The 144,179-nt window shown below is 39.7% G+C and overlaps 3 protein-coding genes, 1 long non-coding RNA gene and 3 pseudogenes across 8 annotated transcripts in view; 1 reads left to right on the top strand and 6 right to left on the bottom strand.

Moving 5' to 3' along the window:
- Positions 1-6,351, bottom strand: part of Actg2 (actin gamma 2, smooth muscle) — a 21,514-nt gene extending 15,163 nt beyond the window's left edge. The window contains exon 1 of the mRNA XM_047522234.1: positions 6,261-6,351. The gene's annotated coding sequence lies outside the window, so the exon portion shown is untranslated. The remainder of the gene's footprint in view (positions 1-6,260) is intronic.
- Positions 6,352-36,734: 30,383 nt separating this feature from the next.
- Positions 36,735-67,591, bottom strand: Stambp (STAM binding protein). Of its 4 annotated transcripts, none has more exons than XM_047523534.1 (10): positions 67,539-67,591; positions 65,063-65,280; positions 54,471-54,546; positions 53,986-54,081; positions 52,330-52,696; positions 49,121-49,245; positions 48,107-48,244; positions 40,170-40,282; positions 39,099-39,265; positions 36,736-37,399 (listed from the first exon to the last, which is right to left on the bottom strand). In XM_047523534.1, exons 2-9 carry the CDS (start codon positions 65,263-65,265, stop codon positions 39,103-39,105), a joined length of 1,281 nt encoding a protein of 426 aa, XP_047379490.1. In that variant the 5' UTR covers positions 65,266-65,280; positions 67,539-67,591; the 3' UTR covers positions 36,736-37,399; positions 39,099-39,102. The 4 variants fall into 4 exon arrangements, with proteins under 4 accessions (XP_047379494.1, XP_047379490.1, XP_047379492.1 ...); XM_047523536.1 differs by lacking the exon at positions 67,539-67,591 and adding an exon at positions 67,032-67,517; XM_047523537.1 differs by having other exon boundaries at positions 36,737-37,399; positions 39,166-39,265.
- Positions 67,592-79,853: 12,262 nt separating this feature from the next.
- Positions 79,854-86,848, bottom strand: LOC124963378 (uncharacterized protein C2orf78-like; annotated as a pseudogene).
- Positions 86,849-88,881: 2,033 nt separating this feature from the next.
- On the top strand, positions 88,882-101,510 carry LOC124963380 (uncharacterized). Of its 2 annotated transcripts, XR_007104718.1 has the most exons (7): positions 88,882-88,919; positions 92,049-92,444; positions 94,111-94,184; positions 95,746-95,848; positions 96,783-96,913; positions 99,770-99,967; positions 100,598-101,510. It is a non-coding gene; the product is annotated as an uncharacterized LOC124963380 (long non-coding RNA). The 2 variants fall into 2 exon arrangements; XR_007104719.1 differs by lacking the exons at positions 88,882-88,919; positions 92,049-92,444 and adding an exon at positions 92,478-92,680 and having other exon boundaries at positions 100,598-101,509.
- Positions 101,511-104,129: 2,619 nt separating this feature from the next.
- Positions 104,130-105,570, bottom strand: LOC124962841 (centromere protein I-like; annotated as a pseudogene).
- A 4,051-nt stretch (positions 105,571-109,621) lies between these two features.
- Positions 109,622-110,692, bottom strand: LOC124963379 (probable mitochondrial glutathione transporter SLC25A39; annotated as a pseudogene).
- A 7,104-nt stretch (positions 110,693-117,796) lies between these two features.
- On the bottom strand, positions 117,797-124,778 carry LOC124962753 (uncharacterized protein C2orf78-like). Its single transcript, XM_047521907.1, has 3 exons — positions 124,682-124,778; positions 120,534-121,295; positions 117,797-119,715 (listed from the first exon to the last, which is right to left on the bottom strand). The coding sequence occupies exons 1-3, from the start codon at positions 124,776-124,778 to the stop codon at positions 117,797-117,799; spliced, it is 2,778 nt and encodes a 925-aa protein (XP_047377863.1).
- Positions 124,779-144,179: the final 19,401 nt, after the last annotated feature.

Raw genomic sequence — 144,179 nt, 5'->3', positions numbered from 1 at the left:
ACTTGGAACGTGTGACCATAGGTGGCTCTGCTGGGGAGGGGAAGAGAGAGGTGCCCCAAATGGCCTTATGTTGGAACTGGATGGTGAAGACCATGGCCAAAACAGAGAGGAGAGAGAGTCACAGCCCTGTGAACACAAGGCTAGGAAGGCTAAGGAGAGATGGAGCAAAAGCTTATTAGAGTAATTTTAAGATGAAAATTATGTTTAAAGCAGGACTACCAATAGGAGAGAGGCCTTTTAAAATCTGCTTTTCTTCTGTCTCTGTTGGTCCTCAGAGCCCCCCAATGACCAGCTCCAGCTCAGTCTCATGTCTTTAAATCCACGAGGCCCAGAAGAGGATTTCCCTATGATAAAGCCATGTGGCTAAGCAATACGACCATTAGGCATATTTACACCTGGCTGAGTTTCTGGCACTGAAAGGTGTTAATTAATGGTAGATGTCAATCTGGAGGTGGCAACATGCCTAAGGGCTTCACTCTAAGTCTTTCCTCACGTGACATTTTTATAAATGAAACAGAGTACAGGCTGATCAAATTTCTAGTCTAGATTTTAAAACAGAACTAGGGGAGAGAGTAATATTAAGTAATTTGAATGAAAGACTCAGAATCCAAGAAGATCCAAAAAGTCAGAGAAAATGAGTTGAATCAAAGATTAAATGCAGTGGGATGAGTAAGAGGTTCTACTTGTGGGTCTCAGTGACCAAAATTATGAAAGCTCTTGTTCAGCACCTGTGAGCACCTGGTGTCTTGTGCAATGTCAGCACTGTGCTATGGCCAGGATGACAGATTGATCGTTTTAACATTGCTGAGGAACCCAGGGCCTTGCACGGGCTTAGGCAAGTACTCTACCGCTGAACTATATTTCTCCCACCCTGTGTCCAGTTTTCGGGCCCACACTTGCTGGTCAGGGTATGGAGAAGTGGGTTCATAGTCACTGCTAGTGAGGGTCACATTGTCCTGCTTTTCTGATGGGGAATTTAAAACTACTTACTAAAACCCTTAAAAACTATATGCATTCTGGTTTGACAAAAAGCTCTTCTAAAAATCCATTCTTATGAAACAGTCACGTGTTTCTTTATCACAGCTTTTTTTTGAAATGGTCAAAATTGGAAACAACCCAATATTGAAAACAGTTACTGAATAAGTAAATGGGTTTATTAGCTAATTACCAGAAACCTATATATAATAGCAAAATATTTAATGCAATAGAAAAGGTGCAAGTTGCTTTGTTAGGTGAGACACCACAGTGTGTTCAGTGTTTCAAGTTTATGAAATGTGGGATGCATCATGTATACAGCATCATCTCTTTAATCCTCACAACGCCCCTGCGAGAAGCGATTTTAAATCCCATTTCATAGACTTGGAAACCACATCTCAGAGAAGTTAAAGAATTTGTCCGGGACCTCCCACGCCTGGCATCACCCCAGGGCAGGTCTGAAGCCTGAGCGTCCATGCTGCTTTGTGAAACCTTCCTAACTTCTCCATGTTTGGTGTTTTGCTTCTGCCTGCCTATTTCTCTAGAGCAGTTGGCAGCAAAAGCCCTAAAACAAAAGGGTCTGTGTTCTTTTCTGTCCATGAAACTCTGAGTTCCTCCTCTGCCAGCACCATATCTGGGTTGACATTTATAGCCCCAGCACCTAATTCACAGTTTAGTGCAGAGTAGGTGTTCAGTAAATGTTGGGTGACAATCCCTTCACCTGGTGGACCCCTTCCAGACCTGTTCTGCTCTGCTCCTGGGATCTCTGAATACTTGATTTGAAACCACACAAATACAGTTTTCTCTTCACCAGCTAGCCAATTCCAACTGGTAGTCCACCTTGAAGGGAAGACAGCATCCAAAGCCAGAGGCGGCAGGGAGATAAATCTATACCTCTATGACTGTCTTGTTCCAGAGCCCCCTCAGTCCCTCTCTCGGGTGTGATTTATAGTTCCAGTCCCTCTGGCTTTTCAGTAAGCCCTTTTGTCTTCCTCTTGATGTTTCACATACACAGAAAGAATCAGAGCCTCAGACTTTGTTTCCAGGCAGTGCGGCTGCTGAGACAAGCCACAAAGCAACTTAAAACTGTCAACAGGGTCATTCTGCAGCACTTCAGGTGCTTTAAATCTGCTTCTGCAGAACCAAAGAAGAAGGGAGCGTGGTGAAGGCAGGGTGAGGGCTGGCCGCCTGGAGCCGAGCCTCTGTGGGACCCCACACCACCCCGGGAAGAAAGGCTCTACCCTGGAGTCAGACTCCTGGAATGTCTCTGCCAGGAGAAATTCTAACCCTTCCTCAGCTGCTTTCTGGTAATTTGTGGCTAGTCTTGAGCATGGCAGCTGAACCAGAGCCAAAGTCACTGTGGTTTCCTGGGGTCACAACCACTTTGTGCTCAAGGGAAGCTGAACGGATTGTTCTGGCTCTTTCAGCACACGCTACATCTGGGCTTCATTGAGGCTCGAATGGAGTTAGAAATGCAGCTTTAATTTATTATTTTCCCCCAAAGGTGGCCAAAAACCCAAGCATAATGAGTGCAAATAATGTGCTCACTCACCCATCTTCCTGGCCAACCCTGACTCAGAGGTGTGACAATCCACCCCTCCCCCACTCTGAAGGGACAAGTTTGGCGACAAAGCTCCTTTCACATCTTCTTTCTTTGCCTTTATCCTCCCTCCTGGCACACCCTCCCCATGCACTGGTCCATGTGTCCCTCCCTGGCCTCTAATTTCCTGCACTGGAAATAATAACATCTATCTCATGAGATGATGGATCAAATGAATTAATGGAAATGAAAGTGCTATATAAATTGTAAAACAGGGTAGGCAAACTCAGACCGGTGTTTTGTACAGGCCTGAGCCCACAAGCTCAGAATTTTTTTCACATTTTTGAACAGCTGGAAAAAAAAATCAATAGAAGAACACTGTTCCATGACCTGTGAATTTTACATATAATTTAATTTCAATGTCTACAAATAAAGTTTTATTGGGACGAAAGAATGCCCACTCATTTCCATATTATCTATGACTGTTTTTGGTACAATGGCAGAGTTGAGAGTAGTTAAGACAGAACTTTAGGCTTACAAAGCCTGAAAATACTCACTATTTGACCCTCTACAGAAAGAGTGTGTCAACCCCTGTTGTAAAGGGCCACAAAATAATAATTCTTATTAATCTCTCTTCTCCATCAAAATTTATTCTCAGCAAACTCCTTGCATGTATGATTTTGTCAAAATGAGCCCAAATATTGTCTAATTATAATGCTCCATTAAAAAATTATTCCTGGGATGGAGCTTGTCATATTGGAAGGGATTACACAATCCATTTCACAAAACGATGACTACTAAAGTTTAAATTTAAGCCAGTTTCAAAAGACATTTTCATTTTAGTGAAAAGTTTTGGCCCCCAAAGGAAGGTCTCTTGACAGCGGGATTTCAAGCAATAGTTGGGTATATATTTTGGGGTGAGGGCTTCAAATGACATATTATTATCTACCCTGCCTCTGACATATATATATGATGTAATATTTTGGATTTATTTTGAAAATAAGTTGCTAATTTCTCCCCTCCAACCCCCACATTTTTTATTGGTACATTATAGTTGTACATAGTGGTAGAATTTGTTGTTACATATTCATACATGTACACAATATAACAATATTTGTCCCACAGTTTGGATGTTGATCATCCCCTAAAGGTCTATGTGTTAAAGATTTTGTCCCCAGAGTGGCATATTGGGAGGTAGTAGAATCTTTAGAAGGTGGGGCCTAGGGTGAGGTCATTAGGTCATTGGGAGTAGGCCCTTGAAAGGAACTGTGGGCTCCAGCCTCTTTTTCTCTTTTGGTCCTAAAGTGAGTAGTTTTCCTCTGCCACACACTCCTGCCATGCATCATTTGCTACCTTTCTACAATACCAAAGCAAGAGGGTCAAATGATCATGGCCTGGAAACTCCAAAACCAGGAACTAAAATAATACTTTTCTCTTTTTAAGTTAATTATCTCAGGTATTTTGTTATAGTGACAGAAAACAGACTGACAAACATCTGATCAGAAAAGCAGGCAGAGAGAAAACCTTTCATGAAAAATGCTGTCATAGTGGAAAATTCTAGCAGCACTCTAATTAATGTCAGAATATCTTCACAGCATTCATATATACATTAATTCAATTAAAAAACAATTCTGGTTGGTAACATTGACCCTCAGGAACCTGCTCCTCTGGTTCTTATTTGGGTCTCCCATTCAGTTCCCCAGCTCAGATCCTGTCGAGACCCTTCTCCTGAGCTCCAGACCTGCAGTGACGACCACTACCCATGTCTACTGGCATCTTAACCCAATACCTCCTTATTGCTTTGTTTATTTCCAGTATCTTTCTGGAACTACCCTTAGAAATTCACACCCTGGAGCCCATACCCAACACCTCAATGTCTTCCTCCCTCACAATCAATCACCAGTCTTTTTGAATTCTACCTCCACCAGCTCAGTACCTCTGTATGCTGCTATAGCATTCTTGCCCCATGCCAGTCCCCTTGTCCCATATCTGCCAGAGCTATGGCCTTCACAGGACCAATCTCTTATTGTCATCTTTAAGGTTAAAACCCATCATGGTACCTCATTACTCAATCCTTTAGGTTAGCATACAAAAACCAAAGAACTGACCCTGACTGATCCCACCCTCTGAATTTAGCTCTCCCTGCTTCTTGCCTTCCATTCTAGTCAGTGGGGCTGAGCCACTTATGTTTCTTCTTTACCAGGACTGCTCTGCTTCAGGACCCTGCTCAGACACCCCTTCCTCCAGGAAGCTTTCCCTGATAACAGCTTGAATGAGGTGCTCCTCCTGGGCTTTTCCCATTTCAGACACTTAGCTACTCCTTGGTTCTTATCTGTTTGTCCATTTCTCCCAGAGACTGCAGAATCCCCTATGCTGTCTCCTAGAGACAGTGCCTGGCACATAGTAAGTGCTCAATAAGTGTGAGTAGAATTAAGAAGGAAAGGTCCTGTTGTCCTACGTCCATCCCAGTTTCCTAGGCCTTGCATGTAGCATCACACCGTTTGTGGTACATTCTTTAGCACCCACCCATCTCCATCACAGGAGGTTCTGCCTCTTTCCAGCCCCAGGCTAGTCTCAAAGTGAAACCCACATTTAGATAGTAAAAGTGGGTGCTCAGAGCCTCTCTATGCAAAGTGTAGTCCCAGACGAGCAGCCTTAGCATCACCTAGGAGCTGCTTGGGCATGCAAATCATCAGCCCCACCCCTAGCCTAGTGAATGAGAATCTGGGGTAAGTGTGGGGCAACCTGTGCTTTAACAAGCCCTCCAGGTGATTATTATAGTTTGAAGACTTAAGACCAGGCCTTGGCCATGTTGGTCTGAGTGCTGCACTTTACACATTTAGTCCTCACGACAGAGCTCATGAGTAGATATTATTACCATTACTCCCATTTTATAGGTGAGGAAGCAGGTCACTCACTAACTTGGGTTACCAATCTGCCTCCAAGGCCCTGCACCATGACACCAGCCTGCCTCAACTGTTAAAAGAGATGTTAGTGGATTCAGACCACAAACGTGGAACTGGCCTCTCTACTCACTTCCTCTTGATTCACTGTGCACATGTGTCTGTGTGTGTGTGTTGGGGGCACCATGGCTTTCACAGGTCATTTTCAGATGAGTTGCTTAACCTCTGGGGACCTCAGTGTCCTCACCAGAGGAGAATGAATTAGCTGGTTCCCAAGTAACTTCCAGCCCTAAAACCAAGGACACAGGACACTTGTCCCTACCTTACCCTTGACTTTTCCTCATCTACAATGAACCTAGAACCTTAAGAGATTGAGAAAATTTTCCACATCAGCCAAGCACAAACCAGAGGGTAGAGAGACCCAAGGAGAACTGAAGAAAATAACTTTCTGTTCCCAACACGGATATCTCGTGGACACCAGGGCCATCAAATACCCTGAGAAGAAACTGTTTTACTGCAAAATATCTGCTTTCCTAAAACAGCCTCCCAGACATTCTGACCCATGACAAAGGACATCTGATGAGCCGGGCAAGTAGAGACTGCAGGCGCCTAAGAGCAGGGAGCACGGTTCCAAGCTGCCCCTGCCTCAGGATGCTCCCTGGCCAGAAATGCCTTTTCCTGGCAGGCAGCAATGTGCTTGCAAGCGCCACTGCCACCAAGGGCCTTGACGTGTGACTTGGGCCAGCGTCATGGAAGCCAGGCCAATCTGGAGGCTCCTCCCGCACCCAGGAGGCTAGGCAGCCCCATAAAGGAAGAGGCTGCAGAAGCCGTGTGGTACTCACCGAGGGTATGAGAGGTCCTTCTCTCAGTGACTGAGGGCTGCTGTGTCTTTGGCAGAAATACCAGAGCAATATAAAACCCCAGAGGCGGATCTTCTTTAAACAGAGTCCCTAAAAAGGCCAGCTGACGGTGTGTTAGCAATATTACCATATAAGGTGGTTTTTTCAATAAATCGGCCTTGAGGGGTGTGGGGGGGGGTTGTAGAGGGGGGGGTTGGTAGAGTGAATTATCATTTGAAAAATGTATGCAAAAGGATTCAAGTAGCAACAGTCCCAGTGCTGGTTTTGTTCCTTTTATGCTGCACTTGCATAAACAAAACTCACACCAGGCCTTATAAGCTGCCCAGAGCGAGGCCAGATGCCGCTCTGCTCCTGGAGAGAGAACCATACCAAGAATGGCAGTGGGCCTCCTCTGTCCACACCTCCCTCCTCAGGCTTGCTACCTGCTGCCCTGGGATCTGCCTAGGAAACTCTTTCAGTGTCCCCAAAATGGGCACTGTTGTGCCCTATCTGATGCAAACCCAGACAAACTAAAAGAAAATACCATCTTTACTGGGCAAGGAATCTCATGTGTCCTATTTGCTTGCTGCCCTGGACTTTCATTCTCTCCTATTCTTTGCTGGATTACCTTGACCAGTCCCCAAAATATGGAGAATTACAGGTCAAAGGACCTACTTCAGGGTTGAGGCATACCTAACAAGACTCACAAGCCTTCAGAAACTTCCAGAGTTCTGTGGTTCTTCATCCTCTTTTTTAAACTGTGCACTCTCCTTGGGGAGTTGTTTCAGGACCCCCAACATCAACTTTGAGCTCTGTAACAATTCCAACTCCACAGTCCCACAGTCCCAACACCTCACATCTGATCCAGAATGAGGGCATGAAGTGCCTATTGGAGATCTCCATCAAGGTAACTCTGGTCTTCAAGCTCAGCTGTCTAAATTGAGTTTCCCATACCCACAAAGCTGCTGTGCCTCCCAGGGTTACCTCCCACTGCATCCTTCCTCAAGCTAGAAGCCTCTTTCTTCATGTCCCACAATCACCTGGGTACTCTTCTTAGTGATCCTGAAGTGTGTTTCCATTGTGTTCTCCTCCTATTCCTGCTTTAGACTCTGGACATGTCTGGCCTGAAATGGGCCACAGCTTTCTTTCTTTTCTTTTTGTACCAGGGATTGAACTCAGGGGCACTCACCACTGAGCCACATCCCCAGGCCTTTTTAAAGATTTTATTTAGAGACAGGATCTCACTGAGTTGCTGAGGCTGGCGTTGAATTCACGATCCTCCTGCCTCAGCCTCCCGAGTTGTTGGGATTACAGGTGTGCACCACCAGCATGCCCAGCATTCCTTAGCTTCTCAATTGGCTTTCCTGACCCTGCTCCATCTTCATTTTTAAAAAAATTAAAAAAAAAAATTTAGTTGTAGATGGACACAATGTCTTTATTTTATTTATTCATTTTTATGTGGTGCTGAGAATTGAACCTAGTTCAATTCTCACATGTGCTGGAGGAACTACCACTGGCTCTACCACTGAGCCACAACTCCAGTCCCTGCTCCATCCTTAAACCCAGTTGTTAACAAAGTGTGGGGCCACTAACATGCAGTACCAACATGACATGGGCATTTGTCTAAAATGCCATTCCTCTGGCTTTACTCAGACCTAATGAATCAGAAACTATGGGGATCTCACTCATATGTATTTTATAAGCCTCATTCCCAAAGCCAGGTATTCAGGAAAACAGTCCTTCGATAGAGGCTCACACAGGCTACTGGTTCTGTGCAGGGACTTCTAAGTAGTGGCCTGGGGCAGGTCTGGCTTTCCCATTAGCTGAGAACTCAGGTAGGGAGGTGTGGATAAGGAGTGCTCTCTGCTAGAGAACAGAGCAGGATTAGGGAGGCTTTACCTGATGGCCTCTGGTCATCATTAGGGACACTGGTCATCATTAGGAACACTTAACTCATTTTTTGACCACTGGTCTCAGTGCTTAATGGTCTAAATCTAAATTCCAGGCCCCAGCCTTTCAAGTTCTTAGAAAAGCCTCCCCAGGGAATGGATCCTGGAGGAAGAGGGCTCCATTTCTGGATCCTGTTGCACAGCAGGAGGTTAATGAGATGTGAGCTGTCTAAGCAGGGACTGAGGCCTTCAGTCCTAGTCAGGACTGCTGGAGGCAGGCAGTTTGACACCAAGTACCAGGGCTATAAACTCCCCCTTCTCCTTAAGTCTCCCTCTCTGGACAAGGATGAGGACAGGGCAGGGACAAGATACCAGTCTCCCTTGACCTGAGCAGGGATGTAAAGGGGTGTCATTTCCCTTCACAGTGTCAGGGTTGAGCTCAGTCTCCTTCAAATCATTCAGCACCGTGGTCAGGGTTCAGATGGGTACACATTACCCTTGTGGCTATTCACACCTATGTTGGTACAATCTGCTAATAAACAATAAAAAGCCTGGAATAACAGGGAAGTTGGGTGATCCAGGGTCTAAACAACCCAGGGATCAGAAAGGGGGATGAGCTGAAGAAACTGAAACTCTTGGGAAGTGCTTAGTGGGGCTGGTATCTGCCTGAACTTGGGGGACAAACCAGGTGGCAGAGGCGCTCTGTCACTGAACTACACCCCAAGTCCTTTCTTAATATATTGTTTTGAGTCAGGCGCGGTGGTGCACACCTGTAATCCCAGTGGCTCCGGAGGCTGAGGCAGGAGGATCATGAGTTCAAAGCCAGCATCAGCAACAGTGAGGCTCTAAGCAACCCAGTGAGATGCTGTGTCTAAGTAAAATACAAAATAGGGCTGGGGATGTGGTTCGGTGGTTGAGTGCTCCTGAGTTCAATCCTTGGTACCAAAAACAAAATTATTTGAGACCGGGCCTTGCTAAACTGCCTAGGCTGACCTTAAACTTGCCATCCTCCTGCCTCAGCTTCCTAAATCGCTGAGATTACAGGAGTACACCATGGTACCTGGCTGACATTTGTCTTTCGATATTATCCAGTGAATTTTGCCTCACTAAAGTTTAATCAAATGTCTAACCTTTTAGTTTGTTCTTCATAAGATCCTTAGGAAGGCTAAGTAGTTCTTTGAAATATTTTTTTTATTGTAAACAAATGGGATACATGTTGTTTCTCTGTTTGTACATAGAGTAAAGGCATACCATTTGTGTAATCATACACCTACATAGGGTAATGTTGTTTGATTCATTCTGTTATTTTTTCCCCTTCCCCCCAACCCCTCCCACCCCTCTTTTCCCTCTATACAGTCCTTCCTTCCTCCATTCTTGCCCCCCTCCCTAACCCTAACTCTAACCCTAACACTAACCCCTCCCCCCCATTATGTGTCATCATCCACTTATTAGCGGTATCATTCGTCCTTTGGTTTTTTGAGATTGGCTTATCTCACTTAGCATGATATTCTCCAGTTTCATCCATTTGCCTGCAAATGCCATAATTTTATCATTCTTTATGGCTGAGTAATATTCCATTGTATATATATATACCACAGTTTCTTTATCCATTCATCAATTGAAGGACATCTAGGTTGGTTCCACAATCTGGCTATTGTGAACTGAGCAGCTATGAACATTGATGTGGCTGTATCTCTGTAATATGCTGATTTTAAGTCCTTTGGGTATAGGCCAAGGAGTGGGATAGCTGGGTCAAATGGTGGTTCCATTCCAAGTTTTCTAAGGAATCTCCACACTGCTTTCCAGAGTGGCTGCACTAATTTGCAGCCCCACCTGAAATATTTTTAATTAAAAAATCTTTAATTGTAGCAAAACACACACAAAAGAAATGGAATTATTTACCATCTTAACTATTTTTATAAGCACAGTTCCACAGTATTAAGTATTTTGATATTATTGTAGAATCAATCTCCAGAACATCTTTATTTCCCAAAACTGAACTCTAAATCCATTGAACAATACTTCCCCATTTCCTTTCCCAAGTCCCTGGTATTGCCACTGGATTTTCCGTTTCTATGAATCTGACAACTCTGAGTACCTCCTATCTATGGAATCATAAGCTATTTGTTTTTTTGCAACTGGATTATTTTATGTATCATAATGTCCTCAAGCTTAATCCATACTGTAGCATGAATCAGAATTTTTTCCTTTTCACAGTTGAATTGTATGTCATTGTATGTATCATCAACATCCAAAGAACAGAGAGAGAGAGAGAGAGAGAGAGAGAGAGAGAGAGAGAGAGAGAGAGAGAGAGAGAGAGAGAGAGATAGATGAATCTATAGTAAGGAAACTTTTATCTTCTATTTGGGAATCAAACATGAAAGTAAGATTGCAATTTGAGACACACATTGTCCTGGATAGCCTCAGGTATTCTTGGAGACAAAGGAAGGTTGAGGTTTTATTGGGAAAGAGAAAAACTATGTAAGTTGTTTTGAAAGTTCATTGGTGCAGGCAGTCACTAAGTAAAACTTATAATCTTAAAAAGTCACAGCAGGCTGTTTTATTGGCTTGTGAGACAGTGTGTTAGGTAAATGTTCTTGAGTAGGCAGTTAGCTGTCCTTGTGATAGTTCCTGTAATCAGGAAAATCATGTGTGAGGGCCCCCACCCTGATCCCCACCCCAACCCCCACCCCATGGCCTTGCCTGGCTCTAGGTTGACATAGGTGACTCCATTTTGAATCTGTCAACTTTCACAGTATGTACCACTTTACATTTATGCATTCATCTATTGGGGGACGCTGGGGTTCCTTCCACTTCTTGGATATTGTGAATAATGCTGTTCTGAAGGTGGACATCCAAATAGCCTTTGAACCTTGCTTTCACTACTTTTGGTTTTATACCAGATGCAGAGTTGCTGGACCATATGGTCATTCTATTTTGAATTTTTAAAAAATTTTTTAGTTGTATGTGGACACAATACTTTTATTTTTATGTGGTGCTGAGGATCGAACCCAGGGCCTCGTGCATGCTAGGCAAGTGCACTATTGCTGAGCCACAACCTCGGTCCCTGAATCTTTTTTCGAAGAACTGTTTTTCATAGCCATTGCACAATTTTACATTCCCCTAACAGAGCACAAGGGTTCCAATTTGCCAACATTCATGGCAACACTCATTACATTCTGATGTGTTTCATGGTAGCCATTCTAATGAGTGTGCTATCTCATGTGCACTTTTAAATTAAGTGGAGTTTTTAAAAGTATCTACAGGTTCACATAAACAGTGAGCAGAAACTATGAAGAGTTTCCATATAATCCTAACCCACACATGTGCCCCCATCCCCATCAACATCCCACATCAGAGTGGCACATTTGTTACAATCAATGAACTTAAAATGGCCCATCATTATCGCACAAAGTCCTTAGTTTACATTAGTGTTTGCTCTTGGTGGTATATGTTCCATTGTTTTTGACAAATGAATAATGACATACATCTTCCCTTATGGTATAATACAGGGTTTCACTGCCCTAAAAATCCTCTATTTTTTCCTTCCTGGTCCCTGACTTTCAACCCCCAGCAGCCACTGTCTCCATAGTACTGCCTTTTCCAGATTGTCAGATAGTTGTATCACACACTATGTTGGCTTTTCAGGCTAATATTTTTTTCTTAGTAGTAGGTATTACATTTCCTTTGATAGCTCATTTCTTTTTAATGCTGAATAATATTCCATTGACTGGATGTACTGTGGTTTGTCAGTTTACCCACTGGAATACATCTTGGTTGCTTCCAAGGTTTGCTAATTATGAATAAAGCTGCAGTAAATATCCCTGTGCAGATTTCTGGTTTTGAGTTCTCAACACCAAGAAGCGCTATTTCTGGATCTATTGGTAAGAATATGACGAGTTTTGTAGAAACTTCCAAATTGTCTTCCAAAGTGGCTGTACCATTTGACATTCCCATCAGCGATGACTGAGAATTTCTGTGGCTCAGATTTTTCTTTTTAACATGAAAAGGTTTCTTCCACTTATCTTCCAATTTCTTTAAGGGAAGAAAATAGCTAATATTTATTTTAATACTCTTTAAAATAAATTTTTGTCATTTTATTTTTGTCAAGGTAAAAATTATTTATTTTCCTGTAATTCAAAATGAATAGTCATTCAAAACATTTCAACAATACAAACTGTGAAGTACAAAAGAAAAATCCCCACTATCCAGATAACTACTATGAACTGAAATCTTTCTAGACATTTTCAATACATACACACATTTAGAAAAATGATACCATACCCTAAACACCACTTAATATGCCACATCATTTATTTTGCTTTTATTATCTTTCACTTTCCACTAGAATGCCAGCTCCAGGAAGGCAGTGATTTCTTTGCTTTCTTGCTCACCACTGTATCCCTGTGACTAAGGAGAGTGTGACATATGTAGGCACTCAGTAAATATCAGTTAAATGAAGAAATAAACAAATTCCACTTTTATCACATAGAAGAATATCTCATAATCTCTCTTTTCTGTGTCCATAAATATAGATTTTCCTTCCCATCTGTTTCATTAGTTTCATATATTTCAATATATTTTTTGAGACAGTCTTTTACCTATTAGCTAAGTGGTTTCCAATTTGTCACTGTTATAAACAACACTTTTATGATGTGCTTTTTACTGATGTTTGTATACCTGCAGAATTCTCTCTTTGGATCAATTCAAAAAAGGAAGTCTCAGGGTTGGGGAGATAACTCAGTGCTAGCACATTTATCTATCAGGCATGAGGCCCTGCGTTCAATCTCCCCAGCACCATTTGGAATAACAACAACAAAAACCAGAAGTCTCTTTGTTAAATAGAATGCACATTATTAATTATACATCCTTTTACTAAACCAGACCTTCAGATAATGATTGCACTCAGGTATGAGTGCTCATTTCCATCTTCTACAACCTAGCATCTTTGCAACCTGACAGGTAAAAAATAATGCTGCAAAAGTAATGTTTTAATTTGCCTTTATTTGGTTATTAGTGAGTTACACATCTTTTCTCATTTGCCTTTCATTTGTATAGCTTCCTTTTTTGAATTGCCTGTTTGTGTGTTTTGATTTTTAATAGGTTGCTTAATTCCTTTGAATTGATTTATAATGACTGTTCAGTTAAAGATATTAATTAACCTTTAGTATGCATTAATACTGCAAATATTACTACTTTTGTCATTTCTTACTAAATTATTTCCATGGTTTCTTTTGCCAAACAGAAGTTTTACTTCATCTTTTTTACATTTAAGGGAAAACATACATACAGTGAAATACTCCAATTTTAAGTGCTCAGTGAGTCTAATTGCTAAAAATAAATTTCAGGGTACACATTTGAGGTTTACAACTTGATATCTTGCGGTACATGTAGATAGTAAAGTGGTTACTATAGTAAGTGGATGTTCGATTACTATCATTTCACATAGTTACTTTTTGTGACTGACAAGATCAGCGAATCTATGTATTTAACAAAAGTCCTAATACAGTTGCATTAGCCATGGTCCTTATGATATACATTAGATCTCCTACTCTTTGATCCTACATATCTGCTACTGTGTGTCCTTTGACCCTCTCTTCCCCTTTTCTCTCCTCCTTCCTGTCCCTCCAACCCCTGATAACCACTATCATTAACAACTGCCCAAATCAGGCTTCCATGGACACTCTCCAGATAATTAGCCTCCCAAGGTAAACAGTGATCTGACAAGGCTTTAACTCTTGACATACCATCTGTTTTATCCTTCATGGTTTCTATTTTTGGGCTGTTTTTAGGAAAGCATTTCCCAACTCATAATCATGTAAGTGCTCACTATGTTTTATTCTGTCACATTCATTATTTATTTTACTATATGGAAATCTTTAGTCCAACTTTATTCTAATGTAAACTATGAGCTAGGAATCAAATTCCCCTGACTCCTCTGCCCCTATGGGGACTAGCCGACATCACTCAGTAACAGGTCAACACCATTTATCAACTATTACTACCTCCAAGTTTGAAACAGTCCCTCTTTCTATACTTGGTTCTTTCCCTTTGTATTTCTATTTATTCATCTCATCATTTTAAGTAGAGCTTTAGGTTTTAATATTTGCTGAAGTAAATACTACACCTTTATTCTCTTTCAAATGGTTCTTGGTTATTATTACTCATTTATTCTCCAAGAAAATCTTTTAAATCATTTTGTGAAATTCTCTTCCTTCATCCTCTGAAAGGTTTGAGATTCTAATTGGAATTATATTGAATTTTTATATTAATTCTGAAAATGTTTATATCTTTAAATTTTTGGACATGGTTTTTCCATTTATTCAAAACTTTGTTTTTTGATAATATCTTAAAGTTTTCATCATATAGATTCTTCCAGAGAGACCTGACTTTTTAAGACTGAAGTTTTAGGTAATCCCAGCTACTTGGGGGCTGAGGTGGGAGGATTGACAAGTTCAAGGTCAGCCTGGGCAACTTAGTGAGATCCTGTCTCCAAATAAAAAAAACAAAGGATGGGGATATAGATCAGTGGTAGAGCACCCCTTGGTTCAGTTCCCAGTACTGGAAAAAAAAATCATCAAGAATATCAGGAAATAGAACTGAGAGAGAAAAGAGCAAGCTGTAGAAACAGACTAGAGCTGATCTCTATTTTAGAAAGACACAGAATTTCAAATAATTTAGTTTCAAATAACCATAACTAATATAGTTAAGAAAACAGATGATTGGACTGGAGTTGTGGCTCAGTGGTAGAGTGCTTACCTAGCACATGTGAGGCCCTGGGTTCAATCCTCAGCACCACACGAAAATAAAATAAAGGTATTGTGTTCACCTACAACTAAAATATATATAAAGAAAACAGATGAGATCTTACTTCAGTCAGAATGTCAATTATCAAGAATACAAGTAATATTAAATGTTGGTGAAGATGTGGGGAAATAGGTACACTCATACACTGCTGGTGAGGCTGCAAATTTGTGCAACCACTCTGGAAAGCAGTATGGAGACTCCTCAGAAAACTTGGAATGGAATCATCATTTGACCTAGTTATCCCACTCCTCGGTATAAACCCAAAGGACTTAAAATCAGCATACTATAGTGATATGGCTACATCAATGTTTATAGCAGCTCAATTCACAATAGCTAAGCTATGGAACCAATCTAGGTGTCCTTTCACAGATGAATGGATAAAGAAACTGTGGTATATATACACAATGCAATATTACTCAGTCATAAAGAAGAATGAAATTATGGCATTTGCCAGTAAATGGATGGAACTGGAGACTATCATGTGAAATGATATAAGCCAATTCCCAAAAAACCAAAGGCCAAATTTTCCTCTGATATGTGGATGCTAACGCACAATAAGCAGGGGGTGAGGTAGGCGGGTGGAAGAATAGAAGTTCATTGAATTAGACAAAAGAGAATGAATGGAAGGGAGGAGGCATAGGAATGGGAAAGGCAGTAGAATGAATTGGACATAACTTTCCTATGATCATATATTAATACATGACCAGCATAATTCCACATCATGTACAACCATAAGAATGGGAAGTTATACTCCAAGTATGTATATGTCAAAACATATTTTACTATCATGTATAACTAAACAGAACAAATAAAAAACAAAAAAAGAAACATAAGAAAAAGAAAATATTGAGTAAAAATTTGGAATCTAAAAAACATCTATTGGGAATAACAGTTCAAATATTTCTGAAATTAAGAATACAAAATATGAGTTCAATTGCATGTTAATTGGCATGTTAATATTAGCATGTTAATTCATAGCTGAAGTGAGAATGAAACAAAAGGTAGTTCAGTAGAACACATCCAGACCAAGGCACAGAGAGGAAAAGATGAAAAATACAAAAAAGATTTGGAATATGGTAAACATGGTAAAGAAATATTTGGAATATGGTAACGTGTAATTCCAAGTCCTGATGGGAAAGAGCAAGAGAATGGAACGGAAAGAATATCAGTGAAAACAAGGGCCAAGAAATTTCTAAAACTGATGAAAATATATTCAGTTACAGATTGAAGAAGCACTCTGAATCCCAGGCGGGATAAATACAATGAAAATCATTCTTAGGCCCATCATAGTAGAACCAGAATATTATAGGGGTGTTAGGGAGTTGGGAGCCTGCTGGGTTGAGCCAGGGCAGTTACTGCAGTCCTTGGGTGCCGCTTCTTGTGACTCTGCCAGAATGAACTCAAGCAAAACACAAGAGTAGTAAACAAAAGTTTAATAGAGTGAAAGGAGGGGGTCATGTACAGCATGGGGACTGCTCAGACCTCCTTGAAGAGAGGATGGTGTGGTGCTCACAGGGCTGGAGTTTTTAAGGAAACTAGTCCTTTGTTCTTGCCTCGATTTCCCTGTCTCCTCTAAATTGGTTTATTACCCTTTGGATAGTCCCAGCAACTTCCTCTGTGAGGGCCTGGACATCCTGGTTGACAGAGTGGTTGTGATATAGTTGGTTGCAAGAGATAATGGTGGCACCTATCTGAAAACCACAGTGCCCCTTGAGGGGTTATAATTAGCTGTAGCTGGGGGTCTTGATGTACCAGACCCCACTTTTCTGATACTTATCTGTTTTAGTTAGGGTCCCAGGATTTTAAATAATAATTCCTTCAAGGGATTATAGTTCTCTGCAGCCTGGGAAGGCTAGGCATTCCAGGTCTCATTTCCCAGTGCTTGCCTGTTGAGATAAGGTTCCCCACAGTTTCAGTTTTATGGCTCCTGGATTCTTCTTGGTGCATAGGCCTCATGTCTGTCCTTCATTGTCCTTGCCCTCTACCCACCTGTTCATGGCTAATTAGCCTACCTAACAGGGGAACTAAAAGAGAAAAATGTAAAAGTAACCGGGGGAAAATGTTACCCTTGAAAGAACAATAAGACGTCCAATGGATATCTCACAGTGAAATGAAGTCTTTAAAGTGCTGAATGAAAATACCTGCAACTGATAATTCTCTATCCTGTGAAAATGTTCTGAAAAAACAAAGACATTTTCAAAGAAGCAAACACTGAGATAATTCCTCCCTCGCAAATTTGCCACATAGAGAGCTCTTCAGGCAGAAGGAAAATGATCCCAGCAAAAAGCACTGAAATGTAGGTAGAAAGAGAAAACAACAGAAAGGGTTAATATGTGTGCAAATATGCCAGAGTATGCTACAAAAGTAATGATGTCTTTTGGGGCTTAAGCATAAGTGGAATTATGATATATGATAAAAGTCAACACTAGAGGCAGGAGGGGGATAATTGGAGTTGAAGTGTTCTAAGATCCCTGCATTGTCTTGGACAGAGAAAAGTTACTATTTTACACGAACTATTAATAAGTTAAGGATGAATGTTATAATACCTAGGGTAGTTTATAACAGAAAAAGAATACATAATTAATAAGCTAATAGAGGAGAAAACATAAAATTAAAATGCTATTAATCACAACAATATCAAGAAAGGAGAGAATAAGATAAAACAGGTGAGAGAAAAAGCAAATCATTAGGTAGTACATTTGTACTCTACTGATCACCTTCAGTTTAAATTGAGTAAATTTTCTATTGGGAATTGAACCCAGAAGTACTCTTCCATACATCTTCAGTCCTTTTTATTTTATATTTTGAGACAGGATCCAACTAAGTTGCCCAAGTTGACCTTGAACTTTCTCTATCCTCCTGTTTGGGATTACAGGTGTGCACCATTGAACCTGGGAATTGAGTAAATATTTCTATTTAAAGATCACGATTGCTGGGCTGGATATTTGAGGGTATTAAATTGACATTATGCTGCTTTTAAGAGATATAGCTTCAATACAAGGATTTTCTGTCATAAAAATGAAGTGTCTACTATTTCTTGTGCTTTCACACCACAGTAGACACAGGAGATTTCTGACACTGAATGTGTGGATCTGTCCCCTACAGTCAAGCAAGCAAGTGATTCTGCAACAGTGGACAACAGCTGGCTGTCCTCTAATCCAATTCACTGCTGAAACTATCTACCTGGAGATAGTGTCAGGTCCCACAGGTTGAGGGCTCAGTCCCCAAGACTGGACCTGCCTTCAGATACCAGTCACAAGCTTTGGGATGTTGTACTTGTGCTTTTGACTGACCAGTTATAGATCAAGGTTCCACAACCTTCTTCTCAGCTTCAGTTAATTTGCTTGAGTGTCTCTCAGAACTCAGGGAAACACTTAGGTTTACCAGTTCCTTACAAAGGATGTAATAAAGGATACAGATGAAGAAATGCATAGTGTGACATATGAGAGAAGTAAATATTCCTATTTAAAGATAAAGATTGCTGGGCTGGATATTTGAGGGTATTAAATTGACATTGGAAGCTCCCTTGCTTTCTCCAAGTGCTCCATCTTCAGGAACCTCCATGTGTTTAGCTCCCTAGAAGCTCTCTGAACCCTGTCCTTTTGGGGTTTGTGGAGGCTTCATTGCATGGGTGTGGTTGATAACAGATGGGTGTTCAGATTCTTCTTGGTCTCTTTGTGCAGCATTCTTCCATTCAGAGTATAGGGCAGGACCCCTGTGCAGTGAGGAGTGGGGGTCCTCACTGTGACCTACTGTCAGACAAAGTAGGCAGGAGAATTTCTTTATGGGCAGCTAAAGGCAGGGGGAAATTACAGTTTCTAAAACCTGCCTTGGGGAGGGAGTTAGGAGCCAGGAACTGTGGTCCAAAACCAAAATCTATATATCATTTTATCTTAGATACAGTAAAATTTAAAGTAAGTCACACTAACCAAAAGAAAATTCTATCAGCTTCAAAGCAGATTTTAAAGCAAGATACATTTTATAACAAAAAAGGGTCAGTCCACTGGAGGACATAACAATTCCATGTTGTATGCACTTAATCACATGGTGCATATGTATTACATATAATGTAATATAATAATATATATGAAAATGCAAAAATTAAGCAAAAAGGAGAAATTTTAACACAACTTTCTTGGAACAGAGAGTAAAGGAGACAAAGTCAGGAGGGACATAGAGATTTAAACAACAGAATTAAATCTTATCTGTGTAACAAGATGTGTAAACATTTTTCTATTTCCCTGAAATTGTCACTGTTGCCCTTAACTGCAGACAAGAAGATCTAGGAGATGGCCCCAAATGGAGTCCATCCCCAGGGTGGCAGAACTGGCTTCCCAGGAGCAACTGCCCACTCCTCCCCTAGGAGGTGGAGAAATGCTGAGAGGAGAGAGGCCCAGTCTTTCCGGTCAGAGTCCTCTGCCTTGTGGGGAGAACAGTTTGTGGTGAGAGAAATTCTCTCATTTCTCTGTGGAGAGGGGATTCAGGGTGAGAATTCCAAGAGGAAAATTGGGAAGATCCAGGGTGGCCACAGTACTTTTTCTCTGGGTGTCTGCTTAGGCAGTTACTATACTGATGTGCCTTGAGCCCACCTGATGGGTCTGGGAGAAGAAGAGAAGAAGCAGGGGGATAACAGGGAAGTCTGTGGGGCAGATGGGCCACCCACTGCTTGGAAAGGTCTTACGTTTCAAATGGGCACAGTAAAAGTGGTTGGGTTTGAGGCTTCTTGCCAATTCCTACCCAAGAGGACAGTTTATCAGTAAGGAGAATCTACTCATAAAAGGTTGTGGGTGCAGCATTGGAGCGGGTAGAAATAAGGGAAGATGAAAGCATTTGAAGTAGATCAGATTTCTCTGTATCAGGGAAGTGTGCTCCTAAGGAAGCAGGCACGAGACCCACAAAAATTCCTTGTGTGGATGCTCTGAGAACACCAGCATTCAGGCATCAGTACTAAATAGAGAAGTGACAATTAAAAGTTCAAAGTGACAACTTTGAAAACTGCCAGTTAGCTAAGTAAAAAGACACACGTCCAGGGCTGGGGTTGTGGCTCAGTGGTAGAATACTTGCCTAGCATGTGTGAGGCACTGGGTTTGATTCTTAGCACTGCATATAAATAAATGAATAAAATAAGGGTCTATCAACATCTAAAAAATATTTTAAAAAGGACACATGTCCTTTTCCTGCCAAGCTTTGAGGATGATCCCAACCCTGGAAGGGTTAGAAACAGACTATATCCCTCTCTGTTTTTCAAGTATCCTGAGCCTGGGGTTGGCCTGGGTGGTGCCCCAAGATCTAGGCTCCCATTTCCCTTTAGTTCCCTCACCCCAACTCTCATGCTTATCCTTCCTGGAAAGCACTTGGGGTTCCTCAGGTGCCTATGCTCACTTGGAAAATAGGAGATGCTGGGGATGAGAGTATGGGGAAGGAGGACTAGAAGGCTCTAGAAGTAAAGTCAGCCTCCCGAATGGATGATTCTCATAAAGGTTAATCTCTTAACCTCACACACAGGCCTGCCATCCCAGAAGGGTGACTGTTAAGTAAAAGCAGGACTCTTTCCTTCATTTTGTGTTAAGGACTGTGGTTTCCCTGGGAAAGGCTTTAACACACAGGAACTTGATCTATTAGGTCTATTAGGACACTTGGTCTCTTAGGACACTCTGTCCACCTCTTTAGGCAAAACAAGGATGTTTCCCTGGAAAACTAATTATTTTGCTCTAAAGGATGATTTGGAGCAAATTAATGGACATGGGCCTCATTATTAACACTTTATTGTATTATCAATAGCTGTTATTTATTGAGTTGTGACTGTGTACCACAAATTGTATTAAGTCCTCTGTGTGCCTAACCTTATTTAATGTTGGTATTATTTACATTTAAAGGAGTTAAGGACTCTGAAACCAGGGAAGTAAAGTGACCTAGTGAAGACACATAGTCAATAAATGAAGAAGCCAGGAATCTTATCTATCCAGATCCCTCTAGCCCTCAGAATCTCAACATGGTGCCTCCCATGGGGCAGAGATAGAAAATCAAAAGTGCAATTTGGTGTTGGAAGAGAGAACTACTGGGATCATTATTTGCAATGTTCAAGGTGAGGTTCTCACACAACAACATAATGCAAAGAATTTCATGTCTGAGTACGTTTCAAAATGTTTCCACATATATAGGTCCTACTTTTCCTACATTTAGTTTAAGAATTCCTAGATAGGGCTGGGGTTGTGGCTCAGTGGTAGAGTGCTTGCCTAGCATGTGTGAGGCACTGGGTTCAGTTCTCAGCACCACATATAAATAAATGAATAAAATAAAGGTATATAAACCTCTAAAAATATATATATATATAAAAAGAATTCATGGATAGCTGAACTAACCTTTAACAAGTCAAATGAAGAAGTCATGGAAAAAACAAAATAGGAAAAGTTCACTTAGGATCTCATAAAAGAGAAAGTTTATAACTTCTAGACCTAATAAATGAATTCAGCAAAACAGCAGGATATAAAATCAACACACATAAATCTAATGCATTTATATTCATGAGTGAGGAATCCTCTGAAAGAGAAATTAGGAAAACAACTCTGTTCACAATAGCCTCAAAAAAAAAAAAAAAAAACAAAAAACCTTGGGAATCAATCTAACAAAAGAGGTGAAAGGCCTCTACAATGAAAACTACAGAACATTAAAGAAAGTAATTGAAGAAGACCTTAAAAGATGGAAAAATCTCCCATGTTCTTAGATAGGTAGAATTAATATTATCAAAATGGCCATACTTCCAAAGGCACTATACAGATTTAATGCAATTCCTATTAAAATCACAATGACATTTCTCATTGAAATAGAGAAAACAATCATGAAATTCATCTGTAAGAACAAAAGACCCAGAATAGCCAAAGCAATCCTGGGCAGGAAGAGTGACACAGGAGGTATCACAATACCAGATCTTAAACTCTATTATAGAGCAATAGTAACAAAAATGCATGGTACTGACACCAAAATAGGTAGACCAATGGTACATTATAGAAGAAACAGAGAAAAACCCACATAAGTACAGTTATCTCATACCAGATAAAGGTGCCAAAAACATACAATGGGGAAAAGATAGCCTCTTCAACAAATGGTGCTGGCAAAACTGGAAATCCATGTGCAGTAAAATGAAATTAAATCCCTATTTCTCACCTTGTACAAAACCCAACTCAAAATGGATCAAGGATCTAGGAATTAGACCTGAGGGCCTTCACCAAACAGAAGAAAAAGTAGGCCCAAATCTTTATCATGTTGGCTTAGGACCAGACTTCCTCAACAAGACCCCCAGAGTGCAAGAAATAAAAAGCAAGAATCAATAAATGGGAAGGATTCAAACTAAAAAGCTTTTTCTCAGCAAAGGAAAGAATCAACAATGTAAAGAGAGAGTCTAGAGTGGGAGAAAATCTTTCCCACACACACTTCAGACAGAGTCCTAATCTCCAAAATTTATAAAGAACTTAAAACACTTTACACCAAAAATACAAAGAACCCAATCAACAAATGGGCTAAGGAACTGGGCAGACACTTCACAGAAGATATACAGGTGATCCACGAATATATGAAAAAGTGCTCATCATCTCTGTAATTAGAGAAATGCAAATTAAAACCATCCTAGGATTTCATCTAACTCCAATTAGAATGGCTATTATCAAGAACACAAGCAATAATAAGTGTTGGTGTGGATGTGGGGAAAAAGGCACACTCATACATTGCTGGTGGAGTTGCAAATTAGTGCAGCCACTCTGGAAAGCAGTATGGAGATTCCTCAGAACACTTGGAATGGACCCACCATTTGACCCAGCTATCCCACTCCTCGGTTTATACCCAAAGGACTTAAAATCAGCATACTACAGTGATGCAGCCACATCAATGTTCATAGCAGCTCAATTCACAATAGCTAGATTGTGGAACCAACCTAGATACCCTTCAATTGATGAATGGATAAAGAAAATGTGATATATATATACACAATGGAATATTACTCAGCCATAAAGAATGATAAAATTATGGCATTTGCTGGTAAATGGATGGAGTTGGAGAATATCATGCTAAGTGAAATAGGTCAAGCCCAAAAAACCAAAGGCCGAATGTTTTCTCTGATAAGTGGATGATGACACATAATGAGGGGGGTGGCGGTGAGAGGGGCAAGAGAAGAATGAAGGAACTTTGGATGGTGTAGAGGAAAATGAGATGGGAGGGGTGGGGGAAGGAAAGATAGTAGACTGAGATGGACATTATTACCCTATGTATAGGTGTGATTACATGAATGGTGTGAATCTACATTGTGTACAACCATAGAAATGAAAAGTTGTACCCTATTTGTGTACAATGAATCAAAATGCAGTCTGTAAAAATAAAAATAAAAAATACACTCTAAGGTCATGTATATTTAAAAAGAGCATAAGAAATTAAGAAACTAAAAAAAATGCAGTAATGTATGTGGCATCAAAAAAAAAAAGAAAGAATGAGAAAGTTTAGAATATTTTTTTACTATCTTAAGAATACTTTACTTCATAACACCTCGTGGTGAGAATTGAGTTTGGTTGACAGGTCTGGTGATAAAGACAGGCTCTGGAAGAGTTTTTGAGTTATCTTGAAAATGAGTTAGTCTGAATAACATCTAGGAAGGTCACTGTCCTCCAGCTATCACTGCCCCAAGCTTTATAAATATGAGGCAGCCTCTGACTGAAAAGAGGTGGGTTATGGTTCTTCATTACCCCAGGCAACTTTAAAACTTGAGCAACCTAAAGCATTCCCAGGCGACTTTGCCTCTGGAGTTGTTAATGGTCCCAAATCATGGGCTCCAAACCTCTGTTATTAATTGTTTTATTTGTCATGTTTATTATTCTTTTATTCTATGGACTTGACTCTTTTTGACTAGACCCCAAGTCCTATTTACCTTCCTTGGAGAAGGCCAATCTATGCCCCCTCTAACTCAAATGAAAGGTCTATTTGTTTAATTGGTCATTCTACCCCAGTTCTATGCCAGCTCCTAAACAAGTTGTGTAAATGGGGCCATATGGCAACAAGAATAATACCAAATTATTTGCAACTTTTATTGACCTTTTCTCAGTTCTGGGCCATGGGTGAACGGAATGGGCATTGCTATTCTGCCTGATCAGTTAGAGGAGTAGAATGGCTTTCCTGAGGGCTGAGCTGGGCTGAGTACTGACACTAAGTACTTTCCTGATGCTATGTTTGGATCAGTTCATTGCATAGCCCTTTGCTGTGAGAGGGAGGGAGTGAGGGGTTCTTTTTCACTGTGATTATATGGACTTATTTTCTTGGACAAGGGAAGATCTGTAACATAAACAGAGCCTACTAGCTAATAACGGACAGGAAGAAAGCCTACAGATCAAAACCTTGAATGTTAAAGTTAATACCTCGGTAAGTATTTATTTCTATGATATTCCTGAGTTTCGGGGAATTGCTATTCCCAATGTTAGCCATTTTGACTAAAACTTAAATCCTGCAATTTGCTTACACAGAAACCCTTGTGGTTACTGTGAGTTCCTTTTCCACTGTAAAGTGGGACTCAAGGTGTAAGTGGGCCATGGGCTCTGTTACTTCCTATTGATGAGCTCTGTTAAGACAAAAACAGTTGAAAATCCAGAGCCTTGTATCTACCAAGTTGCCAATAAAGAATGGCAGCTACACCCCAGGCACTGGCCAAAGATTACAATTCCAAGCTCACTCTCACTAAATATTTATTAAAATGTGAACAAATAGAAACTTGGAGTTGTTTAAAACCCATGCAGTCCAGCTGAGCTCCCAGATATGACAAAATCCATCCCTAGGTTAAATCAGGTAGCAGACAACGAGGCGTCGCAGCAGGACTCTACATTGCACCCACCCGAGTTCCCATAGAATTATTTTTACTCTATATTGTGCTTTCACGAGATGCCATCATTTAAATGGAAAAGCAGAGCTCCTTTACCTGATGTTTGAGATCATTATATAAATTGTGACCTCATACATTATTGACCTCTATCCACAGTGAGAATATAAGTAATCATGATTTATAGTTTTTGCTTTATTACTGGATCCATTTAGTTGCATACTTGATTTTTCCATTCCTCCCCCATTCAATTTATTTTCTCTTTGTAATATTTTACATATCCTGGGAAACTGTCTGAAATTCTTTCTACAAGATCTCTAGAGCCTAGATATATTAAATCTAAGGGGACTTGGCATCTACTAGGTATGTATGGTAAATGTATTTTGGATAAATTAAAATGGGAGTAATAAGTAAACTAAAATGAAAACACCAATGTCTCACTTGGGTTCCTGCAACATTTACAGGGAAATTGGTGCTCGTCTTCCTGTATACACTCATCAATCATGAAGAAATTGCTCTTGGACTCTATTAGGAGAATGTGGCTCCTTTGTCTTAGTCTACTATCTGCTACTTGAGGACAGGGAGCATAGCAGAACTTTTTGCATACTTTGAACAGTGGTCTGCATATGGCAGGTGCTTAATAAATGCAGATGAAGTGAATGATCCACGGCCTGGATGTATGACCCAGGTTTTGGGGAGAGGGTCAAGACTCCATAGTCCAGTTGCTATTATCTAAGGACAACAGTACTCTTTCCCATTTACATTTTATTAACTCACTCAACTTGGGTTCTACTGCCCACAGTGGTGATGGGAAGTCCTAGCTCTTTCTCCTAGGCGTCTGACATGGATATCTGTTGCCTCTGCCTGCCCAGGATCTACTTCCCCTTCTATTAGTAATGCTACCATGATTTTCTTTGGATGCGAATGCTCTGCACTCTCAGTACATGTGGCTCAGATGAGGTACATGACCCACATGACCCAGGTCTGGCCAATCACAGCATCTAATTCCCCTGGCTACAGTGATTGGTCCAAGAGTGAAATCATGACCAAAGCTATAACCCAACAACTCAGTTCCAGAACTTATGTGGGAACTATTTCACCCAGAAGTTCTCTTTTTCTGTTGTTTAGCAAGATAATGAGCTATGAACCTATAGTTATCAAAGCTACTTACTGTCACTAAATGGAGTAACCTAAATAAATGAACAAACATTAAGCATATATGAGCCAAGATATGGCTCACTGTGGGCAGTAGAACCCAAGTTGAGTGAGTTAACAAAATGAGTCTTGATGGACACTGGATTCAGCTGTGCCTGAATGCCAGAATGAATTGAGGTTTCTGTCAGTGCAATTAAAAGAATTTGTACTAACACAGAATTCTATTTTCATTATGTGGTCTTGTCCAGAGTCAGCTGAAGTGTCAAGGGTCATAGAGACCTTGTGCTTTCAAAGTAATGTTGGGACTGAGAACTGAAATTTCTATGTGATCTTGTCTTGAGTCTACCATGGCTTAATTAAAAATAATTTAAGACTTCTATGTCATGGGAAAGGTATAGCATACTGTGCTGGGTGGGATATATTCTAGACACAGATGTTTAAGTATGGTGAGGTGGGCACTAGTAGCTGTTCAAGGTGGCAAAGAGACCAAAGCTATAGATGACATGGAAGGTGTATTGTGATGGAATTGTGCTTTAGTATGCACTTTTAGTATGATCTTTTGGTAAGATGGCGGGTGGGTCTCACTTTGTTGACCAGTCTCGTCTCAAGTGATCTTCTTGCTTCAATCTCCTGAGGGCTGGCACTACAGGGAGGTGCCACATACCTGGTAACTGTTTTTAAAGCAAAGTAAGATGAAGATAGGAGACTGCTGGGGATGGTGAAGCTAACAGGGAATGGTGGAGGAATATCTAAGAAAAGACTTACTTCCTTCAGCCTAGGAGATATTTCCACTTCTGTCACCTACCAATAACCCATTACAATTTGTCCAACATAAGTAACATCCTGTGTTCTCACTCAGGCCCAGAAAAAAAGACAGAAATAACCCTGAGCAATTGTGGGAGTTCTTTTCTGGAGGAGGGTGAGGTTGGAAAAAGTAATTCTTCCCCATGAACTGATTACAGGGAAGATCTGCTAAGACCAGATGGATATCCAGGACTTCTTCAGACCACAGACCAGCAATTCCCTGTTTAGGTCAGTTCCTTCTTGGTTCTCCTTCTGCCAGGTTTTGTCCAAAGATCTCTACCAGTCCTTGCAGGCAAGGTTTATGTTGAATGGATTCCAGTGGTGAGGTCACCCTTGTGGAAGGTTTCCATATATGACATGTCTCTGCTGCTACGCCCAAGAGTTTTCCCAAGGCCCTTTCACTGATGCTGTCCAAGAATAAGTTCTTGGCTGGATTCCCACATTGATGGGGCAGTGAAGTTGTGGTTTCTGCAAGTAGGAGGTATTGTCCTTTTTGTCTAATTAAAAATGCAATATATGCTCCTGATAACTAATATTAATATACTGACTACTTACCGTCCTCCTCCTCCTCCTTCTTCTTCCCTCTTCCTTCTTCTGGTACTAGGGATTGAACCCAAAGGCATTTTACCACTGAGTTACATCCCCAGTCCTTTTTATTTAAAAAAAAATAAAATAAAATAAAAGATAGGGTCTTGCTACATTGTGATCCTCCTGACTCAGCCTCCTGAATCACTGGAATTACAGATAGGTGCCACTATGCCTGGCTCTGATGACCTTTCCTGTAGTTTTTCTGAATACATGTGCCTTATTATATTGTAGGAGGCAGTAATGCAGTATGGTTGAGTATCGATTTGGAAGTTCAACACCACTTATTTGGAGTTTCGTGGTCTTGGGCAACTTAAAACACTTTGGGTCTTTCTTATTCCCTTCAACAATAAAGTTTGCTAATTCTTAATCTAGTTCTTGGACAGCATCATGGTATTTTAACTTTTAGGTTTATAATAAAAGTTATCTGGTAATAAAATTTCCTCTGAGGTTCTTTTTTCAATTTTTTTATTGGTTATTTCATGTACCACAGTTTAATTTTAGAATAATCCTTTCAAGTTAAAAAGTGAGGTTTGTTTTTAGTAGGCTGCATTTAAATTTGTGGATTAATTAAAGGAGAATCAAAATCTTTAAAGCAGTGAGTCTTTTCTCCTAGGATATAGAGTGTTGGTCTTTCCACCGATTTTTTGCATGTCTCTCTATAAAACTTAGCAGTTCTCTTTTCTTTTTCTTTCTTTCTTTCTTTCTTTCTTTCTTTCTTTCTTTCTTTTCTTTCTTTCTTTCTCTCTCTCTCTCTCTCTCTCTCTTTTTCTTTTTTAAAATGAGGTGCCCTTATGTCCTTTAAACATACTTCTTTCTATGGAGTCTTTAAAAAAATTTTTTTTTCATAGTTTTAGATGGACAGCATGCCTTTATTTTATTTGTTCATGTGCTAGGAAAGCATTTTGCCACTGAGCTACAGCCCTAGTCCAGCAGTTTACTTCATATAAGATTTGCACATCCCCTGTTAATGCTGTTCCAAAATATTTTATATTTTTAGTTGCTAGGATGAATGAAATTTCCCTCACCCCCAATTGCAACTGGCTATTACCTGTACTGGAAAGCTATTTGCAAAGTTTTAAAACAGTCTCTCTTGGTGGGCAACCTTGCAGCTCTTTTTTATTAGGTCTTCCCAGAATTGATTTTCTTCAGATTTCTAGATGGATACTTAGTTTGTAACCAAAACCTCTGTCTCCATTTCAGCAATACATTCTTGGCTAGATTATCCTTTAGGACACTGCTAGTAGTTAGAAATGGGTCTATATTGTCTCTGACAACATTATTTGTTTATTGAATGATGCTGGAAGAAGATACATTTTCTCAAGTTAATGAAAACTCTTTCTTTTCTAATTTATTAGGGGAGTTTAAGAAAGAAAGAATAGGGGATGTAACTCAGTGGTAGAGTGATTACCTAGCATTCCTGAGGCTCTGGGTTTCATATCCAGTACCAAAAATACATACATACATACATACAGACAGACAGACAGACAGACAGACAGACTGATTTCTCCATCTTAAAATTCTCTTTCAGGACAGACTCTTGTTCCTGTTTGTTTTGTTTGGTCTTTTTCTGTGATGTACTGTGCTAGTGGATTTCTTTTAATGAGGTCATAATTCCCTTCTAGGGACAAAATCAAGAAATGTATCATGGGCTTTGAGGTCAGGTAGAACTTGGCTGTCAGCTCAACCATTTCCTACCAGCTAGGGAATCATGGGCAAGTTCTAAATGAGGATGCACAAAATGTGCTGGCAGTTATGATCCATTATTTCCTTACTGTATTGATGAATTTATTAATGCTTAACTTAGGATTTTTTTCATCTGAATTATTGAGATTGGTATGAAGTATGTGTGTGGGAACATTATTATATTATGTTCATAAAATGTGTTGATTTTCTTATTTTCCCATGCCTACAGCAGTTTAAAAACTATGAAATATTTGCACACCCAAGTTCACAGGAGTGTTATTCACAATATCTAAGAGTGAATCAACCCAAGTGTTCATTGATAGATAAATAAATAAATAAAATGTGGTATATACAAGCAATGGAATATTACTTAGCCTTAAACGGGAAAGAAATTCTGTCACACATTATAAAACAGATGAACATATAACAAAATTATACTAAGTGAAATATGCCAGTCACAAAAAAAACAAATACCATATGGTTTCACTTATATGAGGTATTTTAACAAGTCAAATTCATAGAGACAGAAAGTAGAATGGTGGTTACCAGGAGCTAGGGGTGAGGGGAAGGGGCATTAGTGTTCTGTTTCAAAAGATGGAAAAGTTCTAGAGATCTATTTTACAATAATGTAAATATCCTTAACATTACTGAACTGTGCACCTAAGAATGATTATGTTGGTGCTATGGTTGAGATATAGTTTGAGTGTTGAAACTCAAACCCAAGGAGGGTTCATGTGTTGAAACTGAATACTCATTAGTTAGGAGGAGGATGGAAACTTAATCTGACTGAGGTGTTCAGAGGTGGGGTCTTTGGGACATGAGTAGGATTACATAAAGTCATAAGAGTGAAGTTCCCAAGATTGAATTCTGGTGGCATTATAAAAAAGGAGAGACCAGAAGACAGACAGACAAACGCACATACACACATGATCCCTGTCTCTTGCCATGTGATGCTTTGAATGGTCTTGGGACTCTGTCAGGAGGAAGGTTATCGTGAAGTATGGGCCAATGATCTAGACTAACACAGTGAGCCAAAGTAAACCCAGCAAATTAATTAGTCTAGGGATACACACAGTTTTCTTATATCATGTGTTCATTACAAACCCATGCTCATTTTCAATTTTGTATACATTTTTTCCTTTTTTGCTTTGGCTACTTTGCTTCTTTTTCAAAAATTAGCATTGTGATTTTATCTACTATTCTATTTTAGAATTCATTAATTTTTGTTTTACCATTTACTTCTTTCCTCTTGGCTTTCCTAATACAGCGTGTTTTTCTTTTTTCTAATTTGAGCCAGTGATTGATTAATATATTTTAACTCTTTCTTTTGGTACCGGAGACTGGATCCAGGGATACCCTATCACTGAGGTACATCCCCAGCTCTTCTTATTTTTTATTTTGAGTCAAGGTCTCACTAAGTTGCTGAGGCTGGCCTTGAATTTGCAATCTATCTGCCTCAGTCTCCTGAGTTGCTGGGATTACAGGCGTGCTTCACCACCCCTAGCAATGTTTTTCTTATTAAAAATATTTATTTATTTTTGCAGGACCTGGGATTGAACCTCATACATTCTAGGCAAGTTCTATCACTGAACTATATTCCCAGCTCTCTCTTAAGTCTTCCTTATTAATTAATTAAAGCAAAGTTCTAACTTTTCTCCTTTGTACAACTGGTAGAGATTCAAGAAGTTTTAATTTGTGAGATTGCATTAATCATTCATTTCTAAATAAAAGATGAATGGCTATATATTAGTTTTTATTTTCTAACTTGTTTTCTTTCCTTTATCTTGTACATGATAACTTTCTGTGGTAGCTTTCTGTCACTGAAAAAATACCTTAGAACTTAAAAAGAGATGCATTTTGGTTTATGGTTTCAGCTCATAGTACTTTGGCTCTATTGTTTTTTGGGCCTGTGGTGAGGTCACATCAGGGTATGTGTGGTGAAGTAGTGGAAAGCAGAGAGAGAGAGAGAGAGAGAGAGAGAGAGAGAGAGAGAGAGAGAGAAGAGTGAGCACAAGCGAGCCAGAAATAGGCCAGGATCCCTAAATTCCCTTCAAGGACATGCCCCCAATGACTTAATTTCCTTTCATTGGGCCCTGTTTCTTAAAGGTTTCACTACCTCCCAACAGTACCACAAGGCTGATGATCAAGCCTTTAGTAATAGGCCATTAGGGAACATTTAAGATTCAATCTATAACACCTTCTATAATTAACTGGTTAATTTTTTTTTTTTTTTTTTGTACTGGGATTGAACCCAGGGGTGCTCTACCACTAAGCTACATCCCCAGCTCTTATTATTTTTTTGAGATAGTGTTTTTGCTCAATTTTGGGGCTGACTTTGAACTTATGATCCTGCTGCCTCAGTCTACCCACAGTCACCGAGTAATGTTATTTTTAAATTGTACGATCTTTAAAAAAATTATTGAAAATGTATGCACATCAACTGCTGTATTTCCCCAAAAGCAAAGCTTTACCACTTATTAGTTGATTGACTTTGGACAAGTTTGTACATTTATACACACCTGATTGTGTGTCAGGCACTCTTCTGAAGGCTGAGAATATAAGGGTGAACATGACAAAGTTGCTATTCTTGAGTGGTATACTTTAGATATGAAACTAGAAATAAAGAAGATAATTCCAGTAGTGATAGTGCTATATAGACAGTAAGGAGGGTGATGTGACAGGGTAGAAGGTAGAAGGGCTTTAAATGGGGTTATCTGGGAAGGCCTCTCTAACTGCTAGATCCCATGGACTTGTCTTGGGATTTAGCACAGAAAGCCTATTCTGAGCCATTGGTAGCACTGATGTCCTTTTTCCTTTGTAGTGCTGGGGATAAAACCCAGGGCCTGGGGCATGCTAGGTAAGCACTCTGCCACTGGGCTGCAGGCCAGCCCTTGAAGTCCTTCTTTAAACTATTTCCTTCCTTGTTTTCTTAAAGAAGATGTCAGTGTCACCACCTCCTGTTTCCTCCTTTTCTCCTTCCCCTTTCAGTCTTTGTACATCCTTTTCTAACAATCCATTAAATGAGTCTGTTGGGAAGGACAACCACCTGTCCTGCCAGCTAAAAGGAGAGCTCCCCTGTAGCGCAGGCCCAAGACATGAGGCGAAGTCAAGGAACTGAGATGGCTTCTCACAAGGTGGGGGCAGAGCTTCTCAAGGCTCAGGCATAAGTCCAGCTGGCTTCCTGACACATGATTCAACACCAGGGACACTATTTCAAGGAGCAGATAAACAATAAGGAAGTACTATACTGAGTGAAAGGCATTTAACACAGGGTATAAAGCAAGTATGGTCTCTACCCTAAAAGAATTTCCAGAAGAGTTGAGGCATGACTCACTAAGAAGACAATAAGAAAACACAAAACAGTCAAATAAAAATCCAAAAAATTGTGGGAAACAGACTTTACATGCAATTAGAGTGAATTACCAGTGAGAGAAATTACTAAAGGAGATGGGACTTGAACCTAGTTTTAAGGAAAAGGATCACCAAAGGACACAACAGCCTAAGGTCATGCAGAGCTATAGGGCTGGATTCTAGATCTAACAGGATCAGTGAATGAAGCCAGACAAACTGCCAGAGCCCAAGACTCCATTTCTAGCCTTGACTAGGCAACTAAAATTTAAAGCCTGGAAGAAGGAGCAAAGACTTCAGTGACATTCGGGAGCCTGAGGTAGGAAGGTGGTAAGTTCACGAAGAGTCTGGGAAACTTAGCAAGACCCTAAGGGCTGGGAATGTAGCTCAGTGATAGAACACCCCTGGGTTCAACTTCCAGTACTGCAAGGAAAAAAAAAAAAAACCCATCAGTGAAGAGGATCAAAGCTATGTTCTTCCTTCATCTCAAGTGGAAGAACCAAAATGGGAGGTTCAAACAAGAATGGGATGGAGCCAAGAGAAAGAGGTGGTATAGTCTCCCTGGATCCTGGCTGTGTTCTGTGCCTTTGGGAAAATAAGCAGAAGCTTGGAATGGTTCCTGTAGTTCTTGAGGTTCTCAGTTTTCCAGCTCAAAACCTCAGGGCTGAGCAGAGATTTGGAGCTGATGCTCAGCTAGTGATAAAGGTCATGGATATGTCTGAAGAGTCATTTAGCTGGAGGTTGGATGGGACAGAAGCCCAGTAGGTGGAAGCAATAGTACCTCAATGTTAACATTTCAAGAGATGTAAAAACAAATCCCTTAAATCTTCATAAGCATCTTTCAACTCTCATGGGTCTCATCGCACATGGATATCATTCTGTCCTCATTTGAGATTGGCATATTAGACTGATCCTCTTCTAGAGATCTTAGAGAAGTTTGGGAAGTTAAGTGACTTGCTGGGGATTGAATAGATAAGTCTAGAAGCAAAGTCTTAGATCTAAACAGGCCTTCTCAGTGCCTCACACAAAGCTCCTTACAAAAAGAAACAAACCTTGACTCAGAAGCCCTGTGCTGGGATCACTTGCATCACAAATCCTTGGATGAATAGGTCTCAACACCCAAGAGGGGTTAAAGCATTGAGATCCAAGTTGATGGATGATACAACACCAACTGTTGACTTAAACTGTTTTCTAGGAACAACACCTGGTCTGGTCTGTAAACTGTTATCAAAATTCATTCAAAATAGACCAAAATTGCAGAACTTTGACCTCAGCAGTCTCCATTCCTCTAAATCAAGATTACACCAATAGTCAAAGGGGATAGCACATTTAAAATTGTTGAACCAACAGAAAGCTGAAACCCTTGTCTCTTAAGTAATAAACACCCACTAGGACACTGGTCCAGCTAAAGAATGCTTCTCCCACATTGACTTTGAAGGTGTTTAGTACCCTTGAAAGTATTGTAAAGGCTTAAGGATTTCTTCTTCCTCTTTGGTTCCATTTAACTTGGGAGTATGTATGAGTGATCACCTGAAAAGCCCAATCCTACCTTGACCCCCAGCAGCCCTTCCAGAGTTCTTTCAGCCAACTGCCATGCAGGCAGATGTTGCCTCTGTCTCTCCTCTCAGCTCTGATAACTAGGCATGGTGCTTGGATAGCTTGGAAGAGCAGAAATGGCTCCTGGGCTTTGAGGCTCAAGAGTCCAGGTGTTGGTCTCTTCAGCTGTGTAGTCATTACCCTTTCACTCGGGGCTTCTGTCTTTGGGTTTCATGGTCTGAATCCCATTTATTTACAATATTCCTTTCCTCCTTTTCCTATAACTCTAGTATCTTTCTCCCACTAGTCTACACAGCTTCCCTGCTTCCTTATGGGGTGGCTTGATACCATGCCTTTCCCTTGAGGGTAGGATGAAGAGAGACACTGAATCCTACGCAGAGTGTCCCTGGATGGCTAGGTGGTAGTGGGTGCAAAGAGGGTGTCTACAGACTGATTTTCTGCATCCATTTAGCTACTAAGGTGCCTTGTGCATGGGGGTAAAGGTAAGAAAATAGCAAGAATACAAGTAACAATAAATGTTGGTGAGGATGTGGGGGAAAAGGTTCACTCATACATTGCTAGTAGGACTGCAAATTGGTGCAACCACTATGGAAAGCAGTATGGAGATTCCTCAGAAAACTTGGAACGGAACCACCATTTGACCAGTTATCCCCCTCCTCAGCACACTACATTGATGCAACCATGTCCATGTTTATAGCTGCTGAATTCACAATATGCTATGGAACCAACCTAGGTACCCTTCAATTGGTAAATGGATAAAGAAAATGTGGTATATATACACAATGGAATATTACTCAGCCATAAATAAGGATGAAATTATGTTACTTGTTGGTAAATGACTGGAGTCTGTCATGCTAAGTGAAATAAGCCAATCCCCCCAAACCAAAGGCCTAATATTCTCTCTGACAGGTAGCTACTAACACACAATAAGGGGGTGGAGGGAAGAATAAAAGTCCACTGGCTTAGACAAAGGGGAATGAAGGTAAGGGAGTGGGGATAGAAATAGGAAAGGCAGTAGAATTAATTGGACATAACTTTGCTATGTTCATATATGAATACATGACCACGAAACTCATCATGTACAACTGTAAGAATGGGATCCAAATTAGAATAAGTTATACTTCATGTACATATAATATGTCAAAATAACACTCTGTTGTCATGCATACTTAAAAAGAAAAAAATTTAAAAAACACAGCAGTTTGATGATCAGTTGGTGATCAATGTATAATACATTCAGTTCACTTGGACTAAATTGATATTTGCAAATATCAATGATGTACACAGATTGATGAAAACTCTTAATTCTTATGCATAAAGGACCAGTGTAGTGATTTTCAACACTGGCTCCAACTGAGAATTCTATCAGCTTTAAAGACAAGTTTTTGTTAGAAAGAAAACAGAACAAGAACAATATCGGGGCTCCACCCCAGAAATTTGGATTTAATTGGTGTGTGTGTGGAGGGACATGGGCATCAGTATCACTTTAAAAGTTCCCCCGGTATTTGAATATATAGCCACAGGTAAGAAATTCAAGTGATCATAGGAGGAAAGTTCTGAATAAAGGCTAAATTTAGACTTTCAGGCGAATGAAAGTCATTGCAGGTTTCTGAGCCAGAGAAAAAATACAAGAATGATGTAATATGCAGAATGGACTGGAATGAAGAAACACTAAAAACAAAGAGAACTGGTAAAAGCCTATTGCAATAGTCCAATTAAAAGGAACACAGACTGGGTACAGAGGATCGCAGGTTCTAGGACAGCTTGAGTAACTTAGTGAGACCATGTCTCAAAATAAAAAATAAAAGGGCTGGGGTAGTAATTCAGTGGTAGAGCGCTTGTCTAGCATGTGTGAAGCCCTGGCTTCAATCTCCAATACCGGGGGGAAGGGGGAAGTAACACAGCCCTAAACTAAGCAGCAGCCTGGAGAGTGGAAAATGGGGATGGGTTCCCTGGAAAGTAAGGACCAGGCAATTTCAGAACTGTTCAGGGCAAGGTGGAATAGCCAGGCTGCCTCTGGGTTTCAACAGAGGAGTTACTCTTCCCTTGCTCAAATCCACTTGGCCCTCCATTTGGAACTATACCAAAAACCACAGAAGAATTTCTGATATCTTGGGGGTTAAGAACCCAAGAGAAGAAAAAGAATATAGAAACTTGATTCCTTCTGGGGAAAGGTTCAAGGACCACTAGCCTAAGCAATAAAGACTGGACAAATTCAGGACACAACATTTAAAATGAAGCAAAATTTTATACATTCTCAGACTCCCCACACCCCACACATTAATGCAGTCAGAAGTCAATCTTCTCTCCAAGATATTTACTCTCCTGTCCTCACATGAGCTCTCAAAAATACTACTATTATTTCTAGGCCACCTTAGAACACAAGGCTTAGCTCATAGAAAGAAAAATGCAGTATCAAGCACAGCTTCACACCTTCCTAGATGTTGCCCAAATAGGAAAGAATAGCCAACACAATAAAATGAGCAGGGTATATAACCATTTACTTGGAATATACCTGGTATTCCAAACAAAGGCTCCACTATCCTCAGATGAAAGTTTGTGGGGCAGAAGGAGGAAGTGAATGGGATGACCCACTTGAAACAGCACCAAAAGAACAGAGATGACTTCATGCTCCTGGAAGACAGCAGTAGGCAGAGAAAAACACTGAATAATTAAAAGTGAACTGGGATACACCTTTAATGTCAGTACATCTTAAATTCCATTTTCCCCTTACCTTTCCCAGAACCACTAGACATTTTGCTTAGCATGTTTATGTGATGCTTCATCAAATAGATCACTCTAGAGCACAACAAAGTAAGTTAATTATTATTTTATTGCAGAGGAAATATATCCCGAAATATTTGTTAAATAACAGAACTCCAGACAAAATCATTCTTCAGGGTTTGTGAGCCTCACTGTCTGTGGAGATGTAGTGAGATGTCCCTCACCCTTGTAATTAAGCTCCATTAGCATTCCCATAAACCAAAGGAAAACCCAAAAGTTTTCTAAATGGCTTCCAAATTTCTGCATAGATACTCTCATTTAGTTCAAAGGTAGATTATAAACAAGTTGGCAGATAAATTATAAGATAGCTTAGAGGAAAAAAAGGTTAACACTTAGGTGAATCTAGAAAGAAGGGCATGTGGGTGCTCCCCATACCATTCTTTTGACTTAATTTTTGAGTTAGTTGCTTTACAAGATCGTGCTCCTTTCCAGATTTGCCTAAAAAATATAATCAATTATTTCTTTTTAAACCAGAAATAGAAAATCAGTTCTTCTCCAGGTGTTGCTCCCTTCCTATTCTTGCTTTAAAAGCTTCCAAAGCTTTCTGGGAAGCTTAAATTAAGGGGCTACAGTACATTGATATGGTTTTATAGTTCTCAGAAGGTGTGTGAGTCAAATTCTCATCGAAGGTCTGTGACAGTCACTGCTCTGTCCACAACAGTCACATGGGTACAGCTCTGAAACAGGAAAAAAGAAAAAAAAAAAAGTGAAGTCCTGGAAAATTCTGAGAAGTCACTTTTCAAAACCCCTTATTTAAAATGCTCATTCAAGGCCACTGTTTCCTAGTCTGGAGAAAAGACTGCCACTTAAGTGGCAGTTATGGTTAACGGTCTGGGAATGACCACTTCCATTCAGCCCTACTCATAGACTGAATCAAAATCTGTTCATATATCTTGTTTATTTTTCAAATGTCCATTTGTAAACATTTACTTAAAAGAATTAGTGAATTTTTTGGTTATTATGTCAATAAGATAATAAAGTACACTTATTTTTACATGGGGGAATACATGCTGTGACTTGTGAAAGGAGTATTTATAATTGGAAACCTGTGCATTGGTCCCAGGTTTTTTTCCTGATTGTGCAGTTTATATTTCAACATCTTGGTACTTATTTATCATATTCCAAGGCAGCTTGATCTATTTTTTGAAAGACTGGTCTGAAAGTTCTTCCTCAAGAGGAATAGGGGGAAGGAGGAGAGGAGGGAAAAAAGGTGGGTAACAGGAACTGAAATCAAATTCCATGCATGTATGATTTTGTTGGGATGAATTCGACTACTATATATAACTATAATGCTCTAATCAAAAAAAAAAAAAAAAAAAAAAAAGATCTTCCTCATATTCAGTTGAAGACTGTCCATTCCCTGAGATCTTAGTTTTAGTGCTGGGAGTGGTATGAAAAACCCAATACCTTTTTTTTTTTTTAAATTCTTTTAGTTGTAGATGTACACAATACCTTTATTTTATTTATTTATTTTTATGTGGTGTTGAGGATCAAACCCAGTGCCTCACACACGCTAGGCAAGCACTCTACCATTGAGCCACAACCCCAGCCCCTCCCTATACCTTTTTTATGTATCAGCTCTTCTACCCCTTCAAGTCAACTCTAAGATCCTTCCTGTGGTTTCTCTTGCAAACATCCCTAGTTCCTTTTAGTGACAAGGTTCTGAGTTCCTTTTCCATATTGGTCTATTTTTCTCTGAACCCAAAAGAAATAGTAATACTCCAGGTCAGTGTGAAATAAAGAAACACCATCACATTAAATATGGGGGGCAAACTGAAACACACATATCTAGATCGTCAACTAAGCTTGTTATTCATAGAACACAATTTAGGGGGAAAATTGAAATAACCTTCAAGGATGTATATTTAAATCCCTATTATCTAAGCAAAATTCCAGATCAAATATACTTAATTTACCTATGTTAGGAGCTTTTTTCCTTTGCATTCAAATCTCTTACCAAAGTATAGGCTTAGCAATTGATGAAGAACAAAAATAACATTTAATATGTCAGCTACTGCATTAGATACTTCCTGCAAATTACTACTTTTGTGTATGTGCTGCTGGGGATTGAACCCAGGGCTTCATGCAGGCTAAACACATGTTCTAGTACTAAGCTACACCTCCAGCCCCTACTTCATTTAATCCTCTCAATAATCCTATAAACATGTTTTATTATTATTATCCTCACTTTACAGATAAGAAAGATGAGGCCCTGGAAGGGTAAGTAGCCTCAAAGACACACAGTCATCAAGTGGAGAACTAAGATTCAAATCTGTTTCCCTCCCACACTACTTCCCATGTCTGTCCTTGTTACAGAGATCTGGAAAGATAGGTGATAAGGTAGATCTTCCATTTGGGCCAGACAGGACGATGCACCTCATCAGCTCTGACTGTCCTCCTTGCCTGAAGTACAGCTCCAATTTCTTCTACACAGGATACATACACAAAACAGAGGTGGATCCTTGCTGTGTGGATGAAATCCTTTCTGGCGACATGAAGAAATCTCCTCTAATCCATGGTCAGTTAATTTAAAGAATCCAGTTCTAAAATAAGAAAAGGCAGATTCAGAGGCAAGCAAAGGTGTTCCCCAGCACCCCCCCACCAACAGACAGACAGACAGACAGACACACACACACACACACACACACACACACACACAATGACCAGGCATGTACTCTCAGACGCATTAGAACATTGGTCATTTTGAGACAGCTTTCATAGTATGCTGAATTACAAGTCTCTTCTCTGGTGAATGAAGCATAGTTACAGAATGATTCATTGCTATAACCACATTGGTTTTGCTGGGAGAACTCATAGTAAATAACAGTTTTTGGAATGAAAAAGAGCTAACATAATGACATAATGAGTTTGATTTTGAACTTCTATGCATCTGTGTGGTGCCAGGGATGGTATCCAGGGCCTCACACATGCCATGCAAGTGCTCTACCACTGAGCTCTACTCACTTAGCATGAATTTGAAATTCTTTAATACAACATTGAGCTCTTGGAACTCCCATTACTTCAAGTCACACACTCTAAATTTCTGGTGAACTTTTTAAAATTCATTGTTATTTTAATTTTTTGATCCTGGGAATTGAAGCCAGGGGTGCTTTACTACTTAGTTTCATCCCCAGTCCTTTTGTTTTGAGGAGGATCAATCCTCCTGTCAGCCTCCCAAGTCACTGGATTAGAGGCATGTGCCATTGTGCCTGGTTCTTCTGGACTTCTTTTGGAAAAGCAACAAAACTATTGCTTATATATCTTTTTAAACAAGCATCACAGGTTTATCAGAATATGATTGGAAGAAGCATTTTAGAAAACAGTCAGTTAATGCTATAATCTATGTATTTTCTAAAGAACAAGTCTCAAATATAAAGACCTTTTGCTCTGAGACTTTCTTTGCTCCTGCCTCTCTACAACATCCAGAACCAAATCCTGTGTACTCACTCTTGAAACTTGGGGGAGCAGACGATAGCTATTGACTCTGGCAGCATCATCTGATAGGAACAGTGAGTGTGTAGGTCGACACTGGAGAGAAAGGCGGTCTGTGTGGGATGAGTCTGAGAAGACAAAAGAAGCCAGAGAACTCTTGGTGAGCATGGACAGTTACTCCTGGTCCATGAAGAAAGGTATGGCCATGGCAGGACTTCTCAACAGCTGGCTTTGGCCTCCTTTTTAAGTTACAAGCTCTTTACAACCATGAGGGGTACACTTGAAGTTCACAAAAACTAAGGATATTTCTTTCCAGCACTATAAACAAGTAAATGCAATACAAGTATGTGAAGAGACCCATATTCTTTTTTGTTGTTGTTAAAAGATTCCTTATACAACATGGTGACTACATAGTTCACTTTCTTCTTTTTTTCTTTCTTTTTCTTTTTTGTTTTTTGAGTTGAGGATTAAACCCAGGTACTTGTGTATGTTCTGCCACTGAGCTAAATCTTCAACCCCAAATAATTTTTTTTTTTTTTTTACAGTGCCGGGAATTGAATCCAGGACCTCACCTAGGGCTAGGCAAGTTCTGTTCCACTAACCCATATACCCAGTGTGACTCCATAGAAAACAATGTATTATATACTATAAAATTGATAAAGGAAGGCGATTTTTCCATGCAGATGGAACTCAGGGGTGGTCTAACACTGAGCTACATCCCAAACCCTTTTTATTTTCACACAGGGTCTCACTAAGTTCCTGAGGGTCTAAGTTGCTGATCCTGCCCTTGAGCTTGTGATCTTCCTTTTTTAACCTCCTTAGAAGGTGGGATTACAGGTATATACCACTATGCCCAGCTGCTTAAGCAAGATTTTTACATGTTTTTACCATAGAAAAATGATAAAGATGTGAGGTAAAGCCTATGTTAATCAGTTTTCCATATTCCGAAAGATCATGTGGTACATCATATTTATAAATACATGATTTTATTTGTTAATAAAAATAAAAAGGGGGATATTAAAAACAGTGGAATGAGACAGACATGATTACCCTATGTACATGTATGATTACACGAATGGTATGAATTTACATTGTGTACAACCATAGAAACAAAATGATGTACCTCATTTGTGTACCACAAATCAAAATGCAGTCTGTAAAAATAAAAAAATTAAAAAAATTAAAAAGAAATATATACCTCTATTATACAGTATCAGAAAATAAGAAATAAGCTGGACACAGTGGCATACACCTGTAAACCCAGCAGCTAGGGAGGCTGAGACAAGAGAATCCAAAGTTCAAAGTCAGCTTCAGCAACTTCACAAGGCCCTAAGCAACTCAGTGAGACTCTGTCTCTAAATAAAATATAAAATAAGGGCTGGGGATGTGGCTCAGTGGATAAGCTCCCTGGGTTTAATCCCCAGTACCAAAAAAAAAAAAAAAAAAAAAAAAAAAAAAGCTTATAGAAAAAGGAGGAAAAAGCAAAATTTTGAATTTGGAAGAGTTGTCTATAATGAGGAATACAGTGAGAGAGGGGAAGGGGGTGAAAGTGACTAAGAAAATAAAACTACTTAGATTTAATCCATTCCTGCACAATGACAACTAAGTAGGTGGGGATTTTTACTGAGAGCAATTGTGGAAGACCCCCCCACTTCAGTTCCAGCTATCCTACTGTATCAGAGATGCCCTCATTGGACTGTGCAGAACCACAATTCTGGGATTCCATGGAGGGTCTGATGGACAGAGTGATTTAAACCCAACAGAAAGAAATATAATGTTTAGCCTAGGCAACACACACCGCCCTACATCACAGTTAAAAACAACATATGAAATAACCCAGCATGTTTCATTTAATTCACCCATAGGACCTTTGCAGAAAGAGAGGTCTTGGAGAGTAATGCAGTATGGAGTTAATAGTAAACTGAAGACAGAGACTTGAAACTTTCTCGCTTCCCGTGTTTGGAGACAGCGATGGTGTTAAGCAGCCTGAACACTCATGATGGTACTAGGGGAGGGGTAGTAGGCAGAAAAAAGAAGGGAATGAACAGAATGGTAAAAACTTTTCTCTGGACTATGATAATGGGAACTTTTATCCCATGGTTCATGAGGTCCAATGGGTTCTGAAATTCCTAGTGGCTGGCCAGCTGCAGCCATAGGCTGTAAAGCTTGGGGGACGGGAGGTATCAAAGCAAAGGGTGAATAGGAAACCATTGACATAGTGGGATATGGAAAGGGCAGAGCTCAAACCTTCAATCTGAGATATAATGGGGGGAAATATTGATCTGCATTGTTAAAATCCAAAGACCTCTGCACAGAGGGAGAATTGAATTCTGAGGTTAGATGAATAAGGCAAAAGTCAATGTTGTGCCATGTTCCAAGTACACAAGTTCTGATCTCTCAAAAGGAAATCCAAATCTAGGACCCAGGTGTCAAGAAAAGGTTTCCCTAGGGTTGGTGTGGCCAGACCAGGGACTGGTGTGGTGGGCCTTATGGGGAGACCCACTGTGGTCCAAGGCACTGGGACACTGGCCAGGAGTCCTGCATCAGGCATATAGCAGGTGTTTAGACCCTTACTCTGGGTTTAGCAGGTGTGGAGTCCAGGAAGGAGACCTTCATCCTAGGTGTGGCAGGCATCAGGCTGTGGAGACACGTGTGTGCATGTGTGCGTGCAGGGGTAGGGACACTGACATTAAGGGCACAGAGCTGAATGAGGCCTGTGTTGGGGGCTCAGTGGCTCAGGAGCTATGTCTTACACATGAGATCAGGAGACAGGTTCAGGGTCATAGGACTGGGATATGGAGATGTAAGAAGAGACCTGAGTGTGGAAACTGCAGGTGAAGAGACTAGCTTTGTGGGAGTTGGGGGTGTGGACCCCATTAGACACTGCATCTCAGGCACGGCAGGTGGGGAGATGTGCTACAGGTGTCCCAGTACCTGCCTCTCTCAGGTATAAAGACAAGACAGGAGACCAGTGTGGTTGCCATCTGGTGAATGGTGATGACTGAGGTTATATGCAGCATAATGATCACAGGCCTAACAGGAATGGAGACCTGTAAAGGCATCTGTATCTCAGGCTTGGAGACTGGGGAGGAGACAGTTTGCTGATGTTTCCTGCTCTGGCCTCCTATTCTTTCTTTTTTTTTTAATATTTTTTTTTATTGTAAACAAATGGGATACATGTTGTTTCTCTGTTTGTACATGGAGTAAAGGCATACCATTTGTGTAATCATAAATTTACATAGGGTAATGTTGTTTGATTCATTCTGTTATTTTTTCCCTCCCCCCCATCCCTCCCACCCCTCTTTTCCCTCTATACAGTCCTTCCTTCCTCCATTCTTGCCACCCCTCTTTTCCCTCTATACAGTCCTTCCTTCCTCCATTCTTGCCACCCTCCCTAACCCTAACCCTGGCCTCCTATTCTTGAACTAAACAGGAAGAATTCAAGAACTCCAATATTGGATTCACTCTGGGACCCAGAGAACCAAAGCAGTTGGTGAAGTCATCTTGGGCATCCACTGACCAACTAGGTGCATGTCTTCAACAACCGTGAATGGCAGGAGAGTGAATTTCTCCTTTTCATCTTTAAGAAGTGTGAGCATCTCCCTGGATGATTTAGGTTTCAGTTGTTCTAGAGATTCATAAGTTCTAACTGACCAGCAAGGCCTATTTGGCTCCTGGTGAGCTCTCTACATCATGGAGAATCACTCGTTCTGCAACAGAAGGCACATGCTGCCAAATATTTCAACATGATAGAAATCAAGGCCTTAATAAGCCACAAGTAGATGAATGATTCTTCCTGACAGGTATTAGAAGGTCAAATGTGAATCTGAAGTTCAGTGGACAGACACTCTGTGGTTAAAGCAACATCCAAGGAAGATATAGGAGGTAGGAAGCTACTCAAATTCCAGGGGCTAGCTAAATCAGGCAAAGGAGAAGATGTTGAAATTTGAGGGTAATGAGTTCAAGCAATATTTAAATGTTCATTCACTTTATTTCATTTGTTACCAATTATTTATGTCATGTTTTATTAAGCATGCTTCTTGTATATAAAATAGACAACTATATAATGACATGTTCATCTTAGAGGGGGTATAGTCTTAGGTAATAAGACTGGAAAAAGAAAGAACCAGTATGACGCAGAAAGGACACCAACCTTCACTGACAGAAAGTAAGTGCCATATTCAAATGAGCTGTGCAAAAATCCAATCTCCTGAGGAGCTTGTCAAAAGCATAGACTCCCACACCCCACCCCTGGAAATATCCATCATGAGAGTGAACACTTTGAAAACTCACTAAATGATTCTTACATATGGCCTTATCTCAGAAGTACCACTCCATAGAAGGCCATGATGAGCTCACTGTGGGTGGAGAAGGTCTTCGGGGCAGGAGTCTGTTAGAGGAATACTGGCAGAAGATCCATATAGGTCCTCAGGGGGCATGGAAGAACTTTGAGGATCACAAGGAAAAAAAAGTTTCTACCTGATGATAATATAATCCTTTAGATTGCTAGGGAGCAATAGCCTGTGCCTATACCATTCATTCTGGAAGCAAACTAGGCCTAAAGAAGCCCAGAATTCTAACTAGAAGTAAACTAGGCCTATACAAGTCAATCTAGTCACAAATCTAAAGTTGGGTAGCTTGAAAGATTATAAAGGGACAAAGCAGGGGCTCAATAAATAACCGTAAAACTAAAAAACAAAAACAAAAACAAAAAACCTTGCCTTGATTCCCTGGTCTCTCTAGCTCTAAGCAAGTTCCCTCAACAGTAGCTATGTTCGGTATTTCTACCCTGCTGCGGAGAGAGGAAAGCCTTTTCATGAAGAGAAAACAATGTGCCAAAGGAGCAAAATGAGCAAGGAAAGTGAATGCCAACGGCAGCCAGAGTGCCTGGATGGGGCAGAGGGGCCACATGGGAGGGGCAGTGAGGGTTAAGAAGGGCTGAGACAAGAGGAGAAGGAGTATCTTCCTATGGGGTAGGGGTTTGTCAATAGCTGATGATCAACACGTGACCATGAAATGTTTTTGACCAGGGAAGCTGTTTTATAGTTGGCAAAGTGAAGAAGAAAGAATTGATCTTTTGCATTCTCCTCTTGAAATTTTAAGATCTAAGCAAATGTTATGGTCTGCTTTTTTGTTGTTTTTAATCCCAAACTAAGAAGAAATGATTCAGAAATATCATGGGAGGGGGGAGCTGAAATATTATCAATTTAAGTTCTAAATTTGTTCCTAGCTGGACCTTCACTGATTCTTAGAAACCTTTATTTATTCGTGGCTAGGTTCTACCTGAAGTCTAAATAGTAATTATCACAAACTTTCCTCCATATCCTCCTGTTTCTAAATCTACCTCTCTCCCTCCTGCCCTGCAGCAGACCTAGATTCCAAACCTTACGGAAATCAAGACTGCCTAAAAATATGTTCCCTTGACTGGTTCAAATATCATTTCAAAAATCTCTCCATATATTCATTTCTCTTCCTTCAACTCTGTCTCGAAGGAATGAGTGCTTTCCACTCCACAGGAAGATGAACCTCCTTTTGTACTTCTGATTTGATATTTTCCTTGGCTCTCCTGTTCTTTTACCTTTACTCCCCTGGCTCACTGGTCACAAGAACACATTCAAATAACTACAATCAAGAATGTGAATAAACCTTCAGAAGTTAGGGTAAAAGAAGCAAGACATAAAAATCACATATAATTCTGTTTACAAAAAGGACAAAGCCAGGCAAAGCTAAACTATTATGTTTCGGGATACACATTTAGGTGGCAACTTATAAAGAAAGCAAGGAAGGAGTGATGAGAAAACTCAGGAGAGGGCTCACCTTTTCCAGGGAGGAAGTGTGACTGGGTGGGAGCAGGCTCCTGGCAGCATCCTATTTCCTGTCTTAGGTAGTGTGTGTACATAGATGTTTACTTAATGATTCATTAAAGTGCATATTCAGCTTAGATACATTCATAAATGTGTTATATTTAAAAATACAAAGCTTTTGAAAAAACAAAATCAAAACAAAACATGTTTAAGGTTTTTCACATTAAACAATTAAGGAAAAATTCTCTCAGACCTGTTATGCCATAAGCCACCATCTCATCTTTTCCTCCTCTAGAGCTAAGGTCCTCAAAATGTTCATGTCCATTTCACTACTGCACAACCTCAATCCCCATGACTTCTTAAATCTTACAGTCTACTCCCACCAAGGCCTAAAACCCATGAAAATGGATCTTCAACAACCTCACAAAATCCAATAGGCTGATCCAAATCTTCACCATGCTGAGGCTCTCTACAGCATGTGGTAGGGTTAGTATCCTGAAATTTCTTTTTATAACATCCTTCCTCCTGTGGCTTTTGTGTCCTAACAGGGACCTCACTTTCTCAAATATCTCTTCATCTTATTTTCACTATCAACCAGTTTCTCTCCTCCTCTCAGGAGCCTGTGATTTTCTTCTTGCTCTCAATTTTCCTTAACTTCCAAGGCCAGCTCTATGCAGAAGACTCCCAGATAACTTTCCTGCTTTGACCTTGCTCCTGAGTACCTGCCTCCAGCTACATGATGACTACCTCCAACCATCTGTTTTCTCACAAGTTCTTTAATTAAACCTGCTCAGAATTGAACCTCACTTCCAAAAATTAGTCCTCCTTTTGGATCCCCTGTGTCTGTTTATGAGATGATCACTGCCACCCCCATGAGCCAGGATCAAAATCTCTGAGTCATCATTGGCTCTTACTCATTATCTTCTATTACTCATTTCCCAAATCCTCTGAAATCCTACATTCATCTCCTCCTTCCCAAACGTACTGCCATCACCCCAGCACTCATTAGATTTTATCACATTAACCTCTTAAATGATCTCCCCACCTTAACCTACTTTAAAACCACCTTTATGTTAAGTTTTCTAAACTATGGGTTTGATCCTATCATTGCTCTGCTCAAAAACCTTTAAGTCCTTCACTTACTAAAAAGTAGAACTATTCTTCCTGTCCACCAAAGACCCTCAAGAATATAGCTCCAATGTAGCAGATTAAAATATACCTACCACATTTCCTGACATGAACCATAAATCCCAGCAAACTGGAACACTTAGTGCTCCAAGAACATAATCTTCCTATTCCCAGTGCTGTCCTCATCACATGGAACCCTCCTTGGTCCATCTTGCCAAAATTCTCTTAAATCATACCAGGTAGGATCCCTCCTTCCTCTGAATTCCATGGTGCCCTGTTGGCACCTCTTGAGGCCCTTAGTACACTTTACCTCATGTGAAGAGTTCATTGTGTATTTCTGTCATCTCCTATATGAGACAAAAATCATATCTTATATAAATGTGTATCCCTGGGCAGACAGGGACACATTTTCTATCCTTCATCTACTACAATGAGGAGGAGAGCTACACATAAGTAGGTAAGTCAGTAATTACTAATGCAATGAGATTAAAGAAAGATTGAAGTCATGGGGGACTGCCTCACAGCTCAGTATTTCCTTAGTTCTGACATATAAGTATGTGCAATCTTCTAAAATCCAGATATAACAAAATTTAATTGTTCGTAACTTACGCATGTTACACAATATGAAAAGCACTTGGCCTGTGAAAGTGAGGAGTTACAAACAATGGAAAGAAAAATTATGAAATAATCTTTAGGGAAGGAATTATATTTTATCTGAAAGTTACCAGAAGTCTGTCCAAGATTTGCAAACACTTGAAAAACTATACTGGAGGCCCTCATGGTTTACATGAAGGTATGTGCCACTTAATAAAGACTATATGCTCTAAATAAAAAATCATGAAGTAGTACCCCAAAATCAATAGTACAGTACAAGCAGTCAAGTGTACTAAGGACTGTATCCAAAGGAGAGAAAAACAATAAATAACCTAGATAAAATCCATTCAAAGAAAGAAATAAGCAGTGTTTAAAACACGAAAAGAGAAGAGGAGTCGGGCCCTCAGAGAGCTCAGCTTTGCTTACATGAATCCAGCCCAGAGTGATGAGACCCTGTTGATCCTGTATGAGGAAAAGTTCTTCTTCGTTCTCTGTGTTGCAATAGTCAGACCCAGCACTTTGCTTGGGGATGAGAACGTGGGTAATGGTAAATTCATTCCTCATCTGCCAAAGGAGAAAACAGTTTGTCATGATTCTTGTGCACTCCTGCAACCTCACTGTGGAAAATCAAACATCTACACAAGCAAAGTTACTTCCCACCACAGCATGAGTCTCTTTTGTGTTCCCTGAATCCCTTGCTTCAGTGGTTCACAACCTTGGCTGCTAATGTGCATTTCTGGGGGGCTCTTTAAAGCCACAGATGCTGAGACCAACCCCAAAACCCCCTCTGATGCCCAGCTTGGGTAAATGCCACAGCCTTGTTGCATTGTACTCGTGGTTCCTGAAAAGCTCCAAGTGGAGTACCATTTCTCTTCCTTTGCTCATGTCTAACCAGTTTTCCTCTCACTGTTAAGTTCTTCATTAAACTCCAGCTACGTTTGTTCCACTTCATTCATGGATTCATTCAGCAGTTAGTAATGGGTTCTCTAAGTGCCTCCATTCAGTGCTCTTTTGAAACTTCGTCAAAATTCCTAGTGTTTGCATGGTACATACAATCAGAATGCCATGTATCTTTTATTGCGTGTCTCCCTTCTCTCCAATGTGACTGGACACTTTTTGTGGACATATATTATGTGCCTTATGTACATTTTATATTCCTAGGCCCTACCAAAAAGTGGTATAGGTAGTGGCTAGATCTTCTTGCCAAGTTTAGAGTTTGGTGTTTCTAACTATAATAATAATTCAATTCAAGAGAATCTGAACAGCAACCAAGTGCAGTCAACAGATTCAAAGTGACTGTGTTGTACAGTCCAAGGTTCCTTGTGTGGAGTATTTGGTGCAAAGAGAAACTGATCCTGAACAACTTCTCTGAGAGTCATGTGAGGTCAAGGAAAAAGAAACAGTCTCAGTTCAGCAAAGAGTTCACTTTTTTTTTCTTACCAGTTTTCCACAGAGAATTCCACAAGTTTCTACTCCTCGAGCAGTGTTGGCACTGGCTAACTGGAGAAACTGAGGACACAGCTTCCCAGGCACTACCACATGGCGCAATCCATCGATTGTAGGAACTGTAATGGAGAAGGGAAAAGTCTGAGACCATGAGGCTGAATCATTCCAAGCAGAGCTCACAGCTGCTAGCATTGGGAGAGCAATGCTAAGTCACTGGAATCCCCCCAACTTCAGATACTGAGTGAGCATCTCATTCTCATGACATCAAAAAAGTGTTGTAAAGTCTCTTCTCCAACCTGTGGCCACAGCTGACACAGTCGCAGTGAGAGGTTAATTTTAGGTGTCAGCTTAATTGCATTAAGGAATACATATAAGAATTATTTCTGGGGGTTTCTAAAGGAAATTGATGTGTGGTTCTCCAGACTGAGTAGGGAAGATCTGTCCTCAATATGGATGGGCACCATGCAATCATATGGGGGCCCAGACAGAATCACAACAAAGGCAGAGTAAATGCACTCTTCTTTTCCTGCCTTTGGAAATCAGGACTGGTTTTCTAGACTTTGGACTCTAAGACTTGCACCAGTGGCTCTTGGATTCCAAGGTCTTTGGACTCAGACTGAGAATTAAACTATTAACTTACCTGGTTCTGAGGCTTTTGGATGTGGACTGAGTTACATGATCAGTATTCTAGGGTCTCCATCTTGCAAAAAGGCTTTTTTGGGACTTCTCAGCCTTCATAATCATATAAGTCAATTCCCCTAAGAGCTGTGGGGCCATGTGGTCTCTACCTAGATTTCATCGTATGTTACAGATAGTCTGAGGGCCTGGACAGAGACATGTCACAGAAGAGCCACCAAAGAGAGTTGCCTCTAGGACAATGCTTATTGGAGTCGTAGGAGTAGTGCAGCCCCTCAAGATCCTAGAACCATAAAGCCATCAGCTCACAACTCCATTCTGGACAAGTTGTGGGCATAAGACACCAACTCATGAGAGCTCTGAGTGAACTGAGCCCAACAGAAAATATAGAAATGGGCAGTCTGAGGCCTTGGGGTCCAACCCTTGTCCTAGTATGCCCAGGATACAGGGCATGTAATCAAAAGAGATCGTTCTCCAACTTTAAGACTTAATGTTGCTTTCCCATGATTTATTTGTTTGTATGTTGCCCAAGTTGGCCTTGAACTTGGGAATCCTCCCACCTCAGGCTCCCTAGTAGTAGGATTATAGGCATGCACTACCAAGACTGCTCCAATTACTCCATTCTTCTTGTCTGTTTCTCCATTTTGGAATGGGACTGACTGTCCTACACCTGTTTCACCACTGTATTTTGGAAGCATGTAACTTATTCATTTCTGGGCTCACAGCTGGAGAAGGATGAATTGTGCCTTGAGTCTCACCTATATCTGATTTATAGGAAACTTTGGGCTTTTGAGTTTGTGTTCTTGATGCTTCAAAAAAAGAGTAGGCTTTACTTATTCAAGGTCAGACAAGGGTAAACTACTCCCTTCCAAAACATTTCTAAGATATTTAGGAATTCTCTGTCAGAATCTAAAAATAAGGATTAAAGAATAACCTCCCATTCAACTGAACCTTTTATTTTTTATCTCCCTTTGAACTAATAGGATTATCAGAGTATGACTTTCAAAGAAGCATACAATAATATATAAAGTCTTGATAATGGAAAATGACTTAGGGTAGTTATTTACTCCTGAACTTAGTCTTTTAGAAGAAAGTTTAAATGCCAATCCCTGCCCCTATCAAATAAGAAAAAAACAATGTCTGGTCTCTCTAAAAATGCACAAAGTAGCTCATAAAACTGCTTCAGGATGCCAAGAATGGACCCAGTTTCTGAACACCATGGAGAAACCTTATAAGAAAGCCAGCAAGCTAAGCTTAGGAAGCAACTTTCACAGTCATATTTTCATAACAAGAAAAAAAGTTAAAAAGTATAGTCTGTTTCTGCACATTCAACAGCAAGTTCTGATCTGCCAGAGAGGTGACAAAGTCAGACCATGAGATGCATAGTCATTCAGCAGTCTGATGACAACATCTAAGAATGATGAATTAAGGTTTGGCACAGTCCTTTTCTTTTAATTCAATAAATTCACTTACTAAATGCTTACAAAGTAGACACTATGCTCAGCCTACAGGGAACACAAGCAAGACTCAGGCCCTTACTTGCAGGAAGTGAAAATCTAGTTATTGACAAATGACTACACAATCAGGTAAATGATCTAAATTGTATTAGAGATAAAAAGAGCTCTGGGAATTTTACAGAAAACACAATCAATGTGATTGAAGGGAGAGGACGTGGAAAGACTTCAATAAAAGCTGGGAAGGCAGAAACAGAGAATCTAGGTAGAAGGTAAATGTTAACAAACCTCATTGGCTAAGGCAGTGGAGGGAATGTCCTGGGAACAAGATAGTTCAATTTCCCTGAAATTAGAATATGTAGGAAGGAACAGTAGTGGGAGATAAGGCTGCCTGGTAAATGGAGAAGGGTGTCAAAAGGTCAGACCTCACAGCCCAGCCTCCTTCCCTTCTTACACTGTACTTGTAAATGGATTTCCATCAAGCTGACTTCTTTAAGTGACTACTTGAAAGTCAATTCCTGCCTTCCACAAATTCCTCTAATAATCAAAATAAAACCATCATTTTACCCCATTCTTATTTTCTTGATTGCCATCGCTGATGACAGGAGGAAAGACAGCCAGTAATTTTTATGGTTGAACTGAGTTATCCCCCACTACACATGACATTTACCTTGACCAAGCTCCTTAAGAATCAGGAATGCTTTCAGGGCAAGTACAATTAGTAGCCTGTTTTTTCTTATTTTTTTTAAAGTCAGTCATTGAATTTCACCATGGTTCTGTACATTTTAGGATTTTTTGTTTTTTACAAAAAGTCAATGGCGGTCTCTAATTCACTGATCATTTTCAATCTCTGGATGACCTTAAAAGCTGAGGGTTTGCCCTTCAGGGATAGTACCGGCTTTTCAGAAAACTGACCTGGCTTCAGGTAAATTGTATGTTTTAAACAAAGGCCTCTTACAAGAGAGCCAGTGTGACAGGACACACTATGGCAGTCCTTATCCAAGGGGTTCTGTTATCAAAGGCTGGTAAGTGGAATCACAGAGGCGCTCCTAGGCTGAGTCCCCCAGAATGATACTGTGGCAGCAAAAATGGGAGAACAGCAAACAGACTCACTACTTTCAGAGTTGCTCAGTGCTCCAGGTTTCAAGGACCTGTCCACCACTGGGGGCTTAGCTGGCCTTGCTGTTGTGTTACAGTCTGAAGGCTGTGTGGACGACACAGGTGAGGTGGGGAACACATCTAAAGAGGGTTTTTCCAAGTCAGGCACCAGTGGGCCACCTAGGCCAGGGTCCACCTTCCCAAATTCCTGTACAATTTTCAGTCGTTCTTTTTCTAGCTCCTGGTTCCGGATCATTTCCTCAAAGGCATGGAACTGTTCCTGTTCCAGCTGTTGCTGCTTCTGCTGTGCTATCCTCTGTCTTTCCTTTTCTAGTTCTTGCTGGATAGCCATGTTCCGGGCAAATTTCTCCGCTTCCTTCTTCTATGAAAAGAGAAAAAGATTTAGGCTAACACTTCAAACCTCAGAAGAAAGCTTCTCAGGAAAAGAAAGATTTCCAAATTGTACTTCTGTGCTAGTTTTATTTTCCAACATGTGAGCCATGATTCCCTTGGTACCTCTATACTGATGGAATATAATCCCCACCCCTTTCTACCCTGCCACCACATACCTATTTTCAAGCACAGTTAAAGTCTCAACCCTTTCAGCTTTAGGTATAACTGAATGAGAAACAAACCTCCAAATTCATTCTCCCCTAATGACTCTACCTAATGTATTTTCTTCTTCACTGAATCTTGATGCACCCTTATTATCTGTAACTCATAACCTGTATCGTGTACAGTTCTATTCTTTAACTGTGCCATGTATATACTCTATATCCTAAGTAAGGCTATAGAATAGAACCAAATCCAAACTTATTTTTGCTACATTGGGAGTCTCCCAAATGAAGCCTCTGAAGTTTTTCTGGTGATCAGTTCCTTGTACAGTGACAATTTAAACTAATAAGAAATAATAAGTAATAACCTCCTTCATTAAAGTTTTAAGTCACTCAGTGCCTTAGGATAACATACCTCATAGCTGTTCAACCCTCTGCTGATTTTTAACACTAGAGTCCAGAACAGAGCCTGGCAGACAACTACATAATAACATGCAAATTCTTGTAGTATGTATTCACATCTGACATGACATCACTGCAAATCCCCGGCCGTTCTCCACAAGCTTGAACTGACTTTATTATTAATTAATTAATTTATTTATTTATTTATTGTCCTGCAGTTGGAACCCAGGGGTGCTCAACCACTGAGCTACATCCCCAGCCCTTTTTATTTTGAGACGGGATCTGGCTAGGTTGCCCAGGATGGCCTACAACTTGCAATCCTCCTGCCTCAGCCTCCTAAGTAGCTGGGATTACTTCTTAATAGTAATCATCTGAAGGTAGCTTGAATAATCAATGATTACAAACAGCTTTAGGTATAATCAAAGGTTAATCAAACCTCCAAATTCTATGATTTGTAAAACCCGTTCTGGTGAGAGTTTGTTTTTGGTATTTGTGCCCTGGATACAGCAGACAGGCAATAGATTTTATGTCCCTCAAGTTACCTCCTGGACAAGTAAACTAATCTATGCTAGAATACTCTGCCTAATCTCTGCTTTTTTTGTTACTGGCCTTTGCACCCCCAAAATGAACTATCACATTAAAATCACAATCTTGGGGCACAGTCTAAGGAACCAAAATAATTTTCTTTTCTTTTTCTATACTTTTATTTACTGACCTTTTCTTCATTATATTGTGTATATTCTTTGGTATATCGTTTTAACAGTTCTGCCTTCAGTTCTTCTGCTTTGGGAAATGCAATCTCCTTTAATTTCTGAGATATAAAACAGAAACTAAGAATTAGAACAATTCTAATGCCAGGTAAGTAGAGAAAAAGACTTAAGTCAAATTTGTGTGGCAACTATCTACAAAAGTGATTTAAAATACCTGCTACTATATCATAACTTCTACCTCATAATTATTGTGATGAGATGGCCTTAGCACCTATCTGTAGGATTTTATGCTGAGATGCAGAGACTACTAATTCTGTCGTAAAATTAGTATGAGTTGCTTTGAAGTTTTTTTTTTTGCTTTTTGTTTTTTGCAGTGCTGGGATTGAACCCAGGGCCTTGTGCTTGCGAAGCAAGCACTCTACCAACTGAGCTATATCCCCAGCCCTGCTTTGAAGTTTTATGATGGACAACAATGAAAATGTAGACCCACCTTTACTGTATCTTTCTTTTCAGGAATAACAGTCGACTTATAATCTCGATGCTTTGGTAGTTTCTCAATAAAGAGCCTAAGGAAACAGATCAGAATGATGATGATGCAAGAAAAATTTCCAAAGGTCCATGAGTCCCCAAATAATGCATCTCCTCTACCCTGCAGACACTGAGTGAAGGGTTTCCAAAGGCGCAGGGCAAAGAGAACAGGCATACCCAGACACGGTAAGTGCCCTACCCATCTCCATGCTTGGAAAGCACAAAAAGCCTTTCCCTTTTCTTTTAAACCAGACATGGGCAGCAAGCATCATACTCTGTTATGGTTTAGATATGAGGTGTTCCCCAAAAGCTCATGTGTAAGACAATGAAAGAAGGTTCTGGGGTAAATGATTAGAACATGAGTGTTGTAACCTAATCAGTGAATTAATCCACTGATATGGAATAAGTGGGTGATAACTACAGGCAGGTAGGGTGTGCTAGAGGAAATAGGCTACTTGGGGCGTGGCTTTGGGTTTATATTTTGTCCTGGTGAGTGAAGCTCTCTATTCTCTTGTTGCCATGTCCTGAATCACATGTTCCTCTATCACACCCTTCTGCCATGATGTTCTGCCTCAACTTGGGTGCAGAGCTACGGCGTTGGCTGACCATGGACTGAACCTCTGAAACTGTGAGCCAAAGTAATCTCTGCTCTTCTAAGTTCTTGTTAGGTCTTTTGGTCACAGTGACAAAAAAGCTAACTAAAATAGACTCCTATATCAAAAAGGATGGTCAACAAAACAAAACAAAACCCAAGATTCAAACCAAACCAAACAAAGCCTATCCTATACCCAAAAAATACCTCCCAAGAAAGAGATCCTTTCCATGTTGTGACATGACAGACTTTCAAAGGAAAGGACCTCTGTCACAAAACATTCTTCAGAGGATAAAAGTTTGGCAGTCATGAACAGGAAGCTAAGAGAAAACCTTGTTCATTTCTATTCTTGTGACATTTAACTCTGGCATTTTTTCTTTGGGATTCATATTCCTTCAAAAAATATTCCTTTACATTATACCAACCATGGAAATGCTTAGATAGTATATGTATTATGTATATATGATATGTACAGCATGTATTATGATCTTCAATTGAAAGTGCTTAGATAAAAATCTGATTATACATGTTCTCTTTTAGTTATTTCCTTGGCTAGAAGAAAGCTCAGTGGGGAACATAAACTGAATCAATTCACAGACCTCTGAGATTTACAGTATCTACTTTGGGACAGTGAAAACAATTAGAAGTCCATCAACTTGTCACAGGAAGAAAGTGGCAGACTCAGAATTTGAACACTATCCCATACTGCCTCCATAAGGCTGTTAGAATGTCTGGAACAAACATGCTTTAATAGAAGTAAGATGCGATGTGTATAAACTGAGATACCAAATATTTTGAGGGTAGTGTGTCCATGGCTCTAAATACTGTACTAAAGTTGAGATAAACCTTTTTCAACCTTCCTCCCATGGAATAGGCATACGTGGAGGAAGAAGCCTCAGTAAAGGTAAAGAAGACCCCATCTAAACAAATCCTCTGTAGATAAGTCTTTCTCCTTCAGCTCTATATTAGACATAAGAAAATTTCATTTTAATACAAATTGATCATACTCCTCAGACAGGGATAAATTCTAAAATAAGAATGGCTCTAAAAATCTTTTATTTGGATACATTTTATATATATATGTATATGTTTGTGTATATATATGTACACACACACACACACACATATCAGGTTTCTGGAAGTCTATATTTAAAAGAACAGATTCATTTCTTTAAACTGCAAAATCATGAAGATGATTTTTGGTAAATAACACATAGTTCTAGAGTTATATTCTAGAGATTTATAATTCAGTAGATCTCCCACCTTGACCCCCAAATCAAGGTACATATTTATTACCTTTAGCAGGCTGAATGTGCTTGGGATTGAGGCCATGAACAGCCATGAAAGCACCATGTCATAGAAATATCATACTTTATGCTCACATTACAGAACTACATGTAAACTTCTTGAGGTCAGAGATTTCTTTCATGTTTTTTTGTAAAAATCCTCGAAATCCAGCACAGTGCCTTGGGTAAAGGGATACTCAATAAAGATTAATTAAATTGTTTTATAACCTCTGGATTAGTTGAGTAAACAAAAACGGTACACATAGTATGCTACTTTAGGTGTAACAATGGGGGATATTTTATGTATGCAGGTATTTATTTTGTTTTTAAGTATATAAAGAAACAGAAAATATATACAGAAACCAATAAAAGCAGAAAGCAGGGAAAACAGAGTAGATGAGATCAGAGTGGGAATGAAACTTTTCACATATCTCTTTTTACATTAGTTTGACTTTAACCATGTAAATGGAAGCCAGTTTTTCATAAGATAAAACTTCCAGGCTTGTATGTGAATACCTTTCCCTTGTTTTAGTCTCTGTAGTTAATTTTCTGAATTGGAGATGTATGGGCAGAAATGCCTACAGAAAACAGACAATGGGCAACATAATCCATTTCAATTACTGGAGGTCACACAGCTTAACAGACAGGTGGACAGGCTCTGGAGCCACTCTGCCTGGGTTCAGATTCTTGCCTCATCATGTACTAGATGTACGACCTTGGTAAATCACTTAATCTCATCATCTCTCAGTTTCTTTATACATATAAATTATAGATATGGAGATAACTAGAACTCTCTAATAGTGTTGCCATGACATGAGGAGTTATTAAAAATAAGGGGTTTTGGGTGTAGCTCAGGGAGTAGAGCATTTACCTACAATATGTAAGGCCCTGGGTTCAATCCCCAGTACAAAAAACAAAACAAAACAAAACAAAAAAACCCTATATATAACATATTGTAACAAAAAAGAGAAAATAAAAGTAAAGTGCTGCTGAGCACAGTGCCTAGCACATAGTGGTGGCCCAAATGTCTACTGTTCTCTGGCCATACGTGGTTACAGCCCAGAGAGAGGAAATGTACCAAAGCAAACAATGACGCACTGGCATAAAACACAGGCAGAACAAAATAACAGGACCATGGAAAAATAAGAGACAAATGTAAAAGTAAATACAGAAGGTGAATAAATATGTGAAATGGTGCCCAACTTCACTCATAATGAAAGAAATTCAAATTAAGATATCCTTTTCATCCTTCAGATTGGCAAAGGTTTAACAGTTGGTTGTACCTGGTATAGGTAAGTGCGTAGGGAAATGGGTATTCTAATACATTGTTAGGGGGATTGTAAACTGTTATGCTTTGGATGTGAGGTGTCCCCCCAAAACCCACATGTGAGACAATGCTAGAAGGTTCAGAGGAGAAATGATTGGGTTGTGAGAGTCTTAATCCAATCAGTGATTTAATCCCCTCATAGGGATTAACTGAGTGGTAAATGAAGTGGTAGGGTATGGCTGGAGGAGGTGGAAATTGGGGCATGTTTGGGGTACCTATTTGTATTTGTTGAGTGGAAACTCTCTCTCTGCTTCCTGATCGCAATGTGAGCTATTTCCCTTTGCCACACTCTTCCACCTTAAGCTGTTCAGTCTCACCTTAAACCCTGAGGAATGGAGCTGGCCTTCTATGGACTAAGACTTCTGAAAACGTGAGCCCTCAAATGAACCTTTTTTCCTCTACAATTATTCTGGGTTGGATCTTTTAGTCACAGCATTGAAAAAAGCTGACTAAAACATAAACTGATAAAATTATTTTCTTAAGGGAAGGAAAAGATGGGAGGCAATTATTCAAAATTTAAAATGTGAACAAACAATTCCACCCCCAGGAATTTATCCTAGAGATCATAATAGAGTAGTACAAAGATATACATATAAGGCTATTCAGTTGAATTGTTCATAAAAGTAGGGAAAACAAAACAAAACCTAAATGTCCATTAATAGGGGCAGTTTAATAAACTGTGTGAAAACAATGTAATAATTTACTCACCCATTCAAAAATATTTACAGAGCATCAACTACAGGGTCAAACATTATTCAAAAGGTTGGGAATATGATAGTGAATGATCCAGTAATAAATTTCTTTCCACCAGGCACAGTGGCATACGCCTGTAATCCCAGCAACTAGGGAAGCTGGGGCAGGAGGATTGCAAGTTTGAGGCCAGTCTCAGCAACTCAGTGAGGCCCTAAGCATTTTAGTGAGACCCTGTCTCAAAATAAAAAAGCAAAAAGGACTGAGGATGCAGCTCAGTGGTAAAGTACCCCCGGGTTAAATCTCCAGGACCAAAAAAAAAAAAAAAATTCCCACTATAGTGGGTACATTACAGTGGAGGAACAAACAATTAATAAACAAAGAATGTTAGAGAATCAGCACTAGGAATGTCCTCATTAATAGGAAAGGGGAAGGGCTGGGGATGTGGCTCAGTGATAGAGTGCTTGCCTGGCATGCAGAGTGAAGTTCTGGTTTGATCCCCCATACTGAAAAAAAAAAAAAAAAAAGAAAAAAGAAAAGGAAACAGAGGGTAATAGGGAGAGGTGAAATTTTAGAAGGGCTCATAAGAAGGTGGCATTTGAGTGAGGACTGGAAGAGGGTAAGCCATGAAGAGATCTGGGATAAGACTGTTCCAGACCGAAGGAATAGTTCTGAATAAAATGGTTCAGTATATCTCAAGGAAAAATGCTATTAAGAAAGCAAATTGTAGAACAGAATACAGAGTATGATCCTATTCATGCCCCAAGGAAAAAGGGTATACATATGAGCCTTTTTTGCTTGAACATGCATAAACATTGTTATACGCACACAAGAGACATTACAGTGGTCACCTCTGGTGAATAGGACTTCTCTTTTCATCTTAACATTTCCCTTGTAGTGTTTGAAAATAATTTTTATCATGAACAAGTGTTAATTTTGCATGAAAACAAGTCATTTAGAAAGTCAAACAGAAATTATATAACATGAATGTATTAAAAACATTTAGTTTTTTCCTTTCTTCTCTAAATTTTCATTTCTTCTAGTCTTAAAAGTTATTCAGTGAATCTACATTGTGCATAACTATAGAAATGAAAAGTTCCTCCCCATTTGTGTATAATGAATCAAAACGCAGCATGTAAAAATAAAAAAAAAAGTTATTCAGCAAAGTAAAGCAGTATCATAGATGAACTCTTTTTCAGTCTATAAACCCCAATCCCAGTAAAACATTTTCAACACAAGTGACAGTTCATTTTCTGAAAAAGGATTTGTATTATAGGAAGCTCACAGAGCAGACATGAATTGCCTGAATACTCTTAAGTCCTGTCTGTGTAGCCTAGACGATGACCATAAAAAGCTGTGAAAGAATCTACTGCCTGGTTTATTGTCTGTGCTCATCATGAAAATATGTACTGATTTAATATGCTGAAGATCTTTCTTCTATGCTGGGGTCTGCAAAAGGCAAAGCATTCCTACATAGGGAAACTATGGAGCAGGGAAATATGCCTGAGATCATTAAGATGCCTGAACTGCTCCAGGAAAAAGGGCAGAAATGCCTTTTAAATCCTGAAAGTGTCCACAAAAGGTCTAGAACAATGATTCTCAATAGTGGGGGAGGCACAGGAGTGGTGAGGTAGATTCCTACCCTACTCTCTCATCTCTCCTCAGGTGTAGTAACTAGAAAAGTGAGACACTGTTGCTGGAATATACCAAGTAAAACAAGATAGAAAAATAGGCTGAGAATCACTGAGCTAGAACATTTTTGCAACTCTGCACTTGTCATTTCACAGAATCAGAATCAAGGTCTTGAAAGCTGCTGCAAGAAAAGAAGTTACTACATTTATTACATTTGGCCAAACCAACCCAATGAAGTCCCAAGTTAAACCACAAATCCAACAAATCAAGTCAATAAACTGCCAAATTCCACTCTGCCCAGCTCTCCTCCAGACCCAGTTCATCATATTAAATGGTCTTATAAGTGGAACCCCTTATATAGGGTCAGACTGTCCACAGAAGTCTCACTGTTAACACTGACGATTTGTGTCACCAAGGTAATACCAGGTTATATTCAAAACCAGTCTTAATACCATTCCCTCTTGCCTTCTTAAGAGTTTATTGCTACATTAAATTCTCTTCTGGACCACCAGCCTCTCCTTCACCACAGGACCCTTTCCAGCTTGGAAAAAAAATACAATCTCCCATCTTAAAATACACATACACATATTCACATACTCCTTTTCTCCCTTCAGAGATTTCCCCTTTTTCTATTTTCCTTCCTATCCAAACTTCCCCAAAGAGTTGTCTACACAAGGGTTTGGCAAAGTACAGCTAGTGAGCCAAATCCAGTTACCCACCTGTTTTTGTAAATAAAAACTCATTTGTTTAAGTTATTATCTATAGCTGCTTTTACACTACAAAGCAAAGGTTATGACAGAGATTAAATGGCTCCACCAAGTTCCAAATTTTCACTATTTGGCCCTTTTAAGAAATTTGCTCACTTCCACTCCCCACCTCCACTTTCTTATTGTCCGTTCACCTTTCCCCTTACTCTGGTCTAGTCTAGTCTTAATCCTTCTAGTGAAAGTGCTTACCAAGATCACCAGTGACATCATGTTACCAAAAAGGGTCACATTTCTGTCCTTCTTCACCTAATATTCTCCTTCAAACAATGACCTCTTTAGGTTCCCATGATACCACTCCTTCCTGGATTTCCTCTTGCCTCTCGAACTTTCCTTCAAAATCTCCTCTGCTGGTTCTCCTACTACCAACCAACCTCACACTTCTGTCCTAGGATCCTTCTCTTCTCATGGAGAATTCTTGGTCCTTCTATGTGTCATAGATTCCTCTGGCATCTAATAAAACCTATAAAACCTATGGACTCCACCACTGAGCCACATCCCCAGCCCTCTTTTGTATTTTATTTAGAGACAGGGTCTCACTGAGTTGCTTAATGCTTTGCTTTTTCTGAGGCTGGCTTTGAACTCGCAATTCTCCTGCCTCAGCTTCCTGAACCTCTGGGATTATAGGTGTGCATCACTGAACCCAGCCAGAATGATATTTTCAAAGTTTAAAGTATGAAAAATTACGAAAGAATCCAATATTACTGAAGTACAGTTGTCAAAATATAAAAGAAATGTGATATGTGCTACTTCATTAATGTAGTTATTAATATATTACATAACAGGATCTAGCCATGTGTTTAATATGCTGTATCATAATTCTGAAGTAATGATAAATGTAGATGCTATTTTGTGATACCAGAACAACTGTAAAGAGACATGAAAATATCTTGATTTCTATTGGTGACAAGGTTATAAATATTTTGAATACAACTTTTGTTTTAGGCCTACATTCAACATGGAAAGAAATTCTAAATTTTAGTCAGGGATAGCAAAAACAAGAAACATTTTCCTCATCCAACTTCATGGATCCCCTGAATTCTATCCATGAATCCCTGAGAGTTTCCTGGACCCCGGGTTAAGAACCTCTTCACTAGAAGGTCTCAGCCATTCTCGTGGCTTCAGAACCATCTATATGTTGAGGTCACCCTTATTTATATTTTTAGCCTGGATCTCTCCTCTGAGTTCAGACTGGTACATTCAACCTCCTATTGACATTTCTATTTGAACATCTCATTTGAATCTCAAATTTAACAAGTCGATAATAAAACCCCATAACTGAACTCTCCCCAACCTAATCCCCTCCCCAAGCCTTTTTAATTTTTTTCTGTGATACAGAGGGATTGATCCAGGTGCACTACCACTGAATTACATCTCCATTTTATTTATAAATACTATTTACTTTAGTATTTACTAAATACTATTTACTTATATATTTTGGACACAGGTTCTCAGTAAGTTGTTAAGGCTGGTCTTGAACTTATAATCCTCTTGCCTCAGCCTCCTGAGTAGCTAGGATTACAAGTGACTGAGCTCCTCAAACCCCTTTTGAAACACTCAGGAAGTGGCTTACCAAGTTGCTCAAGGCAAAAACCTGAGGTCAACCATGATAGGATCTTTTTCCCCAGACTCTATATGCAAATCCCCTGAACTCCACCTCCATTCAGCAAATCCATCTGCCTCTCCCATGCTGCCATGCTTCACTACTCCAAACCCCTAGCCTTCTCCTGAGTTGCTGAAAGAGTTTCCTAGCTGGTTTTCCTGCCTCCTCTGAACACCCCTCCACTATTTACCACACAAGAGCCCAAACTCATATTTTAAAAATACAAGTTTAGGTCACACCCTCACTTTACTTTTCAATGGCTTTCTATTGCTCCCAAGATAAAATGCAAACTCCTTACCATGGCTTGTAAGGTCCTGCTGAATCCTGTTCCACTTGCCTCTCCAAACTCACCTGGAATCTTTCTCCTTCTTCATTTGCTACACTCCAAATACAACAATCATTCAGTGCCCAGAATACACTAAGGTCTTTTCTACTAAAAGTTTCTGAACAGTTAGCTCTGTTTTAAATGCTCTGCCCCATGCTCCTGTAATGACCAACTTGACTACATCCTTCAAGCTCAGCTTAAAGCTCACCTTATCAGAGAGACCTTACCCTGAGTATATTTAATCAGATATCATGGTTTCTAATTAAACAGCGCTCTCTTTGTTGCCTTCATAGCATCTTATTTTGTTATGGTATTTATGTGCTAATCTATTTATTGTCTTCTTCTATACCTAAAAAAGAACACCAATAAAGTCATTTTACTCCTTATGGTGTCTATGTTTCCTAGTGCAGTACCAAGTTGACTGACTCAGTATATATTTGTTGAATGAATAAGGTCCTTGCTCTGAAAGCACTTTCTTCTGGGTCCTACTGTCCCAGAAGACCCTTCAGAAAATACATGGTAGAGTAATTTCATGATTCTACTGAATGTTTTCAAGTAGTGATTCTGTAAAGGAATTGTGCCCCTTGGTTCCATTCTGAGAAAATGATCTACAAGATAACTGGAAATAGACAAGAATAGTATTTCTTCTGGCAGTCAAGTATGTAAAGAGAAGAGTCACAAAAGAAAATAAATTCTGTGTCTATGAATGACACACTCCTAATAGGAAAGGGAGACAGAAGTGCAATTGTAATTCTATGAAACTTTAACACTAAGGCCACATGAGAGGGTATGATAGTATTAATAATGGACTATAAGAACTCTGAGGAAATTTGCAATACTTCTGAACTTAGACAACAGCAGTCCCTTTAACTCTAAAATTATGAGTCCTAGGTAGTCCCCTCGCCACATACTTTCCTTTAGAGCATTTGCATTGTGTAATATCCAGAAGACTCCTTAGGCTGTCACAGTTTGGAGGCAGAGGTTGCTATTGGCACCTACTGTTTAGAGAACAGGGATGCTGCCAAACATCCCAAAATGCATAGAACAGTCCCATAACAAAGACATATTCACTTACAAAGTCAAACTCTTGCTTTAGATGAGGATGTGATAAAAAATTTAATGTAATATAACTGGTAATGCATGTATCTCCTTGGGAGGACATATAAGGAACTAATAAGAAGGACTGTCTCTGGTGAGGGGAACTGAAGATTGAAAGGAAAACAGACGTTGGTAAGAAGGTTTATTTTTTAATTTTATATATACACATACTCTTTTGCCATCTGAATTCTACATCATAGGTATATATTACCTCTTCAAAAAAACATTAACAAAAAACTAACTGAAAAATATAGTGCTTCACAATGAAAATCTCAAAAGATTAGCTTCGACTCAGAACACAACTAAATGGAAAACAAAGAAAACCTATGTTCTAGAGTGAATTCTAAATTTGGAGTTACAAAACCTGGGTTTTATCACTCTAAACCATGGAACACAAGCATATCCCTCAACTGATTGCCTCCTATGTAGAACAGGAGGATGATGTCCTCTACTCAGTGCTCACAGAACTATGAAGACCAAATGAAATTATGTAGGTGAAATGCCCTGTGAACTACTAAGGGACATACAAATACATGTAATTTTTTTTATGAAAGAACAAGATTGGAAATGATGAATAAGACCTTTAATAACATTATTCTCTTTCTAAATTACATCTCTCTTCTTTGTCACTGCGGTTTTAGGAGTTGTTCCCTGTTAGTAGTATTGAAATTTTCTATTCATGCTGCCTACCCTAAGATGATAAACAACTCAAGGGAAAGGTCGTATTATGATGAGACATACAAATTGTAGGTGGTCAATAATTATTTGAAGATTTCAAGGACTGTGGTAAAGGTTAAGAAGAACAATTTCTTCCTATATTACTCCATTTGCTACAGAATAAATAGAGGCAAAGAATTTTGGCTCTGCTAGATCCTAACAATAATCCCATGACCAACTGCCTTAAGAGAAAGAACAGTAAGGACTTTCATCAACACATAACACATCTAGTTAAACTACCATATCTTTTGTCTAACAGCTGGGCCATGTGGGCATAGGCTGAAGAGCTTGGTTTCTTACTCATGAAATCACTGAGTCATAGAAATAACACCTTCAGTTCTCATGTCTTTGAATGGCAAAGACAGGCTATATGTAGGAGCTGCCAGCAAAAATGATTAATACTGATGATGCTATCGGATTCTCTAGTTTTAGCAATTATGAGCAGAATAATTGAGCACAAGGGCAGAATAAGCGAGGCATCAGTCACAAGAAAAGAAAAAGGAAACTGTAGGTGTCTTACGTGATGTACTTGTTATAAAGGATGAAGGCATGTTCAATGTTGCCTTCCTCAGAGTAAATGGACGCCATTCGGATCATCTCAACTCCTGAGCGGAAGTATCGACGGGGTGGAATGTCTTCATTCACCTCCACTGTACTCCCCAACTGGGACAGAGCCCTCACCCGGTCTTCGGGTGGGAGGCTCACATCTCCATGGTCAGACATCAGGACCAAGAAGTTCTGAGACAGAAAACAGATGGTATCAAAAACATGGCCCCCATCATCCCAGCACAGTCTAGAACAACGTGTGTTTACCTCATCAACCTCTACTTTAAGAAAACACTTAGAGAATAAAATACACTGTGGTGGTTCTAGTCAAATTAAGTCTCTCTCCTACAAGAAGGCTAACCCTCAAGGAAGCCCAAATCATGAAGAGAGGATTGGCAGACTCAAAAACCTATAATCCTCGTGCCACAATTGGGTTGTACCATGGAATATAACAATAACAGGCCAAGGGGGTTCAGTTCTACCCTTCACAATAGTCATTCCCTCTTATTAGGCAGTCTGCCTAAAGCATCATAAAAGTTGTGTGTCTTCCACATTTCTCCTTCCACTTACCTACTTGCATTTACCCCAGTACCTGAAAGAGCACATTCAGTGAACTTTCATGAGGATGGTGAAGTGACTTCATGTATGGTCATTTTAATTTAACCTGAGTAACTGTTATTTTCTCTGCTATACATTTTCATGTTTCCCTCAGTGAGGGAAGCTGGTCTGGTGATGAATGTTCATAATCAAAACTGCTCACTAAACCACTATTCCTTTCAATCTAAAATATTGTGCCTCATCTTCATAGAAAGGGATCTATTTTTTTTTCTTTTTGCTCTGGCGATTGAACCCAGGGGTGCTTTACCACTGATCTACATCCCCAGTCCTTTCTATGTTTTATTTTGAGACAGAGTCTCACTAACTTGCTTAGAGCCTTGCTAAGTTATTGAGGGTGGCCTAAAACTTGTGACCCTCCTGTCTGAGCCTCCTGGGTTGTTGTGTTTACAGGCACCACACCCAGCTAAATTTTACCTTTTTTTAAAAAACCAAATTTGAGTTAGTTCTAGTTACAAGTGGAATCCATTAATATTTATTCTGCCACTGATTGTAATGACCACATATCCCAGTCATCAAATGCCTTTTTTTTTTTTTTTGCTGGGATTACAGGCATGTGCCAACATGTCAGTTTGGATACTTAGATTAAAACAAAAACCAATTTACTCATCTTCAAAAACTAAGCACTCTTTTAATAACAAAAGAGCCAAAGATATTTTAGAATGTGGGGGACAGGCATGGTTCCCAGTCTGGAAATTTCCCTTCCCCATGTCCTAAACTTCAACAATTCTACAATGTTTCCAGGTATTATTGCTGTAAGACTCAGATTCCAGATTTCAATGAGATTATCATTATTTTCCATAATCTCCAAAGGAAACTGGATATTTTATATGCATTGAATTGTAGTATGCCCTAACCAGCATGCTCTAAATAAACAAGCTATAAATTTCATCTCGTAATTCTCAGTCAGTGTCAACTGTTTCTTTCTTGTCATTTTCATAATTATATCTCACTCTTCCTGAAGACTTTTTTTTTTTCCTTCAGGCGGGATTGCAATGCGCCCAGAAATTCTCACATTTCTGCTTCATTTGTTTAGCCACTGTTTTTCTGGTTCCTACTCCAACCCTTCCCTCAGAGTTAGTCATCTGCAAGACAATTCTATTGCGAGGTTTCAATATTCGGGTCACATTTCCTTCATAAAATTTCCTCTCTAAAACGTCCTCATGAACATCAAAAGCTGGAGAACTGCTGGAGATGCAGAGGCGCTCTGCATCTCCCACAAAGTCTCTTGCAAATCTAACCCCCACCCCACGAGTTGCCTAATTGGTAAACTCAGTATCCAGTCTACCGGAGCTGAGCGAAATAGGATGCGCACTACATTTCAGTACCTCTCGGAAGAGGTGATTTTGGGTGAGGAAAGGAGACCCATGCGGACGCCACTAAGGGGCACCGGCCGGCAAGGGTTGAGCAACGCTCCACAAAGGAAATACAGCGCCCACAAATAAGGAGGGAGGGTGGCATGAAGAACCCGGAGGGTGAAATTCTGGAGGCAGCAGTAGCGGGAATGAGCAGTGGGGCTTATACAGTAGAGAGCGATGCATCCACAACTGCTTGGGGCGCCCTTCTTGAAGGCGCTCAAGCCCAAATTGCCATTGCCTGGCAAAATCATCCAAGGTGGTCGGGTCTTTCAAATGTAGTAAACAGGAAAGTGCTGGGCCTCGCTGCTCAGGCGCCAACCCGCGAGGATCGGAGTCGTCAGTGGCCTCGCGCGACACGGGTGGGGCAGAGGACACGGGAAAGGACAAGGCTGCAGGCCTCACACTCACTGCGGCCGCTCCTTCCAGAGTTAGATAACGCGCAAACCCCAACCCACCACATCCCGGACCCTTCCCCACCTTTCCTCCAGGATGACACCCGGCGCTTCCGGAAACGTCACATCCGGCGCCACGCCCACTCCCGCCGGTCTGTCAATTATACTCCCAAGGATTTAGCACCAAGGGTGGGCAGCTGGTGGGTGGGGCCAGAATCGTCACCTGGAGAAAATCTGACCAATGAAAAGCGAGATCTTCGGAGGCCATCTTTGTAAAGGAAAATAAACCCGGAAGAAGGCGAATCCAAGTTATTAAACCAATGGTCAGGTTGACTCTTGTTTTTAAAATTGTATTTATTTTGGGTACGGGTTTCCCAGTTTATCCCCTCCGGTACACTCACTAAATCTCGTATTCAAGGAGAAATTGCTGATTCAAGTAAAACTGCACACTTGCTAAGTAACCAGGGATTGAAAAGCAGGACAGGAAAACTTCTGAAATTATTTTTCAGTTTGTGTATCTTATTGCACAAAACTTATCGCCTCAGGCATTAGGAAATAACTTTTATTGCTTAGAAGAGAACATACAACTATATTAGAATATCTGCAAAATGTGTTGAAAGTGTTTAACCTCTAAAGGTTATGATGCAAAAGCCGTGGGTTTTTAAAGACCTGTGTGAAAAAGTTCCTGCCCCTGATACTAGTACAAGGTTGTTTTATACCCAAGTGCAAATAGACTGGCACATTCTGCATTTAGGGATGCATATGTATGAATATATACACACCTTCTTTCCAATAAGGTTCTGCAGGCCTGCTACCCATTCTGTCTTTGGTGACTTTGTATATCACCACTCTTAAATTTTATGCTTTGGATTTTTAAGTTTAACTCTCTGGGGATACTTTCCCAAAAATTATGTGGCAGCTCCATGTGAGCTTGTTAGTGTTAAGACAACCTATTTTTCAAGGTATAGCTTCAGGACCCAGCCGCTCAGGTGTTACTGCCCCCAGGTGTCATTTTTCTGCCAAACCTCCTTGTGCATGTTTCCCTTGGGGTTTACTGAGGTGACTGTGTGGTCATTGAAGACTTATGACTGAAAACACTTTGTAGGTCATCCTCCCACCCCCAATAAACATTAACATGCATGCCAATGCTAGGGTTCACTATTGAACTCATTGGTTCCTTGCAGAAAAATGTGGGAAGACAGTTGTACAGGGCACATAGTTGATAGTCTTTAAGGTAAACAGTGCCCCAAACCACTTCTTTATTGACTCTTTCTCTTGAGAATGTAAGCATAGTGGGTTAGGCCTAAAGAAATTGAAGCATTGAAGTGACTGGTAAAAGAGAGAGCATAGATTGTGGGTCAGAGTCAGACAGGAGCCCATACAAGACAAAATTCAATCCATTCAAACTTTTGTTAAATAGTGATTAAACATCTGTGTTGGTGGTTCTAGGCATTAGAGATAGAACAGTGAACAAATCCAGCAGGTGAATACTGTTATTGTAGAATTGCTGTTCATGTGGAAGTAGAGCTGGTAGGGTAGGAATCAGGCTCATCTGCTTCTACTGAGTGCAGTCTAAAAAGTAACTCTTTTTTTGTAATGTTTTACATATCAGGCTAACATAATTTGGCAAAATCCCAGATGTTAATGTTATGACAAGAAGACTTTAATAAGCTCTGACTGAGACACACATGTAAGTGGGGTATGCATAACCAGAACACAATAATCACCACACATTGGCTGTTCTTGTTTTTCCAAAATAAATTAAAAGCTTCCACCAGTTCTTGAGATAATAGTTAAAGGACTATAAAAGCAGGATCTAGTCCTTTGGGGGAGGGAATTTGTAAGTTGGCCAGAGTTTTTGGCATCTGGGCCAAAGTTCAGCATTCTTGTCTTTCTAGGAACCAGGAACAACAATCAAGAAAACCCTGGCCAAGATGAACATTTGACATTCTTCTTTTATTGCTTTATTGAAAACCGGACAATTTTGTACATGCAGCAAAGAAATTAAGGTTATAAAATTTCTTTCTCGTACATTCTTAGCATAACTGAGAACGGTCTATCTACTCCTGCCCAAAGTTAGGAGGGCAGGCACTGAAAGTATTGTCAGCAAATAGACTTCAGCAGCTCCTCTGGTACCAAGGACAGGTTAGGAATTGAGGTGATCTTTCTTGACTGGTACTGACATCGGGTCATGAACAGTTTCCTTGAATATAATAGCCTCCATCCAACCTCTTGCATCCTCAAGTCACAGTCTCCTGCATTCCTGCATGTTCATTCCTAACTGCTCATTCCTGGGAAACATCAAGAGACTCCTAGAACATGAAATTCTTCACTTGATATGCAGCATCGGCGTATAAAAAATGCATGTCCAGAGAAGATTCTGAGGGAGTCAAAACCAAGGAAAATTCTAGGCAGATGTCACTTGCCTCCTTTTTACTCTTGTGATGTGCCATGCTCAGAGGGGCATTTGCATTAATACAGAAGAGCATACTCCTTACCCAATATGCTGCATTCTTACAAGAGCAACTAATGATCTTTTAAATACAAAAATCAGATTCCATAACACATGGACTTCAAAATCTCTAATGACCTCCCATGATGCTAATATTCCCATATTGCTTGGGATTAAAAATTCAAACTCCTTACCCTAGAATCCAGAGTGATTCAGTCACTGTTCCTCTTTGACTCCATCTCCCACTTTCCTTCTTGCTTTCTGTTCTCTAGCCACACTATGTGAACACCTCCAGTTCCACTCCAGACCTTTACACAGCTGATTACTCTTCATGATGTGCTTTTCTAGTGATCTTTACTGGCTGGTTCCATCCTATCATTCATGTCACCTCCTCAAAGTGGACTTCCTTGTCAACCCATTCTAAGTAACTACCCAGTCACCCTCTATGAGTTGGTCTTGTTTCAATTTTCTTGATAGTCCTGACCATTGTCTGATATGGTTTTGGTTGTTTATTGCCTTTCATTTCCCACTAGAATACGATGTCCAGAAAGGAGATTTTCTGAGTTGCTTACAGCTCTCTTCTCAATGCCTACATTGGTTTGTGACTCCAGATGATATTCAACACATATTCCTGGTTGTTCACGTGTCACTGTCCCCAAAATCAATTACATGGATGGGCTAGCCAATTATGGTGATATCCAAGATACATAATGAGAAAACATTAATTATGTTCTTGGGACCAAGGTTTCTCTCCAAGGCAGTCAGAGCTGGAAACAAAGCCTCAAGGCTAGACACCTTCATTTGCTATCATGTTCCGGAATCTACATTAGCCAAATGGATCTACAATGAAAACGAACATTTTCTGTTGTTTTAAGGTTTTCATAGATGAGGCTTAGAGCCATCAGGACAAACAACTTTAAAAGATAAGCAAGATTCTCAAGAGGATGCTAGGTGAGTTGCACGCATTGCAACACTACAACACCCTGTCTAGAAGATTGCTAAGGAATGGGGGTGCTCTGAAAGCATAAATGGAAGGTGTACTAAAGAGAAATTGTTCACAGTGATAAAATGTTTGCTGTGAATATATTAGGAATATTAATGACAGAATTTGAAAAGTAAATACTTGGGAAGAAAAAAATGGAATGAATTGGATCAAATATAGGGAAATGAGTCAAATACATTGGTGTCTTGTAAGTTTGTACATTATTATTGCATGCTAATGATGTTCATTTTCATTTGGAGTTGGAATTACCTGGTGAAGTTGTCCCTTAAGAAGAAGGCTACAGGACTGGGGTTGTAGCTCAGTGGTTGAGTGCTTACCTAGCACATATGAGGCTGTGGGTTCAATCCTCAGCACCACATAAAAATAAATAAATAAAAAAAAGTGTCCATTTACAACTAAAAAGGAGGAGGAGGGGTGGAGGAGTAGAAGAGGGCTACAGTAAAACCATAACATCCAGATTAATCTGTGGTTTGGAGCGCCACCTATTGTTTCTCTAAAGATTGTTCTCTCCTGTCAGCGAGAAAAATGAGAAGTTGTAAAACAAGTTCTTATGCTAGTTATTCTGGATAGTTAGCTATGAGTTATGTAAGTTATTTCCTAATAATTCAAAATCTTCATTTTAGGCAAAGTTCCAATTTCAAGGTTTATAATTTCAAAAAGAGTTAAATGACATAAGAAATTTTAGGGTTATTTGGTGCACTTCTGGTGAGGGATTTTATTATTTTATAATTTGTTTACACATTTATTTTATAAATTGGCTTAAAGTATTATTATTATTATTAATTGGCTTTCTAGTATTTCTAATTTTTAAAATTTTTTAAAATTTTGTATTTATTCTTTTTAGTTATACTTGATAGTAGAATATATTTTTAGTTATACATGATAGTAGAATATATTTTGCCATAATTTGCACACATGGAGTATAACTTCCAATTCTAGTGGTGGTACATGTGGAGTTACACTGGTCATGTATTCATGCATGAACATAGGAAAGTTATGTCAGATTCATTCTACTGTCTTTCCTAGTCCCAATTCCTCCCTTCTCTTCATTCTGCTTTGTCTAATACAATGAACTTTTATTCTTCCCTCCCTCCCAAAACTGTGTGTGAGCATCTGTATATCTGAAAGATCATTCAGCCTTTGGTTTTTGTAAATTGGCTTATTTCATTTAGCATGATTGTCCCAGTTCTATCCATTTACTGGCAAATGCCATAATTTCATTGTTCATTGTGGTTGAGTAATAATCCATTGTGTCTAAATACCACATTTTCTTTATCTGCTCATCTGTTGAAGGGCACCTAGGTAGGTTCCATAGCTTAGCCATTGTGAATTGAGCTGCTATAAACATTGATGTGGTCATGTCCTAATAGTATGCTGACTTTAAGTTCTGTGGGTATATGCCGGCTGAGGAGCAGAACAACACTATAATTTTAGTGTAGGATGAAGAATTGCATGCCATTACATGTATACTTCTTGAAAAAATTCATTTAGTCAACTGTTCAACACATGTGTTTTGATTACCAGACACTGTTTAAGACATTGGGTACATAGGAGTGAACAATGCAGACAAGAAAATTTTCTGCCTTCAAGGATGTTACATTTTAGTGATGGGCAAGGGAGTGATGGAGAGTAAAAATAATAAACACAACAGAAAGTAAATTACATAGTGCATTTAAAATTTTAGAGAACTATAGGGGAAGTGGTCCCTGGTGAAAGGAATAAGAGAACTGTTTGCTATTTCAAATACTCTAGTCAGAGAAAACTTTCTTGAAAATATATGATTTGAGAAAATGCTTGAAGGAGGTGAGGAGAGCATTCCAGGCATGGAACAGCAGGTGGGCTTAGTATGGCTGGAGTAGAGTGAGTGAAAGGGAGCATAGCAGGAGATCAGACAGAATGAGAGTGAGTGAACCAATGCAGCCTGATTTTCTTTAATGAAGTTTTATTAGAACACAGCTAATGTCCATTTGTTTACCTATTCTGCATGGCCACTTTCAAGCTACAACTGCAGGGTGGAGTTGTGGAGACAGAGACAATCTGGTTCACAAACACTGACTTATTTACCATCTCTCCAGCTTTGTATAGAAAATGTGACCTCTCGCATGGGTAGAAACAGGCAGGAAATGGTTAGCGGTTATGCTAGATGTGAAATGGAGGAATACAATTAGAAATGAATAGGTTCTAGATGCAATGTGAAGAAAGGGCAGAAGGAATTTCCTAATATTCTGACTGTGTGGTTGGGAGAGAAAGATAGGAGTGAAATGATGTCTTGGGCAACTGGGAAGATGGCATTAACTAAAATAAGGAGAGTGTGCATAGACCAGATCCCCCCTCCCTACTTCCACCAGGGGAAGGAGAGCAAATTGGAGATTCTCCTTCATACATGTTAAAAAAGTAGATACAAAGAAAAGGACCCATTTGGACTAGAGGTCACGTCCAGATTCTCCACCTGTCCAGCAGACCTATATTCCCTCTTCTCTTGGGCAGATGTCCCTTTCTCGTGAACCCTGAAGCTGTTGACTTCTCATTCAAAACACCACCTGAGTAAGCACAGGCATTAGGTGCCATGTTGCTTAGAGGGGATTCACAATCTGCCTCAGAGTCTTATCTATTTTGGGGGAAATGGAGCTCTGCTTCAGGGAACTGAAAACTGCAAGGTCCTAAATTTAAAACAATTACATTAAAATGTTAATCAGAATTTTAGAAAGATGGAGGCAGCAGTGCAGTTTTGACTGTCCCCAAAGAAAAGAAAAAGATATGTTGGGACTAGGGGTCATGGAAATAGATCAAACAAAGCCAAAACCCTGGAGTAGTATTTCCCACAAATATAGAGAAGAGTTTTCCCTATGAACTTCAGAACTAGAAGATAGAGAAAACCACCAGCAGGAGGCACCAGAGCTGCCTGGCAGCATTACTTGCACCAGAGGAAATGGGAGAGGGGAGGCTTTCTTTCTTTCTTTTTTCTTTTTAAAAAAATTTTTTAGATGTTGATAGACCTTTATTTTATTCATTTATTTATATGTGGTGCTGAGAATCGAACCCAGTGCCTCGCACATGCTAGGCAAGTGCTCTCCACTGAGCCACACCCTCAGCCCCTCTTTCTTTAAAATTTTTTTTTATACTGTGTATGGGTAATAATGTCTGTCTCATTCTACTGTCCTTCCCATCCCAACTGCCCCACCACTCCCTTCACCCCCCTCTGCATAATCCAAAGTTCCTTCATTCTTCCTTACCCACCCCGCCCCCCTATGAATCAGCATCTACTTATTAGCGAAATCATATGGCCTTTGGTTTTTTGGGATTGACTTATTTCACTTAGAATGATATTTTCTCTCCATCCATTTACCTGCAAATGCCATAATTTCATTCTTCCTTAAGGCTGAGTAATATTCCATTGTGTATATGTACCAGATTTTCTTTATCCATTCATCTGTTGAAGGACATCCAGGTTGGTTCCATAGTTTAGCTATTGTGAATTGAGCTGCTATAAACATTGATATGGCTGCATCACTGTAGTATGCTGATTTTAAGTCCTTTGGGTATAAACCGAGGCATGGGACAGCTGGGTCAAATGGTGGCTTCATTCTAAGTTTTCTGAGGAATCTTCATACTATTGTACAAAGTGGTTTCACCAGTCTGCAGTCCCACCAACAAGGTATGAGTGTACTTTTTTCCCCACATCCTCGTCAACATTGATTATTGCTTATATTCTTGAAAATTGCCATTCTGACTGGAGTGAGATGAAATCTTAGAATGCTTTTGATTTGCATTTCTCTAATTGCTAGAGATGATGAACATTTTTTCATATGTTTGTTAATTGATTGTATTTCTTCTTCTGTGAAGTGTCTGCCCAGTTCCTTAGCTCATTTATTGATAGGGTTATTTGATTTTTTGGTGTTAATTTTTTTTTTAGTTCTTTATATATCCTGGAGATTTTCTATCTGGGTGCAGGTGGCGAAGATTTTTTTCCCATTCTGTAGACTCTCTCTTCAAATTTTTGTTTCCTTTGCTGAGAAGAAGCTTTTTAGTTTGAATCCATCCCATTTATTGATTCTTAATTTTACTTCTTGTGCTTTAGGAGTCTTATTAAGGATGTCAGGTCCTAAGCTGACATAATGAAGATTTGGGCCTACTTTTTCTCATATTAGGTGCAAGGCCTCAATCTAGTGGCTAAGGTTTTGATCTACTTGGAGTTGATTTTTGTGCAGAGTGAGAGATAGAGATTTAATTTCATTTTGTTGCATATGGATTTTCAGTTTTCCAAGCACCTTTTGTTGAATAGGCTATCTTTTCTCCAATGTATATTTTTGGCACCTTGAGACAGGAGGCTTTCAAACCACCAGCAAGCATTCCCTAGAAAGTATTGCAGGCCAGTAGGAGAAAAGCTGCTGAAATTGAGAGGGGTTTTGGCCAACCACAAAGTGAGTACAATTGGTCTTATATATCTATAGGTTCTGCATCTGCGAATTTAACCAACTTCAGGTCAAAAATATACCAAAGAAATTGTATTTGTACTAAACGTGTACAGATTTTTCTTGTTTTTATTCCCTAATCAATATAGTACAACAACTACTTACATAGCATTTGCATTGTATTAGGTATAATAAGTAATGAGAGATGATTTAAAGCATACAGGAGGAGGTGTGCAGCCTATGAAAATACTACCTCATTTTACAGAGGACTTGAGCATCTGTGGATTTTGGTGTCTGTGAGGGTTTCTGGAAGTAATTTTCTGTGGATACCAAGGAGTAGCTGTAAGTACAAGGGTCTCATGATGGAATCTGAAGGACTGAAGCTGTCCAGTCCTTCTCCTTTCTTGAAAAATGAATAGCCAGAACTCCTTTTCAGAACATGGCCCCACACAGAAGAGGAATTGCTGGGAGGAACAATAGACAAAAAAGATAAAACTCCAGGTGGGAAACAGAGATCATGCTTTTGAATACTACAAGAAGAAGAGAAATAAGAAGAAGGAGAAGGAGAAGGAGACCTGGAGAATGGGGAGGGGAGTGGAGGGGAGGGGAGGAAAAGAGGTGGAGGAAAGAGAGGAAAAAGTTGCTGTTCCATTGCATTAGAAACATTATCCTCTACCGTACTTTTACAAAGAAAACCAATTTCACATAAAAATGCATAGCAAGATTGAAACCAAATCCCATATAAAAATATTTTAAGAAAAAGAATAGCATCCTCTCAGACAATGAAAACAAGTCAGAAAGGAACCCACCAAGCAGATCAGATGTAATGCACTATTTCAAAACTAGCTAAAAGACATTAGAATAAACAATGCAAAATATGACAGAACATAAGAGGGGAGTGGGGAATTATTTTTAAAATATTTTTAGTTGTTGACAGACCTTTAATTTATTTATTTATATTTGGTGCTGAGGATTGAATGCAGTGCTTCACACATGCTAGGCAAGCACTCTTCCACTAAGTCACAACCCAAATCCAGGAATGGAGAATTATTATTTAACGGATACAGAGTTTCTGTTTGGGATGATGAAAAGATTTGGAGATGGATAGTGGATAATGCTTGAATAACATAGTGAATCTACTTAATGCAATGGAGATATTAACTTAAAAATGGTTGAAATGGTGAGTTTTTACATATGTTGTTCCACAATAAAAAAGAACATAAATGGAAATTAGATGAAATGGTAGAACTCAAATGAAGACTAAACTAAAAGGGAACTCAGAGTGAATGAACGTAACAGATAATGCCCAAAAAGAAAGAAAACAATGATTTGTAAAAACTCAAAAAGATAATAAGTATTCCAGAGAAATGGTAAAGACACAGGGCAAAAAAAACTAGGCAAATTCTAAAAAGAATAATGCAAATACACATAGGAATTTAGTATGCTATAAAGGTGACATTTCAAATCAGTGGGACAGATCATTCAATAAATTGTGATACATCATTTTGTGATTAAATATATAATTTCTTGGGACAGATACAAAAAGTGGCAAAGGCAGAGTCTCCTAGGAAGTGGGAAAGATGGTGAATGGAAATTTTGAGGTAAAGTGTGAATTTCAATTGAGCACTCTTGAATTTTTCTAATTGTTCTATCGTGTGAAAATATTACTTCCAAAGTCTGAATGCCAGAGTTCAAATCTCAGATTCCCAATTAATTGCTAGCTCCTAATATTGAGCAAATTATTGACATTATCTCCTTATCTGTGAAGGGAGGGGACAAATTTGGGCCAAAAATCTCACAATAAATGTAAATTACTGTGAAAACAATGTAATGTCCGCCACAGATGTGTGGATAAACAAATGTGGTATATCCATACAAAATAATCATAGGCAATCTTAAAAAGGGATGAATAAACTCACACTTTACAACATAGATAATCCTTGAAAACAGTCTTTTAAGTGAAAGAAGTCAAATATAAAAAGTCAAATATTGTATGATTCCTTTTATATGAAATGTCCAGAAAAGGCAAAACTAGGGAGATTAATGGTTGCCTGGGGCCAGGGGGAGGAAGGCATGGGAATGCCCTCTCATATGCATAAGGGTTTCTTTTTGTGATTATGAAAACGTTATGAATTAGCAAGTAGCAATGGTTGCACAACCTTGTGAAAATACTAAATGCCACTGAATTGCACACTTTTAAAAAAAATGGTTTAGTTTAAATGGACACAATGCCATTTATTTATTTGTTTGTTTGTTTGTTTTTATGTGGTGCTGAGGCTCCAACACAGTGCCTTACGCGTGCAAGGCCGGCGCAACACTGAGCCACAACACAAGCCCCTGAATCGCACACTTTTTAATGGTGAATTTTATGTTATGTGAATGTTATCTCAAGAAATAATCTCTTTTTTGGGGGGTACAGGGGCACTCAGTCACTGAGCCACATCCTTAGCCCTATTTTGTATTTTATTTAGAGACGGGGTCTTACGGAGTTGCTTAATGTCTCAACATTGCTGAAGCTGGCTATGAATTCGCGATCTTCCTGCCTCAGCCCTCCGGAGCCTCACCGAGCTTCAAGAAATAATTTTTAAAAATGTAAATTACTAATCTTTTCATGGTGATGATCCGCTTTCCCCATTATCTTCTTGCGCCACTCTATTCCTTCCTTATCCTCCCTCACTGTCCCTCACCCTCTTCCAGGGCAGCTTTACGCCAGGACTCTGGTCTCGAGAAAAGAGCCTGAGTACCGTTCGGTTACAGGGTACTACAGCTGTTGGTGGGCCCCCCTGCGCACGCGCACTCTTTTCTCGCATAGGTTGGGGGCACGCGCACTCTCTACTCGCGTAGCTTGGGGGATGGACACCAAGAACTGATTTTGAGCTTCGGTTGATGGCAATGGTCCCTAAAAGCGGCATGCGCTGGAATCGGTGGAGGAAGAACTGACAGGACCCTCAGTTTAGTATTTATCCCCCTTTTAAAGTGCGATCTCATCTACTCGTAACCTCCGGATGCTGTGCTCCTGAAACCTGGGTTCGCTACCTGCTGGCACTTGCAAACACTGAAGATTGGAGGCCATAGGCCTCAGATTGATGAGGCCTTGTTTCTCTGCATACAATTTGATCCTAGAGCACTGGATCATTAGTAAAGTGGCTCAGTGATACTGGCCTTGTGTGTTTGAAGGCTAATTGAAGTAGTGCATCTCTGCTGTCCTGGTGCAGGCGTGTTGAGTAGATGATGATTTATTCCAGGCGGTGTTCTGGGTGGGCTGCTTGTACTGCTGCAGTTCACTTGCCTAGGTCCCACGTTGTCAGGTGCACTCAGGATAACTGTGAACCCTTGCCACACACCTGGTAGATTCCCCCATGTTTTGTATTTACTTTTCCCAGCCATGATCTTAGGTGATCCAAACATGCTGGAAGATGTTCCATGAATCAAATTTACTAAAAAAGCCTTTGTTAAAAAAAAAAAAAAAAGCCTTTGTGGGAGGTCACAATACCTAGGCCATTCTCCAGGAGAGTTTTTTGTTTGATTTTTGCATTTCTCCTGGTCAATCTGAACCCATCTTCTACCATTTTCAATTTGGTTCAGATTTTATGCTTTTAACCCTAACCTCAAACTTTGTGTCTTACTTCAACCATTTCACCCATTCCTTATTCTTGGTATAAGCTCATAAATCTCTCTTCCTTTTGCCTTCCTAGCACTGGAACATGTTCCTTCCTCTCTCCTCAATTCCTATCCTTTACCCATGTTATCCTGTCCCACTTTCAGTTCCTTTCTTTCATGCAGGCTTTGATCCCCACCTCTACCAAAGCAAACCACAGTTCACAGCAATTCAAAACTCAAAAGTTCCCTTTATTACTTATCTATTAATCAATTCTTTATTCAATTTTATTAACTTTGAAAAGTATATCAAAATGAATAACCCTAACCCACCTATATCTACATCTATGTGTAAAATTATGTGGTGCTCAAGTGGTACCAGAAGACCTCTTTATTACTTATATATATATATCAATTCTATTACATTTCTTTTTTTTTTTTTTTTTTTGGGTGCTGGGGATCGAACCCAGGGCCTTGTGCTTACAAGGCAAGCACTCTACTGACTGAGCTATCTCCCCAGCCCCTTCTATTACATTTCTTTATTCCATTTTATCAATTAATATCTATCCATCTATCTATATGTCTAGCTAGCTATATACACGTGGAAACCTATTTGATATTCAAATGGTACCAGAAAGTCTCTTATTACTTATCTATCAATCATTTCTATTACATTACTTTATTCAATTTTATTGTATTTTGAAACTTTATCAGAGTGCATTAATTTGTACCTATCTATGTATATAGGTGGAACATGATTTGTTACCCAAGTGGTACCAAAAGGCCTCTTATTACATATTAATCAACTTTATTACATTTCTTCATCTAATATTATTAAAATTTAAAAGATGTGAGAAAAAATAAATTTGTATCTATCTGTCTATATACATGTGAAAACTAACTGGCAGCCACGTGGCACCATCAGTCTTAGCAGTCTTATATTGTATAGCCATAGTAGTGAGCAATTTCCATCTCTCTTTCCCTCTCAATGAAAAACTGCACTCTCCCCAAATAAGTGTATTTGGCAGCATTCTCACGCTCTTGTTGAGCCTTCTTCTTCATGGCTTCCCGCTCTGGCCTCTGCTCTTCCGTGATGGGAGTTGACATTACTGGCTCAGGAACATTGGGTTTCCTCCATGGAATTGGTTGTAAGGCAAAGTCTTGGAGCAGATATCGGTTTTGAGGCTTGGGCGGTTGGGACTGGAGCTTGTTCACAAGGGTGGAAACAGGGCCCCGCTGGACAGAAGTGCAAGATGATGTTGTGTAGGCTGCAGGCCTAGAGGCAGCAGACTGAGGGACACTAGGCTGGGTAGACGTGGTGAAGCCTGAATGGATTGAGTGGGATACAGCCGGCTGAGCTGGCTTGGCAGGACGCATGAAAGATGTGTTGGCAGGAGCTGGTCGGGATTGGTTGACTGCCCTGGGTCGAGCTGAGCTGGTAGAAGCAGGCTGGGCAGGGTAAGCCACAGTGGGTCTACGTGAGGCCAGAGACTGTGGCCTGCGATATACAGGTCGAGGTTGAGGTTTCTCTGGGGACAGAAAAGGCAAAGGCACCAATTTAACCTTCCCAGGAGGTGGAAGCTCATGCTGGGATGGAGATGGACACTCTTTGTCAGCACTGATATCTGGTTTCTGGGCTCTGACTTGAGTTTGTGCATGCTTAGATAGTTTTGAGGCTTTTTAAAGGTCTCTTGGCTAAGCTCATGTTAATTTCTCTTGTGCTTTGTCTTAGGAACCATTGGCTTCTTTTCTGCCTTGACCTTGTTGCCTGCCTGCTTTCTCTCCTCAGCTTTCTTGGAGTTGTTTTCTCTGCTCTTTTTGGTCTTTTTCTGACCATGGCCTCTAGCTTTACTGTTCCTGCTGGATGCAACTTTCTGAGCTTTGCTGTTAGAATGCATGACTGTGTTCACAGGAGCCCTGTGACTGTATGCATCAGTGCAAGAAAATTTTTCTCCCTCTAATGGGCACTGTGGGTGCTTTGGCTGCATTTTGGCCTTAGGAGTCCCATCAGGAGGCTCCAAGGCTTTATGTTTGTTCTTCCTAACTGAGTCAGTAGGACCCTTTATTTCACTTGATTTTTCCTGCTCCTGATTAACCATGATGTCTCTGGTATCATTGGCTTTTATGATTTGAGGACTTCCAGGTTGGTCAAGGTCTTTGAAGAAACTAAAAAGCTCGGGAAAGTGAATAACACCCAGCAGTGCAGTGAGGTCTGCAAAATCACTGCTATATTCAATCCCATTTTCAAGTGTGCCTTGGTCCTCAAGATTCAGGCTACTCATTCCCAGATTGATATGTTCAGAATGAGGCACCTCCTCTTGGTCCAGAGGACCAATGGAGGCCAGGAGCTCATGGCTATCAGAGATTTCTAAAGGGAGTAGTGGAGGATCCTGGTTTTCTACTGCAAACTGGTAGGCATCCAGAGGGTTTGAAAGTATGGTTTTAATCTCATCCAAACTGTTACTGCTTCTTCCTGGCTTTGAGTTGGAGGCAATGCCATGAAATTAGTAGAGCTCTGGTTTGGAGCTATTATTGGAATGTCCCCAAGTTCAGTTGGTGGGTTATTCTCTAGTATTTGGAGATTTTTGGATACTTCTGCTACTGTAGGAGTTGGGGAATTCTGGAGGTTGCGGCAGACAAAATGTCTGACTTGGAGGTTGCAATCCCATGGCATCCTCCATCCCTGTGGAAGTTTCCATCACTGCAAAGGAATCAAGGGGGATGGTAAGTAGGATGCTCTCCCTACGCAGCAACACAATAATCAGGGAACTTGCCAACTGTGGAGAAGGCATTTCTAGTTGCTCTTTTTAAGGACCATGGATAAGTCTCTCTTAGGAGCTAGGTATTGATCCTCATTCACAGGTGATCACTAGGATGTCCTAGATTTGGGCTGACAGTGTCATCATGTCAGCATGGCTCAGTGGCAGTACACTTGCTTTTTATGTGGAAAACCCTCAAAAAATGTTTTATGAAGCCTATCATTCTTATGTAGCATCCTCTGAATTCTCTACACTCTCCCAAGAATATATGAACACTTAATACCATGAAATAGGGAACAGGGTGAAGTAGTTCCTCATGAAATTTATGTGAATGGACAGATTTTGAGACAACTGCTTTGCACAGGATGTCTGAATAAAAAGGTTAAATCCTGGAGTAAATTAAGAATGATTAAACTGTCACTACCATGGTCAGTTTTGAAGTATCTTCCCAAGAGACCAAAGCAAGGTTGGGAAAATATATTCATAAAGTGTTGGTTTGGTTTGGTAGGACTGATCTACCAAGGAATTGAAAACTGGCCTCCTTCAGTGTGCTCCTGGAGGCCTCTTAAATGCAGTGTGTATGGCCATCACAGTGTCCAGCATTATTCTATTAGAGAGTCTAAAAATGCAGAATTCTGAAGGATGGGTAGTAAAGTCTCAGGAATTAAGTTCTATGGATCTGTGGACCCACAGCACCCAGCTGCCTATTTGATCCTCCATTTGATTGTTGATCTTATTGCTTCTCCTAGTTGCTGTTTGTACTCACCTTGAAAACTTGTTCCTGTGATAGGTTGAGTGGACACAGAGTAGTAGATGCCAGGGGTAGAGACTGATGGTAGGACATTTGTGGGATGAACTTCCTTCAGCACCATCACCATTTCTGGTTTAGGGGCAGCGGCCCTACTTCCTACATAATGACACAAAGCCATAGGATTGCTAAGTTCTCCAGAGAGCAGAGGCTCCGGAGTGTTTTGATCATTGTCGTTGACCTGGCTTCCTTCTTGGTAGGGAAGTGACAGGGTATGTGGCTGATTTGGAATCTGAGATGTTGTCACCTGGATAAGCCTGGCTGACAGTGATGGATACTCAGGGACCATGGCATTGGCATCTGAAGTTGTATCATATTGGACTGTCATAGACATGGAAGGAGCTGCTGTGTGCTGGTTAGTGACAGTCAGAGTAAAGTCCCCCAGTGAAGATGACTTCTTTTCAGCACCTCCCATATTATCCCACTCAAAAATACTTGGATAGGAGGCAGGTGCCATGGGGATCTGGTGTCAGCTAGTAATCCCAGACAACATGGCTGTGCTAGAATGTTGATAAAGGTAGGCACTGCCCATGAGTGTCTGGAAGGAGGTGCCCGAGTTTGAAGGCAGTAGCCATGCTGAACTGACAGCTGGAGCAGAGACTCTGGAGAAGTTACATGAACTTCCTGTTAGGGAAGCTTCATTGCTCACCACAGGAAGAGAGAGAGGCAGAGAATTTGCAGTTCCAAGTATAGAAGAATTCTGGAAATTTTCTGCAGGAATAAGAGAGTAATGTAAAAATTGATGAGACTGACAGATTGTATGATATTTGAGAAACAGTATTATCTTAATGTTGTGGCAGTCAGGAAGCCTCTAATACCAGTAATCTTTGAGATACCCCAGATCAATCACTTGCATGGCTGCAAGTGCTGGAGCAGTTTGGTACTCTTCTGATGAACTGCCTTTTCTCACCAATTGGGCGCAGAACACCCAAGCGGTTGGTTCACATATTGTTCCCTACAAGCAACCTTCTCCCTGGTCTATCTTTCTTTTGAGCCTGTACTAGTATTTGCCCATGAATAAACTCTAGATCTGAAATATTTTAGAAGTTAGAGAACATCTAACGTTATCAGTTTGCAAGTGAGTAAACCAAGGGTCAGAGAAGTATGATTGACATGTTCAATATCAGCACCAAGTTATGGAAACTTCCTCCCTTGGCCAGGATTCTGTGCTGTAGACAAAGAGCAGAAGTCAGTTTAAACAATTTTATTTTTGCCTGTTCATAGGAAACAGTACTGCTATCACCAGTATTATCTTCTCTGTCCCATTTTGCTTATGCAGGTTTGCTTATGCCATTTTCCAGAGTTCACTTGGACCATTCAGGTGGTAATTTAAAGGGTCATTGTTTTCACTATTCAAGTCTTTCTTTTCATCCTACACCAACACGAATACCTGAGGGTAAGTTTTATAAAAAAAATGCTTCTTGGAAAAAAATGTTATTTAAGCTTTCTGTGCTTCAGATTATTCATCTCTAAGGTATTTACAATAATACTGAGAGTCTTAATTCATCCATGAATAAAAGGGATGTATTATATAAGATATATATGGAGGAAGGTATAATAAGTTCTGGAATGATAGAAAGGCAAAAATGAAAAAGCACAGAGCAACAAAGAATACATAGACACTAATGAAAATTTGGATGTGTAGCAAGCATCAAAGCATAGCAAATTTACTAATGAATGAAGTTCCATTATCATACATACAATATAATGAAAGCGAATGATCCTGGTTTATTTTAGGGAATACTCTTAATCAAAACACTGCCCACAATTGAAGGTGATTTTGAATGAATTTCTAACCAGTACATATAGACAGAGAAACTGTATCAACAAGAAGTGTGTAATAAGCAGCAAACTTAAATAAATGTGAAAATGTACATAGTCACAAAATATGTAGATAAATATTTCAATAAAAAGTTATGAAGTCAGGTTCAGTGGCAAACACCTGTAATCTCAGTTTCTCTGGAGGCTGACGCAGGATGATCACAAGTTAGAGGATAGCTTTGGCAATTTGGCAAGACACTTTATCAAAATAAAATTTAAAAAGGATTCAGGGTGTAGCTTAGTGGTAAAGTGTCCCTAGGTTCAATCCCTGGTGCTGCAAAGAAACAAAACCTCACTAACCCTCCTCTTCCCCACCACATGCAAAAGCAAAAAACAAACAAAAACCATGAATCTGGGCATGGTCGGGTGAACCTGTGGTGCTAGCACTCAGGAGGCTGATGCATTGGAATTGCTGGAACCCAGGAATTCAAAGCCAGCCTGGGTAATGTAACAAGCTCCTTTCTCAGAAACAAAACAAAATGTGGGAAAAGTGCTGGGGATATAGCTTGTGGTAGCATGCTTGCTTAGCACATATAAGACCCTGAATTCAATCCCCAGCACTGGAATCAAAAAAGAAAGAAAGAAAGGAAGGGAAGAAGGAAGAAAGAAAGGGAGGAAGGAAGTTTTGTATGAAGTAAAGCACAAAACAAGAAGGGTAAAGAAATTTCTCCACTGTGCTTTTTCATCTTCCTCTAAATATTATACACACCAAGTAAAAGATATTAATCCCACTAGGCAGATAGTTCAATTAGGATAAAATCATTCTGATAAACATTTGTTACAAAAAAGCAGAAAAAAGCTTTAAAATGATCATAAAACATATTTATCCTGAAAACCTAGTTTATAATCATTTTTAACAGGAAAACGTTGGCCCTAAAGTCTGATGAAACCATCACCACTAGAATATAATCATACAATTAAAAAATTTTTTATGATGTTTCCTGGTGCAGGTTATTGAAGGGTGGGCTTCCCACATGCTAAGCATTCACTCTGAAATGTAGAAAAACCCAAAATAATTTACAGTAGTATTTTAGATATATGTGGAATTAGAGGTGTGGAGCTTGAATTTTATTCTTACATAGGTCTTTCTTTTGGTACTTAGGTTTAAAAATTTTTAATGACACTTTGTATGTTCTCTGTTAAAGAAGGAAAACTATAGTGAAGATTAAAAGCAGGGTTGGGGTTGTGGCTCAGTGGTAGAGTTCTTGCCTAGCATGTGTGAAGCACTGGGTTCAATTCTCAGCTCCACATATAAATCAATCAGTCAATCAATAAATAAAGGTCCATCAACAACTAAAAAATATTTAAAAGCAAGATTAAAAACAGCTTCTGCTTGAAAATTACTTACGACACAAAGGAATGCATCCTTCTGATGCAGGTTAGGGAATATCATTTTTAAAAAATACACATAGTTTTAAAAGCAGAGTGAAATAGGACATGGAAAATGCTATTTCACCAGCCCTGTCTCTAACCTCCTTCATTATCATGTTTACAGGAAGAATCATGTCTAAAACATACTTTAAAAATGTCTATGTTCAAACTGTCTTGGGCATCTGTGTTCAAAGAGTCCATAGAAAAACTTCAAACAACCAAAGGTGACTTTTATGAGAAACTGCTTTCCCCAGTGATACCCTAATTCTACTCTTAGTTTCCTTGCTAGTCAATTAATTAAGACATTCTCTCAACCAGCCTCAATTGTCCAAGTGCTCGGAAGATTTCACTCTATCCTCTCTGCATCGATTTAAAACATTTTTTCTCTTGTATATTCCATCCCAACCAACTACTGTTTAACTGAGAACATCTCCATGCTCTTCATCTCTTTTATTCTCACATTTTCTTCTCCCTTATTTTGATATTTTCTCCCCTCACCAAATTTCTGCTGCCCTGTGCTTCAACAGTCCCAAACTTCCTTGCCCTGGAATATTTGCCTCCTTATAGCCCTGTCCTCTTGCTCCCTTCTCCCTAGTTCTCTTTTGACCTAGTTTAAACAGAAAACCAAAATATATGAATGTCCCTTTTTGAACAGCACTAAATTTGAAATACTGAAGTGGAAATATTGGTAGAGGGACACTGTTCCAGATGAAACCCTCTTGGTAACCAGTGTGAGTTTTTGTCTTCACTGGGACTTCTCTCTTTCTGTTGAAACAAAGTTACTCCTCAAATCGGATTTCATTCTTTATAAAAATGCCCCTTAAGGCTCAATATTAGAAAAGAAAGGGACCAGTGCACAGTCAGTCTGTTATCCTCCTAGTTCAGATGAGGAAACAGATTTTGTGAGAGAAATGATCATCCATCCCATACTAGTACCTGTCGAAGTGAAAACTCAAATTAGGTCTCCAGATTTCTTCTTCCAGCCCTTTTCCTATTATTCTAAGCTAATTGGACTCCAATAGTACATTGAGGCAGCAAAAAGTCTAATGAAAAACTTTAAAGTTTCTTTCCTTACCTGACATTGTCAGAGAAGAGGTGACATCAATTGCAGATACAAAGGATGAGGAGACCACCCCAGAGGATGTCTGGGTGACTGAGGCTAGAGAATGCATGTTTCCCAGTATGGAGTTCACTGGTCACTGGCCAGTGACAACTGGCCACTGGTCACTGATGACTGGTTACTGGTTACTGGTCACTTGCGATGATCCAAATTTGTTTACAACTCCATGGAAACCCTAAGATTCTACCAGGTGGCAGTAGGTTTGGTGGGAGAATGATGTCACCAAAAAGGCAGCTTAAAAGGTATGAGGTAGCCAATAGGGAGGTCAGATTCCCAACCAGAAGGTGGGATTGGTTGAAGAAACTGATCAGAGATTTGACTGGGTGGAGAAAGTGACAGGAGACTTAAAATTGAACCTAAATGGCTGAGGTCTGGGGAGGTGAAATCCTGCAAGATGGACAAGATAGAACCACCTTTCCAGGTGTTTGTGTTAGGAAGATCATTTCAGTGTTCCTTATTAATGTTCATAAAATTATTTATATGTTATATTTTATATTACACATTATAATATGTACCATTGTGCATATAATTATATATTAATATACAGTTGATATCCTTGGGGATAGAAGAAAGAGAGCAATTCTAATTGTTCTGGAACCATAGAAGTTGATCTGAACTTACTGAACTTACTGCAGCTTCCAAGGACGAAAGAAAAGGATTAAAAATCTTTATTTTGATTTTTGGTTGTAGGTGGATGTAAAACTTTTATTCATTTATTTTTATGTCATGCTGAGGATCAAACCCAGTGCCTCACACGTGCCAGGTGAGCATTCTACCACTGAGCCACAACCTCAGCCCTAAAGAGTTTTTTCATAACCTAAGAGTAGGGTGAAGTTTCTTGGGTACACCCTGTAGGGAATAAGGAGGTCCAAGTTTTTCTTTAGGTTTTCTTGAATCGTACTTTCCTTGGGTTGGGCTGGGCTGGGTCAGGTTGGACTTGTAACTCTCTTCTGCTCTCCTCCTCCCACCCCTCTTCATTGTAGACATTGTTTCATGGACAAGCCTTGAGTTTGCAGTCTTATACTCATGAATATTCATTTCTTTTGACTTCCAGTGCAGAGGTCTTGTTTTTTGACCTGATTCTTCGAAAAATGCACTCTGAAAATTAGAATCCAACACTGAAGAGGTGGAAGAGAGGCTCACTGTGAAATGTCCTTCATCTGGACTTTGGTTGTACATCATGTGCCATGGATGGCTCCTTGGGTAAGGTAGACATCCTGCTTTGGATTCCTTCATATGTGAGAGGCACTGAAGATTCTTTCTCTCTTCTTATGTAAGTGAATCCAAGTGTGGCAGTTACTGAATCTTCCTCCCCCTTGCAAACAGCCACTATAGAATCCTGGGCCTCTCACATTCTTTGTCAGCCATGCTTGGGTGGAAGGCCAGGAGAATAGTTAGAAGAGAACATAATAGAATATAGGGAAAGTGAGAGTAGGGAAAAAAAAGGCAATATATATATATATATATATATATATATATTTTTTTTTTTTTTTTTTTTTTGGTCAGAAACAAGTCAACACATTTTTATTTCATTTTGTATTAATAAAACAGACAATTCAAATTTTTGTGTTGGTGTCCTGGGATGTTAAACCAGAGACTCATTACTACTGAATCACTTCCCAGTCCTTTTTATATTTTATATTGAGACAGTTCGCTAATTTCATAGGGTCTTTCTATGTTGTTGAGGCTGTGCTCAGACTTCTGATCCTCCTACCTCAGCTTCCTGAGTTGCTAGGGTTTCAGGCATGTGCCACTGCACCCGGCTTGAAACATACACATATATAGGTAGATATATAATGTAGCTAGCTAGAAAGTCCAGAAACTGCTATGAGTTCTGTACAATGAAGATAAAAATCTTACATATAATTTTCTTATCTTGTTTTTTTGTCATGTTATCTCATTTTTATTCTTCATTAGTGTGTCTGCAGACTGTGAACAGCTCTTAAAGGCTCTAGATTTTTAACTCACTTTTTCTTTTTCATATTTTAAAGGAATCCAACATTGTAAGACACATTTCATGTTTTTCTATTGATGACTGTTTGAGTTGAAGCCTCATGAGATAACTTGACCTAATGGATTTGTGGAGAAAATTAGAGAAAGGCACGTGGAAAAAGCATTGTATGGTAAGTTATACTGCACACCCAAGGATCAGGTGTGTTGGTGTTCAACCCAACTTGATCTAGATTGCTTTTGGTTTGATCCCATGGAGAATATCTGTTTCAGTAACTTCTCTTATAACTGTGATAAAGCAAGTCAGGAATTATTTGCTAATTATATATATATATATATATATATATATATATACATACATATACATATATATATGTATATATGTGGACTGAGCTGGTTTGGAGGAGTAAATCTATGGATTTAATCATTTTCCTTGGTGGTAAGCTTTAAGATGCGTGGATTGATCTGTCTAGGGACTTCCTAGAGGCAGTGAGTAGATAGTGTGTGATTCAAGATGTCAAGAGCAGATGGGAAGACAAACTCATATATAAGATAACTACTCATATGTAAAGTTCACAAATGAAGATAAATATTTCATTCATAGGCCTATTTTCTCATCTGTTCTAGTGCTCATTATGATATATGATATTTTTAGTGGTTGCGTGTGGGATGATGCTTATATGAGAAGAAATATGGAAGGTTTGGCAGTATAAAGACATAGCTTGGACTATGTAAAGTTTTTCAAGGTTTTTGTTCCCTTTTTATATCCCTTTCATATCTTAGATAACTTACTTCTATAACACTGGTATGTAATATAAACCTAACAACTAAGTATCAGTAAGTCATGTCATTCCTCATATTCTAATAATAATCAAATAAATCTGTAGCTACTACAGGTTAAGGTGGTAGGTGTAAGGTTGTGTGGAATGTGGTGTGTTAGTTGGGTTTCTGTTACAGTAACTAACCCTTCAGATAATCAACTTATAAAAAGAAAACATTTATTTTGGATCACATCTTTGGAGATTTCAAGTCATAGTCAGTTGGCTCTGCTGCTTTTGGGCTGTGGCAAGGTAGAACATCATTGCCAAGAGAACATGGTGGAACAAGCTGCTTACCTCATGACCTGGATGAGAAAGACACAGAGGACAGAGGAGAAGAGGAGGTGTTGGACTTCATTGTCCCCTGCAAGCCCATGCCCTCAATGATAAGAAGATCTCCTACTAGACCTTCCCCACCCTTTTTTAAGAGTACTGCTTAGTGAACCCAACATCACTCTGAGCTATCACCAGCCCCTTCTGTAAAATCTTATTTTGTGACTTATTTTGGGTCTCACTGAGGTGCTCAGGTTGGCCTGGAACTTGAGATCATTATGCCTCAGCCTCCCACATAAATGGGATTATAGACATTCAACATTGTGCCCCATTTAGGTCCCACCTCTTAAAGATTCAATCATTTGCCTATAGTTCCAAGCTGGAGGGGAAACTTTGCCACATGGGCCTTTAGGGACATTCCAAATCAAAATTCATAGCATGTGGTAAGATCATTTTTGATAGCAATATAATTTTTACATACTAAAATATTCAGGTCAATATCCAGTTATAATTAGACAAATGCTGTTTACCTCTCCTGGTCCCCAGTCTTAAAAACTATTTGCCCTTCATAATTCTATCCACTCTACTCTAGTTTGCAGTAAACATCACCATAGCCTCTAAAACAAATCTTAGATGTGGAAGAAAGTACCTAAAGAGCTTTAGTCTAACACTGTGGAACTTAGCATCAAGTCCTCCCCTGACCTAAACCTTCATTTTTATATTGAGGGTACTTTCCCAGGCACAACACAATCCCAGAAATTAGTACTGATCAGGATGACTGGGACTCATCTTGATGTAACATACCCATATCATCTATCCCTGATATCCTCCCATGTTCTCTCTATATTCTCTTTTTGGTTTTATTAAAGACAGGAAACCCTCAAGCCTCTATATACCTAGGCCCTATAAGATACTGTCACATTTTATTAGTGTCAACAACTTTACTGTTGCTCCTAATATCTGTTTCTCCTGTCTCTATCTTCCATTCCTGTGCACTATGAATTTATGAAGACATTTTTTTACCTCTTATTGGAATCGTTCCCCTCCAAAGGCCTGTTCTTTGCCATTTCCCACACATTCTGGAAACTCTGTCCTGCCTAGGTCTGGATTTTCTCCTGGCAACTATATAACTGAGTTTGTTCTTGCCCTATTTGTGTCTTTTTGAAAACTTAAAGTGCAAGACCAACATAGCTATTCTGGTTCCTAAGAAATTTATGTCACATTTTGTATTTTGTCATGTTTATAAACAGATGGGTCATTTATGCGTTCCAGCCATCATACACCTATCAGATATGTTTTCCTATGTTCCAAAACAGTATTTTATAATTTACTGTTAAGTTTGAACGTGCCTAATTGTAAGTTTGCAAATTAAAATTGTTGCAAAGAATAATAACAGTGCATGTAAAGTGCTTTTAAAATTAGAAACAGAAAAGTAAAAATTATTTTGAAGAACTATAATTATTTACAGTTTAATCTGGAATTCAGTACTTGGTCCTGTTTTCAGACACACTGTTCTTTGCTCTTCTACTTGTAGTTGAATTCTCCTAACAGGTTCAGTCCTGCAGCCTGATAAATATGTGCAGATATTGCACTTGAGCTCCACTCTCATGTCGCTGAGTTTTGTTTTGGTTTTGGTATTTGATAAAACATAACCAAGTGTTACCTACTTTTAGCATGATACTTTCCATGTGATAGGAAACTGGTAAACGTCTGGCCAGGAATGTGAGTATAGGTTGTTATAATTTGTGGAGGTCAATTATGCAGTATCTTTCAAACCTTTAAGATTCTGTTTTCTTCATTCCAGAAATTCTATTTCTAGAAATTTAGATATACTTTTGTATATGTGTAGGGATAGTTCAATGCATGGTCTGTAAGAGAAGACCAAAACCCAAACCGAAAACAACTAGAGGTCCATCGATATGGGAGTGGTTAAGCAAATGATGATACTTTTAGTTATGTTACTTACAATGCACGCAATGCACCATGGTCATTAAAAACTTGGATGGATACACGTATAAACCAAGAAAAATCAGTGTTCTAGGGACAGTGTAGAAATCGTATGGTGTGCTGCTGCTGTGTAGGAAGAAGTTATACATATATGTGAAAGTAAATATGTAAAAAAGCTATAAAAAATGTAAATGTAAACACTTGGAAACATTTCGAAGAACACATAAGGAACTGGGTGCAGTGGGACCTAACTCTTTATTCCAGGGCCAGCAGATTTGAATTCAGGAGTGCTCACAGGAACTCACAGACCTGTGCTACAGGCCTCCGGCTAAAGAGGGCGCTGTGGGCGCCAGAGCCCTGTTTGTAAATCCAGCAACACAGCAAGCGGGCATGTGACGCCATCACGACGGGAAGTGGCGCAGGCGCAGTAGCGTCGGCCGCACTCGGTGGGTAGCTGCCCAGCAAGATCACGACCCAGCGTCTTGTTCTGGCACAGAGGACGCCAGGCTGACATCCTTGACCCGCTTGGCATTGGGTGGGCGGCACCTCGGCGCCCACATGAGCCAAATGGCATCCTGTCCGCAGGGGCTGAGGCCGGGGACGCGACTTTTCTGGACGTCACTCAGCAAAGAGGAAGGGCGGAAACCGCATCCCGGAAAGGTGATATGCCCTGCTGCTGGGTTGGCCCTTCCGGCTCGTACCTTCTGGGGTGGGCTCCAGCTCTTGTGGTCTCAGCCTCGCCCTGTCGCCGCGGCGAGCTTGGCCCGTCTGCCCGGGATTAGAGCCTTTGACCCTCGCTGTGCCTCCAGCAGAAGCTGAAAGAAATGGCGTGCGGCGTTCTGTGATGCGCCCCACCCTTTTAGAAGTGAGGCTGTGTCCCTTTCTCCTCGGGTCAGGTATGGCCTTTGAGGCGGGCTATGGTGTTGGGGACGCTCCTTAATCGTCAGATGGAACGTCTCTTGAGTTCCTTAGGTCGTGTTATTGTTTGGCACAGAAAATATGAGTAACAGGATTTAAATTCGAATGAATCCCTCAGTACCTGCCTGAGACCTTTCACGAAAAGTAGGTTTGTATCCTTGCCAGGAATCACCGAAGCCACACTGGTGCTTCTTGACGGGTGGCCCCTGAGACCTTCCTGTACATGCCCAGATGGTCAGTTTTGAGGCTGTGTGCCTGTGTGCAGTGCAACCGTTTACTCCTCAAAATCTTCCTCTCCTCCCTGCCAAACTTAATTGAGTCCCTTTGATTTTATCCCCTGAATATCTTTTGAATCTGCCAACTCTTCTCCTTCGGCATCCTAACGCAGGTCTTGCCTGACCTGTTGCAGTTGAGTGCAATAGTGTCCCTATATCTATTCTTTACTTCTTTCCAGTCTGTTCTTTGCACAAATCTTTTAAGTAGGTCATTATGAACAATTGAAATTGAGCCCTGCACAGTGGTGCATGGCTGTAATCCCAGCTACTTGGGAGCCTTAAGTCAGGAAAATCACAAGTTCCAATCCAGGCTCAGCAATTTAGGGAGACCTTGTCTCTAAATAAAAAAGTGTGGGTGTATAGCTCAGTGGTGAAGGGCTCATGGGTTTAGTTAGCCTCAGCACCCAAACCATGTTGAAATTGAAATGGAATTGGAAGGTAGCTCATAGACATCAGTGTCAAGCATTATTTTAAGAATAAAAAATACAATCTCCTTACATGGTCTCTGAGTCCCTGTGTGGTGTGGGATCCTCTCTGCTTCTCCAGCCCCACTTCTTACTGCTCTTGACTTTCTGTGCTTGAGATATATTGAATTCACCATACTTACTTCTAACTTGTTCTACAGAAGTGAGCTCAAATAATACTTTTCAGGGTTGAGTCCTAGTCTTTTTAAGTGAAGTTCACCGTCCCTTTCTATTTGAAGAGTTTTCTGTTCAGAAATAAACTTTAAATTCTCTACGGATTGAATTTGATGCTATCAGTTGTATGAAGACTAAAAAAATCATGTTTAAAGAATTGAATTCAAAGTATTACACTATTTTGTATTAATAACACCGTAGAATTTGGTATTGGGGTTAGGTTTTGTGAGGGATCCAGAAGTTCTGGCCATCTGATTTTAGATGTTACTGATTACTGGAGACCTTTGTTCTGTTGCCTTTGATCTGTTTTCAAGATGGGGAGATGTGAAGAAGGAATTGTTACCAGACAGGGATGAATAAGTTAAGTAGCAGAATGCAAACCAGAGAGAAGGGACATGCTGTGTCAGCAGGGACTGTGGTTTTCCAGCAGCCTTTATTCTGTGCATGGAGACAAGGCTAACATACAGTTTGGCTAACAAAGAATGTATCTCCTAGGTGGAAAGACTATCTCCCAGTTGGACAGGATGGCTGAGACTTGATTCTTTGCTTTCAAAGTCCCTTTGCAAAAGGTAAGCAAAAGTTAATTCAGTATTCTTTCAGAAATCTAAATTCATCACATGGAAGACTGGGGTATTTTTTTTTTTCTTTTTTCAAATTAATATGAAATTTCCATATACATATATATTTTAACAGTAGATGAAATTTATAAAATAAAATTCTTCACTACAAAGTTGTTAAAAAACCTTTTGTAGTAATGTGTACATCATAGATATCGGTTCCTTTTTGGGGTAGAGGTTAAAAGCCCCACTATCTGACTTCTAGGTGGGAACCTGCAGGGAAGGTGTGCTCTCAGGTTTCTGCCTGGGCCACATAGCTAGCAGGAAGTTGGGTGGTTATATCCCGCAGAGGAACAGTACAGACTCTGCAGAGGGATGGTGTTATCAAGCTGGGACTTTCTGTGGTGGGGAGCTTCCTTGCTTGGAGACGTTCTTTTGGGATGCAGCTGCTCATAAGCATGCTACAGTGCCTCTGTAGAGTGGACATTGTCTCTGCCTTCTTCACTCATCTGGCTGTGAGTTTTACACATATGCAAGCAATGGAACCCTCATTTGTGGCTGTCTCTGGGACTTAGGAGTCACAATTCAGGCATCCATATGATCCACAGTATCACACAGCCAGGACTGGGCATGGGGAAGTAGAGTGTTGATATTCAGGCAGCTTGACTTCATTGCTTCTGTGCTTGGCCACTCTATTAAACCAGTTTCTTTGAAATGGAAAATATTTAAAAACAAGCAAAAATGACCCAACACCTGACATTGATGGCTGAAACTTTGCCAGATTTCTGGCATACACAATGAAATTGTGATACCAAACGTTCCTTTTTATTTTATTTTTTTATGGGAAAAGTTGTTTTATTTACACATAAATTGCTTTTTAAAAAAATTTTTAGTCATAAATGGACACAGTACCTTCATTTTATTTATTTATTTTTTATGTGGTGGGGAGTGTTGAAACCAGTGCCTCACTCATGCTAGTCAAGCGCTCTACCACTGAGCCACATCCCCAGCCCTGCACATAGATGTTAAGAATTAATCTTGTTTTAAATCATGCTGTTTGTTGGGATTGGTGAACTTTTTGTGTTTGTCTTAATCATGGTGACCTTTACTCAGAGTATATTTATTAGGCCACAGAGGTATCATAGTACTAAAAGGGACCTGATTGCTTCCACCGTATAGTGACAGCTTGGATTTGCATACTTTAAAAATTTCAAGGTAAATTTACTTCTTAACTCTCAGAGCCATGCCATGGAAAGCTTATTCTCTCCCGGGTTATTACTTATGAAAGTACAGTGATTTGGATTGAATTCCTGCCTGCTGCCAAAGATGCACAGCTTTTGCAACTCGCTGCTCTGTGCCAGAGCTGCTTGGTGGCTTGAGTGCTTATGCCTGTGACCCTTTGTGCCATTGCTTCATACAACATTATATTGAGAAGCATGGCCAACTGTAGCCAAACTGGATAATGGAGAAAGTTCTTCAGTCTCTTTCCTTTGAATCTCACTTACATGGAATTCAGTCTAAATAATTACTTTCCAAAAGAATATTAAGAAACAGCTTCCCTGTTTTTTTACAGTGTCTTGGTGACCATCTCTGCCTGCCCTGTTCCAGAGCCAGCCTACCTCTGCTGAGGTGCATGTTCTAGATTTAATTTCCCCTGCTCTGCATGAAAGAAGACAGTAAGTACCTAACTGAATCTATAGAACTGAGGATTCTCCATGAGGTTCTATGTGGTAAATTCTTGCTGCTATCTACCAAGAAGTCTGTATGTTCTAGTTAACTATCAACCAATAGAACTGTGGCTGTCCATTGAAAATTGTTTCCCAACCAATGTTTTTTTAAATTTACACTGCTAGTTTTCATAGAGGCTATGAATATATGAACAAATTATTAGAACACTGGTTTTCAACTCTGTCACACTCCATTTTCCTTTTGTAGCAAATGCTTCTTAAAGTGCCCTATGCTTCCCATAAATAAGTTTGTAGCTATAGTTTACTTCAAAACATACTTTTAAAGAAATCAGTATAATGCCATAACTATGAAAAATACACTAAATTTATAATTAAGTAATACATATTTCAATATCTAAATTAATGAGCATTAGCACACTAGAAGTATAAAGAGGTATTTATACTATGAATGCAAGCTCTGCACATATAGATTGTGACTCAGGTGTGTTATATTTCCATAGCAGTGAACGACTCAATTGATTGCCAAACAAAACAAAATATAGTCTTCACTTTGTTGATCAGGTGATTACTATCCTGAGAAATTCAATGGACATTAAAATTGTCCCAAAATACTTTGTGAATCAGAGTTAGGTTCCAAAACTAGGGTAAATATTTCTTTTAAGGTGTATTAATGTTGAGTAGGATGTTCACAAGTCATTTAGTATGTGGAACTTAAGAAACACATATATTTATATATTGAATGAGCTTTTACATATAGAGTGAGCTTCTTTCTTCCTTCAGATGAGTGGAAGAGAGGTTTTTAATTTAGCTTCCAGAAGAGTGGAAACCCTCCTTGTATCTCACAGTTATTTGGTATCTTCAGATTTGAATAAATGTATAACAGGATTTTAGCACACATTTTCTATTTCATTCTCTCTGACAGAGTTTTGAAGTGAAACCTGCTATAGAAGAAAACTTTTTTCTCTGAAACTTTTTAAGAAAATTCAAGAACAAAATGAAGAGCTTGGATTGATTATTGATTTATTGAATACTCAGGACTATTATGAGTCAGAGGTAAATTGAACCTTTAACTGAAAGGAATGTTCTGTCTTCCCCCCCTCCCAACCAACTGAGCCACGTCCCCAGTCCCATTATGTATATTTTTTAGAGGACAGGGTCTCAGTGCCTTGCTTGGTGCCTTTGTTTTGCTGAAGCTGACTTTGAAATTGCCATACTCCTGTCTTAGCCACCCAAGCTGCTGGGATTACAGTTGTGCACTGTTCTTTATTAAGATGTTAAAATAATTCATAGTAATTTAGTAATGATATCCTAATTTTCATCTTATGCTCATGTGAAGCCTGACCTTCTTTCATGGGTAATCACATGCTTTGAAATGCTGTCTCAGAATGAGATTAGAGACATGAACTGTTTGGTCACCATTGCTACTGTTTGTACCCAAGTCTTTTTCATCATCTTGAACAAAAACTCAGTAACCAATAAACAGTAATTCCCTTTTCTTTTTCCAGCCCCTGGTAACCACTAATCTACTTTTTGTCTCTATAACTTTTCCTATTCTTGGTGCCTCATAGAAATGGTATAATAATATTTGTCCTTCTGTGTCTAGTCCCTTTCACTAATTATGTTTTCAAGATTCATCCATTTTGTGTTATGTGTCAAAATCTTATTCCTTTTCATGGCTAAATATTTCACTGTGTACATGTGCCATGTTTTGTTTATCCTTCATCTATTCATAGGCCCTTGGGTGTTTCTTGGGCTATAGTTTATACCGATGCTATAAACATTGGTGTACAAATGTTTGTTTTTTTTTTTTTTTTTTTTTTGGTATTGGGGATTGAACCCAGAGGGACTTTTACCATTGAGCCTTATCCCCATCCCTTTTTAATTTTTATTTTGAGACAGGGTGTCACTGAGTTGCTTAGGGTCTTGCTAAGTTGCTAAAGGTAGACTCAAGCATGTGATAATCCTGCCTCAGCCTAGTGAGTCACTGGGAGTACAGGAATGTGCTACCGTGCTGGACTGGTATACAAATATTTGTTTGAATCCTTGCTTTCAGTTCTAGATGTCTGACTAGGAGTAGAATTGCTGGGTCACATGGTCCTTCTGTGTTTGACCTGAGAAACTACTGCACTTTTGCAGTGTCTTCTTGTATTTAAGCTGTTATCCTAAATGTCACACAGATACAGAGAGACATAACACTTATAGGTATTTATTGTATACCTACTAATGCCTTCAGCTTCAATGTTTATCATCTGATGGCTGTCTTCTTTCATCTGTACCCCTACCTGTTTCATCCCATTCTGTAGTATTTCACAAAGCAAATCTCAGATGTCATATAATTTTATCTCTTCCTTTTTGGTATGTATATTTAAAATGTATGTACTTTTATTTTTTTACATCAGTTCTTGAACGGCGCATTTCCTGTCAGTGCTCAAACTTCCAATTAGCTCCTAGATGTCATAAATTATTGTCACTTTGTAATTAGTTGTTAAGACTCTTATGTCTTATTTAATCCATAGATTCTCTTCCATGTCTCTCTAACTTGCCAGCTGCACCTTGAAATTTATGTATTAATCAGGTAGTGTTTGTGGTATGTAGATTTTTGACAGTTGCATCCCTGTGTGTAGTTAATATTTTGTCTAGTCCTTCACTGTCTGCAAATTGGTTGTTGGATCTAGCTTGATCGTATTCAGACTTGTTTTCTCTGTCTCTCTCTCTCTTTTTTTTTTGTGACAAGACAGATTCAGAACTGACCATGTATTTGTTCTTCCCTGAGGAAGCTTATAAATGCGTGATTATATCTTTCTGTGATGATGTTAGTAGTTCTTGGTGATTGGTCCATCGATTCTTTTGAGACTTCAAAAAATAGAAAGATCAATAATTCTTTCTTCCTTAATTTTCTCTGATTTTTTTAAAAAGACAAGTTTCCCATTATCAATTGAAGGCCCAGTTGTGTAGGCATGATTCTTTCCTTTTATTTAAATTTGCACGATAATGAGTTGGACTAATAGGATTTTGTTGGATTAATTTATTTTTCATATCATTATGAACTCCATGGCATTGTTTTTGTAACTGAGGTACAAGTTGAAACTCTTTATTTGGATGGTTGAGGCTTCTCAATTTGGCCCCTGAGACATTTCAAAACAACCTTAGGAATCTTTATTCACTGTTTTTGCTATTTGTGTGAAAAAGTTCCAGGCTCATCTTGTTCATATGTGCCCCAGCCTGAATCAGCCATTTTAACAAGGTACTTAGATTCCTTTTAGTGGGAATGATACTTAGAGACTACCATTTGAGTTCTAGATATATGCATTGCTACCAGGCTGAAAATGTTCCTAGGCTTTTTCTGTGAAATTATGTTTGTGTGTGTGTGTGAGTGTTTATAATGTAAAAGCTTGTGTTCATACTGATACTTTCCACTTAACTTCTGTGCTATAGGCTTTTCACTTATCTGCTATCTGAGCAAAATTCCAGATCAAGTATACTTAATTAGCCTATGTTAGGTGTTTTTTTTCCTTTTCATTCAAACCTCTTGTCAAAGTATAGCCATAGCAGTTGACATTGATAAAGAAGAAAACTAATATTTCATTAGCTAGCTACTGTATTATTGTATACTGTATTTGTATTCCTGCAAACTACTTCTTTTGTGCATATATTGCTGGGGATTGAATTCAGGGCCTTATGCATGCTAAACACATGTTCTACTAGTAAGTTTCACCTCCAGGCCCTACTCCCTTTCATCCTCTCAATAAGCCTATAAGCATATTTCATTATTATCCTCAGTTCACTGATCAGAAAGATGAGGTCCAAGAAGGGTAAGTAGTCTCAAAGAGATACAGTGATTTAGTGGCAGAGTTCAGATTCAAATCTTTTTCCATCTCACATTGCTTCCCATGTCTGTCCATATTACAGAGATCTGGAAAGAGAAGTGACAAGGCATGTCTTCCATGTGGGCCAGGCAGAACAGTGCACCTCATCACCTCTGACTGTCCTCCTTGCCTGAAGTACACCTCCAATTTCTTCTACACTGGACACATATACAACAGGTGGATCCTTGCTATGTGGATGAAATCCTTTCTGTCGACATGAAGAAATCTCCTCTAGTCCACGGTCAGTTAATTTAAAGAATCCAATTCTCAAATAAGAAAAGGCAGTTTCAGAGGCAGGCAAAGGTGTTCCTCAGCCTCTCTGTCACATACACACACAGGACCAGGCATGCACTCTCTCACACAGTAGAACAGAGGTCATTTTAAGACAGCTTCTATAGTATGCTGGCTTACAAGTCTCTTGTCTGGCAAAGGAAGCACACTTACAGATTGATTCATCAGTGCAACCCCATTGGTTTTGCTGGAAGAACTCATAGTAAATAACAGTTTTTGGAATGAAAAAGAGCCAACAGTGACATCATGAGTTTGATTTTGAACTTCTGTGTATGTGTGTTTGTGTGTGGTGCCAGGGACGGTACCTGGGATGGTACTCAGGGCCTCATGCATGCTTGCAAGTGCTTTACCACTGAGCTCCACCCACTTAGCATAAATTTGAAATTCTTTAATACAACTTTGAACTCTTGGGACTTCCGTCACTTCAAGTCAAATAATCTAAATTTCTGGTGGACTTTTTAAAATTTATTTTTATTTTAATTTTTCAATACTTGGAATTGAACCCAGGTGTGCTTTACCACAGAGCTACATACCTAGCCCTAATTTTTTGTTTTGTTTTGTTTTTGTGTTTTTGAGACAGGTTCTAAGTTGCTGAGGATCAATTCTCCTGTCATAGCCTCCCAGGTTACTGGGATTACAGGCATGGGCCCTGCACCTGGCTCTTCTGGACTTCTCTTAGAAAAGCAACAAAACTATTGCTTATATATCTTTTTTAAAAAGCAACATAGGTTTATCAGAGTTTGGGGCTTTCAAGAATCATTTTAGAAAACAGCTGGTTAAGTCTACGATCTAGATATTTTCTAAAGAACAAGTCTCAAGTATAAAGACCTTTTGCTCTGAGACTTTCTTTGTGCCTGCCTCCCTATAACACCCAGAACCAAGTCCTGTGTACTCACTCCTGAAACTTGGGGGAGCACACAATAGCTATTGACTCTGGTACCATCATCTGATAGGAAAAGTAAGTGTGCATATCAACACTGGAGATAAAGGTGGTCTGTGTGGGATGAGTCTGAGAAGAGAAGAGCAGAGAACTCTTGGTGAGCATGGACAGTCACGCCTGGTCCGTGAAGAAAGGTATGATCGTGTTAGGCCTTCTCAACAGCTGGTCCTAAACTCCTTTTCAAGTAAAAGCTGTTTACAACCATGAGGAGTACACTTAAAAGTAAGGATATTTCTTTCCAGCATTATAAACGAGAAATGATATACAAGTATGTGAAGAGACCCATAATTTCTTTTTTGTTGTTGTTAAAAGATTTCTTATACAACATGATGACTAATAGTTCACTTTCTTTTCTCTTCTCCTCATTTTTGCATTTTTTATTATTTCATTTAAAACACTTTAATTGATATGTAATTGTACATATTTATGGTGTACAGTGGGATGTTTCAATACATAGATATACACATACACAATGTAAAACAGGGTAATTGGCATATTACATCTCAAATGTATATATTTTTTTCTATTAGACAACATTCTAAATCTTATTTTTTATTTTTAAAGATTTCACTTTTATTTATATAAGTATATATATATATATATAAATATATGTATATTTTTTGTTGTATCATGGTCTTTATTTATTTTTATGCGGTGAAGAGAATTGAATGTATTGCCTCATGCATGCTACTCAGGTTCTCTATCGGTGAACCATACCCCCAGCACTTAGGATCCATTTTGAATTGTGCACTTCGTTGTTGTCAAACACAGTTACCCTACAGTGCTATCAAACATTAGTATTTTTCCCCCAACTGCACCCATATACCTATAAACTCTCCTCTCCAAACTCCATTCCCCAACTCACCCGGCCTCTGCTAATCACTATTCCACTCGCTCTTATAAGATCAAATATTTGAGTTTCTACTCATTTATGAGAACATATGGAAATATTCCCACCTTTTTGGAATCCTCTTGTTACCTGACTTCCCGCATAGCAATTTCATTTTTCTTCTAGTTCATTGATAAGTCCTTCTCAGTCTTTTGTTATTCCTATTCTTTACTCCTTAATGTTGCAAGACCCCAGGGCTCAGTCCTTTTCCATTTTCTCTTTTCCATCTGCATTAAGTGATTTCATCCAATGCATGGTTATTCCCTAATGACTCCCAGATTAAATGTCAAGCCCTAAATTATACCCTGAAATCCAGTTGTCTATTCAGCATCTCCAACCTAATGTGGACAAAATAGAAGTTGATTCCATGCTTTTCCAAACCCATTTTCCTCCAGTATGCCTCATCTCTATCTCAGAATTCTCCTAATTCAGGTAAACAAAGGTCTAGGACTCATCCTTGACTCCTCTCTCTTCCTCCTAATATCCAAGCCATCAGTAAATCCTAACTTCTCTACCTTCAAAATAGAGACTGAATCCAACATCTAAAACATTTCTCTATCATCTGTGAGACTAGCCTAATTCTCTTGCCTGGAATACTGTAAGAGCCTAACTATTCTCTCTGCTTTGCCCCTCAATTCTCTTCAGTCTAACTTTCACAATGTATCTTCATATTTCACAATTTTGCCATCTCCTCAGTCTCACTAATGGCCTTGATTTACTTATCTTTACAAGGCTAAATGCACCCTTTCAGAAAATAGTCTCTGCCTTTTGTCCCTAGTTCTTCCCACTCTTTTCTCTTAATCATGCTGTAACCTCACCAGTCTCTGCTGTCACTTAAACATGCCATGTAAGTAAACATTTTAGGGCCTTTTTACTTGCCTTTACCTCTGCAGAATGCTTTTTCCTAGTCAAATGGCTCATATGCTTATGAGGTTCTCTGCCTGTATCACCTATTCAGACAGAACTTTCCTAACCACCTTAGCAACCACCTTCACATTCTATCCCTAATGCCTGCTTTTTCTTCTTAGCACCTGATATTATATATTGCTTATATGAATGTTATCTTTCTCCTTTATTGGAACATAAACTCCATAAAAGAAGGTACTTTGTATGGGATACAACTATATAACCAGCACACCAGAAAGAATACCTGGCATTCAGTAAGGAACTCAATACATATTAATTCACTCTGTGAATGGATGAGTGTGTTTTCTACTATCCAATAATATAGTTTTTGTTTTAATGAATAGGAAAAAACTGAGAATGTGCCCTTCAATGCAAAGATAAATTCAGCTTCATTCCTCTAAAATGATATGAATTTTATTAAGAGTAGCAGAGTTGTTCAGTAACACTGGAGCAAATATTCATATTTTTTAAAATTACTTTTTAGTTGTTGATGGACATTGTTTATTTATTTATTTTCAGTGTTGAAAATTGATCCCAGTGCCTCACACATGCTTGGCAAGCTCTCTACCACTGAGCTACAACCCCAGTCCTCCAACATTTATATTTTCAACAAGATAATTTAGCTAATAGGAAAATCATAAAAAGCTTCAGAATTCCTTCTCCAAGTAAAGTTGCAATTCGTTAACTTAGGCCTGAACATTTAAAAACTATATATACACACACACACACACACACACACACACACATATACACACAAGTAAAATAGTTTAATGAAACCGTATCAGTATGAACAGAAATGTCTTGATTACCCACCATCCCTTTTCTTTCCTTCCTTCAACAAATTCCTACCAGTGAAGGCCCTGGAGGCCATCAGCTACTCAGGGCTCTTAGAGTCATATGTGTTATATCCTATTAATTTGTCACTGCTGCTGTTGTTCACATAAGAAAAAATGTCAATATCCCCAGAGGTTTCACAGAGGCAGCAGAGTATTCTGCATAAGTATGTCTGGATTAACTAGCAGTATGTATTACCTGCTCTCTTCTATCAAGGCAGCTCATAATATAGAAAAATGTGAAAAATCCACCACTAGCAGATGTGTCTCTTCACATATGATTTGGTGGAAGGCAGAGCATGATGAAGGAAGAGGTCATTTTTCACCAGTAAGCTAAAAATTTAAATGATGAAATATAGTTGGCCACACCAAGGTTGTCCTGAGCCACCGACAGGAGGCCATTCTGAATACTCCTTGATGGCAGTGTGCTAGTGAAATGAATAGCCTTGAGGAAGGAATTGAGTCTGCTGTGTTCAGTTTCTATATCTACGTTCACTTAATATTGTCATGGTGGTTTTGCTCTCTGATAAGGGGACAGCTCTGATCATGGGACAGAAGAATGATGAATATTGCTTCCTATGAAATGTTTCACACCTTGTAACCTCTGAGAATACTCCCAAGTACCAGTTCCATTTCTTTGACTGAGTAGAGCTCATGTTTATTGTCCTTTCTTCTGGACTTTATGCAGCAAAAAGGAAGAAACATAGCTTAATATAGAAGGGTGTTAGACTAAATTTAACCTGTTTTTGTACTCCACTACTACAGCTTTTGCTAGGACTTGGAGGTCAGTATATGTTCCTTTTTCAAAGGGTTTGTATGTCCACAGGCAACCAACTGGTTGTCAATTAGTGATAAATTTATTGATAGGTCTTGCTGCTGAAATTGAACTCTGATTTTGCCTTTTGTACCAAGTCATTTTTCTTGGCTGCATCAAATTTTTACATTATCTCTGCATAGTATATCAGAGCTGGTTCAGTTTACTGGTATCCAGGCAGAGGAGTGCAGAATAGAACATACAAGGAGCAAATAATACCACTAATGGAAGGTTATAATTTACATATCTGTCACATCCTTCTCATTCAAATCCAGCCTGAACTGCAGCAAGAAAGTAGTTACTCTCCAATCACAGTGCAGTAGTGCACAGCCATCCTACATAGTGAATCACTTTAGACACAGAGTTCATGGATCCACCCAACGTTGTCTCCGGAGGACTGCTTGCCAGAGGTTCACGTGAATGCCCACGGAAAGGCACAGCAGCCAATTCTGCAGCACCTCTTTCAAATTCTGAAGAACAATACACTTGAAATACGTGGTTGATGTAAAGAAGAGCTGTGCTAGATGGTCAAAAAGAAGAGGCTTCACCTCTGAAAAATGACAAAAGGAATCCAGCTCACAAGCTGAAGGAATTGTGACCGACAACAGAGGCCATCCAGGAGAGGAAGGCACTCATACTGGAATGCTTCACAGGAGTAAAACCCCTTGTGTAGGAAGCACTGTGCCCTGATGATAGTGTCCAGGAAGTTGGTAAAGTCTTAACCATGTTCAAAATTATTCCCATTATACCAAATATATTCTTCTTGTAATGTCTGACTGAACTAGTAACAGAGCCTCAGTGACATTGACTCATCTCTGTCACAGTTAACATAGTAACGTAGCAGAGAGTTGTTCAGGAATGAGCCCATCTGAGAGCGCAGCTCTAAGCAATGGATGTTTTGTAAGAGTGGAGGGAAGTTTTGAAGCTGTTCCAGTGGAAGTGATCTACTGTGACTGAGACAGAAAGACTCATCTGTTTTTTTCCACATTAGTGTAGCTACCAGAATGTAGTAGAGGTGTAACTGAGTGAGAATTCCATTTTCTGTTTAGAGGACAGACATTAGCTGGACCTAACACCACTGTCAGAGATTCTGGAAAAGTTTGCCAATTTCTTAGTACAAGCACTCAATTATACTAGGAACTGTATCCAAAGGAAAGGAAAACAATAAATAATCTAGGTACAATCCATTCAAAACAAGAAATAAGCAATGTTCATAACACAAATAGAGATGAGATGAACCCACAGAGAGCTGAGATTTGCTTACATGAATCCCGCCCAGGTTGATGAGACCCTGCTGATCCTGAATGAGGAAAAGTTCTTTCTCTGTGTTGCAATAATCATACCAGCACTTTGCTTGGGGATGAGAACGTGGATAATGGTAAATTCATTCCTCATCTGCCAAAGGTGAAAACAGCTTGTCATGATTCTTGTGCACTCCTGCATCCTCACTGTGGAAAGTCAAACATCTACACAAGCAAAGTTACTTCCCACCACAGCATGAGTCACTTCTGTTCCCTGAATCCCTTGCCTCAGTGGTTCACAACCTTGTCTACTAGTGTGTATTTTGGGGCACTTTTCATAACCAGAGATGCTCTGACTAGCCCCTAACCTTCCTCTGATGCCCAGCTTGGGTAAATACCACATCCCTATTGCATTGTACTCGTGGTTCCTGAAAATCTCCAAGTGGAGTAGCATTTCTCTTCCTTTACTCATGTCTAAAGCAGTTTTCCTCTCACTGTTAAGTCCTTCATTAAACTCTGGCTACGTCTGTTCCACTTCATTCATGGATTCATTCAGCAGTTAGTAATGGGTTCTCGAGTGCCTGCATTCAGTGCTCTTTCCTTCCTCAAAATTCCTAGTGCTTATATGGTACATACAATCAGAATACTATGTATCTTTATTGCACATTTCCCATCTCTCCACTTTGGACACTTTATATTTCTATGCTCTACCACAGAGGAGGTGCTCAGAACATGGTGGTATAGGTAGTGGCTAGCTCTTCTACTACGTTTAGAGTTTGGTGTTTCAAACTATAATAATAATCAGTTCAATTCAAGGGAATCTGAAAAGCAACCAAATACAGAGTCTAAAGATCTAAAGGGATTATACTGTACAGTCCATGTTTGCATCTGTGGAGGATTTGATGCAAAGAGAAACTGACCCTGAACATCTTCTCTGAGAGTCATGGGAGGTCAAGGAAAAGGAAAGTCTCACTTCAGGAACTACTTTGAGGTTTTTTTTGTTTTGTTTTGTTTTTCTTTTTTTTTTTTTCCCTCTGCTTTTCTTTTTTGCCAGTATCTCAAAGAGAATTCCACATATTTCCACACCCTGAGGAGTGTTGGCACTGGATAACTGGAGAAAATGAGGACAGAGTCTCCTGGGCACCACCACATGGTGCAATCTATCAATTGTAGGAATTGTAATGGAGAAGGGGTAAGTCTGAGACCATGAGGCTGAATCAGTCCAAGCAGAGCTCACAGCTGCTAGCATTGGGAGAGCAATGCTAAGTCACTGGAATCCCCCCAACTTCAGACTCTGAATGAGAATCTCATTCTAATGACTTCAAAAAACTGTCATAAAATCTCTTCTCCAGCCTGTGGCCACAGCTGATTAGGAGATGTGATGGTCAATTTTATGTGTCAGCTTGACTGCATTAAGGAATACATACATGGTAAAGAGTTATTTCTGGGTGTGACTTTCAGAGGTTTTCTGAAGGAAACTGACTTGTGGTTCTCCAGACTGAATGGGGAAGATCTGCTGTCAATATGGGTGGCACCATGCAAACAGCGGGAACCAGACAGAATCACAACAAAGGCACTCTTCTATTTCTGCCTTTGGAAATCCGGACTAGGTTTCTAGACTTTGGACTCTAAGACTTGTACCAATGGCTCCTGGATTCTAAGGTCTTTGGACTGAAACTGAGAATTATGCCATGAGCTGCCCTGGTTCTGAAGATTTTGGATGTGGACTGAGCCACATGACCAGCATTCCAGGGTGTTCATCTAGCAAAAATATTTTGTGGAACTTCTCAGCCTCCATATTCATATAAGCCAATTCCCCTAAGAGCTGTGGGGCCATGTGCTATCTACCTAGGTTTCAAAGTATGTTGCAGACAGTCTGAGGGCCTGTTCAGAGACGTGTCATAGGAGCAGAGCCACCAAAGAGAGGCCCCTTTGGGGGTAGCACCTTGGCATTGGAAGAGTGGGGCAGTGCTTCAAGACCCAGAACCAGAGAGCCATCAGTCCATGATTCCATTCTGAACAATTTGGGCGTAAGACTCCAGCTCATGAGAGCTCTGGGTGAACTGAGTTCAGCAGAAAATATAGAAATGGGCTGTATGAGGTCTTCCGGGTGGTCCAACACTTGTCCTAGTGTGCCCAGGATGCAGTACATAGAATCAAAAGAGATTGTTCTCCAACATTAAGACTTAATGTTGTTTTCCCATGTTTGGTTTGTATGTTGCCCAAGCTGTCCTTGAACTTGAGAATCCTCCCACCTCAGCCTCCGTTGTAGTGGGATCATAGTCATGCACTACCAAGCCTGCTCCAATCACTCAGTTCTTCATTTATTTCTCCCATTTGGAATGGGACTGACTGTCCTACACCGGTTCCACCTTTGTATTTTGGAAGCATGTAACTTATTCTTTTCCAGCTCCCACCTGGAGAAGGATGAGTTGTTTCTTGTGTCTCATCTGTATGTGATTTATAGGAAACTTTGCACTTAGAGATCATGTTCTCAGTACTTCAAGAAAAGAGTAGATTTTACTTATTCAAGATCAGACAAGGGTAAACTACTACTTTCCAAAACATTTCTACGATATTTAGAAATTTCCTGTCACAATCTAAAAAGAAGAATTAAAAAATAACCTCTCCTTTCATCAGAACATTTTATTTCTCATCTCTGTTTGAACTCATAAGAATGTTAGAGTATGACTTTCATGGAAGCATAAAATAATACAGTCTTCATAATGGAAAGTGACTTAGGTAGTTATTTCCTTCTGAGTTTAGTCTTGAGAAGAATGTTTAAATCCCAAGTCCCAACACCCTAAAATAACAAAAGTCTGGTCTCTCTAAAAATGCATGAACAAAGAAATTCTAAAACTGCTTCAGGATGCCAAGGATGGACCCAGTTCCTGAACACCAAGAAGAAACCCTCTGAGAAAGCCAGCAAGCTAAGCTTAGGAAGCAAATTCAGTCATATTTTAATAAAAAAAAGTTAAAAAGTACATTATTTTTCTGGATGTTCTACAGCAAGGTCTGAACTGCCAGAGAGGTGACAAAGTCAGACCATGCGATGCACCGTGAATCAGCAGTCTGATGATGACATCTACAGATGAGGAATTAATGTTTGGCACAGTCCTTTCCTTTTAATTCTATAAATTTGCCTATTAAATGTATACCAGGTAGACACTGTGCTCAGCCTACAGGAAACACAAATGTGAATCAGACTCGAACAAGACTCAGGTCCTCACTTGCAGGAAGTGAAAAGTTATTGACAAATAACTACACAATGTGATAAATGATCTAACTTGTATTGTAGATCAAAAGAACTCTGAGTTTTACAGAGAACCGAATCAATCTGATTGAAGGGAGAGGAAGTGGAAAGGCTTCCAGAAAAGCAGGGAAGGCAGAAACAGAATCTATGTAGAAGGCAAATGTTAGCAAACATCATTGGATAAGGCAGTGGAGGGAATGTCCTGGGAACTTGACAGATCAATTACCCTGAACTAAGAATATGTAGGAAGGAACAGTAGTGGGAGGTAAGGCTGCCTGGTAAATGGGGATGGGTGTCAAAATCTCAGACCTCACAGCCCAGCCTCCTTCCCTTCTTACTTGTGAATGGATTTCCATCAAAGCTGACTTTTTTAATTTTTAGAGCATGAACAGGACAGGGAGACTAAGCTGAGCCCAGGGGTTCTTGGCTCCTAGGAGCCCAGCTACAGACAAACACAAAGGGAACACAAGAGGCAGGCAATTATCAGATTTGGTCTTGAACTTGGGGGTGGGAAAGAGATGATCTTAGAAAGTGGGAGCAACAGGAAGCAAACTGGGTCTAAGGAAGGCCTGGATGACCCAGGGTTGAGGGACAGCACTACCTGGGACTCTTGGTTGGAGAAAAGGGAAAGGTGGCCCCTTCCCTGAGTGCTGAGGAAAAGGCACCTGACTCAGTCTCCTCCTGCCCCCCGTCCACAGAAGAGCTAAGAGTCCATTTCCTGGCCCCATTTAATGGCCCAGAAGCTTTTCCTGGTTGAGCCTCTGGAAGAAGCTTTTGCCAAACTCGTAAGGTGCTGCTCATGGTAGCACAGGAGGGGGCAACATTGACGATCCTCTGGAAAAAAACTGCAAAGGGTCCCTTGGTACCTGATTCAGCCCGTATTCTCCAAAGCACCACCCAGGTGGAGTGAACTGGTGGGGGCTTCACTCCCACAGCCTCTACAGCCCCTCTCGCAACCTGGTGCTGCATCTTCACCACATCAAAGGGTAGAGTCAAGATGGCAGCCACCGTCCCTGAGATGCCGCCAGCTGCGAAGCTAATGCCCACAGACGTCTGGTCCTTTGGTCTGGGCCTATTCAGTCATCTCTTCACCAGCTCATAGTTGAACAAGTACAGAGCTGAGTAGGATACATTTCGAAGAGCTGTGGGGCCCCAGCCTGGCCACAGTGAGCGCCAGCCACCCTGAGCCACTGCAGCCTGGACACAGGTTCCTAGCTCACGGTATGATATATGCTGAGCCTGCAGCTTTGTCCACACAAGTTCCAGGGGGCTGATCACTATCACAGTGCCCAAGTGAGCCAGTGCACAGCAACCATGGGTGCATAGAGGTCAGAAGTCAGGGCTCCCACAGAGGAAGGCCTTGAGGTGGTCATAGGCAGTGAAGTAGATGGCGGTAGCTGGCACAGTCATCACCAGGGTGACTGGGAGGCCACTCCACAGGGTGCTGGTGCCCTCATGTCTCACAATCTTCACAAAAGTATTCAGAGTGCCAGTGAAGTGGGTAGGAACACGAAACCATGTGGTACAGTGGGTACCATTTGAACATAGGTACAGGAGCTCCAGGACACCATTGTAGTATGGGAGGCACTTCCCTGTGGATTGGAGAATGGAGGGTGATAGGAGAGGCTCCAGAGTCTGGAGGGAAGCATTGGCTCACTGGCTACTGAGGGGTGCTGAGACTGCAAGCAGACTTTCACCACGTCCAGGGGTGTTGTGAAGAGGGAGGTGACCAAAGCCCCAGTCCCCGAGGCCATCATTTGTTGGAGAGGGCTAATGCCCCCAAGATCCTGGTCAGCCATCTTGTTTCAATTCTAGCTCTAAGGTGGTGCTCGCTCTCGGGGCGCCAGCGGCCCAGTGGGCCCATAGCAGCTCTGCAACCAGTGCAGGGTGCCCACATGCTCGCCTACTTCACACAAGGAGGGCTGGGAATCTCCAAAACTGACTTTAAGTGACTACTTGAAAGTCAATTCCTGCCTTCCACAAATTCCTCTAATGATCAAGATATACTCATCGTTTAACCCCATTCCTATTTTCTTGATTGCCATCATTGGTGACAGGAGGTAAGACTGCCAGTAGTTTTTATGGTTGAACTGAGTTATCACATGAGGTTTACCTTGACCAAGTGCCTTAAGAATCAGGAATGCTTTCTGGGCAAGCAGTACCCTTTTTTTCTTTTTTAAAATCAGTCATCGAATTACACCATAGTTTCTGTACATTTTAGGATCTTTTGTTACATAAAGCCAATGGTGGTCTCTAATTCACTGATCATTTTCAATCTCTGGATGACGTTAAAAGCTGAGGGTTTGACTTTCAAGGATAGTGCCAACTTTTCAGGAAACTGACCTGGCTTCAGGTAAATTGTATGTTTTAAACAAAGGCCTCAAACAAGGTAGCCAGTGTGACAGGACACACTATGGCAGTCTTTATCCAAGGGGTTCTGTTATCAAACGCTGGTAGGTGGGATCACAGGCACTCCAAGGCTGAGTCCCCCAGAATGATACTGTGGAGGCAAAAATGGGAGGACAACAGCAAACAGACTCACTACTTTCAGAGCTGCTCAGTGCTCCAGGTTGCAAGGACCTGTCCACCACTGTTGGCCTAGCTGGCCTTGCTGTTGTGTTACCATTTGAAGGCTGTGTGGATGACACAGGTGAGGTGGGGAACACGTCAAAGGAGCGTTTTTCTAAGTCAGGAACCAGTGGCTTCCTAGGCCAGGGTCCACCTTTCCAAATTCCTATAAATTTTCAGTCAGACTTTTTCTAGTTCCTGGTTCTGGATCACTTCCTCAAAGGCATGGAACTCTTCCTGTTCCAGCTATTGCTGCTGCTATGCTGTCCTCTGTCTTTGCTGTTCTAGCTCTTGCTTGATAGCCATGTTCCCAGCAAATTCTTCCACTTCCTTCTTCTGCAAAGGGAGAGAGATTTAGGCCAACACTTCACACCTCGGAAGAAAGGCTTCCCGGGGAAAGAGATTTTCAAAACATTCTTCTGTGCTAGTTTGATTTTTCAACACATGATCCATGCTTCCCTTGGTACCAATATAATGATGAGATACAGTCCCCACCCCTTTTTACCCAGCCACCATGATTTAACCAAACACAGTTAAAGTCCCAGTACTTTCAGCTTTATGTATAACCAAATGTGAATGAATTTATTAACACATTACATAACAGGATCTAGTCATTGGTTTAGTAATACTATACCATGATTCTGAAGTAGAGATAAATGTAGATGGTATTTTGGGATATCAGAACAATTTTAATATGACATGAAAATATCTTCATAGCTATTGGCGACAAAGTTAGAAATATTTTGAACATGGATTTTGTTTAAGCCTACATTCAACATGGAAAAAACTGCTAAATGTCAGTTGCTGGATAGTAATAGTAAGAACCATTTTCCTCATTCAACTTCATGGTTCCCCTGAATTCTATCCATGAATCCCTCAGAGTTTCCTGGACCTTGGGCTATGAATCTCTTCACTAGAAGGTCTCAACTGTTCTCATGGCTTCAGAACCATTTTCATTTTGAGGTCACTCTTATTTATATTTTCAGCCTGGATCTCTCCTCTGAGTTCATTCAGAGTGGTACATTCAACCTCTTATTGAAATTTCTGCTTGAACATCTCATATGCATCTCATTTTTCAAAAAGTTCAACAAGTTAAAAAAAACAACTATCTAGGGGCACTACCACTGAATTACATCTCCATTTTATTTATAAATTCTATTTTATTGATAAATACCATTTATATATTTCAGACACAGGGTCTCAGTAAGTTTTCCTGACTGGCCTTGAACTTACAATCCTGCTGCTTCAGCCTCCTGAGTAGCTAGGATTACAAGTGACTGAGTCCTCAACCCCTTTTGGACACATATTCAGGATATGGACTACCATGTTGCTCAAGGCAAAAATCTGAGGTCAACCATGATAGCATCTTTTTTTCTAGACTGTAAGTAAATCCCCTGGACTCCACCTCCATTCAGAAAATCCATCTGTCTCTCCCCATGCTGCCATGTTTCACTACTCCAAACCACTAGCCTTCTGCTGAGTTGCTGAAAGAGTTTCCAGTTGGTTTTCTTGCCTTCTCTGAGCAACTCTCTACCATATTCCACGTAACAGCCAATAGTCACATTTTAAAAATACAAGGTTAGGTCATACCCTCAATATTTCCCCAGGTTTTTTCCCAAGTATATGTACTCTTTATTGCATTCCTTCATTTGCATTAAACAATATAATATTTATCAATTTCTGTACAGTTTTGGGCAGAACACAAAGACATTGTTGAACAAGAGACTAAGTTAATACAATGTGTGCTGCTTCTCAGGAAGAGTCCAGGTGGCAAACAGATTGGGGAACCAGGACACAAGCCACCAGGGATCATAGAATTTCACAATATAATGCACTGTTGTAAAAGCCACAAAATGAGCCATGGATGAAGACCCCAAACAAAAGTGTCCAGAGAGCAGAATTGGAGATGATCTGCCTTCCACCAAGGGAATAGATGAGAGAGCCACACCCAAGTGCCACTGTGGCAAATAATGGTGGTGGCTTCTGACCACCTGTCCTCATTTTTAGACAGCATTTAGGAGAATGGCAGGTGCAAACTTCAAGAATCAGCCAAAAGGCTTATTCGGGAATGGAGTCATAGTTCTGATGGATCCACTTTCCTGGTGCAAAATAAGCCACTAAACAAAGATAGGGATTGGGTTTATATAAGTTTTATTGAGGGGTTCTCTAGTGAGCATAAGAATTTTCTTGGGCACTCAGGATTTCACCTTTTTTGTGCCAGGGATCTGTAGGCAGCTTCTGGAAGAGGATTTACATGGAAGGCGATTAACGCCTCCTAGAGACTCTTACTTTAGGAGTGATAAAAAACACCTCCCTGTCTGCAACTAGCACCTGGAAACATTTGTCTTGGGAGAATCAGGCTTTCAGTGCTTGCATTGCAATGCTACAACAGCCTATCTAGAACATTGCTAAGGATTGGGGGTGCTCTGAAAGCAGAAATGGATGTATACTAAAGAGAAATTGTTCACACTGGTAAAATGTTTGATGTGAACCCATTGGGAATATGAAAATGACAGACTTTGAAAAGTATATACTTGGAAAGAAAAAGATGGGATGAACTTGTTCAAACATAGGCCAGTGTCTCAAATGCATTGGAGTCTTTTAAGCTTGTACATTATTATTGGATGCAAATGATGTTCTTTTTCACTTGTAGTTGGAATTACCTGGTGAAGTTGTCCCTTCAGAAAAAGGCTACAGTAAAACCATAACACTGCATTGTTAAAATCTTATGAAAGATATGTATAGAAAAATGTACACCCTGAACATTCTGAAAAGAATCATTAAAATAAATTTACAAACCTCTCACCACTAATTATTGTCCAACTCTAAGTGGGTCCATTCCTTGGGATAATATTAATGGGTTATTATTATCGCCACTTTTCTCTTTTCTTATGCCTAATTCCTTAGAATTTATCCTTCCTTTATTTCAAATTATCTATACTATCTATCATGCAAATAAATACTATTATCCAGAGAAATAAGGCCTGTCCTTACCCTCTCCCTCAGCCCTTGAACACCCATACTGATCCATTCCCTCACCCTGCAAATCTTTCAAAGGGAAGAAGAACAGCTTGAGTCCTTTTGAGGTGACTTTTCTTACCACTGAGGTGGAAAAATTTAATTAGGTTATCACATATGGTGATGAGACATACTGAGCTGCCCCTTCCCTCACTGCTGTTTAAAACACGAGGAAAGGTGACCAGACAGTCGGTTGCCACAGTAGCACTTGAATGAGACTCTGTCATCTGTCTAATGATGGAAGGCAGATCATATCCAAATCTTGCTCTCCAGATACTTTTGTTTGGGCACTTCCTTGCTGGCTCATTTTGTGGTTTTTACAACAGTGGATTATATTGTGAAATTCTATGATCCCTGGTGGCTTGTGTCCTGGATCCCCAATCTGTTTGCCATCTCATCTCTTCCTGAGAAGTAGCACACTTTATATTAACTTATGTCCCTTTTTCAATATGGTAATATCTTTGTGTTCTGCCCAAAACTATATAGAAATTGATGAATATTATATTGTTTAATGGAAATGGAGGAGTGCAATAAAGAGTAAATATACTTAAAAAATAAAAATATTTTAAAAATTTAAAAAATAAATGAAAATTACTGTAAAAAAAAAAAAGAAAAAACTATAAGTTTGAGATTAATCTGTGGTTTGAAGCATCAGCTGTAGCTACTTTAAAGACTGGTCTCTCCTGTCAGCAAAAAAAGTGATAAGTTTGCAAAAAAGTTTGTTATGCCTGTTCGGAGAGATCTTTAATATGTGTGTTTGTTAAAAGTGATGATTAATTGTATAAATGAGGAATAAGTTTAATATTAGTCAAGTTTTGTTTCTTTGTTTCCAATGAGTTAGCTATGAGTTATATAAATTATTTTCTAATAATTCAAAACTTTTTTTGGTAAAAACTTACAATCTCAAGGTTGAGAATTGCAAAAAGAGTTAAATGACATAAGAAATTTTAGGATTATTTGGTACACTTCAGGTGAGGGATTTTACCATTTTATATTTCATTTTACACATTTATTTTATAAATTGGCTTATAAGCACATGCTGTAATTTTTTGTATTTCTGATTTTTAAAAATAAAAAAAATTATGTTCTTTTTGTTATACATGATTATAGAATGTATTTTGACATACTATGTACATGGAGTACAACTTCCCTTCCCTGTGGTTGTACATGGTTTGAAGTTAAACTGGTGATGTATTTATATAAACAAATATGGGATATCAATGCAATATAATCATAGGCAATCTGAAAAAGGGATGAAGGACTCAACACTTTACAACACAGATAATCCTCGAAAACAGTTTTCTAATTCAAAGAAGCCAACTACAAAAGGTCATATATTGTATGATTCCTTTTATATGAAATGCCTGAAAAGACTAAACCAAGATTAATGGTTGCCTGGGGGCAGGGCGAAGAAGGAATGGGAGTGACGTCTCACACATAGAAGGGTTTCTTTTTGGGATTATGAAAATGTTATGAATTAGATGGTGGCGATGGTTGTACAACCCCAAGAAATTACTAAATGTCACTGAATTGCACACTTTTCAATGATGAATTTTACGTTATGTGAATTATATCCACAGCAATATTTTAAAATGTACATTAGTAATCTTTGCATAGTTATGATCCGCTGCCTCCGTCATCTTCTTGCGCTACTCCATTCCTTTCCTATTCTCACCCACTGTCGGTCACCCTCTCCCAGGGCAGCTGTGCACGAGGACTCTGGCCTCCGGCCTCCGGAAGAGCCTGCACAGCTTTGGGCTTCTGGGTCCTGCAGCTGTTGGCCGGCTATCCCCTGCGCACGCGCACTGTCTGCTCGCATAGGATGGAGATGGACGCCAAGAACTGTTATTTCTCGTGAGCGTCGGTTGATGGCAGTGGCCTCGGAGGGCAGCACGTGCAGGAATCAGTGGACGAGGACTGACAGGTCCCTCAGTTTAGTTTTTTATCCTTGTTTTGAGGTGTGATCTCGGCTACTGGTAATGTCTGGATGCTGTGCTCTGAAAGCCAGGCTGGCTGCCAGACGGCACTTGCGATCACGGAGGACTTGAGGCCATAGGCCTCAGATTGACGCCTTCTTTCTGCACAAAATTTGTGATCATACAGCAGTAGATCTTTAGTAAAGTGGCACAGTGATACTGGACTTATTTGAAGGTTTATTGAAGTAGTGCATCTCTTCTGCCCTGGTGCATGTTGAGTAAATGATGATTTATTCCAGGCCATGTTCTTGGTGGGCCTCATACTTGCTTCAGTTCACTTGCCTAGGTCCCACATTGTCAGCTGCACTCAGGATAACTATGAACCCTTGCCACAGCCCTGGTAGATACCCCATGATTTGTATTTACCACCCCAGACATGATGTTAGGTGACTGAAACATGCTAGACTTGTGCCCTGAATCTAATTTACTAAAAATGCCTTTCTGATAGGTCATAATACCTAGATCATTCTCCATGAGGGTTTTTTGTTTGATTTTTGCATTTCTCCTGGTCAACCTGAACCCATCTTCTGCCATTTTCCACTTGTTTCAGATTTTATGCTTTTAACCCTAACCTCAAACTTTGTGACTTCATTTCCTGATTCTTGGTATAAATTCTTTTGCTTTCCTAGTGCTAGGTCATATTCCTTCCTCTTTCCTCAATTCCTATCCATTTCCCCTGTTATCGTGTCCCACCTTCAGGTCCTTTCTTCACATGTAGGCTTTAATCCCCACCACTTCCAAGAAAACCACAGTTCACAGCAATTCAAAACTCAAAAGTTCTCTTTATTACTTATCTGTTAATTCTTTATTCAATTTTATTAACTTTGAAAAGTATATCAGAATGAATAATCCTAACCCTAACCCTAACCCTAACCTACATATATCTACCTCTATGTGGGAAAGTATGTGATACTCCAGTGGTACCAGAACCTCTTTATTGCTTATCTATTAAACAATTCTATTACATTTCTTTATTCAATTTTATTAAGTTTTAAAAATATATCAATCAATAAATTTGTACCTATAGGTATATATAAATGTGAAAAACTATTTGGTATTCAAATAGTACAAAAAAGTCTCATTACTTATCTATTAATATTTTCTACTACATTGCTTTATTGTATTTTGAGACTATATCAGAATGAATGAATTCATATCTATCTATCTGTGTATTATATTTGGAACACTAACTGGGCCCAAGTGGTAACAAAAGTTCTCTTATGTTTCTTAATCTAATTTTATTAAAATTTGAAAACATATGCAAATAATTAAATTTATATCTCTCTATATACATGTGGAAACTAACTGGCAGCCACGTGGCACCATCAGTCTTAGCAGCTCTTATATCGTATAGCCATAGTAGTTAGCAATTTCCATCTCTCTTTCCCTCTCAATGAAAAACTGCACTCTCCCCAAAGGATATTTGGCAGCATTCTCACGCTCTTGTTGAGCCTTCTTCTTCATGGCTTCCCGCTCTGGCCTCTGCTCTTCCGTGATGGGAGTTGACATTACTGGCCCAGGAACATTGGGTTTCCTCCATGGAATTGGTTGTAAGGCAAAGTCTTGGAGCAGATATCGGTTTTGAGGCTTGGGCGGTTGGGACTGGAGCTTGTTCACAAGGGTGGAAACAGGGCCCCGCTGGACAGAAGTACAAGATGATGTTGTGTAGGCTGCAGGCCTAGAGGCAGCAGACTGAGGGACACTAGGCTGGGTAGATGTGGTGAAGCCTGAATGGATTGAGTGGGATACAGCTGGCTGAGCTGGCTTGGCAGGACGCATGAAAGATGTGTTGGCAGGAGCTGGTCGGCATTGGTTGACTGCCCTGGGTTGAGCTGAGCTGGTAGAAGCAGGCTGGGCATGGTAAGCCACAGTGGGTCTACGTGAGGCCAGAGACTGTGGCCTGCGATATACAGGTCGAGGTTGAGGTTTCTCTGGGGACAGAAAAGGCAAAGGCACCAATTTAACCTTCCCAGGAGGTGGAAGCTCATGTTGGGATGGAGATGGACACTCTTTGTCAGCACTGATATCTGGTTTCTGGGCTCTCACTTGAGTTTTCTCAGGACCTTTAACCTGCAGCCAGGGTTTCCTAGCTGGACAAGGATGGGGATCTTTGTTACTGCTTGAGTTTCCCAGGGCCCTGGAGGAAGAAAGCCCATTTTTCCTATCGTTCTTCTTCCCCAGTGCATGAAAAACCTGCACGGACTCCAGCATGTGCATGCCTAGGTAGCTTCGAGGCTTTTTAAAGGTCTCTTGGCTAAGCTCAGGTTGATTTCTCTTGCGCTTTGCCTTAGGAACCATTGGCTTCTCTTCTGCCTTGACCTTGTTGCCTGCCTGCTTACTCTCCTCAGCTTTCTTGGAGTTGTTTTCTCTGCTCCTTTTGGGCTTTTCCTGCCCATGAACCTTAGCTTTGCTGTTCCTGCTGGGTGAAGCCTTTAGAACTTTGCTGTTAGAATGCTTGGCTGCATTCCCAGAGACCCTGTGACTGTTCGCATCCCTGCACGCAACTTCTCCCTCTAATGGGCACTGTGTGTGCTTTGGCTGCATTTTGGCCTTAGGAGTCCCATCAGGAGGCTCCAAGGCTTTATGTTTGTTCTTCCTAACTGAGTCAGTAGGACCCTTTGTGCCACTTGAGTTTACCTGCTCCTGATTCACCATGATGTCTCTGGTATCATTGGCTTTTATGATTTGAGGACTTCCAGGTTGGTCAAGGTCTTTGAAGAAATGGAAAATTTCAGGAAGGTGAATATCCCCCACCAGTGCAGTGAGGTCTGCAAAATCACTGCTACATTCAATCCCATTTTCAAGTGTGCCTTGGTCCTCAAGACTCAGGCTACTCTTTCCCAGATTGATATGTTCAGAATGAGGCATCTCCTCTTGGTCCAGAGGACCAATGGAGGCCAGGAGCTCATGGCTATCAGAGATTTCTAAAGGGAGTAGTGGAGGATCCTGGTTTTCTACTGCAAACAGATAGGCATCCAGAGGGTTTGAAAGCATGGATTTAACCTCATCCAAACTATTACTGCCTGTTTCTTCCTGGCTTTGAGTTGGAGGCAGTGCTAATAAATTAGTAGAGCTCTGGTCTGGAGTTATTACTGAAATGTCCCCAAGTTCAGTTGGTGGGTTACTCTCCAGTATTTGGAGGTTTTGGATACTTCTGCTACTGCAAGAGTTGGGGAATTCTGGAGGTTGCGGCAGACAAAATGTCTGACTTGGAGGGTGCAATCCCACGGAAGCCTCCATCCCTATGGATGTTTCCATCACTGCAAAGGAATCAAGGAGGATGGTAAGTAGGATGCCCCCTCTACACAGCAACACAATAATCAGGGAAACTGCCAACTGTGGAGAAGTCATTTCTAGTTGCTCTTTTTAAGGACCATGGAGAGGTCTCTGTTAGGCGCTGAGTGCTGACCCCCTCAGTTATAGGTCATCACTTGTTATCGTAGATTTGCACTGGCAACATTATCATGGCAGCATCGCTGATTGGTAGCACACTTACCTCCTATGTGTGATACCTACAAAAAATGTTTTATGAAACCTGTCATTCTCATGTTGCAACCTCTGAATTCTCTCCACTCTCCCAAGAATATATGAACACTTAACACCATGTACTAGGAGAGGGTGGAGCTCTTCCTCATAACATATTTGTTAATGGACAGATTTTGAGAAACCTGCTTTGCACAGGATCTCTGAATAGAAAGTTTAAATCCTAGAATTAAGGAAGGAAAATTAAACTGTCAAACCATGGTCAGTTTTGAAGTATCTTCCTTAGAGAGCAAAGCAAAATCAGGGAAATGCATTCATAATATGTTGCTGTGGAGGGACTGATCTACCAAGACACTGAAAATTAATTGCCTCCAGTGTGCTCATGGAGGTCTCTTAAATGCATTGTGAATGGCCCTTAGAGTGCCTGCATTTTCTTCTTGCAGAGTCTGAAAATGTAAACTGCTGAATAAGAATAGGGGTTAAAGTCTCAGGACTTAACTTCTGTGGATCTGTAGACCCACAGCTCCCAGCTGCCTATTTGACCCTCTTTTGATTTCTGATCTTATTCCTTCCCCATGCTACTGTTTGTACTCACCTTGAAAGTTTGTTTCCATAATAGGTTGAGTGGACACAGAGTAGTAGTTGCCAGGTGTAGAGACTGATGGTAGGACATTTGTTGGCTGAACCCTCTTCAGCACCATCACCATTTGTGGTTGAGGGACAGTGGCCCTACTCCCTGCATATGACACAGAGCCATAGGATTGCAGGTAGGGGCCAAGATCTCCAGAGAGCAGAGGCCCCAGTGTGTTTTGATCATAGAAGAAGACCTGACTTCCTTCTTGGTAGGGAAGTGACAGGGTATGTGGCTGATTTGGAATCTGAGATGCTGTCCCTTGGACTAAACTGGCTGACAGTGATGGATACTCAGGGACTATGACATTGGCATCTGAAGGTGTATCATATGGGGCTGTCATAGACATGGAAGGAGCTGCTGTGTCCTGATCAATGACAGTCAGAGTGAAGTCCCCCAGTGAAGATGATTTCTTTTCAGTACCTCCAACATTATTCCACTCAAAAATACTTGGATAGGAGGCAGGTGTCATGGGGATCTGGTGTTGGCTAGTAACCCCAGACAACATGGTTGTGCTAGAATGTTGATAAAGGTAGGCACTGCCCATGAGTGGCTGGAAGGAGGTGCCCGAGTTTGAAGGCAGAAGCCATGCTGAACTGACAGCTGGAGCAGAGACTCTGGAGAAGTTACATGCACTTCCTGTTAGGGAAGCTGCATTGCTCACCACAGGAAGAGAGAGAGGCAGAGAATTTGCAGTTCCAAGTATAGAAAAATTCTGGAAATTTTCTGTAGGAAGCAAGAGGGTGATGGAAAAATTGATGAGACTCACATTCTTAAGATACTTGAGAAATGGTATTATCTTAATGTTGTGGCAGTCAGGAAGCCTCTAATACCTATAATCATTGAGATTCCCCAAATAAAACCATTTAGCATGGATGCAAGTGTTGGAGCAGTTTGATACTCTGCTGATGAACTGCTGTTTCTCTCCAATTATGTACTGAAGACCCAAGTGGTCTGAACCACACATTGTTCCCTACACACTTCCTTCTCCCTACCTAGCTTTCCCTTGAGTCTCCACTGATTTTGGCCCATGAAAATGCCTTTCAACAGAAGCATTTACAAGTTAGAGAATGTCTAACATTATCAGTTTGCAAGTGAGTAAACCAAGGGTCAGGGAAGTATTATTGACTTGGTCAATATCATCACCAGGTTGTGGAAACTTACTCCCTTGCCTGGTCTCTGTGCTGGAGACAAATACCAGAAATGAGGAGAAACACATTTTTGTTTTTCTCTATTCAGAGAAAACAGTACTGATATCACCACTGTTTTCTTCAGTGTCTCATTTTGTTTGAGGAGACTGCATGCCATTTTCTGGAGTTCGCTTGTACCATCCAGATGGTAATTTACAGGGCCATTGTTTTCGATATTCGAGCCTGATTTTTCATCTAATGTCAACATTACTACTTGAGAGTAAGTTTTTCAAGAAATGCTTCTTGTTAGAAAAATTTATTTGAACTTTTTGAGCTTCCGGTTACTCAAGTAAGGTGTTTACAATAATAAAAACAGTCATAATTCATCCATGAAAAAAGTGACATATTACATTAGATTTATATAGGCTAAGATGTAGTAAATTCTGGAAAGATAGAAAGGCAAAAGTGAAAAACAGCACAGAACTATGAAGAATACCTGGATACTAAGGATAACTTGGATATTTAGGAAGCGTCAAAGCATAGTAAATTTACTAACCAATGAAGTTCCATTATCATACATACAATATAATGAAAATGAATGTTTGTCCTTTATTTCAGTGAATACTGTTAATCAAAACACTGTGCAAAATTGAAGGTGATTTTGAATGAATTTCTAACCAGTACCTATAGACAGAGAAAGTATATCAAGAACAGTTGTGTAATATGGAACTAATTGATGTAAATGTAAATGTTTAGGTAGCCACAATGTATTTAGATAAATATTTCAAGGAAAATGTTTTTAATCCAGTTGCAGTGGCACACACCTGCAATCTCAGATTCTCAGTAGGCAGGGGCAGGATGATCACAAGTTAGAGGACAGCCTTGGCAATTTAGCGAGACTCATCAAAATAAAATTTAAAAAGGGTTCAGGATGTAGCTCAATGGTTATGTGCTCCTGGGTTCAATCCCTGGTACTGCAAAACAAATGAAGCCTAAACTAACCCTCTTCTTCCCTGCCATATGCACAAACTGAAGCAAAATAGCACTATGAGTCTAGGCATGGTGGGTTGGACCTGTGGTCCCAGCACTCTGCATGCTGAGGCATTGGGATTGCTGGAGCCCAGAAATTCAATGTCAGTCTGGGCAATTTGGCAAGATCCTATCTCAGAGAGAAAACAAGATGTGCTGGGGATATAGCTTGTGATAGCTTGCTTGCCTAGCATGTATGAGACCTTGTGTTCAGTCCCCAGCACTGGGAAGGAAAAAGGAAGGAAGGAAAGAAGGAAGGAAGGAGAGAAGGAAATTTTCTACAAAGTAGAGAATGAAACAAGAAATGTAATTTCATCTCTGTGGTTGTTCATCTTCTAAATATTACCCACACCATGTGAAAGAGTAATCCCACTATGTAGATATTTCAATTAATATAAAACATTTTCTAATAAACATTTGTTATAAAAAAGCAGAAAAGTACTCTAAGTCATCATTAAAGTTATATTTGTCATCACAATCTAGTTTATAATTACCTTTAACAGGAAAATGTTGTCCCTAAAGTGTGAAAAAAACATTACCACAAGAATATAATCATACAATTAAAAGAAATTTCTATGATGTTCACTAGAACAGGAAATCAAACTCAGGGCTTCCCACATGCTAAGCATTCACTCTACCACTAAACTCCACCCCCACTCAAAAACAATTTTTTGAAATGTAGAAAAATCAAAAGTTATTTTAGATAAATGTGGAATTAGAGATGTGGAGCTTGAATTTTATTCTTACATAGGTCTTTCTTTTGGTTCTTAGGTTTAAAACATGTTAATGAGTATTTGTATATATTCTCATGAAGAAAAAAAGTTATTATAAAGATGGAAAACAGCTTCTGCTTGAAAACTACCTATCACCACAGGAATGCATCCTTCTGATGCAGGTTAGGGCACATCCTTTTTAAAAAATTCATGTAGTTTAAAAATCAGAGTAAAATAGAACATGGAAAACTGCTGTTTCCCCCGGCCTGTCTCTATCCACTTTCATTAGCATGTTTAGATGAAGAATCATGTCTAAAACATACTTTTAAAATGTTCATGTTCATACTGTCTTCATCATCTGTGTTCAAAGAGGCCATAGAAAAACTCCAGAGAACCAAATGTGACTTTTCTGAGAAACTGCTTTCCCCAATGACACCCTAATTCTACCCTAAGTGTCCTTGCTAGTGAGTTAATTAAGACCTTCTCTCGACCACCCTCAAATGTCCAAGTGCTGACAAGATTTCACTTTATCCTCTCTGCATTGATTAAAATCTTTTTTTCTCTTGTATATTCCATTCCAACCAACTACTTTTTAACTGAGAACATCACCATGTTCTTCATCTCTTTTATTCTCATATTTTCTTCTTCCTTATTTTGATATTTTCTCGCCCACCAAATTGCTGTTGCCCTGTGCTTCAACAGTCCCAAACTTCCTTGCCCTGGAATATCTCGCTCCTTACAGCCCTGTCCTCCCCCTCCCCGCTCCCTAGTTCTCTTTCACACAGTTTAAACAATTCCAAAATATGTGAATGTCCCTTTTTGAACAGCACTAAATTTGAAATACTGAAGTGGAAATATTGGTGGAGGGACACTGTACCAGATGAAACCCTCTTGGTAACCAGTGTGAGTTTCTGTCTTCACTGGGACTTCTCTCTTTCTACTGAAACAAAGTTACTCCTCAAATCGGATTTCATTCTCTATAAAAATGCCCCTTAAGACTCAATATTAGAAAAGAAAGGGACCAGTGCAGTCAGTCTGTTATTCTTCTAGTTCAGATGAGGAAACAGATTTTATGAGAGAGTAAATGATCATCCATCCCATATTAGTACATGTCAAAGTGAAAACTCAAATTAGGTCTCCAGATTTCTTCTTCCAGCCTTTTTCCTATTATTCTAAGCTAACTGGACTCCACTGAGGCAGCAAAAAGTCTAATGAAAAACTTTAAAGTTTCTTTCCTTACCTGACATTGTCAGAGAAGAGGTGACATCAATTGCAGATACAAAGGATGAGGAGACCACCCCAGAGGATGTCTGGGTGACTGAGGCTAGAGAATGCATGTTTCCCAGTATGGAGTTCACTGGTCACTGGCCACTGGTCACTGATGACTGGTTACTGGTCACTGGTCACTTGCGATGATCCAAATTTGTTTACAACTCCATGGAAACACTAAGATTCTATCAGGTGGCAGTAGGTTTGGTGGGAGAATGATGTCACCAAAAAGGCAGTTTAAAGGTATGAGGTAGCCAATAGGGAGGTCAGATTCCCAACCAGAAGGTGGGATTGGGTGGAGAAACTGAGAAGAGAGTTGATTGGGTGGAGAAGGTGACAGGAGACTTATAATTGAACCTAAATGGCCCAGCTCTGGGGAGGTGAAACCCTGCAAGAGGGACAAGGTAGGGCCACTTTTCCAGGTGTTTGTGTTAGGAAGATCATCTCAGTGTTCCTTATTAATGTTCATCAAAAATTATGTATACGTTATATATTTCACATTATCATAGGTAATAGTGTGCACATAATTTTATATTACGTATACAGCTAATATCCCTGGGGATGGAAGAAAGAGACATCTGGTGTGAGCAATTCTAGTAGTTCTGTAGCCATAGAGTTGATCTGAACTTCCTGCTGCTTCCAAGGATGAAAGTAAAGGATTAAAAACATTCTCTCTCTCTTTTCTTTTTGAATGTGCATACAATACCTTTATTTTATTCATTCATTTTTATGTGGTGCTGAGGACCAAGCCCAGTGCCTCACATGTGCCAGGTGATCACTCTACCACTGAGCCACAACCTCAGCACTAAAGAGTTTTTTCATAACCTAAGAATAGGGTAAAGTTCTTTGATTGCCCCCTGTAGGGAATGAGGAGGTTCAAGTTTTTCTTTAGGTTTTCTTGAATCCTACTTTCCTTGGGCTGGGCTGGGCCAGGCCAGGTTGGACTTGTAACTCTCTTCTGCTCTCCTCCTCCCACCCCTCTTCATTGTAGACATTGTTTCATGGACAAGCCTTGAGTTTGCATTCTTATACTCATGAATATTATTATCTTTTCACTGCCAAAAGCACGGGTCTTGTTTTCTGTGACTCGATTCTTAGAAACAAGCACTCTGAACATTAGAATCAAACACTGGAGAGATGGAAGACCCAGCTCACTGTAAAATGTCCCTGTTCTGGACTTGGGTTGTACTTCTTTCACCATCATTTGCCTTGGATGGCTCCTTGGGTCACATAGACATCCTGCCTTTGGGCTCTTTCATATGTGAGAGGGACTGAGGATTCTCTCTTCTTATGTAAGTGAATCCAGTGTGGCAGTTACTGAATCTTCCTCCCCCTTGCAAACAGCCACTATAGAATCCTGAGCCTCTCTCATTCTTTGTCAGCCTTGCTTGGGTGGAAGGCCAGGAGAAGTTAGAAGAGAACATTAATAGAATATAGGGAAAGTGAGTGTAAAGAAAAAAAAAGAGTAACATGGATTTTCAATTTCTTTTGTCAGAAACAAGGCAATGCATTTTGATCTCATTATGTGTTTTTTTAATTATTATTATTGTATACAAATGGGATACATGTTGTTTCTCTATTTGTACATGGAGTCAAGGCATACCATTTGTGTAATCATACGTTTACATAGGGCAATGATGTTTGATTCATTATTTTTTCCCTTCCCCCCAACCTTCCCACCCCTCTTTTCCCTCTATACAGTCCTTCTTTCCTTCATTCTTACCACACTCCTTACCCCTAACCCTAAACCTAACCCTAACCCTAATGCTAACCCCTCCCACCCCCCATTATATGTCCTCATCCACTTATCAGCGAGATCATTCGTCCTTTAGTTTTTTGAGATTGGCTTATCTCACTTAGCATGATATTCTCCAATTTCATCCATTTGCCTGCAAATGCCATAATTTTATCATTCTTCATTGCGGAGTAATATTTCATTGTATATATATATGCCATAGTTTCTTTATCCATTCATCAATTGAAGGACATCTAGGTTGGTTCCACACTCTGGCTATGGTGAATTGAGCAGCAATGAACATTGATGTGGCTGTATCTCTGTAGTATGCTGATTTTAAGTCCTTTGGGTATAAGCCAAGGAGTGGGATAGCTGGGTCAAATGGTGGTTCCATTCCAAGCTTTCTGAGGAATCTCCATACTGCTTTCCAGAGTGGCTGCACTAATTTGCAACCCCACCAGCAATGTATGAGTGTTCCTTTTTTCACCACATCCTCGCCATCACCTATTGTTGCTTGTGTTCTTGATAATCACCATTCTAATTGGGGTGAGATGAAATCTTAGGGTAGTTTTGATTTGCATTTCCCTTATTACTAGAGATGTTGAACATTTTTTCATATATCTGTTGATTGCTTGTAGATCTTCTTCTGTGAAGTGTCCATTTCCGTAGCCCATTTATTGACTGGATTATTTGTATTCTTGGTGTAGAGTTTTTTGAGTTCTTTATAGATTCTGGAAATTAGCGCTCTATCTGAAGTATGAGTGGCAAAGATTTTTCTCCCACTCTGTAGGCTGTCTCTTCACATTGCTGATAGTTTCCTTTGCTGAGAGAAAGCTATTTAGTTTGAATCTATCCCAGTTGTTGATTCTTGCTTTTATTTCTTGTGCTATGGGAGTCCTGTTAAGGAAGTCTGATCCTAAGCCAACAAGTTGAAGATTTGGACCTACTTTTTCTTCTATAAGATGCAGGGTCTCTGGTCTGATTCCGAGGTCCTTGATCCATTTTGAGTTGAGTTTTGTGTAGGGTGAGAGATAGGGGTTTAATTTCATTCTGTTGCATATGGTTTTCCAGTTTTCCCAGCACCATTTGTTGAAGAGGCTATCTTTTCTCCATTGCATGTTTTTGGACCCTTTGTCTAGTATGAGAAAATTGTATTTATTTGGGTTTGTGTCCATGTCCTCTATTCTGTCCCATTGATCTACCTGTCTATTTTGGTACCAATACCATGCCGTTTTTGTTACTATTGCTTTGTAGTAGAGTTGAAGATCTGGTATTGCAATACCCCCTGCTTCGCTCTTGCTACTGAGGATTGCTTTAGCTATTCTAGGTTTTTTATTCTTCCAGAAAATTTCATAATTGCTTGCTCTATTTCTGCAAGGTACATCATTGGGATTTTAATTGGAATTGCATTGACTCTGTATAGCACTTTAGGTAGTATGGCCATTTTGACAATATTAATTCTGCCTATCCAGGAACATGGGAGATCTTTCCATTTTCTAAGGTTTTCTTTAATTTTTTTCTTTAGTGTTCTGTAGTTCTCATTGTAGAGGTCTTTCACCTCTTTTGTGAGATTGATTCCCAAGTATTTTATTTTTTTCGATGCTATTGTGAATGGGGTAGTTTTCCTAATTTCTCTTTCTGAAGATTCATCACTTATGTATAAAAATGCATTGGATTTATGAGCATTGATCTTGTAACCTGCTACTTTACTGAATTCACTTATGAGTTCTAAAAGTTTTCTGGTGGAATTTCCAGGTTCCTCTAAATATATAATCATGTCATCAGTGAACAGGGATAGTTTGAGTTCTTCTTTTCCAATTTGTAACCCTTTAATTTCTTTGGTTTGTCTAATTGCTCTGGCTAGAGTCTCAAGGATGATGTTGAGTAGAAGTGGTGAAAGAGGGCATCCCTGCCTTGTTCCAGTTTTTAGGGGGAATGCTTTCAGTTTTTCACCATTTAGAATGATATTGGCCATGGGCTTAGCATAGATGGCCTTTATAATGTTAAGGAATGTTCCCACTACCCGAATTTTTTCTAGTGTTTTGAGCATGAAGCGATGCTGTATTTTATCAAATGCTTTTTCTGCATCTATTGAAATAATCATGTGATTCTTAACTTTAAGTCTGTTGATATGGTGAATGACATTTATTGATTTCCGAATGTTGAACCAATCTTGCATCCCTGGGATAAAACCCACTTGATCGTGGTGCACTATCTTTTTAATATATATTTGTATGCGATTTGCTAAAATTTTGTTGAGAATTTTTGTGTCGATGTTCATTAAGGATATTGGTCTGAAATTTTCTTTCCTTGATGTGTCTCTGTCTGGTTTAGGTATCAGGGTGATATTGGCTTCATAGAATTAGTTTGGGAGGGTTCCCTCCTCTTCTATTTCATGGAATACTTTGAGGAGTATTGAAATGAGCTCTTCTTTAAAGGTTTTGTAGAACTCGGCTGAGAACCCATCTGGTCCTGGACTTTTCTTTGTTGGTAGGCTTTTGATGACCTCTTCTATTTCATTGCTTGAATTTGGTTTATTTAAGTTGTGTATGTCCTCCTCGTTCAGTTTAGGTAATTCATATGTCTCTAGAAATTTGTTGATGTCTTCGAGGTTTTCTGTTTTGTTGGAGTAAAGATTTTCAAAATAGCTTCTAATTATGTTTTGTATTTCACTTGTGTCTGTTGTGATGTTTCCTTGTTCATTCTGAATTTTAGTAATTTGAGTTTTCTCCCTCTTTCTCTTTGTTAGTGTGGCTAAGGGTTTATCAATTTTGTTTACTTTTTCAAAGAACCAACTGTTTATTTTGTTAATTTTTTTGATTATTTCTTTTGTTTCAATTTCGTTGATTTTGGCTCTGATTTTAACTATTTCCTGTCTTCTACTACTTTTGGTATTGGTCTGCTCTTCTTTTTCTAGGGCTTTGAGCTGTAGTGTTAAGTCGTTTATTTGTTGATTTCTACTTCTTTTGTTGAATGCGCCCCATGAAATAAATCTTCCTCTAAGTACTGCTTTCATAGTGTCCCAGAGATTTTGATATGATGTGTCTTTGTTCTCGTTTACTTCTAAGAATTTTTTATTTCCCTCCTGATGTCTTCTGTTATCCATTCATCATATAATAGTGTATTATTTAATCTCCAGGTATTGGAGAAGTTTCTGTTTTTTATTCTGTCATTTATTTCTAATTTCAATCCATTATGATCTGATAGAGTACAAGGTAGTATCTCTATCTTCTTGTATTTGCTAACAGTAGCTTTGTGGCATAAAATATGGTCTATTTTAGAGAAGGATCCATGTGCTGCTGAGAAGAAAGTGTATTCGTTCTTTGTTGGATGGTATATTCTATATATGTCGGTTAAGTCTAAATTGTTGATTGTGTTATTGAAATCTATGGTTTCTTTATTCAATTTTTGTTTGGACGATCTATCCAGTGGTGAGAGAGGTGCGTTAAATCGCCTAGTATTATTGTGTTGTGGTCTATTTGATTTCTGGAATTGAGAAGGATTTGTTTGACGTACGTGGATGAGCCAATGTTTGGGGCATAGATATTTATGATTGTTATGTCTTGCTGATTTATGCTTCCCTTAAGCAGCATGTAATGTCCTTCTTTATCCCTTCTGGCTAGTTTTGACTTGAAGTCCACATTATCTGAAATGAGGATGGATACTCCAACTTTTTTGCTGTGTCCATGTGCATGGTATGTTTTTCCCCATCCTTTCACCTTTAGTCTATGGGGGTATCTCTTTCTATGAGATGAGTCTCTTGCAGGCAGCATATTGTTGGATCTTTCTTTTTAATCCAATCTGCCAGTCTATGTCTTTTGATTGATGAGTTCAGGCCATTAACATTCAGGGTTATTATTGTGATATGATTTGTATTCCCAATCATTTGACTCATATTTGTTTTTTGACATGATTGGGTTTCTCCTTTATTTGGCTATTCCTTTAGGCTAGCGCCTCCTGTTGGTGATTTGCAACATTGTTTTTCATCTCTTCCTCATGGAATATTTTGCTGAGAATGTTCTGTAATGCTGGCTTTCTTTTTGTAAATTCCTTTACCTTTTGTTTATCATGGATCTTATTTCATCGTCAAATTTGAGGTAAGATTTGCTGGGTATAAGATTTTTGGTTGGCATCTGTTTTCTTTCAGGGCTTGGTAAATGTTGTTCCAGGCCCTTCTAGCTTTTAGGGTCTGGATTGAAAAATCTGCTGATATTCTTATTGGTTTCCCTCTGAATGTAATTTGATTCTTTTCTCTCGCGGCCTTTAAAATTCTGTCTTTATTTTGTATGTTAGGTATTTCATAATAATGTGCCTTGGTGTGGGTCTGTTGTTATTTTGTATATTTGGAGTCCTATAAGCCTCTTGTACTTGGTTTTCCATTTCATTCTTCAGATTTGGGAAATTTTCTGATATTATTTCATTGAATAGATTGTTCATTCCTTTGGTTTGTTTCTCTAAGCCTTCCTCAATCCCAATAATTCTTAAATTTGGCCTTTTCATGATATCCCATAATTCTTGTAGATTCTGTTCATGATTTCTTACCATCTTCTCTGTTTGGCCAACTTTGTTTTCAAGATTAAATATTTTATCTTCAATGTCTGAGGTTCTGTCTTCCAGGTGTTCTATCCTATTGGTTATGCTTTCTATGGAGTTTTTAACTTGGTTTATTGTTTCCTTCATTTCAAGTATTTCAGTTTGTTTTTTTTTTCAGTATCTCTAACTCTTTATTGAAATGATCTTTTGCTTCCTGTATTTGCTCTTTTAACTGTTGATTGGTGTGATCATTTAATGCTTGCATTTGCTCTTTCATCTCCTCCTTCAATGCCTGCATTTGCTCTTTCATCTCCTCATTTGCTTCCCTGATTGTTTTAATTATGTACATTCTGAACTCCCTTTCTGACAGTCCTTCTGCTGTGCTGTCATTGGGTTTTATTGATGTAGTATCTAGGTTTGTTTGGGACATTTTCTTTCCTTGTTTTCTCATATTGGTCAGCTGTCAGTGGGACCCTGAAATATTGCAGATTTCCTCTATTGGCTTATAGTGTCCCGGTAGATTTCCAGTGTATCACCTCCCATCCTTCAGTAGCCTGAAGTCTTGGAGGAACTTGATAATGCAGTGCTTCTGAAGAAAGCTGCCCCTAGCCTCCTACTGGTTCCAGGGCTTGGAGCTGGCTCTGTGCGGAAAGGCTCTCACTGGGGGCCTGCATCGTGCAGCTGGCCGTGTGGGAGGAGCCCACCGCCGGAGTGTGGAAGGTAACCTGGGGAATACTCTATCTGCCCTGCCCTGCTCTGATAAGCCACTCCTATCTGTGCCTGCCGCCCAGGCCAAGTTTCGCCCAGTGGGGTAGACTCCCCCCGTGACTCTATTTTTGTCCAAGTCTCTCAATGCCTCCCCTTCTTGAGTCCTGGGTTCTGGAGCGACTGGAGATGCAGTCACCCTTTAGGCCACCATCTTGGATCGCCCCATGGAAAGAGCCTGCGGTCGGAGTGGGCAGAGCCGCCTGGAGAAGTCTCTGGCTGCCCTGCCCTGATCCAAGAGGCTGCTTGCGGATCAAAGCTCTCCGTTGGCTCGGGGACTTGTGGCTGGTTCTGTGTAGAAAGGCTCTCACTGGGCGGTCTGCTCCGAGAAGCTAGCCTTGAAAGGCGCCTCCCACCACAGGGTGCCAGGCTGCTTGGGGAAGTCTCTGGCTGCCCTGTCCTGGTCCCTGAAGCCGCTTGCAGGCCGGATCACGCCAGCTGGCTCTGGGACTTGGAGCTTGTTCTGATCAGAAAGGCTCTCACTAGGGGGCCTGCTCCGAGTACCTGGAGAAGCTGGCTGTGTGGGAGGGGCCCACCATTGGAGTGTGCAGGGCTGCCTGTGGAAGACTAGCTGCCCTGCCCTGCTCCGATAAGCCACCTCTATCTGGGCCTGCCACCCGCTCCAAGCTTTACCCAGTGGGCAGACTCCCCCATGGCTCTATTTTAGTCCGAATCTCTCAATGCCTCCCCTTCTTGACTTCTGGGTTCTGGAGCGACTGGGGATGCAGTCACCCTCTAGTCCGCCATCTTCTCATTATGTGTTAATAAAGCAGGTAATACCATTTTTTTTGTGAGGAGTTCCTGGGAATTTAAACTGGGGATAATTTACCACTGAGTTACATTGCTAACCCTTTTTTATTTGTGTGTTTTATTTTGAGACAGAGTCTCACCATGCTGGTTAGGGTCATGCAAAGTTGCTGTGGCTGGTCTTAAACTTGCAGTCCTCCTGCCTCAGCTTCCTGAGTTGCTGGAATTACAGGTGTGTGCATTGTGCCTGGCTCAATATATATGTATTTTTAATGTAGCTAGGTAGAAAGTCCAGAATCTGCCATGAATTCTATTCAGTGAGGATATCGTTCTTAAATATATTTTACTTATTTTGTTTTATGTCACATCTCATTTCCATCCCTCAGTGTATTTGTAGACTGTGAATGACTCCCAATGGCTTGGGATTTTCAACTCACTTTTTGTCATATTTTAAAGGAATCCAACCTTGTAAGATGTGTTGCATGTTTTTCTATTAATGATTGTTTATTTTGAATCATCATGCATTAACTTGACCTGATGAATTTCTGGAGAAAATTAAAGAAAGGCATGTGGGAAAAGCATTGGGATAAGTTATACTGTGCACCCAAGGAACAAGTGTGTCTGAGTTCAAGCCACCTTGATCTAGATTGCTTTTGTTTTGATCCCCTGGAGAGTGCTTGTTTCACTAACTTCTCTTGTAACTGTGATAAAGTAAGTCAGGACTGAGATGTAATGATATATGTATAAGGCCTGAACAGATTGGGGGTTAAATGTATGGATTCAATCATTTTCCTTGGCAATAAACTTTGTCTTTATTAAACACATTTTTATTTGTCAATGGACCTTTATTTAATTTCTTTATTTATATTGAATGTGAGAATTGATAAAAGGGCCTCACCCATGGTAGGCGAGCTCTATACCACTGAGCTATTACCCCAGCCCAGTGTTTAGCTTTTAAAGATGGCTGGATTGATCTATCTGGGGATGTCTGTAGAGACAGTGAGTAGATAGTGTGTGATTCAGTATGTCAAGAGTCCACCGGAAGACAACCTCATATACAGGATAAATAGCTCATATATAAAGCTCATATATAAATATTGCTTTGATAGGCCTATTTTTCCCATCTCTTCCAGTTCTTATGAAATATGTATTCTTGGCAGTTGTGTATGGGATAATGTTTACCTGAGAAAAAATTGTGGATAGTTTGGCAGCCTAACATACAGTTGGATGATGTGAAATTTTCAGGTTTTTTTTTTTTTTTTTTTTTTTCTTTTTAGGTCAGTGTCATATGTCAGAAAGCTTACTTCTGGAATGTAATATGAGATTAAGAGCATATTTTAAGTATCCATAAGCCATATAATTCCCTGTGTTCTCATAGAAATCAAGGGAATACATAGCTCCTACAGGTTAAGGTTCTAAGCACAAAATGATGGAGACTTGTGCAGACCTCATGAATTCAGCAAAATCTTTGCAGTGGTGGAGTCAGGCATTGGATGGGCATACTTTCTGCTTAGAAAATGGCCATCAATTACAGGAGGGGTCTGGGTTTATATGGGTTACCACATGGGAGGTGACTTAGCCATTGAAGACATCAATAGAATGTGGGCATTCAGGAACAAGTTTGCAAATACTAGAAATTTGTTTTTTCTGGGCAGTGTTTTTACAGAGCATGAAAGGAGGGTACACTGTACTGTCTGTGAGAAAGGATATACTGGGAAATGATCGATGCCTGCCCATTTCCAGGGAGTCTTCTCACTGGGTGATGTTTGCTTCCTTCCCCCAAATTTTCTTGTCACTGGGAAAGGATGTATTGGGAAAGGATTGATGTTATCAATGTTATTTTCTTTCTTCCTCTCTCCCTCTTCCCAGGCCACTGTTTTGGTGGTTGTCATTTCCATACCCTTCTTTCCAGACTCTGAAAGGGATAAAAGATTGGGGTGATGATATCAGGTCTGAATATTTCCTAATGAGAAGGGGTGAAGTATGGGGACCACTCCTTTTAGAGTTCTAGAAGAGGGCATGAGGACACTTGTGATTGAGGCTTAAGAGTGGTATATATGGGAAGAGACTTCGGGTTCAGGCAAAATCCCCCTTTTATAGTTTGAAAGAGTCAGACTGTGTTCTGCAGGTGGCTTGTGCTGGGCAGGTCCTCTCATTAAGAAATTATTGTGTACAAAATTAAGAATAGGGAAAAGAAAGTTTATTATAAGAAAGGTGAGGGTTAACTGATTTGCTAGTGCTAGGAAAACAATTTTAGCAGGTAATATAGTTGGGGACCCTATTCTCCTTAATCAAAGACATTATGTCCCATTCCAATTCAGGGTGCAACTTCCATGATCTCATGTATTCAGGTACTTTGGAGCATTGTAAGCACAATTAACTTAGGAACCATATTTTCTTGATGGTTCAATCATTTCCACACAGCTTGACAGTCTGTGCAGAACAAAATTAACAGTATAGTTATAGCTAGTAACCTGGTTACACATGTAGAAAAGTATTTAAAAGAGTTAGAGCAAGAAATCCTTTCAGCTAAACTGCCCCAAGTTTCTTCATTATCAAAAGTAGGAGTTTTTGGATTAGCCATGGCTAGAACCTGAGACTGTAATTTTAACACATCCAAAGAATTATTATGAAAAGGATCAAGTCCCATCAGGTGATTATGTACATTTTGCCATTGAATCTCAGTGTCATTATATGGAATTCTAGTAATACAAAATCTGTAATGTCATAGTGACACTGAAGTCTTTGAGCAACTTGTCAATCTTGTTCTTGTTCTCCTAGGCATATAATTTCTCAGTCACTGCCTGCAGGGGAAGGGAATAAGTAACTCGTGGAGGTGTGGGTAGGCTGGAAATAAAAATCTGAAAAGTAGTATTAAGAAATCATACAAAAGACATGAAAAATGTTTTTGAAAGCAAGGGCTGCTCCTGCCTGCCCTCCCCATCCTCCTGGTCTCTGCGCCTGGCGCGGAGCCCCAGCCTTTTTGTCCCAAGGAGTTGGTGGACTGATCTGCTGCTACTTTGTAGTGGGTTGCGGGGCAGGGCCTTTACCACTGCTGAAAGAACCCCGACCGGGTCTGACCTTGGGCCCCAGGACATTGTCTCCGATGTTTCAAAGATGCAGCGACCTTGGTTTTAAGCGCAGGTCAAAACCAAGTGCAAGCCATTGAAGCTAGGATGCTCTGATGCTGGTATTTCAATGAATTAATTGAGAACACCATTTATTCTACAGTTAGAAAAATGTCTCTAATGAAGGAAATTATTTTTACATGTAATAACTGTATCTGTGCCCTGCCACAGGAGTTAAGAGCAGTAGGACTGTGACAGGACAATGTGGCACGTGCTTCATGTACCCCTTTCACTTAACGTTCTCAACTGAGGAGAGATCCAAGATGGCAGACTAGAGGGAGGCTGCATTTCTTGTCGCTCCATAACTCCAGTTTCAGGCAGAAAATATCTGTTTCTTGGTAAGGCAGTTTTTGCTGCTTATCAATCCCCTGCTGTTTACCCCATTTGTCTGCTGTGATCACCTGCAGTTGCAAGCATATCGATGCCTTTTTGAGTGCAGATTGTTCACTGTCAGGCGTCTATCATCTGCCGTTTGCCTGCCTCTGGGCTGTCCATTGCCTGCCTTACACCTATCCATCACCCAACACACGAGGTTCACCTCCCGAATGTCCCACAACAGTCAGCAAACTGATCGCAGAGGGCCAGTGGAGCACCAGCTGCCTGCTGTTGCCTGGTAGTTTACTGTTACAGTACCTGCAGGTTTGATTACACGTGGCTGCCGCCGTTTTGAGACAACAGCCAGGCCCCGTAGGACCCCTGGCCAGACTGACTGAGCCCCATTATCCAGGATTCCTCAGCCCAACCGATCAGTCCCTGCTTCTGTGGCCCTCACATTGACTGCTCCCTGCCACGAGGACCCCCAGACCAACTGACTGCGCCATAACACTGGGTCCCCAGACTGACTGTTTGCACCTGGCCTCCGGGATCCCGCAACTACACCAAACACACCTGAACTCCAGGACCCTTGCCTGACCAACTGCACCCCACCTTCAGGACCTCCAACTGACCATGTCCACACCCTGAGCTGCAGCTCCCCATTTGTGAACATATTTGGAAGCCAGAGTGGCCATCTTGGATAACCCTGGAAGCCATAGCTCCAATTTTTAGGTGGGGAAATCCCATCCTGAGATGCCTGCTGGAGGCTTGAAGCTCATTGTCAGGTACCTCTCATGCATCAGGCTACTAAAGACTGGGAGGTGTCATTACTATATGACTGTTATACTGTAGATTTTCTTTTTTCTCCTTATAGAAAAAATTTAAGTTTTTATTTCTTTACTTTTCTTGCTCTCTTTTCTTCTTGTTTACCTGTTCCCTCAGAGTCTCTTTCTCCCTTTTTTGCATGCTAACATCCAATTTCTTTTGATTACACTCTCACCATTTCTATTATCTAGAACTTCTGTATATTCTTTTCTTATCCCATTAACAGCCACGTTCTACATCCCTCTGCATCCTCTTTGTCCTCCATTAGAAACTGCAGAACTTATTGCAAATCTTTGTGTTTTACTGAAGATAATATTTGAATTCATTCTGTTTATTATGACAATATTGTTATTGTCCTCAAAGGGGCTATTTTGTCTAGGATTGCATAGTGTCTGAATTGGGCACTGCTAATATTGATCTCCCCTTAAAGAAAGGATTTTGGAAACCTATAGGGCCACTATGAGCCTATAGGGGGAAATCTGCAATACCCCAATTCTGCACTGCTAGAGGGGAAGATACATGAATAACATGAAAAAACAAGGGAAGAAAATGATCCAAACAAATCTAGATTCTATATTAATAGAATCCAATGACAGTATGTTAGAAGAAATGTCAGAAAAGGACTTCAGATTATGCATGATTAAGATGATTCACGAAGCAAAGGATGAGATAAGAGAGCAAATGCAGGCAATGAATGATAATACCAATAAGCTGACAGAGCACCTGCAGGAAGCAAAAGATCATTTCAACAAAGAGATAGATATTCTCATAAAAAAAAAAAAACAAAACCGGAAATCCTTGAAATGAAGGAAACAATAAACCAAATAAAAAGCTCAATGGAAAGCATCACCAAAAGATTAGACCACGTGGAAGACAGAACTTCAGACAATGAAGAAAAAATATTTAACCTTGAAATATTATTGATATTTAACCTTGAAATATATTGTTGCCCAAACAGAGAAGATGGTAAGAAATCATGAACAGAATCTCCAAGAACTATGAGACATCATGAAAAGACCAAATTTAAGAATTATTGGGATTGAGGAAGGCACAGAGATACAAACCAAAGGAATGAACAACCTATTCAATGAAATAATGTCAGAAAATTTCCCAAGTCTGAAGAATGAGATGGAAAATCAAATACAAGAGGCTTACAGAACACCAAATGCACAAAATCACAACAGATCCACACCAAGGCACATTATAATGAAAATGCCTAACATTCAAAATAAAGATAGGATTTTGAAGGCCGCGAGAGAAAAGCATCAGATTACATATATGGGGAAACCAATACGAATAGCAGCCGACTTCTCAACCCAGACTCTAAAAGCTAGAAAGGCCCGGAACAACATATTTCAAGCTCTAAAAGAACATGGTTGCCAACCGAGAATCCTATACCCAGCACAGCTAACTTTCAGAATTGAAGATGAAATAAAATCCTTCCATAATAAACAAAAGTTAAAAGAATTTACAAATAGAAAGCCTGTGCTACAGAATGTTCTCAACAAAATATTCCATGAGCAGGAAATGAAGAACAACAATGTAGGTCAGCAAAGGGAGAAACTACCTTAGAGAAAAAACCACTCAAAGGAGAAACCAAGCCAACTTAAAAACCAAAAATAAGCCAAATGACTGGGAATACAAATCATATCTCAATAATAACCCTGAATGTTAATGACCTAAACTCATCAATCAAAAGCCACAGACTGGCAGAATGGATTAAAAAGAAAGACCCAACAATATGCTGCCTGCAAGAGACTCATCTCATAGAAACAGACATCCACAGACTAAAGGTGAAAGGATGGGAGAAAACCTACTACACACATGGATTCAGTAAAAAAGCGGGGGTTTCCATCTTTATATCAGACAGAGTGGACTTAGAGCCAAAGTTAGTCAGAAGGGATAAAGAAGGACATTTCATACTGTTTAAGGGAACCATAAATCAGGAAGACATAACGATAGTAAATATTTATGCCCCCAAAAATGATGCATCCCTGTACATCAAATAAATCCTTCTCAATTTCAGGAATCAAATAGATCACAACGTAATCATTTTGGTTGACTTTAACGCACCACTGTCACCACTAGATAGATCTTCTAAACAAAAACCAACCAAAGAAACCATAGAGCTCAATAACACAATCAATAACCTAGACTTAATAAACATAAATAGAATATTCCATCCATCAACAAGCGGATTCACTTTCTTCTCAGGAGTACATGGAACCTTCTCAAAAATAGACCATATGTTATGCCAAAAAGCAACCCTTAGTAAATGCAAAACAATAGAGATACTACCTTATGTTCTATTGGATCATAATGGAATAAATTAGAAATCAATGACAAAATAAAAAACAGAAATTGCTCCAACACCTGGAGACTAAATAATATGCTATGAAATGAAGCATGTATAACAGAAAACAATGGGGAGGAGATATAAAAATTCTTAGAGGTAAATTAGAATGATGATACAACATATCAAAATCTCTGGAACACTATGAAAGCAGTACTAAGAGGAAAATTCATTGCCTGGAACGCATTTGAGAAAAGAACAAAAAGTCAGCAACTAAATGACCTAACATTACAGCTCAAAGTCCTAGAAAAAGAAGAACAGAACAACACCAAAAGTAGTAGAAGACAGAAAATAATTAAAATCAGAGATGAAATCAATGAAATTGAAACAAAAGAAACAATTCAAAAAATTGACAAAACAAAAAGTTGGTTCTTTGAGAAGGTAAACAAAATAGACAAACCCTTAGTTTGAGAAGGTAAACAAAATAGACAAACCCTCAGCAAAGGAAACTATCAGCAATGCGAAGGAGAGAGAAAACTCAAATTACTAAAATTCATGATGAAAAAGGAAATATCACGACAGACACCACTGAGATACATAACATAATGAGAAGCTACTTTGAAAATCTGTATTCCAACAAAATAGAATCTACTGAAGGCATTGACAAATTTCTAGAGACATATGCTCCTCCCAAAGTGAACCAGGAGGACATACACAATTTAAACAGATCAATATCAAGCAATGAAATAGAAGAAGCCATTGAAAACCTACCATTCAAGAAAAGCCCAGGACCCGACGGATTCTCATCCGAGTTCTACAACACCTTCAAAGAAGATCTCATTCCGATACTTCTCAAAGTATTCCAGGAAATAGAAAAGGAGGGTACCCTACCAAACTCATTCTGTGAAGCTAATATCACCCTCATACCCAAACCAGGAAAAGACACATCAAGGAAAGAAAATTTTAGACCAATATCCTTGATGAATATAGATGCAAAGATCCTTAATACAATATTGGGAAACCATATTCAAAAGCATATTAAGAAAATCATGCACCACGATCACATGGGGTTCATCCCTGGAATGCAAGGATGGTTTAACATCCATAAATCAATAAACATAATCCCTCATTTCAATAGACTTAAGGATAAGAATCATATGGTTATTTCAATTGATGCAGAGAAAGCGTTTGACAAAATACAACACCCTTCATGCTCAAAACACTAGAAAAAATAGGGATAGTAGGAACATACCTGAACATTGTAAAGGCCATTTATGCTAAGCCCATGGCCAACATCATTCTTTTTTTTTTTTTAAGAGAAAATACATTTTTTTATATATCTATTTATTTTTTTAAATTGTATACAAATGGGATACATGTTGTTTCTCTATTTGTACATAGAGTCAAGGCATACCATTTGTGTAATCATACGTTTACATAGGGCAATGATGTTTATTTTTTTTCCCTTCCCCCCACCCCTCCCACCCCTCTTTTCCCTCTATACAGTCCTTCTTTTCTTCATTGTTACTGCTCTCCTTATCCCTAACCCTAAACCTAACCCTAAACCTAATGCTAACCCCTCCCACCCCCCATTATATGTCCTCATCCACTTATCAGCGAGATCATTCGTCCTTTAGTTTTTTGAGATTGGCTTATCTCACTTAGCATGATATTCTCCAATTTCGTCCATTTGCCTACAAATGCCATAATTTTATCATTCTTCATTGCGGAGTAATATTCCATTGTATAAATATGCCACAGTTTCTTTATCCATTCATCAACTGAAGGGCATCTAGGTTGGTTCCACAATCTGGCTATGGTGAATTGAGCAGCAATGAACATTGATGTGGCTGTATCTCTGTAGTATGCTGATTTTAAGTCCTTTGGGTATAGGCCAAGGAGTGGGATAGCTGGGTCAAATGGTGTTTCCATTCCAAGCTTTCTGAGGAATCTCCACACTGCTTTCCAGAGTGGCTGCACTAATTTGCAACCCCACCAGCAATGTATGAGTGTTCCTTTTTCACCACATCCTCTCCAACACCTATTGTTGCTTGTATTCATGATAATCGCCATTCTACTTGGGGTGAGATGAAATCTTAGTGTAGTTTTGATTTGCATTTCTCTTATTACTAAAGATGGTGAACATTTCTTCATATATCTGTTGATTACTTGTACATCTTCTTGTGTGAAGTGTCTGTTTATTTCCTTAGACCATTTGTTGATTGGATTATTTGTATTCTTCGTGTAGAGTTTTTTGAGTTCTTTATAGATTCTGGAAATTAGCACTCTATCTGAGGTATGGTTGGCAAAGATATTCTCCCACTCCGTAGGCTCTCTCTTCACATTTCTGATAGTTTCCTTTGCTGAGAGAAAGCTTTTTAGTTTGAACCTATCCCAGTTGTTGATTCTTGCTTTTATTTCTTGTGCTATGGGAGTCCTGTTATGGAAGTCTGATCCTAAGCCAACAAGTTGAAGATTTGGACCTACTTTTTCTTCTATAAGATGCAGGGTCTCTGGTCTGATTCTGAGGTCCTTGATCCATTTTGAGTTGAGTTTTGTGTAGGGTGAGAGATAGGGGTTTAATTTCATTCTATTGCATATGGTTTTCCAGTTTTCCCAGCACCATTTGTTGAAGAGGCTATCTTTCCTCCATTGCATATTTTTGGAACCTTTGTCTAGTATGAGAAAATTATATTTATTTGGGTTTGTGTCCATGTCCTCTATTCTGTCCCATTGATCTACCTGTCTATTTTGGTACCAATACCATGCCGTTTTTGTTACTATTGCTTTGTAGTAGAGTTGAAGATCTGGCATTGCAATACCCCCTGCTTCGCTCTTGCTACTGAGGATTGCTTTAGCTATTCTAGGTTTTTTATTCTTCCAGATGAATTTCATAATTGCTTGCTCTATTTCTGCAAGGTACATCATTGGAATTTTAATTGGAATTGCATTGACTCTGTATAGCACTTTAGGTAGTATGGCCATTTTGACAATATTAATTCTGTCTATCCAGGAACATGGGAGATCTTTCCATTTTCTAAGGTTTTCTTTAATTTCTTTCTTTAGTGTTCTGTAGTTCTCATTGTAGAGGTCTTTCACCTCTTTTGTGAGATTGATTCCCAAGTATTTTATTTTTTTCGATGCTATTGTGAATGGGGTAGTTTTCCTAATTTCTCTTTCTGAAGATTCATCACTTATGTATAAAAATGCATTGGATTTATGAGCATTGATCTTGTAACCTGCTACTTTACTGAATTCACTTATGAGTTCTAAAAGTTTTCTGGTGGAATTTCCAGGTTCCTCTAAATATATAATCATGTCATCAGTGAACAGGGATAGTTTGAGTTCTTCTTTTCCTATTTGTATCCCTTTAATTTCTTTGGTTTGTCTGATTGCTCTGGCTAGAGTCTCAAGGATGATGTTGAATAGAAGTGGTGAAAGAGGGCATCCCTGCCTTGTTCCAGTTTTTAGGGGGAACGCTTTCAGTTTTTCACCATTTAGAATGATATTGGCCATGGGCTTAGCATAGATGGCCTTTATAATGTTAAGGAATGTTCCCACTACCCGAATTTTTTCTAGTGTTTTGAGCATGAAGCGATGCTGTATTTTATCAAATGCTTTTTCTGCATCTATTGAAATAATCATGTGATTCTTAACTTTAAGTCTGTTGATATGGTGAATGACATTTATTGATTTCCGAATGTTGAACCAATCTTGCATCCCTGGGATAAAACCCACTTGATCGTGGTGCACTATCTTTTTAATATATATTTGTATGCGATTTGCTAAAATTTTGTTGAGAATTTTTGTGTCGATGTTCATTAAGGATATTGGTCTGAAATTTTCTTTCCTTGATGTGTCTCTGTCTGGTTTAGGTATCAGGGTGATATTGGCTTCATAGAATTAGTTTGGGAGGGTTCCCTCCTCTTCTATTTCATGGTATACTTTGAGGAGTATTGAAATGAGCTCTTCTTTAAAGGTTTTGTAGAACTCGGCTGAGAACCCATCTGGTCCTGGACTTTTCTTTGTTGGTAGGCTTTTGATGACCTCTTCTATTTCATTGCTTGAATTTGGTTTATTTAAGTTGTGTATGTCCTCCTCGTTCAGTTTAGGTAATTCATATGTCTCTAGAAATTTGTTGATGTCTTCGAGGTTTTCTGTTTTGTTGGAGTATAGATTTTCGAAATAGCTTCTAATTATGTTTTGTATTTCACTCGTGTCTGTTGTGATTTTCCTTGTTCATTCCGAATTTTAGTAATTTGAGTTTTCTCCCTCTTTCTCTTTGTTAGTGTGGCTAAGGGTTTGTCAATTTTGTTTATTTTTTCAAAGAACCAACTATTTATTTTGTTAATTTTTCCAATTGTTTCTTTTGTTTCAATTTCGTTGATTTCGGCTCTGATTTTAACTATTTCCTGTCTTCTACTACTTTTGGTATTGGTCTGCTCTTCTTTTTCTAGCGCTTTGAGCTGTAGTGTTGTCGTTTATTTGTTGATTTCTACTTCTTTTTTTGAATGCACCCCATGAAATAAAGCTTCCTCTAAGTACTGCTTTCATAGTGTCCCAGAGATTTTGATATGATGTGTCTTTGTTCTCGTTTACTTCTAAGAATTTTTTTATTTCCCTCCTGATGTCTTCTGTTATCCATTCATCATATAATAGTGTATTATTTAATCTCCAGGTATTGGAGAAGTTTCTGTTTTTTATTCTGTCATTTATTTCTAATTTCAATCCATTATGATCTGATAGAGTACAAGGTAGTATCTCTATCTTCTTGTATTTGCTAACAGTAACTTTGTGGCATAAAATATGGTCTATTTTAGAAAAGGATCCATGTGATGCTGAGAAGAAAGTGTATTTGTTCTTTGTTGGATGGTATATTCTATATATGTTGGTTAAGTCTAAATTGTTGATTGTGTTGTTGAGATCTATAGTTTCTTTATTCAGTTTTTGTTTGGACGATCTATCCAGTGGTGAGAGAGGTGTGTTAAAATCGCCTAGTATTATTGTGTTGTGGTCTATTTGATTTCTGGAATTGAGAAGGATTTGTTTGACGTACGTGGATGAGCCAATGTTCGGGGCATAGATATTTATGATTGTTATGTCTTGCTGATTTATGCTTCCCTTAAGC

This window comes from Sciurus carolinensis, chromosome 13 (assembly GCF_902686445.1).
Source record: "Sciurus carolinensis chromosome 13, mSciCar1.2, whole genome shotgun sequence".
NCBI lineage: Eukaryota > Metazoa > Chordata > Mammalia > Rodentia > Sciuridae > Sciurus > Sciurus carolinensis.
This window is presented reverse-complemented; position numbering and strand designations above follow the sequence as displayed.

Coding starts and splice junctions, on each gene's coding strand:
- LOC124962753 (XM_047521907.1), bottom strand. CDS start 124,778: ATGCATTCTCTAGCCTCAGTCACCCAGACATCCTCTGGGGTGGTCTCC. Junction 121,296..124,681: donor CTCTTCTCTGACAATGTCAG/GTAAGGAAAGAA, acceptor TGCTTCCTACAG/AAAATTTCCAGAATTTTTCT. Junction 119,716..120,533: donor TATGGAAACAAACTTTCAAG/GTGAGTACAAAC, acceptor ATTCCTTTGCAG/TGATGGAAACATCCATAGGG.
- Stambp (XM_047523534.1), bottom strand. CDS start 65,265: ATGTCTGACCATGGAGATGTGAGCCTCCCACCCGAAGACCGGGTGAGG. Junction 54,082..54,470: donor AAAAGAAAGATACAGTAAAG/GTGGGTCTACAT, acceptor TTTATATCTCAG/AAATTAAAGGAGATTGCATT. Junction 40,283..48,106: donor TCACTCTGGGCTGGATTCAT/GTAAGCAAAGCT, acceptor TTGTCTTCTCAG/ACTCATCCCACACAGACCGC.